General features: G+C 38.7%; 5 protein-coding genes and 1 long non-coding RNA gene across 13 annotated transcripts; 3 read left to right on the forward strand and 3 right to left on the reverse strand.

Annotated features, from left to right (window-relative positions):
- The first annotated feature begins 18,938 nt into the window (after positions 1-18,938).
- On the forward strand, positions 18,939-21,502 carry LOC126630480 (3-methyl-2-oxobutanoate hydroxymethyltransferase 1, mitochondrial-like). The gene is made up of 5 exons (XM_050300599.1): positions 18,939-19,460; positions 19,840-20,046; positions 20,141-20,287; positions 20,776-20,829; positions 20,922-21,502. The coding sequence occupies exons 1-5, from the start codon at positions 19,047-19,049 to the stop codon at positions 21,153-21,155; spliced, it is 1,056 nt and encodes a 351-aa protein (XP_050156556.1). The 5' UTR covers positions 18,939-19,046; the 3' UTR covers positions 21,156-21,502.
- Positions 21,503-23,682: 2,180 nt separating this feature from the next.
- On the reverse strand, positions 23,683-35,481 carry LOC126627635 (uncharacterized). Of its 8 annotated transcripts, XR_007625089.1 has the most exons (4): positions 25,697-25,891; positions 25,516-25,613; positions 24,611-25,340; positions 23,685-24,378 (listed from the first exon to the last, which is right to left on the reverse strand). XR_007625089.1 is itself a non-coding variant. In XM_050297146.1 (3 exons), exon 1 carries the CDS (start codon positions 34,983-34,985, stop codon positions 34,311-34,313), a length of 675 nt encoding a protein of 224 aa, XP_050153103.1. In that variant the 5' UTR covers positions 34,986-35,481; the 3' UTR covers positions 24,936-25,340; positions 33,249-33,346; positions 33,611-34,310. The 8 variants fall into 8 exon arrangements, 5 of the variants coding, with proteins under 5 accessions (XP_050153103.1, XP_050153104.1, XP_050153102.1 ...); XR_007625090.1 differs by lacking the exon at positions 25,516-25,613 and having other exon boundaries at positions 23,683-24,378; positions 24,611-25,432; XR_007625091.1 differs by lacking the exon at positions 25,516-25,613 and having other exon boundaries at positions 24,611-25,322.
- A 4,354-nt stretch (positions 35,482-39,835) lies between these two features.
- Positions 39,836-43,129, forward strand: LOC126627722 (pentatricopeptide repeat-containing protein At3g61520, mitochondrial-like). Its single transcript, XM_050297238.1, has one exon. The coding sequence runs from the start codon at positions 40,015-40,017 to the stop codon at positions 42,337-42,339; it is 2,325 nt and encodes a 774-aa protein (XP_050153195.1). The 5' UTR covers positions 39,836-40,014; the 3' UTR covers positions 42,340-43,129.
- Positions 43,130-51,334: 8,205 nt separating this feature from the next.
- Positions 51,335-53,224, reverse strand: LOC126627981 (WRKY transcription factor 22-like). Its single transcript, XM_050297560.1, has 3 exons — positions 52,537-53,224; positions 52,303-52,413; positions 51,335-52,203 (listed from the first exon to the last, which is right to left on the reverse strand). Exons 1-3 carry the CDS (start codon positions 52,992-52,994, stop codon positions 51,726-51,728), a joined length of 1,047 nt encoding a protein of 348 aa, XP_050153517.1. The 5' UTR covers positions 52,995-53,224; the 3' UTR covers positions 51,335-51,725.
- A 30,536-nt stretch (positions 53,225-83,760) lies between these two features.
- LOC126629028 (exocyst complex component SEC10b-like) lies at positions 83,761-99,459 on the reverse strand. Its single transcript, XM_050298922.1, has 25 exons — positions 99,294-99,459; positions 98,515-98,610; positions 98,144-98,401; positions 97,981-98,055; positions 97,380-97,481; positions 97,210-97,260; positions 97,028-97,133; positions 90,148-90,267; positions 89,794-89,885; positions 89,454-89,622; positions 89,300-89,376; positions 88,621-88,719; positions 88,411-88,501; positions 87,782-87,867; positions 87,519-87,692; positions 86,871-86,924; positions 86,629-86,754; positions 86,426-86,518; positions 86,187-86,333; positions 85,818-85,915; positions 85,389-85,473; positions 84,891-84,949; positions 84,702-84,800; positions 84,533-84,616; positions 83,761-84,240 (listed from the first exon to the last, which is right to left on the reverse strand). Exons 2-25 carry the CDS (start codon positions 98,608-98,610, stop codon positions 84,162-84,164), a joined length of 2,520 nt encoding a protein of 839 aa, XP_050154879.1. The 5' UTR covers positions 99,294-99,459; the 3' UTR covers positions 83,761-84,161.
- A 14-nt stretch (positions 99,460-99,473) lies between these two features.
- On the forward strand, positions 99,474-102,154 carry LOC126629029 (uncharacterized). The gene is made up of 7 exons (XR_007625650.1): positions 99,474-99,953; positions 100,054-100,192; positions 100,317-101,050; positions 101,242-101,314; positions 101,422-101,517; positions 101,637-101,701; positions 101,832-102,154. It is a non-coding gene; the product is annotated as an uncharacterized LOC126629029 (long non-coding RNA).
- The last annotated feature ends 42,025 nt before the right edge of the window (positions 102,155-144,179 follow it).

Genomic DNA, 144,179 nt, shown 5'->3' on the forward strand with positions numbered 1-144,179 from the left:
GTCTTGTTGTACAGACCTTATTTATGGTTCCGACTCGTAGGTGACTAGCGATTTATCGCCCGGCTATTATGAGAGAGTAAAATTGAGCATAACTATATTACACCCAATCTTGTCGTACAGACATTTTTAGTGGTTCCAACTTATGTGCAGTATATTGCCGTACAGGTCATTGTAGTGACTCCGGCTAGATTGACTTTGAGCTATGAATTCAGTCGTACAAACTACCATAGGGGTTCCAGCTAACATATCATATTTTTATGAATTTATTCTTACCTGAATTGCTTACTTTGTTATATCTTGGCATGGCATACATATGTTTATGATTATGTTAAGCATGATTGAAATGATATAATTACATATATTTATTTATGTATATTCTTATATCTTAATCTGGGAAAAACTATACTTCTTTTACGGCGAGGGGTTAGTATATTTAAAGGAAAATAAGGTTTTCATGTAAATGTGTTTTATTGACCCACTCAACTTTGTTTTTCGTCCCTCCAGGTTTTAGGTAGCCGAGTTTGGTGGCCACGAAGAATCCAACGGTGTTCTGACAGAATCCGAAAGAGTAGGATTCACCTTCGGGTGTTGTATTTTAGTAATTGTCCTACTTGACTGCAACTAGATGTTCTTATTGCTCTGAAAGTGTATTATCCTTTCTTAACGGGAATTGCTAGTTGCTTGGTTTTAAATTGTTCGTTTTTCCTTATTCTTTATTGCTTCCGCTTTGCGCACAAGGCTACGTCACGCTCACGTGACGGCCAACACGTCTCGACTTTGGTCGGGGTATGTCATATACCATTCAATTTCTTAAGTGTTATACGTACAAAATAAATAAATTTAAAGATACTTAATAAATAAATAAATATATATATATATATATATATATATCATTCAACAATCCAACTGTCAAACTTGTTTGTATATACTTCAAGATCGCAAACGCCAAAGATCGTAAAAACCAAACATTCAGATATCAAGTAACATGACAAAACTTTTCAATGGTTATAAACGAAAAATCACGATTTAAAGGTTATTTTAACTCCAATTTTGATGATTTTTTACAGCTACACTTCTTGACCCTATATGAATACAATGAATGAATTCGATCTTCAATATAAAATATTTACACTAGTGGATACCACAAAATCTTATGTTATACTTAATGAAGTATAAATAAACTCTAAGTGTTAGTGAATCTATTGTTTTTATGGAATACGTATTCTACGAAACTAGTTTCAACGATCCAACTATTAAATTTGTTTCTATATACTTTGAGATCGTATACGCCAAAAATCACAAAAAAAACAAACATTTAGAGATCAATTAACGGAACAAAAAATTTCAACTATTATAAACAAAAATCACAATTTATCGGTTATTTTAACTCCAATTTTGATGATTTTTTACAACTACACTCCTACACCCTATATGAATACAATGACAGATTCGGTCTTCAATTTAAAATATTTACACTAGTGGATACCACAAAATCTTATATTATACTTGATGAAAGTATAAATAAACTCTTAAGTGTTAGTGAATCTATTGTTTTGGTGGGATACGCATTCTACGAAACTAGTTTCAACGATCCAATCGTCAAACTTATTTGTATATACTTCAAGATCGCATACGACAAAAAACGCAAAAAACAAACATTCAGAGGTCAAGTAACAGGACAAAACTTTTCGATAGTTATAAATGAAAAATCATGATTTAACAGTTATTTTAACTTCGATTTTGATGATTTTTTTACAGCTATACTCCTTGACCCTATATAAATACAATGACTAAATTTGATCTTCAATTTAAAATATTTACACTAGTGGATACCACAAAATCTTGTGTTATATTTAAAAAAAGTATAAATAAACTCTAAGTGTTAATGAATCTATTGTTTTGATAGGATACGCATTTTATGAAACTAGTATCAATGATCCAACCGTCAGATTTATTTGGTTCATCGCCAAAATTTATAAAAATAATTTTTATAAATGATAAAAAACAAAAAAAATTTATTTTACAATTTAAAATATAAATAAATTAAAATAAATAAGGCTTAGGCCACCAAATGTGTATTTGTCGAGCAAAGAAAGTAATAAAAAGTAAAGAAATAATTTAGTTTAACAATATATATATATAAATATATAAAAAAAATAAGTAAATAAGGGTTAGCTGACGAAATATTGATATTCTTTGCGCAAAGTTTTTAAAAAATAATAAAAATTTATGAAAACAACTATATTTTAAAATTATAATATAAAATTAAATAAAAAATGAAAATAAATTGGTTTAGGCGACGAAATATTTGGATTACGTCGTGCAAAGATTTAAAAAATAATTTATTTTATTTTATTTATTTTTGTAAAGACCTTGCGCGACAAAGTTTAAAGTTTCGTCGCGCAAAGTGACTTTGCGTGACGATGAGTGTTTCACCGCACAAAATTTAGTCTTGTGCGACGAAGTTTAATATTTCATCGCGCAAAGTGACTTTGCGCAACAATATGTGTTTCGTCGCGCAAGGGTTTTTTTTTACTAGTGTTTGTGTGTAAATTGAGTAATTAACAGTACACAGTCGCTTTATTTAATAAAAAAATAAAAGTTTCTTTAAAAGGTCATTGTAAAGAAGGGGAGAAATTAGGTTCTTATCCCTATTTTTTCTACTTCATTGATTAAAATGACACACCCCGTCCTGAATGAGGGCATGCTAGCCGTCACGTGAGTGTGACGTAACCATTTACACAGTTCGGAAGCTTTAAACAAAAAATACAATTACTAAGATGAAACACCCGAGGGTGAATCCTACTTTTGTGAATTCTATCAGAACACCGTTGGATTCCTCATGGCCGCCAAAGCTCTGTTGTCTAGAACCTGGAGGGGCGCAAAACAAAATTGAGTGGGTCAGTAAAACAAAGTTTTTTGAAAACATTTCTAACCCCTCGCTGTAAAACCTGTATACTTTCCCAGAAAATAGTATAATAGCATATAACTTTTCATAAATCTCAAATCATCAATTTTTCTCAAAAGCCAGAAAGTATGCCATGCTATAACTGTCAAAAACAGAATGAATGATGCATCAAAATAATAGGTGAAATAATGAATCAACCGGAGACCCTGCAGTTGGTCCTGTACGGTTAATTCTATAGCTCAACATCAAATCCAACCGGAGTCACCTCAGTGACCTGTACGGCACTACACTGCATATAAGTCGGAACTACCTGAAGTAGTCTGTACGACAAGAATGGTGTAATAATACGCTCTAGTGCTTCTCTCATCAATCATCTGTGCACATAATCTAAAGTCACCTACTAGTCGGAACCACCTCGGTGGTCTGTACAATTAGTATGTCGGAACCCTCTCATGGTCTGTACGACATGTCGGAACCCTCTATGGTCTGTACGACATGCACGTACTTGGATCCAAGGTGAGCGTGTGGTGTGGGTGAATAATATAAGCACTAACACCATGATTGCAGGTTATGAGCTATCAACATAATATACATCATCAATGATTCACATGAATAACATAAAACTCACCTGATACTCACCTGTGCGTCCATAGCACCAATTCACATATATATATATATATATATATATGTGCACACACACATCAATTATCAATTCATATAACTCATATCATTCATATCATTCATATTATGCATGCATGGCATTTAGAAACATACTTTCATTAAAACTCAATTTCTGGGAAAATTCATAGTATATAGGTATAAATAGAAAGTACTGCCCACTCACCTGGAGTTCGCCCAACAACTCCCTAGCACCACACATCAAGGTGTCATGACGATCGCCGCCTAGAACAATAATCAAATCCAACCTCAGAAATCATATCGATAGAATATATAACTTATATAAAACACGTCACTACGTAGTTTGATCCGAAAGATCTGCAACTCAGATTTCAAATCCATAACTTCCAGATGTCCACAATATACCTCTAGGACATCATCCTAAAATTTCATTACCATCCAACGGTCGGATCTCCGATAATTATCAAAACCAAGTGACGGTTAACATTCTATTTTATGAACTTACAACTCCAATTCCGAAAGATCCGTAAATCGGATTCCCAATCCGTAAGTTCCTGTAATCCTCAAATATTACGTATTACAACGTATCAAAGTTTGGTGACGATCCAACAGTCGGATTGTCAATTCACATTTTCACCTAATCATGAATCGAAACGAACTTAGGTTCAATTACTCAATTTACGTCCATCAATTATCAAAACTGAACCTAGAACCTTAAACACATGCTAAGAATAACATTGGCGGGCCATTTTCCACATGCAGCCGCATGGGCCGCCGCGGGTGGCGGTAGGCCGCCCCGGCTTGCCGGAAAATCCAACTATTTCCAAACATTCTCAAAAAATACAGAATTGAAGATCTCAATGAGTAGAGTAAAATTTATACCTGAGGCCAAGGCCAATTTGGCCTGGAAGAGCTCCAATTTTTCCAAAACCGTGAAGAACCCTAGAATTTGGGTGTGATTCGATTCGGCCTTCAAACTTGCTCCGACGCCTCCATCACTGCCTGGGCTTTGTTCCTGGGTTCTAGGGGAGTCTAGTGGTGGTAGCAATTTGTTGGATTACCTTCACGATCGTCGGATTTTGCCATGGCATCCTCGGAACCCATATTTTCGTTCTACTCGAATTCAAGTTCAAATCCCATAAAATTTGATTGAAAATGGAAGAGGAAAGGACTAGGGAATGATTGGGGATGGTTTCTTAGTCCAATTTCGTGAGAAATCCGGTGGAAAACCACCGGAAAATATGAAGGGATGGAAATGGGTGCACACGGGTCGCGGGTTGGGGAACCCGTTTCCCCCTTTCCCCCGCACGCCACACTCTCTCCTTTTCCTCCTTGCTCCTGCTTCTGATTGGGCAGTCTATCCCTTCCTCTCCTCTGATTGGGCAACAGACTTCCTCCTTCCCTCTTCTTCTTCTTCTTCTCTTTTCTTCCCCATTTCCCGTTACATACACACACCACAAAACCCTTCTACATCTTTTTATTTTTATTTCCCTTACATCCAAGCCATCCATTTCAAATTTCCTTTAATCTGGGCCATCCAAATTTTAATAATAAAATTTATATAATGCCCAAACTTTAAACTTTAAAATCTTTTTCGTTATAACTCCAAATAACGAACCGTCAGCGCCCCCATGTTCGTAGCGACGAGTACTACGAGGATATGTCAAGGAAACAAATCTTAGATGGCACGACACAACGATTAACCTCAAATAATGCGCGTACCTCAAAGAGCATTTTTGTAAAATCCTTTATTAAAACTTTAAAAAAAACTCTTAAAATTAGGGACGAGCTGTCACATAAAATCTTATTCATTTTCAAATTTTTATCAATGTCCTTGGGTTTTAATAAACGTCATTAATTATTTCAAAAATAAAATATTTACATGTCAGGATAATTAAATTCTATTTCTAAATATATTCATTTCATGTTAGAAACGTTATTATTTGGTATATTTATATTTATCGCTAAACTTTTTTATCATGTATTTCTATTTCTAGTATGTACCCATTTTTAGTTTGCAACCATTTTTTTAATTGTATTTCTTTTAAATTTTAATTTGTACCCATATATTAAATTTTTTTTGTCCCTTGTTTTTTAAACTTTTATTTGTACTCATAATTTATTCAACCTTTTATTTGTACCCATAAGTATTTATAATGTACCCATTGTTTTTTCATATAAAATGTACCCATTGTGTCACATGCCAACCCCGGATGTGGTGGGAACCTGGGCCGGGATGTGACAATTTGGTATCAGAGCCAATCAATAGCCGAAAGTGTGCCGACGAGGACGTCGGGCCCCTAAGGAGGGTGGATTGTTAGATCCCACATCGCCTAGGGGAGTGGATCCTGTAAGCCTTATATGTATATTCTCATCTCTACCTAGCACGAGGTCTTAAGGGAGCTCATTGGCTTCGGGTTCCATCGAAACTCTGAAGTTAAGCGAGATCACAGTGAGAGCAATCCCAGGATGGGTGACCACTAGGAAGTTCTCATGTGAGTTCCCAGAAACAAAACCGTGAAGACGTGGTCAGGGTCCAAAACGGACAATATCATGCTACGGCAGAGTCGAGCAGGGATGTGGTGGGGGCCCGAACCAGGATGTGACACATTGTTTTTTCTATAAAATGTACCCATTTTTTGTCATATAATCGTGCCCCTTTTTTTGTATAAAATGTATCAATCTTTTGTATGTAAATGTACCCACACTTTTATATAAATGTACCAATTTTTATATGTAAAATGTAGCCAAATTTTATTATATAAATTACTCATATTTTATAAAAATAAAATAAAATCCCACTTTTTTATATCTAGAATGCTAATTTTGAATAATTGAATTGGTAGTGTAAATGAAAGCAAAAAAAATGTTGAGTTTTTATTGGTTATTGCATCTCTTTTTTTTTTTTTTTTTTTTTTCTGCTAAAAATTTAAGCGTATTATGTTATTAAATTGTCAGTTTTGACTACATATACAAATAAAAATGTACTATTGAATAATTCTAGATATATCCTGACAACAACGTATCAGACTATTTGACAGTAGAATTATTCTCATACAAATAAAAAACAATGGCCAAAACTAAAATGCATAAGGTTTAAGTTCACAACTAAATTATACAAGTTCAATGGAACTTTAACATATAAACTCCATGCCGCAAAGACTTTTTAAGCCACCAATATAAATGTCTTGCTTGGTAGAGGATTGGGTCGAAATGAGTAAGACATTATATTTAAGGTATATTGAAGGAAGAAATAAAAAAAATAAGAAATTGTGAGGTAGGAGATGGACGATTAAAAAGAGAAGGTAGAAATGAAAAGTTTATCAATTCTAATCCTTCCCAAAATAGTAGGATTAGAAGAGAGAAGTTTCCATAATGTCTAATCCAATTATCTATACCAAATGAGGGCAAAGTATCAAGTAAAGAAGGTGAATCAAATCCAGACAACACATCGACCAAAAAGGGTAATACTACATGGATCTAGTGCAGGAACTGCCATGGAAATCAGAACAACGGCTTCTTCCCATCAAATGATCAAAAACCTGTCTTCCTCCATCGCATAGACCAGAATGCATGAATTCGTTAGTTATCCAGAGCCGAATGCCTGATATCTGCGAAGCGGTTTCCATGGCCAGCTTGAAATTGACAAACATATCTTCGTAGTAAACAGAAGCTGCGACAGGTACCTGTCAACGTTGATAGAACCAAATTTAAGTATTTACACACTTAAGGGCGAAACTGCTGATATTCATATTAAGGATTCGGTAAAAAAGAAAAACACCATAGGCTGCGAGAAAGTTTAGGTCTCCTTCTCCTTGTAAAACCCTTGTGGCGAGATGCTATTCAAGTAGATTAACTTCACATAAAGGTAACACACCTTGTTATTTTTTAGTGCATAGATGTCATATAGTGTAGGCCAATCCTTCTTCTCAGCCAACACATGAGCAGCACCTTTGACTTTCCTTTAGGCATGAATCTCATCAAACAATCCATGGGAAGATTATCTGCAGGAGCAAAAAGCCCAAATTTTGTGTGAGGTACTTGTCAAAAGCTGCAAGTAACAACATGCTGGCGGTGAGCTCCAAGGTACTCTACAATTTTCATCAAGACACTTGCCCTGCATACTACACAGCTGTGGGTCTACTGCTTACCAGATAGACGTCAGTCGACCCCATAGAACATAGATGTATGAATTTTATACCATCATGCCAGTAAATAATAAATTGTATGCACAGTTAAATATCATATCCATTCGAGTTTATGACTCTCCACAATACTCTACATCTCATATGCTGTCAATTATTTCCTTCCACGAGATATATAAAATGAAGGGTTAATCTCTGTTTACTACCCCTCAAGTTTTGTGGTTTTCAACATTTAGTACATGAAGTTTTTTTCATCCCAGAGTTGTACCTAAAGTGTTAATTTTGGGACAGTCTCATACATCCGTTAAGTTTTCTGTTAGAATTTCTGTTAACTGATGATGTGGCACCCACGTAGAAAATTACTGGGCGCCACGTGTCAATATAGGCCCACTTTAATATTAAAAAAGTAATTAAAATAATAATAATAATAATAATAATAAACAGCCGTTTCCTTCCTCATCCTCACACTCTCTTCTCCCTCGCTCTGTCCGTTCTTCTCCCTCCCTTCTCTCCTCAGCAAGAACCCATTAAGCCCTCCTACCAGATCAGAATTTACACCCAAGAAATCAATACACACAAAAAAAAATATTAGAGCTTTGCTCTTCTATCTTCCTCCTTCCCTCTCTTCTATGTGCATTAGTTAAGGTTGAGTTAGGGTTTGAGATTTGGGTTCTAACAATGGTATCACCCATATCGATTCCTGGATTCCCATGCATGCCCGCCGATCCGCTGCTACTTGCGACTCTGCCTTGGCGTCCCGTGTTGATGTGGGAAGCAACGGCGGACCTCGCATCGGAGCTCCTCGAACCTCATCCTTCACAGCTCATCAACCATTGCGCCCAGGCTCCCGGACGAATCGTCGTCGTCTCCCAACCCTTCATCCTTCTTCTACCTACACCCTGACCCCCCCTCGGATCCCACCCAACCCTCAATCCCTTCTCTCGCCCACCCAACCCTTCGTCCCTTCTCTCTCCACGGCTGACGCTGATTTACCTCCCGCTAACCCAGACAACCCGACAACCTGACAAGACAATTAGCTCATCCATATTTGAACTTTCTCTCTTTCTTTCTCCTATATCTCAGTTTCTCTCTCATCTTCAAGGCCGAATCGCGGATGTGCATTGTGTTTCCAAATCTGGAGATGTGGAGTGTGCTGCAAATCGCGGATTGAAGTGTGTTTCTGGATCTAGAGATGTGGAGTTTGCATTTTCTAGGTTTTTCTTCTGGGTTAGAAGATCCATACTTGAAAATACCAAATTCTTGTTGAATTGGAATGCCTTTAGATGGGATTTTGTTGAGTTGGGTGTGCGGGGAAGGTGGATGCGGGTTGCAGAGGAGATAAGGGAGGGTGGTGCAGGTGCAGAAAAGAGAAGGGAGGGAAAGGGTGCGGGTTGTGGAAGAGATAAGGGATGGAGGAGAGGGTACAAAGGATGAGAGAGGAGACATATGTTTGTTTTTTTTTTTTTTTAGTTTTTAATATTGAAGTGGGTCCATATTGACACGTGGCATCCAATAATTGTCCACGTGAGCGTCACGTCATCAATTAACAAAAATTCTAACGGAAAACTTAACGGATGTATGAGACTGTCCCAAAATTAACACTTTAGGTATGACTCTGGGACAAAAAAAACTTCATGTACTAAATGTTGAAAATCACGAAACTTGAAGGTAGTAAACAGAGATTAACCCTAAAATGAATATAATACCTAAATAAATTGTCAATGACATGTTTGATAAACTCATAGAATTGGATGTCAACATTATCACTTTTTGTCATTTTGAAAGAGAAGGTTGGAACAACCACAGCAAGTGGCCGAATAGAAAAGGCACAAATTGCGGCTCCTCAATAAACAAAACAATGTGGAAGGTCTTGAGTTCGATGCTCCGAGTTGGTGAGTTTGTTTGATTGTGGCCACAAACAGGGTGAAATTCCTGGATAACCATGGCTTGCCACTAATTGCTTCCCTCTTTAAAAAAGAAAAAAGAAAAGAAAATAAAGGTTGGAACAAATGCCTACCTCTCGTGTGAAAATTGTGGGACGACCTTCTTTTCCAACCCAAACTGCATCAAATTTGCCCTCATCTTCAACCCTTATTCTAGGAGCAGACCATCGCGATGAAGCACCCCTTCAACCTATCTTCTTTATATATAAAGCCAACAACTCCTTTTGGGGTCACAAGCTTCACCAAAAAATTTTAGACAAAAATGCCCCCAAAACAACAAATTTCAAAAGCAACCCAAAATAATGCAGAAGTATTTTTGTCATTTTAACAGTGCCTTTTTAATAATGAATTCTTTTTGTATATTTTTTTAATTAATACCTCACAATAGGCTAGCAATAATGTGATTCAATCAGTTGTTCATTAAATATTATTTTCTCTATTTTTAAACACGTTCAAATCATCTTAAGAGGCATGCAATGCTGGTAATAAAAAATGTCTTTCACGCGCTGTTGACCCTAAAAACTACCAAGCCTATGTGGCGCACATGCCAAGTAACTAATGAGCTAACTACGTCATTCGGTTGTGTGCTGGGCGTGCCAACTCGTCAGCCGAGCTCAGCCAAGGAGTGAAATATGTTGATGTAACATTGGGCGCGCTGCTGAATTCTTGATCTTGTGACTGTAGCCGAGGAATGAACATGTCTCACCCTTTGGGTTCTAAAGCCTGAAGATAAGGCTGCTAGTCTTGCGAAGTCCACGGATCGTCGGCGCTGGGTTGGTCACAGTGATTATATTCGTAAGAATATAAGCACGCCGAATTGGCACCAAACTATACAAACACAAGTACTCAAAAGAGAAGTATGTCTTGATGGTAAATGTGGTTCGACCGTGAGAATATCAAACTCTAAAACTTACTTGCAAGTATCCAATCATAAAATAACTCAGCTTTCAATGTGTCAAGCCTAATAACCTCTAACACCTCACTTCACCGAGAAAGATGATGAGATGACCTCTACCAACAAGGATTCGGAAATCCTTGTCAACCGAGACTTGGATAAATAACCAGTCGACCTCGAACCAATGTTGTTTATCCAAACTGAAAGTGCTTCTTGATCAGCTGATTCTACGACTCCAGCAGTGGCGAAGCCACGTGGGAGCGAGGAGTGGTGGCCGCCACTCCCCTGGCCTGAAAAATACGCTTTGAGGGCTGGTTCAGCCCCTCCTCTTGTCAGAAACTCGACTGGTTTTCACCCCTTCCCTGTTCTAGTGGTCTGGTTCTGTTGCACAGCACCAGAATTGGATCCTTTTTTATACCTGGTTAAAAAATATATAGGGGGACCGCGTGTCCTCCTTCTCTCCTCACCCATGCCTTAGTCCCTGTCCCCCTTTTCATTTTCAACTTTGCCTTTGCCAATTAGAGAGCAAAGATGGCCCCCCAAATTCCCAACAACTTGGCAACCCACGAATGGAAAACCAGCCACTCTCCAAGCTCTAGTCGTCGCCAGCCACTCCAGTCAGTCTCCATCCACTCTTCAGCCATGGCTTGCAGCCTTCGAAGTCATTCTTTAGGTAAATTTTTTAATTCCCAAATTTATAATCCCTAACCCTAATTAATTATTTAATATGAATGAGTTTTAATTGGTATAGAATCATATGGTAATGCACTAATATTGTTATTGGTTATTGATATGATTCTATGATTATTGATATGAAATTATTTTTTAGGTGAAAATTAAAATTGAATTCTTGATTTTTGATTAATTAATTGAATTATTCCATAATGTATTGATAGGAGCGTATTTATGCAACTTAGTTAGCTTGTTTCTTGGCATTTACTTAGTTTAATTCTAGTTATTTTAGTACTTTAAGCTATTTTCGTGTGTTTGTAGGTTCAAATAACAAAGTTAGCAACAAAGTGCTATTTGGAGCATTTTGGAGCATTTTTGGGCCAAAATTGAATAGTGCAAGCATGGAGACATGAGAATGGACGTTTTTTAAGATTTGAAGGCTAGAAATCAGCATGTTTGTGTGCAAGTGTGTTGACCTACAATTACCAAACATCCATCCACTACACCCATTACATCCACTCATTACCAAACACTCACCTACTACACCCATTACATCCACTCATTACCAAACATCCCATTACATCCACTCATTACCAAACATCCATCCACTACACCCATTACATCCACTCATTACTAAACATTCACCCACTACACCCATTACATCCACTCATTACCACAACATACACCAGTACCACCTTAATTAGATGGTGGTCCTCTCCCTAGCCTATAAATACATCCACCCTTCACCATAACAAAGGAGGAGAAAATATCCATCCAAAGACACTACTACATTCACATCTCACAACTCCATACACTTACACTTTCATTCCTTGGGTGAGAACACAATCCACCCATCCACCCTTCACCATAACTCACCTATATCCATCCACCACCATAATTTACCACTCATCCATCAAACCACACCTTGTGCCGCAACAAAGAGAAGAATGAGGACCCTTGGACGTGCTTGCCATTCAAGTTGGATTGTTGGAGCGTTTTTAGGTGTTTTCATTCTTTTGTTTTTAATGTCTAAATTTGTTTATCTTTGCTTTTTGAGTATGAGGAACTAAACCCCCCTTAGCTAGGGGGAATTTGAAACCATGTTCATGCTTGCAATATGATTTGATTACCTTCAGTTGTGATTTCATAAGTTGTGAATTCAATTTGTTTAACTGCTTGATTGATAACTTATTCGTGTATGTTTATTAAGAGTGCACACTTAGTTTGCATGCATGAATATGATGCTAGAGTATAAGGGAGTTTCACCTAATAGTTACAAACTTATATTCACAAATAGTGAAGGTCGCTTATAAACGATCGCGTTAAATAAATTCTTGGCAAGAGTTTCATGCTCATCATAGTAACGAATGCCTCGTCAATACTTATAGTTTTCTTAATACTTAATGATCTTGGATTGTATCTTTATTGTGCTGTTCGCGTAAAGAACTTTTGAAGAATGCTTGAATTGTTGTATGCGATTTCCCATCTAATTCAATAACTTAAGGAGAACTTGAAGGTTAATTTAAGCGGACTTAATTAACCTGGGGTGATGAGTTTCATGATTGATCTAAAGAACAACTGAAAATTGGTTTATATGCAAGTATGTCATGTGTGGAGAAGAACCTCCTAGCTAGGCCTTCCATCCATTCAATTTACTCAAATTTGTTCAGATTTCATTAGTTCTTTAATTTACTTGTTTTGTTTTCAAATTCGTCAAAACCAAAACCCCCTTTACTTTAAAGTGTTTTATTAGTCAAAATCTGTTTTGATTTGTGTTTTTAGGTGTCCCAAAAGTGTGTTAGAGTCCAAATCTGCCCAGTTTGTGTTTTTAGGCAGATTTGAGCGTTTTTAGCTTGTTTTGAGTCCTTTGAGTTTGTTTTGAGTCCTTTGAGTTTGTTTTAAGTTCTTTGAGTCTAGTTTAGTATTTTTAACTTTGTTTATATGTTTTTAAGTCAGTTTAGAGGTTTTAGCAAGCCTTTCTAATCCCCGTTTTAGAACGATCCCTACTTGCATTTATACTACAATTTGACAACAAGAGGGTCTAATTTGTGTGTTAAGTTAATTTTCGCACCATGTATACAATTATTCTTATTCATATGCTTAGTTGAATTGAATTTTTATTTGTTGAATAATTTGTATGCTTATTGAGTTATTGGTATTGATTAATTGAATTGTTGGTTGGATTAGTTATTATGCATATTATGTGCAATTATTTGGAGCTTATGCAATTGGTTGGATTGGTTGAATTGTTGGTTGAATTAGTTATTATGCATATTAGTATAGTGTACTCTAGGATTAAGAGTCTAAAATTTTTTTTTTCTTTCCATTTTACAGTTACGTAATGGAACGATACTATAAAAAACAATGCTTAAATCCTCCTTCAAACATTTTGGGTAGTCCTTCTCCTTCGAATATTCCGAGTAGTCCTCCTCCTCCTTCAAATATTCCAAGAAGTCATCCTTCAAATATTCCGAGTAGTTCACAACAAAGTGAGGCCACATCATGCCAAGAAAAGGTAGCGATAAACGATGCTTTATCACCGGTTGGTTTGATAAGTTTAAGTGGTTGGAGTATATAAAAAGATTTAGTTGTTGCCATATTTCTTTAACCTTGCACTCTTTTAAGTTTGCCCTTCCCCCCGAGAAAAGCTTCTCCACTGGGCTCCAGTACTGTTTATCCAAACTGAAGATGTCATCGGTTGCCATCACAGTGCTATTTATCCAAACTGAAGATGTGTTGGGGGAAAAAGAAAATAAAAATCTCAAGGTGTTTGAGAGCTTTGCGTGTGGCAATTTGTGTGTTGAATTGGAGGGGTCCTTGAATGATGCGGAATGCGTTGTATTATAGAAAACTTGCTTGATGTGTCGTACTATCGTAGGATCTCACTCATGGAATACTATCCTGATGCCAAACGTATCAAAGCACTTACCCACTCCCGTACGTTGTTAATCTGCACGTATTTGAAATCATCCTTGTGCAAGTGCATTTAATCTTCCATGTGGAAGCCATAGAATGCTCCCTTATTGTTTGTCTCATCAGTGCAAACCCATTGCAGCAAAAAATGTAATCATTATCTTCCATCACCTTGCCATTTACCAAAAATGTAATCATTATCCTCCATCACATTTATGGCGCGTTTACTAATCCGTAATCAAATTGAGAGGAATTGGATTGAGGGGGAATTGGATTGAGGAGGAATTGAAATGAGGTGGAATCAGAATCAGATTCCTGTTGAAGTTGTTTACTAAAACTGTCAGGAATCGGAGTAGGAATGATGTTGAGTCCATATAAGTTGTTTACTAATTCATTTCAATCGGAATGAAAACTAGGTTGATTACTATATTGCCCTTACATAAATAAATTATTTTCATACTAATAATTTAATTAAATTCTTAATTAAATTTATATAATAAAATTCATCTATATAAGCATGTATAAATAGGTTTTATTTATTTATTAAAAGATGGCAAAAATGATATTGAGTCTATATAAGTTGTTTACTAATTCACTTCAATCGGAATGAAAACTAAGTTGATGACTAAATTGCCCTTACATAAATAAATTATTTTCATACTAATTAATTAAATTAAATTCTTAATTAAATTTATATAATAAAATTATCTATATAAAAAAATATAAATAGGTTTTATTTATTTATTAAAAATGACATAATGAGTGTCAAATGAAGGGCAATGTTGGGATAATAAGAAACAAGTGAGGGCATAATTGGAATAAAATATGCATTCCTGATTCCCTTGCCCTTAGGGAATTCAAATACCTCACAAAACTAGGGAATCCGGTTCCTCCAATTTCAGGAATTGGATTCCTTGTTTCGTATGGGCTCCACCACTTTTTTGATTCCTTAATATTTAGTAAACACCGGAATACTCCGTAATCGGAATTCAATTCCCTTTCTTTATTCCGATTACCCTTACGTAAACATGCCATTATATCCATGCATGCATTCTTCATTATCTGATTAGTCTTTGAACTTGATAATCATCTTGCCATACTCTGACTCCATTCATGATAGTCATGTTATCTTTCCACGAAATTGCAGCAGTATTCAACCACACGACACTATATCAAATCACCCCGACTTTATCACCCAACTGTGCTCTAGATAATTCAATATATTATTAAGAAATAATTATTATGATAAAAATCACAATATTATTTCTCAATAATAATTAAAAATTATTCCAACCATTTTGTCGTTCAACGGTCTAACATCCTGCTCATTCAACGGTCTCGATTACTCGAACCGATGGTATAAAATTGGGTCCAAACACATGCGCATAATAATGTGATTAAATTAGTTATCAAATGACTTTTTTTTTTAACAAACGATATTATCTATACTAAAGGGAGGGGCTAGGCTTAGCCTCACAATGAGTTAGTAATAATGTGATTCAATCAATTGTTTATTAAATATTATTTTCTCTATTCTTAATGTAAATTCAATAGAATGTAGATGAAAATTGAAAGACCGATTAATTACGTGAATTCAGTGCTTTGATTGGTTTGTGAGGCGTTTTTTTCTAGCACGATCTAAGATTATTCATTTACTTCAAATATTTGACTTTCATTTTGTCAATTCACACATACAAATACATTTAAAACCCGTAAGTCGCACGTAGCACGTCGTGATTTAAAAATACCTTCTACATGTGTGTGAGTGCGTGCATTAAGTCTAGTAAACAACAACATAACTAGACGAACTAATAAGCTAATGAAAATTATATAACATTTAACTTATACTTCTATAAAATAATGAGATTAAGGCAATTATCTGATAGTATATGGACTTGTGAAGGAGATAGGATCCTTCCCAGATCATCTTTGCAGGGATCATATGGATCCCTTAATCCTATCATTTCATCGTACATCGTGCAATAAAAAATTATTTTAAATTATATTATTTAAAATTGAACACAAACAGTACCTGATGAAAACTGACTGTAAGATGTACGATGAACGAACAAGATTAAATCATTTAATCATGTCCATTCATCGTACATCGTGCGGTCACAAATCATTTTAAATTAAATTATTTAAAACTAAACACAAATAATACTTGACGAAAACTGACCTCACGATGTATGATGAACGAACATGATTAAAGGATTCCTAAAATCCTTTAATCCTATCATTTCATCGTACATCCTGCGGTCAAAAATTATTTTAAATTATATTATTTAAAATTAAACACAAATAATACCTGACGAAAATTGAGGTATCGTTTGGTATGCAGACAGGGACTGGCCATAACGGAATGGGACAGGATATGACATAACGGAGAGGGAGCAAAGATGCCCTTGGATGGATGGAACACCTCGTCCCACTCCATTCCGTCCCGTCTCACGTACCAAACGGTATCTGACTGCACGATGTATAATAAACGGACAGAATTAAAGAAATCCCAAAATCTTCACAAAGAGGATCCAGAGAGGATCTTACCTCCTCATGAAGAAGAGCATGAGAGAGGATCCTCGCTAGATCCTCTGATCACATCCGTTCATCGTATATCGTGCGATCAATTTTTATTAAGTAATGTTGTTAGATCTCACATCGTTTAAGGGAGTGGATCCTCTATGCCTTATATGTACATGTTCACCTCCATATAGCACGAGGCATTTTGGGAGCTCACTTCCATCGAACCTCCGAAGTTAAGCGAGTTCGCGCGAGAGCAATCCCATGATGGGTGACCCATTGGGAAATTCTCGTGCGAGTTCCCAAAAACAAAACCGTGAGGGTCTGGTTGGGGCCCAAATGAGTTGGGCCCGGGATGTGGTGAAGCTCGGGTTGGGGTGTGACAAATGTTTATATTCAAATTTTAATAAAAAAATTTACAATATTTTTTAACCGTACGATATACGATGAATGAATGTGATTAAAAGATCTTCAAGAGATTATACTCAAGATGAGTGCAATTACAAATGAAGATCGAAGATATGAGAGCAATAACCAAGTAACAAATGAGACTGATTTCCAAACGAATATGTTTGGTTCCAGTTCTTTTCGAATCTTTAAACAGAATACCATGTGAAAAATGTTGTACCGCAACCATCTTATGCTTTTTCCTTTTCAGACTACATATTTTCTAATGGATAATGAAGTAAATTCCCTAATCTAAGACTCATCTTATGCTTTTTCCTTTTCATCACAAAACAAAATGTGAGAGGATCCTCCTCCTGGGAAGAGCATAAAGTGGATTTGTGTCAAAAGCTGACAACTTGTCAAACTGCGAACACAGAATGGTTCAAGGCTTATAACTTTAGGACTCGTACCACGTGACCCAAAAAATAAAACTTTATACCAGGAATATTCAAATTAATTAGACCTCGAAATCTCAAGTACATACCAGGAATATTCAAATTAATTAGACCTCGAAATCTCAAGTAGATACCGTATCATGAGTACAAGTGGCTCTCTTTTACAGTGATAAAAAATAATATTATTTTTGTATTACGATATGAGTTTGCATCTTGTCAATTCCTTAATTTAACATTTAATTTAACAAATATATCATTTAACATAAAAATAAAAATCATACCGTCAACAATTTACCATTTGCCTCCAATGGCTCGCAGATGAAATTGATCATAAAATTCAAAATCCCAGTGGATCAAATATCGCCCAATTCAACTTCCCTTCTCTCACAAGTAATGTTATTCATACAACAATCCCATCATTTGAAAAATTTGTAAAACTCAAGAAAATAAAGGAGAATGACTTCTCGTATACCACAATCATCATTTAATTAACTAGTTTTTCTTAATTATTAATTTATTAAATTATGAACTAAATTTAAAAATCTGATTAATTCAAATAATGTAGCTATCCACATCAACTACCACCTAAGATAGTATGAAAATATGGTACAAAAACATTGTATGAATTAGGGATGGGCAACGGTTACGGCGGGCGGGTAACCGCTGTTATTTAGCCATAACCGTTTATGCTCATACCCGCATAACCGTTACCCGTTGGATAATTACCTAAATGGTTATATCCATACCCATAACCGTTTATAAACGGTTAACCATACCCATTTAACCGTAACCGTTTAATACTCATTTACCTATTTACCCTTTTTAACCTGTTTATCTTTTCTTTCTTTTTTTTACCATTACCCCTTTTTCACCCGTCTACATGTTTTTTAACAACTTGAAAATTAAATAAAAAATTGTCATAATTTTCTTTTTTTTTTTACAATTAAACACCGTTATAGATACATTCATCATACATTTCCGTATTTTAATTTTTTAAGTCCTTATACTATTCCAATAATTGAAATAATAGTTTACAGACGATATTTTTAACTGTTACCAATGAATGTAAATATAATATTTGCTAAGTATTATTGGGTTACAAAAATTGTTTAGAAGACATTTCTGTCAAAGCATTTCTGTCAATTTCACGGTTACCCGCAAGAAATTTAAATTAATTTGGAAAATTCCTTGATGATGAGAATCATCATTCCTGTAGTAGTGTTATTGAGAGAATGACCGATGAATTCCTTGCTAATTTATTAGGTGCTAAGTATTATTGAATCGAGAACATTGTTTGTGTTAGTTTTACATATATAAAATAAATAGGTAAACGGTTATTCGTTTACAACTGCAGTTAATACCTATAACCGCCCATTTAAATTTGATGAGTAAACGATTATACCCATAATTATTTATATATCTAAACGGTTACACATAACCAATGGGTATTTAGCATTAGTCCTTGTCTCACTCATTCCACTCCCGCTAACTTCCAGCTCCCTCAGTTTTAGGTGGCGCAGCCGAAACAAACCCCCCAATTTCTCTCTCTCTCTCTCTCTCTCTTAAAATATGGCACTGTTAGCAGCCGCCGTCAAGCGAGCCACATCGATGTCGCAAGCCTTCTCTCCAATCCTCCGTTGCATGAGCAACGTGCCGGAAAACACCGTATACGGTGGGCCAAAGCCCCAAAACCCGGACCAGAGAGTCACGGTGACCCACTTGAAGCAGAAGCACAAGAAGGGCGAGCCGATCACCATGGTCACCGCCTACGATTACCCTTCTGCGGTGCACTTGGATTCCGCCGGCATAGACATTTGCTTGGTCGGCGATTCGGCGGCGATGGTGGTTCATGGCTACGACACCACTCTGCCCATCACGCTTGATGAAATGCTTGTTCACTGCCGAGCTGTGGCGCGTGGCTCAAAGCGGCCGCTTTTGGTTGGGGACTTGCCGTTTGGGTTCTATGAGTCTAGCTCCAATCAGGTATTTATTAAATCAAATGGAAAATTGCGTTGTTAATTTGGGTTTTGATGTTACTTCTTTTATTAGTTTTATTTTTCATGTGGAGATAAATCTGTTTGGATAGTGAGAATGTTGAGGAAAATGACATTTGAAGACTGGTTGGTTGCTGAGAAAGTAAAGAAATAAATTTATCAAATTTTCGTTTTCTGTTTTTGACGCATGGAATTTACATCCAAGATGGTGAAATAAAAAAATTTACCTGATTTCTTACATTTTCGAATTTCATGGTTGCCAAGCAGAAACAATCCAGTATTGGATTGCAGAAATGAGTGTGTGTTTTGCTTTTCTGATTTTGTAAGTGAGCCATGGTTGGTGATGTTGCAGTTTCGATTATGAGCAGGCTGTCGATACGGCGGTGAGGGTTTTAAAGGAGGGAGGAATGGATGCGATTAAATTGGAAGGAGGGGCACCTTCGAGGATTACTGCGGCAAAATCTATCGTTGAAGCTGGAATTGCTGTGATGGGGCATGTGGGACTTACTCCTCAGGCCATTAGTGTTCTTGGGGGTTTTAGGCCCCAGGGAAGGAATGTTGCTAGTGCTGTAAAGGTCTGTACACATGCAAATGGTAATTCTGTTTTGCTATTTAGGTTTTCGGGCTTTCTTCGCTGTAATAATTTGTTGCGTTGGATTCCGTGTGCAGGTTGTGGAGACAGCACTGGCTCTGCAAGAAGCTGGGTGCTTTTCTGTTGTTTTAGAATGCGTACCTCCGCCGGTCGCTGCTGCTGCAACATCTGCTCTTCAGATTCCTACCATTGGCATTGGCGCAGGGCCTTTCTGCAGTGGGCAGGTTAGTTGATTAAGTAATCCTAATCACGTTGGTTGTATGCATATGCCTCGTGTATGCGATTCCATTTGGTGTTAAATAGATATACCATCTTCGAGGTAGTTTGTTTAGTATCATATTGTTCAAATCTATTTAGTGTGTCTTTCTGTAACTTGAAATTTTCTTGTTGCAACGGGTTTTTTGATTTTCAGGCAGGGAAATAAATAACAATTTTCATTGTTCCACAGTTTTTTCACATCAGTATTCATATCTGATAAAAAAGGTTGCATGCTAGTAATTGAATGTAGTCAGTTAGTCAGCTCAAAGCTACTAAATTTGAGTTAGGGTCAAGCTCAGGAAATATGTAGAACCAAAGCTAGATGACTCATGAGCTTGAATTGTGTTGGTTCACTTCTTTGAACTTGTAGTTAGTGCAGTTTTGCATGCCCTTTCTTCATAGACAAAGTTCCGTTATTTCTGCGCACTAATTCTCTCTTCCCTATATCACGCAGGTGCTAGTTTACCATGATCTTCTTGGAATGATGCAACATCCGCATCATGCCAAGGTTAACTCAACAGTTGCATCTCCTTAATAATGCTGCTTACTCTCCAGTCATGTGAATTTCATTTAATCAAATAAGCACCTTACCTTTTTCAGGTTACCCCGAAATTCTGCAAGCAGTTTGCACATGTTGGAGAAGTCATCAACAAAGCTCTAGTAGAATACAAGGAAGAAGTGACTAGTGGTACGTTTCCTGGTGCTGCACACAGCCCATATAAAATCAGTGCTGCTGATGTTGATGGCTTTTCAAGTGAGTTACAAAAGTTGGGTTTCGACAAGGCAGCATCTGCAGCAACTGAAGCAGCTGAGAAGATCAATAGAGGCGAATAACATTGAGGCAACCCCAAAATAGCATTTAGGCAGGGCTCGTGGTAGTTGGTTATTACTGATTCAATTCAAGGTTGCATAACAAAGTAAATAGGTATGAAATGAAACTGTGCAACATTCATGCCGTCTCTTGGAAACTCTCAACACAACGGTCTTGCCTTGTCTTCGTGATAATAAGAGTTTGAAGGAACATGACAAATCTATCTTTTGTAACAGTGAGGTATCCTGATTATGCAGTTCGGTTCCCCCTTGTAATAGAAAAGTTTGATCCTTTTGCATAAAGTTATGTTCGGAATTTGGAAGCAAATTCAGAAATAAAGATTTGAAGCCATTTCGGTATTTATTCGAAACTTCGTGTGATTACTATTTGCGCATATAATACAGGGTTTCCTTTGCATTTCCACCTTTCATACAAGTTTGCGTATGGTCCAATATCCTAGGACAGGTTGCTAAGTTTATACCCATGCATCTCAAGTTAGATACTTGCCTCTACCTTAAATTATTGTCATGGTTTATAACTCATCCACTTTCCTTAATAATAATACCAAAAAAAAAAAAAAAAAAAGTTGAGAACATTATTATTTGCGGTAGGATCTGCTGCAATTGAGGAGTGACTTGATTTATATTCGTTTGGGTTGGACAACATATGAATGGTTTTAGGAGTGTGCAATGTACACAAAATTGTGGAGCTTTGCTAGTTCGAAGAATTTTGTGCAAAATTGAATAGAAAATAGTAACTTTTGAATCCTATTCACAAATTCTCCGTCACGAAATACTTTCAAAATTCGGTAACTGACAAAAAAAAAACCTCTAAAACAAGGTCTTTAGAATATTTTGACTTGGATAAGGCCACTCAACTCTTGATGTCGACCGTGGGATTACCGTCCTAACATTTCAGTTACAAAGTTTTATCTATAAATTTAGTCTTTCTAGCATTACCCTTTGAAAAAGTTCATCTCAACTATGAAAAGTCACTAAAAAATGCTATTGACTATATCTTGCATGCCCTTCATTCCATCACCTCAATTCAAATTAATCCCAAGAGAGGTTCATTACCAAAGTTCCACATATAAACAAAACCAATCATAAAGAGAGAGCGACTTCAATTCTACTTAACATATCATGATACTAGTGTTTTAACCTATAGATTTGATTTCGACAATTATTTTTATTTTCAATTTCAATCATTCATTTTTCATATCCATCTATATACGGCTGAAAGAAAAAATTGCATAAAATGGTTTTAAGTTAGAGATGGCGTAAGCAACGAACTCCATTTTGAGCTCTATGTATTCTCCGAAATCCTAGCTCATCGAAATCCTACACTAAAATTTACTCAGAAACTGTCAAAATACTAACAAGAAGTACACAACAAGATACCCTAATAAAAAACATAAGTTAAAAGATTAAGTTCATGAACCACAAATTTATACAAGTATTAAAATCACAATTCGATTAAGTTCTTGAGGAAGTAAACATTTGGCGCCGTCTGTGGGAAACGACACTTATTCCTACTCTCTTCAGCTGTGTCAAGCTGGTTTCTATCATTCGTACACTTTCTTTTGATCAGGCATCCCTCTCCAGTATGGGAAGCGAAGGAAGTCACAGCACACAGAATGACACCCCCCTTGCACATAGTGCGAAACAACAAAAGAAGGAAGGAAAACGAGTTCTTCTTCAAGCTAAAGTCGATGAGTTGGAAGCTCAGAACAACAAGATAGCAATGAGGAATGAGGTCCTCCAGGAGCAATACCTGAAGCAACGTCGAGAGAATTCCATCCATATAAGCTCAAAGATCAATGACCCAAGGATTTCTGAGAGACTCGGTCCCCTGCCACGGCCCGAGCCGGCCACCAACTTGGGGAAGGTGCAACAAGTCCTAGAGAGACATGAGGGTACAGGGGACTCAGAGGTGTTCCGACAGACATACCCTGGAAGCCAGTACAGCGAGTCCAGGGAAAAATAACATGCCCTTGATCAAACCTTCCTAATTCCAAGAGGAGATGGAGATTTACGAAAGAAAGCTCCAGTGGCACATAACTCCGCTCAGGACCCCCTTGTCCTACAACTTCTTGAGGAAGTAAACAAGTTGAAGGCTGAACGTCAGGCTGAAATACCTGACTGGAACCAACCCAGGCCTGGCCCTCTTACAAGGAGGATCCTCAACACCCCCATTCAAGCAAAGACAAAGCAGAAGCTTGGCTTGCAACTTTATACTGGAAAAGAGGACCCGATTGAGCACCTTAACCTCTTTGAGTCCACCATGGCATACCGGATGCACACCGACGAAGAGCGATGTCTTCTCTTCCCCTCCACCCTCTCTGGCGGAGCTCTAAATTGGTATTGTCGTCTTACACCTGAGACGGTAGACTCATTTGAGGAATTGAGGAAACTATTTGTTTCCCAACACATTTTCCAAACCGATCGCTTGCACTCTGCAGATGACCTGTACACTATCCGCCAGAAGCCAGACGAGTCATTACGTATGTATGCTGGCCGCTTCAGCCATGAATACTCCCGGTGTGCCGAGGCAGACGACAAGACTGCCCTCAAAGCCTTCACGGCAGGCCTACGTGATTGTTTCTTTAAATACATGATCAATGCCAATACTTGGAAGACTTACTCTGAGGTGATGGCGCAGGCTTATAACCATGCCTCCGCCGAGGCAAAGACATATCAAGAGAAACCCCCTCACCCAACGCCATGGAGGAAGAACTAGCAATAGCTAAAGTTTGACGGTTGGGAAGATCATCCAATGTTTCTCTAGTACAGGACTCTGACAAAGACCCTGAAGACTCCGACATTGCAGACTCAGACTTAGAGCTAAAGCTAGAAGAGCCCTCATCACTAGAACTTCCAGGCTCTGACATCTACAATAAGAAGAAACAAATTCTATCACTACATGCATGATCAAAACATAAGGAAGTTCCTATATTACCCACATGAAGATGGTGCAAAGCGATGCCGGAACCCTTCTCAATCAGAAAGCAATCCGTCTTCCACAATCACTACAAAACAAGCAAATGAAGACCGTGTCAAGCGCCAAAAAAAAAAAAAAAAAAAAAAAAACAGCTTCATCCAAAAAGCTTCACCCGAAAAGCTTCACCTCCAAAACTTCACCCAAAAAGCTTCATCCAAAAAGTTTCACCCAAAAAGCTTCACCTAAAAAAGCTTCACCCAAAAAAAAAAACTTCACCTCCAAAAAGCTTCACCCAAACAGCTTCACCTAAAAAAGCTTCACCCACAAAGCTTCACCCAAAAAACTTCACCTGAAAAGCTTCACTTAAAAAAGCTTCACCTACACAGCTTCACCTAAAAAAGCTTCACCTAGAAAGCTCCCTCTACATACTTTCACCTACAAAGCTTCACCATCAAAGCTTCACCCAAAAAGCTTCACCTAAAAAAGCTTCACCTAAAAAAAACTTCACCTCCAAAAAGCATCACCCAAACAGCTTCACCTAAAAAAGCTTCACCCACAAAGCTTCACCTAAAAAGCTTCACCCACAAAGCTTCACCCAAAAAACTTCACCCGAAAAGCTTCACTTAAAAAAGCTTCACCTAGAAAGCTTCACCTAAAAAAGCTTCACCTAGAAAGCTTCACCTACATAGCTTCACCCAGAAAGCTTCATCTACAAAGCTTCACCATCAAAGCTTCACCTACAAAGCTTCAACACAAAACCTTGCTCCAAATAAACAAATTTTGTTCACAAAACCCAAGATGCCCTTGAACTTGTACAAAAACACTTGGGTAAACATAAACATTTTTTGTTTTACACCCACAAGGGCCCAAAATTTTCCTTCTTATTTATTCACTTATATATGTTCCCAAACATATTATAATAGATCCAACAACAAGCCAAAGTCCCAAGTTTCATAATGGACAAAAGTACAAGCAATTCATCAATAATGAAGGTGCTACAAAACTTGGAATCTGCCCCAAAATAGAAATCCAACCCAAGAGACTTTTTCTCTCTCTCCCTCTTCCGCCTCCTTTCATCTATCAAATTTCTGCAACCTCTGCTCTTCTCCAATGGAGCTGAATTTTGGACACCCTATAGTTTTTGAGCATATGAACAACTTTCAAGAAGGAACCATTTCTGTTTGAGCGACGGAAATTAAAGTGTTGAAGCTCCAAACATGACAGTCGGATTCTTGCAGATTTCGAAGCTGCTGTGATGTTTCGAAGATCTGGAAATATTTAACCATTAGTTCATTCTGAATTTTTGATATGTTATGAAAGAGACGATGAGGCACAACTTCAATGAAGAAAGCATGCTGATCTGAACAATAGAAAATGGAGTTTCGAAGCTCACAACAAATCTGACGGGTTGACAGAAAAATAATAACTAGTCATTCATCATACCTGAATTTCTTGAGTTATACAGCTCCGAGGGATCTCAAATTTGGATATGTTGTAGTTCACAAGCTGAGGAACAACTTCAATGAAGAAATCATGATGATCTGAGCAAGAGAAAATAGAGTTTCAAAGCTCACAACAAATCTGACGGGTTGACAGACAAATGATAAACAGTCACTCATCATACCTGGATTTCTGGAGTTATACTGCTCCGAGGGACCTCAAATTTGGATATGTTGTAGTTCACAAGTTAAGGAACACCTTCGATGAAGAAAGTATGTTGAGATGAACAAGAAAAAATGGAGTTTAGAAGCTCACAACAAGTCTGACGGGTTAACAGAAAATTGATGAACAGTTACTCATCATACCTGAATTTCTGGAGTTGTACTACTCTGATGGATCTCAAATTTGGAGATGTTGTAGTTCACAAGATAAGGAACAACTTTCATGAAGACGACTTTGCGATCTGAGCTATAGAGAATGGTGTTATCTTGCATCCACTCAGGCTGATTAGTGGAAACGAAAAGCAATTCCACCAAAGAAAAGATGAAAAAGAGAGAAAAGCTACTAATTGCACTTGATCTTGTCTAGTCAATAGCATGCAGCATCAAACACACAAAAGTTGGAAATATTTTTAGATAAGGCATATGCGAATGTGTGACATCGAAACAAGGATTCGTTACTTTGACAAATTAGTAACAAGCGAGACACCTCATTCGGCAACTCTCTTCGCCTGAAGACTTGGGGGACTCCCACCATATGCTACTGCACCTTAATACTCGGCAGTCTCACAACCACTCAGTGACTTGGATTTTTCAAGTCTCCAACCGAGAAGTTTTCCTCACTCGGGAAATTAAGGGAACACTACCTCAAAACTACATGCTTCACTCACAAAGCTTCAACAATACAGGTTTCAACAAAAGCAAAAATTCAAAGAACTTTATGAAGAAGGCTTTGGTGTATTTAACACAATATATTGAAATGAAGCAAAGCTTATTTATTAATATTTTCGATAAGCCACAAATATGTACATATACATGAGTCAAAATAAACAAACAAAAGGGAGCCTTCACAAAGGTTGCTTAGGGGAAGTCTCAGCAGTCGGTAGAGCCCCAGAAAGAGAAAGCACCGGAGGGTGGTTATCCGGAGCCTCAGTACTTGACAAAACCCCAGAAGGAGGAGGCATTGGAGGTTCATCATTTGAAGCTTCATTACCAGGTACAGCCCCAGAGGACGAAGGCAATAAATGCCTTTGGAACAAACCCACAAACCGCTGATGATCAAGTAAAACCTTACCATCAGATTCCTTCATCTGGTCAAGCTTCCTCTTCATGTTTGTAGCATAGTCATGGGCGAGCCGGTGCAACTGCTTATTCTCATGCTTGAGCCCTCTAATCTCTTGTTTGAGACTCATCACTTCAGCAGTCAATGATTCAACTTGGCGGGTTCTAGCAAATAGGCGTTGGGCCATATTAGACACAGAACCTGCACACTGAACACTAAGAGCCAGGGAGTCCTTAACAGCCAACTCATCAGACCGTTTGGAAAGTAGTCTGTTATCTTTGGGAGTGAGAAGGTTCCTGGCCACCACTGCAGCGGTCATATCATTCTTCATCACAGAATCCCCAACGGTAAGAGGACCAGTAGGGGATATGAAGGATGGGCGCCATATGTTGTCTGGAGAAGGCGTGGCTGTCTCTTCTCCAAGGTTCAGGTCAAAGCGACGGTCGGAGGGTCCAGACATTTTCAAATGTGTTGAAGAGGGAACAGGTCAGACAAATCAAGTTCTTAGAAGTGCAAGAAATGAGCTTCTACTGGTAGAGATTCAAGTGTGCTGTGGAACTTAATGCCAGCCTCTATAAAAATGTGCACTCGACGGAGCTTCAGAAATCGAAGAGGCGTTTGCTTTCTCAAAAGCTGGGCTGCTCAGAGACCACGAAGGCCGATCTCAGAAATCGAAGAAGCACCTGCTTTTTCAGCCTCGTCAGCACCTGTCACATGCACACTCAGCTTTGCGGAAATTACGGGCAATCTGTCGAAGATTTCTGGTGAAGTAGAAAGCACGTGAATCTTACTGTTCAATCACCGCTCTCCATATGCACCATCAACTCCTCGGGTACCACATATAACTTTATCAAAGATCTCTGACAAAGTTTAGGCACGAGAATTTCGAAGTCAGCTACCCTACTATTACCCATAAGGGTAAAGGAACAGCACCACTGCTTAACAACTGGAAAGTCCCTATGTGTATCGACCTCCGTGTTTTGCAGCAAGACAGGTTGGCAAGAACGTCCAACCTTTACTCACATTCGAGAAAAGACTCCCAACATAATTACTTTCTCAAAAACCGGAGTAGCACCGCTTTCCGAATCTCGAGAGTCAGATCCTCGACGGGATTGCTTGTTCGAAAACCGAAGAGGCACAACTCTCAGAACTTTGAGAGCCAGATTTCCTTAGATAAAGCTTGTCTGTAATCTTCACACGTAACATCAGCTTTCCAGATACCACATACCACTTTTTCAAAGTGCTCTGACAAAATTAAAACACGTGAAGCTGGCAGCTCCCACTACATTGCTGTGACCAAGAAGGGTAAAGGAATAGCATTACTACTTGTTATTGGGAAATCCCTATATACATTGACCTCCCTCCTCAACGGACAGGCAAACCTGCAAAAATGCTCAACCCTTTCTCGCATTCGAAAAGGCACCCTCAACATAACCTCTCGAAATACTCAGCTTTATTTCCCCCCGATAATACCTCAGAAAATAAGCCACACCAAGAACAAGAGTATCTCATATCATCAGGGTCGAAAGCAAGAGTATCCCATATCATGCTTTCTCCCTATCTTTGTCTTTGTCCTTGTCCACACCTGCAGGACAAGGAGAAAGAGAGCAGTCAGTTGGAACCTGAAATCAAACCTCCAATTTGGAACTGACTGCCTGGAGCCTTTGCCTGGTTGCTTACTTAGCATTGCTCTCGAGTACTCATCCTCAACTGCTGTCAAGGTCACGAATTCCACCGGCAAATACCTCATGACAGTTGATCAGATATTGGCTCTTTACACTGAAGCTGCCAAGCGTGGATGAGTCACTATGAAGGAATGTTCTGAAGGACCATTTAAATGCAAAGGTTGCACACCACTTCTGCCATGCAAAAGATTGAAGCAGAAGGTTCAACGGTGAGCTGAAACAGATCACTACAGCACGACACCTTTCCATACCACATTCATTATTCCGTCAACAGCAAAAGTATCCCATATCATCAAGGTCGAACGTACTTTAGATTTGATGGACTTGTTTTGACCCTCAAATTTTTGAGTCGGCCTTATACTCTGAAGGGCACCAGAAAACCATCCAGCACAGTTCAAGAATAAGCCTGTGGAAAGTTACTTCTTCAAAAGCAAAAGTATCTCATATCATCTCTTATCCATTTGCTTCTCCTTATCCTGGCAGTTGAATGAGAGACAAGGAGAAGAAGAACAATCAACCGGAAGCCGAAGTCAAACCTCTGATCCTGGGTTGCTTACTTGGAAGTTTGACTGCTTACCTTGTCTGTCACCTCTTTCGGCAGATCTCCTAGCTCGGCGACTTGGGGGACTCCTACTATAGGGTTTGTATCACACTTGACTAAGCCCGAAACTACAACTAAGCTTCAAGTGAAATTGATACATTACCTTGTGCGTCAACATTAGCTAAATACACCATTCCCGGATGGAGGAAAGGTACTTCCAGAGAAGGGCAGATGAAGATCAGACCACACTTCGGTACTTAGAAGTTTCGTGATTACTCAAGGGATTGGATCTTGCAAGTCCCCAACCGAGAAGTTTCCCTCACTCGGGAACTTAGGGGAGCACTGTTTGTACCATACTTGACCAATCCCGAAACTACCGAGCACCGGCCAACGCTATACTGTCAAGGACCCAGAAGAGTTCCCCTCCGACCAGGAGGCCAATCACTACTCGACACGTGTCAAGATTAGAAGCCAATCAGAGCGCAGCACGTGTCGACATCAAGAACCAATCATAACATGACACATGTCAATGTGACAAAGCTACAAGTTTTTCTATAAATAGGGGTCATTCCCCCACAATATTGCCTAATGCCATTTGTGTTAAATCATTCACAAGAACTCACTAAATTAAGAGCTTTATCCTTTGTACTTGTGTAAGCCCTTCACTACTAATAAGAACTCCTCTACTCCGTGGACGTAGCCAATCTGGGTGAACCACGTACATCCTGTGTTTGCTTCTCTGTCTCTATTCATTTACGTACTTATCCTCACTAGTGACCGAAGCAACCAAGCGAAGGTCACAAAACCCGACACTTTCTGTTGTACCAAAGTCTTCGCTGATTTTGTGCATCAACATTTGGCGCCGTCTGTGGGAAACGACACTTATTCCTACTCTCTTCAGCTGTGTCAAGCTGGTTTCTATCATTCGTACACTTTCTTTTGATCAGGCATCCCTCTCCAGCATGGGAAGCGAAGGAAGCCACAGCACACAGAATGACACCCCCCTTGCACATAGTGCGAAACAACGAAAGAAGGAAGGAAAACGAGTTCTTCTTCAAGCTAAAGTCGATGAGTTGGAAGCTCAGAACAATAAGATAGCAATGAGGAATGAGGTCCTCCAGGAGCAATATGAGAAGCTCTTCGAGACACTTCACGAAGCTAGGCAAGCTCAGACACGCGAGCTTGTTGCCCCCGTGGAAGTTAACCATCAACTGGGTGCCCTCCAACATGGAGGGTCACATGCATTCGACATAGATATCCCTGATAGGGAACAAATTACCCCTCGATTTGATAATCAACATGAGGCTTCTCTTAACCCAGTTGCTTCGACCCGAACCATGAGAAGCGGAGGGAGACACCTCTTTGCTGAAGGGGCAGAAGGATCGAAAGCCGTCTTTCGCGATTGTCGGGATTTCCTGAAGCAACGTCGAGAGAATTCCATCCATATAAGCTCAAAGATCAATGACCCAAGGATTTCTGAGAGACTCGGTCCCCTGCCACGGCCCGAGCCGGCCACCAACTTGGGGAAGGTGCAACAAGTCCTAGAGAGACATGAGGGTACAGGGGACTCAGAGGTGTTCCGACAGACATACCCTGGAAGCCAGTACAGCGAGTCCAGGGAAAAATCACATGCCCTTGATCAAACCTTCCTAATTCCAAGAGGAGATGGAGATTTACGAAAGAAAGCTCCAGTGGCACATAACTCCGCTCAGGACCCCCTTGTCCTACAACTTCTTGAGGAAGTAAACAAGTTGAAGGCTGAACGTCAGGCTGAAATACCTGACTGGAACCAACCCAGGCCTGGCCCTCTTACAAGGAGGATCCTCAACACCCCCCTTCAAGCAAAGACAAAGCAGAAGCTTGGCTTGCAACTTTATACTGGAAAAGAGGACCCGATTGAGCACCTTAACCTCTTTGAGTCCACCATGGCATACCGGATGCACACCGACGAAGAGCGATGTCTTCTCTTCCCCTCCACCCTCTCTGGCGGAGCTCTAAATTGGTATTGTCGTCTTACACCTGAGACGGTAGACTCATTTGAGGAATTGAGGAAACTATTTGTTTCCCAACACATTTTCCAAACCGATCGCTTGCACTCTGCAGATGACCTGTACACTATCCGCCAGAAGCCAGACGAGTCATTACGTATGTATGCTGGCCGCTTCAGCCATGAATACTCCCGGTGTGCCGAGGCAGACGACAAGACTGCCCTCAAAGCCTTCACGGCAGGCCTACGTGATTGTTTCTTTAAATACATGATCAATGCCAATACTTGGAAGACTTACTCTGAGGTGATGGCGCAGGCTTATAACCATGCCTCCGCCGAGGCAAAGACATATCAAGAGAAACCCCCTCACCCAACGCCATGGAGGAAGAACTAGCAATAGCTAAAGTTCGACGGTTGGGAAGATCATCCAATGTTTCTCTAGTACAGGACTCTAACAAAGACCCTGAAGACTCCGACATTGCAGACTCAGACTTAGAGCTAAAGCTAGAAGAGCCCTAATCACTAGAACTTCCAGGCTCTGACATCTACAATAAGAAGAAACAAATTCTATCACTACATGCATGATCAAAACATAAGGAAGTTCCTATATTACCCACAGGAAGATGGTGCAAAGCGATGCCGGAACCCTTCTCAATCAGAAAGCAATCCGTCTTCCACAGTCACTACAAAACAAGCAAATGAAGACCGTGTCAAGCGCCAAAAAAAAAAATTAAAAAAAAAAAAAAAAAAAAAAACAACTTCATCCAAAAAGCTTCACCCGAAAAGCTTCACCTCCAAAACTTCACCCAAAAAGCTTCATCCAAAAAGTTTCACCCAAAAAGCTTCACCTAAAAAAGCTTCACCCAAAAAAAAACTTCACCTCCAAAAAGCTTCACCCACAAAGCTTCACCTAAACAGCTTCATCCAAAAAGCTTCACCCGAAAAGCTTCACCTCCAAAGCTTCACCTAAACAACTTCATCCAAAAAGCTTCACCCGAAAAGCTTCACCTCCACAACTTCACCCAAAAAGCTTCATCCAAAAAGTTTCATCCAAAAAGCTTCACCCGAAAAGCTTCACCTCCAAAACTTCACCCAAAAAGCTTCATCCAAAAAGTTTCACCCAAAAAGCTTCACCTAAAAAAGCTTCACCCAAAAAAAACTTCACCTCCAAAAAGCTTCACCCAAACAGCTTCACCTAAAAAAGCTTCACCCACAAAGCTTCACCTAAAAAGCTTCACCCACACAGCTTCACCCAAAAAAAACTTCACCCGAAAAGCTTCACTTAAAAAAGCTTCACCTACAAAGCTTCACCTAAAAAAGCTTCACCTACAAAGCTTCACCTAAAAAAGCTTCACCTACAAAGCTTCAACACAAAACCTTGCTCCAAATAAACAAATTTTGTTCACAAAACCCAAGATGCCCTTGAACTTGTACAAAAACACTTGGGTAAACATAAACATTTTTTGTTTTACACCCACAAGGGCCCAAAATTTTCCTTCTTATTTATTCACTTATATATGTTCCCAAACATATTATAATAGATCCAACAACAAGCCAAAGTCCCAAGTTTCATAATGGACAAAAGTACAAGCAATTCATCAATAAAGAAGGTGCTACAAAACTTGGAATCTGCCCCAAAATAGAAATCCAACCCAAGAGACTTTTTCTCTCTCTCCCTCTTCCGCCTCTTTTCATCTATCAAATTTCTGCAACCTCTGCTCTTCTCCAATGGAGCTGAATTTTGGACACCCTATAGTTTTTGAGCATATGAACAACTTTCAAGAAGGAACCATTTCTGTTTGAGCGACGGAAATTAAAGTGTTGAAGCTCCAAACATGACAGTCGGATTCTTGCAGATTTCGAAGCTGCTGTGATGTTTCGAAGATCTGGAAATATTTAACCATTAGTTCATTCTGAATTTTTGATATGTTATGAAAGAGACGATGAGGAACAACTTCAATGACGAAAGCATGCTGATCTGAACAATAGAAAATGGAGTTTCGAAGCTCACAACAAATCTGACGGGTTGACAGAAAAATAATAACCAGTCATTCATCATACCTGAATTTCTTGAGTTATACAGCTCCGAGGGATCTCAAATTTGGATATGTTGTAGTTCCCAAGCTGAGGAACAACTTCAATGAAGAAAGCATGCTGATCTGAGCAAGAGAAAATAGAATTTCAAAGCTCACAACAAATCTGACGGGTTGACAGAAAAATCATAACCAGTCATTCATCATACCTGCAATTCTTGAGTTATACAGCTCCGAGGGATCTCAATTTTGGATATGTTGTAGTTCACAAGTTAAGGAACAACTTCGATGAAGAAAGTATGTTGATCTGAGCAAGAGAAAATAGAGTTTCGAAGCTCACAACAAGTCTGACAGGTTGACAGAAAAATGATGAACAGTCACTCATCCTACCTGAATTTCTGGATTTTTACTGCTCCGATGGATCTCAAATTTGGATATGTTGTAGCTGACAAGGTGAGGAACAACTTCGATGAAGAAAGTATGTTGAGATGAACAAGAAAAAATGGAGTTTAGAAGCTCACAACAAGTCTGACGGGTTAACAGAAAATTGATGAACAGTTACTCATCATACCTGAATTTCTGGAGTTGTACTACTCCGATGGATCTCAAATTTGGAGATGTTGTAGTTCACAAGATAAGGAACAACTTTCATGAAGACGACTTTGCGATCTGAGCTATAGAGAATGGTGTTATCTTGCATCCACTCAGGCTGATTAGTGGAAACGAAAAGCAATTCCACCAAAGAAAAGATGAAAAAGAGAGAAAAGCTACTAATTGCACTTAATCTTGTCTAGTCAATAGCATGCAGCATCAAACACACAAAAGTTGGAAATATTTTTAGATAAGGCATATGCGAATGTGTGACATCAAAACAAGGATTCGTTACTTTGACAAATTAGTAACAAGCGAGACACCTCATTCGGCAACTCTCTTCGCCTGAAGACTTGGGGGACTCCCACCATATGCTACTGCACCTTAATACTCGGCAGTCTCACAACCACTCAGTGACTTGGATTTTTCAAGTCTCCAACCGAGAAGTTTTCCTCACTCGGGAAATTAAGGGAACACTACATCAAACTACATGCTTCACTCACAAAGCTTCAACAATACAGGTTTCAACAAAAGCAAAAATTCAAAGAACTTTATGAAGAAGGCTTTGGTGTATTTAACACAATATATTGAAATGAAGCAAAGCTTATTTATTAATATTTTCGATAAGCCACAAATATGTACATATACATGAGTCAAAATAAACAAACAAAAGGGCGCCTTCACAAAGGTTGCTTAGGGGAAGTCTCAGCAGTCGGTAGAGCCCCAGAAAGAGAAAGCACCGGAGGGTGGTTATCCGGAGCCTCAGTACTTGACAAAACCCCAGAAGGAGGAGGCATTGGAGGTTCATCATTTGAAGCTTCATTACCAGGTACAGCCCCAGAGGACGAAGGCAATAAATGCCTTTGGAACAAACCCACAAACCGCTGATGATCAAGTAAAACCTTACCATCAGATTCCTTCATCTGGTCAAGCTTCCTCTTCATGTTTGTAGCATAGTCATGGGCGAGCCGGTGCAACTGCTTATTCTCATGCTTGAGCCCTCTAATCTCTTGTTTGAGACTCATCACTTCAGCAGTCAATGATTCAACTTGGCGGGTTCTAGCAAATAGGCGTTGGGCCATATTAGACACAGAACCTGCACACTGAACACTAAGAGCCAGATAGTCCTTAACAGCCAACTCATCAGACCGTTTGGAAAGTAGTCTGTTATCTTTGGGAGTGAGAAGGTTCCTGGCCACCACTGCAGCGGTCATATCATTCTTCATCACAGAATCCCCAACGGTAAGAGGACCAGTAGGGGATATGAAGGATGGGCGCCATATGTTGTCTGGAGAAGGCGTGGCTGTCTCTTCTCCAAGGTTCAAGTCAAAACGACGGTCGGAGGGTCCAGACATTTTCAAATGTGTTGAAGAGGGAAGAGGTCAGACAAATCAAGATCTTAGAAGTGCAAGAAATGAGCTTCTACTGGTAGAGATTCAAGTGTGCTGTGGAACTTAATGCCAGCCTCTATAAAAATCTGCACTCGACGGAGCTTCAGAAATCGAAGAGGCGTTTGCTTTCTCAAAAGCTGGGCTGCTCAGAGACCACGAGGGCCGATCTCAGAAATCGAAGAAGCACCTGCTTTTTCAGCCTCGTCAGCACCTGTCACATGCGCAATCAGCTTTGCGGAAATTACGGGCACTCTGTCGAAGATTTCTGATGAAGTAGAAAGCACGTGAATCTTACTGTTCAATCACCGCTCTCCATATGCACCATCAACTCCTCGGGTACCACATATAACTTTATCAAAGATCTCTGACAAAGTTTAGGCACGAGAATTTCGAAGTTCCAGCTACCCTACTATTACCCATAAGGGTAAAGGAACAGCACCACTGCTTGACAACTGGAAAGTCCCTATGTGTGTCGACCTCCGTGTTTTGCGGCAAGACAGGTTGGCAAGAACGTCCAACCTTTACTCACATTCGAGAAAAGACTCCTAACATAATTACTTTCTCAAAAACCGGAGTAGCACCGCTTTCCGAATCTCGAGAGTCAGATCCTCGACGGGATTGCTTGTTCGAAAACCGAAGAGGCACAACTCTCAGAACTTCGAAAGCCAGATTTCCTTAGATAAAGCTTGTCTGTAATCTTCACACGTAACATCAGCTTTCCAGATACCACATACCACTTTTTCAAAGTGCTCTGACAAAATTAAAACACGTGAAGCTGGCAGCTCCCACTACATTGCTGTGACCAAGAAGGGTAAAGGAATATCATTACTACTTGTTATTGGGAAATCCCTATATACATTGACCTCCCTCCTCAACGGACAGGCAAACCTGCAAAAATGCTCAACCCTTTCTCGCATTTGAAAAGGCACCCTCAACATAACCTCTCGAAATACTCAGCTTTATTTCCCCCCGATAATACCTCAGCAAATAAGCCACACCAAGAACAAGAGTATCTCATATCATCAGGGTCGAAAGCAAGAGTATCCCATATCATGCTTTCTCCCTATATTTGTCTTTGTCCTTGTCCACACCTGCAGGACAAGGAGAAAGAGAGCAGTCAGTCAGAACCTGAAATCAAACCTCCAATTTGGAACTGACTGCCTGGAGCCTTTGCCTGGTTGCTTACTTAGCATTGCTCTCGAGTACTCATCCTCAACTGCTGTCAAGGTCACGAATTCCACCGGCAAATACCTCATGACAGTTGATCAGATATTGGCTCTTTACACTGAAGCTGCCAAGCATGGATGAGTCACTATGAAGGAATGTTCTGAATGACCATTTAAATGCAAAGGTTGCACACCACTTCTGCCATGCAAAAGATTGAAGCAGAAGGTTCAACGATGAGCTGAAACAGATCACTACAGCACGACACCTTTCCATACCACATTCATTATTCCGTCAACAGCAAAAGTATCCCATATCATCAAGGTCGAACGTACTCTAGATTTGATGGACTTGTTTTGACCCTCAAATTTTTGAGTCGGCCTTATACTCTGAAGGGCACCAGAAAACCATCCAGCACAGTTCAAGAATAAGCCTGTGGAAAGTTACTTCTTCAAAAGCAAAAGTATCTCATATCATCTCTTATCCATTTGCTTCTCCTTATCCTGGCAGTTGAATGAGAGACAAGGAGAAGGAGAACAATCAACCGGAAGCCGAAGTCAAACCTCTGATCCTGGGTTGCTTACTTGGAAGTTTGACTGCTTACCTTGTCTGTCACCTCTTTCGGCAGATCTCCTAGCTCGGCGACTTGGGGGACTCCTACTATAGGGTTTGTATCACACTTGACTAAGCCCGAAACTACAACTAAGGTTCAAGTGAAATTGATACATTACCTTGTGCGTCAACATTAGCTAAATACACCATTCCCGGATGGAGGAAAGGTACTTCCAGAGAAGGGCAGATGAAGATCAGACCACACTTCGGTACTTAGAAGTTTCGTGATTACTCAAGGGATTGGATCTTGCAAGTCCCCAACCGAGAAGTTTCCCTCACTCGGGAACTTAGGGGAGCACTGTTTGTACCATACTTGACCAATCCCGAAACTATCGAGCACCGGCCAACGCTATACTGTCAAGGACCCAGAAGAGTTCCCCTCCGACCAGGAGGCCAATCACTACTCGACACGTGTCAAGATTAGAAGCCAATCAGAGCGCAGCACGTGTCGACATCAAGAACCAATCATAACATGACACATGTCAATGTGACAAAGCTACAAGTTTTTCTATAAATAGGGGTCATTCCCCCACAATATTGCCTAATGCCATTTGTGTTAAATCATTCACAAGAACTCACTAAATTGAGAGCTTGATCCTTTGTACTTGTGTAAGCCCTTCACTACTAATAAGAACTCCTCTACTCCGTGGACGTAGGCAATCTGGGTGAACCACGTACATCCTGTGTTTGCTTCTCTGTCTCTATTCATTTACGTACTTATCCTCACTAGTGACCGAAGCAACCAAGCGAAGGTCACAAAACCCGACACTTTCTGTTGTACCAAAGTCTTCGCTGATTTTGTGCATCAACAGACTATATCTTGCATGCCCTTCATTCCATCACCTCAATTCAAATTAATCCCAAGAGAGGTTCATTACCAAAGTTCCACATATAAACAAAACCAATCATAAAGAGAGAGCGACTTCAATTCTACTTAGCATATCATGATACTAGTGTTTTAACCTATAGATTTGATTTCGACAATTATTTTTATTTTCAATTTCAATCATTCATTTTTCATATCCATCTATATACGGCTGAAAGAAAAAATTGCATAAAATGGTTTTAAGTTAGAGATGGCGTAAGCAACGAACTCCATTTTGAGCTCTATGTATTCTCCGAAATCCTAGCTCATCGAAATCCTACACTAAAATTTACTCAGAAACTGTCAAAATACTAACAAGAAGTACACAACAAGATACCCTAATAAAAAACATAAGTTAAAAGATTAAGTTCATGAACCACAAATTTATACAAGTATTAAAATCACAATTCGATAAAGGTAATAACAAACTAACCCATAAAGGCAGTAGAAGAAGAAGCCAAAGCAGACTTCTAAACAATGCACCTTCTCCTCTATTGCAAAACCAAAAGTACTCAAACTAACAATAGGTCTTAGTTCAATATTGAGCGTACGTTTTGTCAAAGCAGTGGCCACTATTTATAATAGATCAATCCTACTAATTATCCTATTAGAATCACCATAGGATACCAACTATGAATCTAAACATATTACAAGTGCATCATCAAAATAGACTTCCAGTCCCACTAGGACTAAGATAATTTGAATTAAATCCTACAAAAATTAGGATAGTTTTAAGCTTTGTAGCAAAACTTTTCTATCTCAATTGAAACACTACAATCGGCTATAATATTCATTTTCATACCTATATTCTAACAAGTGTATGTATTAAACAGCCTCTCCATAAATGGGGGTAAGGCTAGCCGACATTCACCTTTCCCAGACCCTGCGTAAAGCGGGAGCCTTGTGCACTGGGTACGACCTTTTAGTAGAACAATATCGACAATGCACGTCGATAAAAAAAAAAAAAAGTAAAACTACTTACATCACTAGAACCAAAGCTACTGAATTTGAGCTAGGCTAGCTCAAGCTCGGACAAGCCTAGAACCAAAGCTTGATTGGGCACATGAGCTTCAGTTGTGTTACTTCACTCCTCTGAACTTGTACGATGCGCATAATTTAAATAATTTTCCTCGTAGATTTTGCGCGCCCTTGCTGACATGGTTCCGATGTTCAGCACACTTGTTCTCTTTCCCCATATCAGGCGTGCTAGTATATCATAGTCTTGTTGGAATGATGCAGCATCCATTTCATGCCAAGGTTACAAGGAAGAAGTGACTAACGGTTCATTTCCTGGCGCTGCCCACAGCCCATATAGAACAAGTGCTCAAGATGTTAATGGTTTTTAAAGTTCGTTACAAAAGTGGGGTTTGGACAAGGCAGCATCTGCAGCAGCTGAAGCAGCAGAGAAGATCAATAGAAGCAACTAACCTAGCGGAGGCAGCCAGACAAGCGACTGGTAAGGGGCCAGCCTAGAAGAATTCGTTTCTAAAGGCAGGGCTCGCGTTGAAAGTTAGATAACCAATTAAACAGGTATGTAATGAAAATGTGCAACACCGACGCTGTCTCGTGGTCTCTTTGTAACAGTGAGGTATCCAAAATATGCAACTGGTTTCCACCTTGAGTTGTCATAGAAATGTTTTATTCTTCTGCATAAAGTTGTGTTTAGAATTTGGAAGCGACTTCAGAGACAAGACTCATCCATTTCAGGGTTTTATTCGTAACTTCATGTGATTACTGATACAGGCACCTTTATAAAGAATATGAGAACATTATTATTTGCTGCAGAATCTGCTGCAGTTGAGGAGTGATTTATATTCCGTCTGATGTAACAACAGAGGAATGGTTTCTTTGAGTGTGAAATGCATCCAAACTTCTCCAGTGGAACTTTGCTACTTGCATGTATTTTGTGCAAACGGAATAGAAGCTAGAATCTTGTACATGTAAAATTTCTACGATTACTTGTAGTTGTAACGAGGGAAATAAGAAATTAGGTATATATACGGGAGTATGGAATGTGGATTGGATCAACTAGATGGGATCATACGAGTAGTTGATCTAATTTCTGATTTACAGGGATTCGATTACTAATTTTGATCTATACTTGCATATTTTTATTTTATTTGAATGTATATTGATTCCTCATGTGTCAATAAACACATAAAAATGAGAGGTCAGAAATCGAAATCATTCTCTTTTTTCTCTGACAAATGATCAAACAATCACAATTTTACTAACTAACCCATTAAAGAAAAATTAGACACCAAATCAAAATTGAAATAAACAGTCCCAAAGTACAATCCCATGTCTTCTTAAACCCTAATCCCCTACTTCAAATCCCCCCCCCAAAACAAAATGAACCACCTATCACTCTCAGCCTCAAAGCACCTCCTTAAACCCCAACCCTCCAAAACCCAATCCTCCGTCGTTCTCCTCCTCCTCAACCACCAATTCTCCACCGATTCCGATCCCAATCCCAACCCCAAACCCAGCAAACAACCCCACGAAGATGACTCGCTAGTAACCCAAGTCGTCCAACTCCTCGAATCCGATGAAAAAGACTGGAACTTGGACCAGCTCCGCCACCTCCTCTTCTCCGACTCCGCCGCCGCTCCTTCTCCTCGCTCTCTCTTCCGCATCACTCGCCGCCTCAACACTATCTCCAAAGCCCTCAAGTTCTTCGACTACGTTTCCGAGAATGTGGCAACCTCACCGGACTCGGCGGCGGCGGCGGCCTCGCTCTCTTCATCATTCCAGGCCGTTCTCGAGCTCGCTGAGCGAGAACCCTACTCGCAAACTAGGCTTTTCGACATGTATAAGATGGCGAAAGAGCGGAACATTCCGGTTAATATGGGCGCCGCTGTTCTGCTAGTTCGATCGCTGGGCTTTGCTGGTATGGTGGATGAGGCGGTCAACGTGTATAACGGTCTGGACCCCGGTTTGAAGAATACCCATCTTCGCAATTGGGTGATTAGTGTGCTGTTGAAATGGGGACGGGTCGATGATGCACTGAAGATGCTCGACAAAATGTTTGATCCAAATGCAGAGTTCCGGGTTGACAGTGTTACTGCTGATATTGTGCTTTCCTCTTTGCTGAAGAGAGAGCGGCCCGGGAGGAGCGTCAGTGAGGAGGACATTGTGGGTTTGGTGCAGAAATTTGGGGAGCATGGTGTGTTTCCTGATAGTTTGAAACTTACGAAATTGATCACGTCGTTGTGTAGGAACAGGAACACTAGTCGGGCTTGGGACGTTTTATATTACATTATTAATTCTGGTGGTGCTGTAGAAGCTGCTTGTTGCAATGCGCTTTTGACAGGTTTGGGAAGAGTTAAAGATTTTAAGAGGATGAATGAGCTTATGGTAAAGATGAAAGAAATGGACATCCCTCCCAATGTTGTAACTTACGGTATTGTCATTAACTGTTTGTGCAAGTCTAGGAGGGTGGATGAGGCCTTGGAGTTGTTTGAAAGGATAAGTGGAGGAGGAGAGAAACCTGATGGGATTTCGGCTGAACCCGATGTGATCATTTTTAACACTCTGATTGATGGACTTTGTAAAGTGGGAAGGCAAGAAGAAGGATTACGTCTGATGGAAAAAATGAGATTGCAAGATGGCTGTGCACCTAATACTGTTACCTACAATAGTTTGATTGACGGTTTCAACAAGGTTGGGGACATCGAGAGGGGTCGTGAGCTCTATGATCAAATGAAGGAGGAAGGTATACCGCCAAGTGTAGTTACTCTCAATACTTTGGTTGATGGTCTCTGTAAACATGGGAGGCTCAACAGCGCACTGGAGTTCCTTAATGAAATGCAGAGGGATGGTATAAAAGGCAATGTCACAACGTACACGATGCTAATCACTTCCTTTTGTAATGTAAACAATATTGGCATGGCAATGGAACTGTTTGAGCAAATGTTAAGTTCTGGATGCTCCACAGATGCAAAAGTTTACTACTGCTTGATCTCTGGTTTAAGCCAAGCCAGAAGGATGGATGATGCCAACATTGTTGTATCAAAGTTGAAGGAGGCCGGGTTCTCCCTGGATGTCATTGCCTTCAATGTTTTGATCAACGGGTTCTGCAAGACAAAAAAACTCGAGAAGGTGCATGAGATGATCCAGGAAATGGAGACAGCTGGAGTAAAGCCTGATAGCATCACATACAACACGCTGATTTCATATTTGTGCTCAGCTGGGGAACTAACAACTGCTCATAGAGTCCTGAGCAAGATGATAAATGAGGGCCTTGTTCCAACTGTTTTCACTTTTGGATCATTGATTCATGCATATTGTTTGAAGGGCGATACATACAAAGCCATGAAGATCTTCAGAGACATGGGTTCTAAGTGGAGTGCTCCTCCCAACACAGTAGTATACAACATCTTAATAGATTCTTTATGCAAGAATAATGAAGTGGACGTCGCACTTTCGTTGATGGATAGTATGAAAAATAAGGGAGTGAGACCTAATACCTTGACATTCAATGCCATGTTCAAAGGTCTTAAGGAGAATAATGTGCTGGAGAAAGCATTTAAATTAATGGATCAAATGATTGAACAGGCATGTAATCCGGATTATATAACCATGGAGATCCTGACCGAATGGCTTTCTGCTGTTGGTGAAACCGAAAAGTTGAGAAGGTTTGTGCAAGGATATGAAGTTGCTGCTTCCACTGCATAGAGTATCTGCACTTAGAGAAGGATGAGAGCATCGATTATAGATTGTCAGCCGTTCTCAGGAGAAAGCATAACTGCTTAACTGAGTCTTTGTTTCCACCCTTCCGTGTTGAGATTAGGCCACGTAACATTGCAGCGAATGAGTTTATATTGGTTCCCATTTCCTTGTATGAAAACACTATGGACTTGTTTGGATGTGTTTTTAAAATGACTGAAAGCGATTTTGGTGAAAATGTTTTTGAAACCAATCCTTAGTAAAAATCCAAGTAGATCCTGAAAAAGCACTTAAAAGTGCTTTTACAACTCAAAATCAATTTCACCAAAACGTTTTCAATCATTTTAAAAGTACATCCAAACGAGCTCTATATTGGTCCCGTGTTGATCTCTTGTGGTTGCATACAAGGATTTCTCATGTTTGAGTTCTACATCATATGATCCAATTTTTCTAGGGCACGAATGCGTATGAAAAACTAAGAACGACCCATCAGATGGTTTACCAGACTGGAGTGGTGCTACGCCGCTCAATCGGCGAAAGTACCACTCCACGGGCACAATGATAAGTACGTGTTCGTTGTGTAGCCGGACCCGACGATCATGTCCTAACAAATGTTTTGCTTTTATAGGACTAGAGTACCTGCAGAAATTTCTGGATGTAATTACATCTTTTTGTCCTAACAAATGTATGCCCATTACACAATGTTTCATTAATTGAGCCAATCAGCATCCGATGTACAACTTCTTTGCCTACAACGGGAACCAGAAAGTAAATAAAATTGTAGCATCTTGTTTGTGGAGGTTTCCTCGTTTTTCTGATTCCATCTAACTTCTGGTTCTTGTCCCTGTGTGAATGAAATTGACTTTTCCGAAACAAATTGTTTTTGTTTGTTTTGTAGCATTGAACGATGCACTGAAGGGATGAGGATCCTCTTCATATGTTTTTTGTAAGGCTATCTCCAACCAAGGGTTGGCCAAATGGCTCGTTTTAGCCATCTGGTCCTCAAAGATATTAATATTTTAATTAACAATACATGGCCACATTTGTCTCCATCTCCAACCGAGAGCCAAAGGGCCATAGGGCTCATTTTAGCCCTGTCACAAAAAAACGTCTCCAACCGAGGACCAAAGAGTCATAGGGCCAAACATAATTTGTTATTTAAATTTAATGTTATTTAATGTTGTTTCATGTTACTTAATTTAATGTTGTATAATGACTTAAGAAGTTATAGGAAAAAAAATAGAATTTAAAAAGAAATATGAAACAAATTTTGTAAAATAAAAGTTATAGGCAGTTATAGAAAAAAATAGAAGTTATACGAAAAAAAATTCAAAAATAATGGCTAGCTGACGTCAGCTAGCCGTTGGATTTGAAAATTTGGCCTAACATTCCTGTCGGTTATATCTGACAGAAATGCTCACATTTATGGCCAGCCCGGGGTTGGCTGGCTGGATTAGGCTAGCCTTTTGGCCCTTTCATATTCTGTGGGGCCCACAAGCCCTCTAACCTAGCCCTCGGTTGGAAATGGTTTTTGGGTGTTTTTCGACCCTTTGGCCCTCTGGACCCTTCGGTTGGAGATGGCCTAAGAATTCTAGAAATCCTCACATTCTATCAATTCATCTTATATCGTGTGACTAGCTTTCCTTACATACTATTTGTGTTTAATTTTAAATAAAAAAAATTTGTAATGATTTCTGGCCGCACGATGTACAATGAACAGATAGAATGTAAGGATCTTAGAAATCCTCACAAAGAGGATCCGGATGGGATTTAAATCTGCACTGAGGGAAGAAATTCAGCATCTCAAACTTGTGATTGGGCAAGCTATGTCAAATGGTGGACCTGTGATGAACTACACTTCTTTTGGCGGGGCGGGACTTCAAACAAGTGAGTTTTAAGGCCATCTCCAACCGAGGGCAGGCTAGAGGGCTCGTTTGAGTCATCTGGCCCTCCAAGAAATTAATATTTTAACGAACAGTACATGGTCATATTTGTTTTCATCTCCAATCGAGGGCCAAATGGCCATAGGGCTTGTTTTAGCCCGGTCGCAAAAAATCGTCTCCAACAAAAGGCTAAAGGACTATAAGGCCAAACATAATTTATTATTTAAAAACTACAACTGCAATTCAAATCCAAATTAAATTTAATGTTATTTAATGTTGTTTCATATTGTTTAATTTAATGTTGTATAATAGCTTAGGAAGTTATAGGAAAAAAATAGAATTTAAAAAAAAAATTGTTAAAAAAAACTGTAAAAAAAAATTCAAAAAGAATGGCTAGTTGACATCAGCTAGCCGTTATATTAAAAAATATTCCATGCTATTTGTGTCGGTTATAACCTACACTATTTCTTTTATTTCTGTCGGTTATAACCGATAGCATTAAAAAAAATTTAGCCAACCAGGGGCTAGGCTGGCTGGCTGGCTGCATGTGGCCAGCCCTTTGGCCCTTTCAGATTCTGTGGGGCCCACGAGCCCTCAGGCTTAGCCCTCAGTTGGAGACGGTTTTCGGGTTATTTTCGGCCATCTTGACCCTTTGGTTGGAGATGGCCTAAGACTTAGGTCTATTTGTGTGTATTTTTTGTTCTTTTCATTAAAATTTAAGCCATTTTTATTGAATTAAGTTATTAGATAGTTCTTTTGTTAAGAAAAAGTTTGAAAAAAATCCTTGTCGTTAAAGCTCCGTATAAAACATTGTGCCAAAAACATGAGGTAGTAAAGAATTCATGGGAAGTTTAACTTTTGAGAATCTTCTGAGCATTTCTCTAACCTCTTTACCATGTCGAAACGCAATTGAGCAAAGAAGAAGCCATTTCAAATGAGAGGTTGCAAACATATTGTCCCACTGCAAAATTTCACTTTTGAATTGGTGGAGTTCATATTTGGCCAATCCAAACCATTGACCTTTTAAATCTACCTTACCTCTTAAATCTACCTTAATTTTTAGGGACAGTTCGAAATTTAGCATTTTTTTTGTCTTACGGTAACACCATTATTTAGTTTAAAAAATTCACGTGTTATAATGTGAGTAAATTATAGAGTTAAAAATTTATGAATCTTGTGAGTAATGCACTCATACATCTTTGACAATCACAGATGAATTGTGTGCAAACTTGTTCTTTTTGTATTTTCAATGAGTTATTTCAACAAGTGTGTCAGTTATGATTATTCAAAATGGGAAATTGGTCCTTAATTAGACAGGAAACAAGTAATACCCGATCGTGTGTTATAGATATAAAATGGGTGAATTAGTAATTTTTAGGGACAGTTCGAAATTTAGCATTTTTTTTGTCTTACGGTAACACCATTATTTAGTTTAAAAAATTCACGTGTTATAATGTGAATAAATTATAGAGTTAAAAATTTATGAATCTTGTGAGTAATGCACTCATACATCTTTGACAATCACACATGAATCGTGTGCAAACTTGTTCTTTTTGTATTTTCAATGAGTTATTTCAACAAGTGTGTCAATTATGATTTTTCAGAATGGGAAATTGGTCCTTCTTAATTAGACAGGAAACAAGTAATACCCGATCGTGTGTTATAGATATAAAATGGGTGAATTAGTGATGCCACGTGATAGTGTGATGATCAAAACAAATGATTTGTCAAAATGGGAAATTGCTTTTTCTTAATTAGAAAATAATCAAGCATTACCTAGTCGTGTGTTATAAATATAAAAAGAGTGAATTAGTACGCCACCTGATAGTGTGACGGTGGGGCAAAATGTTTCTCGCAAATTTAGGAGTGGCTTCCGTGCTTGGTCAATACAATCATTGTTGGAGCAATTTAAGAAAATATGAAAATAATAATATGAATTCCGATAACAATACTCACAAAACTACAACCAAATATCCTACAACAAGAAATGTGTATACAATCAACGTAAACAACAAAGAAAGTAAGAAATACTAACAAGCTTGGAGGTTGAGGTTAATATAAATGCAATGTCCTAAAGATAAAATTTCGCCCATAGCAAGCTTGTAGTTTGGTAGTGTTCGTCTCCTAGAATTCAACAATACATAATCCCAAATCAAAAGTTCCGTAATATTCAAACTGTGACAAACATTATATATTCCTTACTATCAAGACACGACTCAGAATTAAACAAAAAGAACAGTAGAACATTAAGGGAAACTTCTACATGTGCAGGAACCCGAACTTTTTACAGGTCCTTGTAGGATTTGATCTTTTCTCTAACGTCGGACTTTTCACGTCCTCTCATTGATTGGGTCACACTCAACTTTCTTACCCTTTCTCTTCTTCTAATTTCTTAAAATACAGAAAACGTTTTCTCGACGAATATTGTCGCTAACTTTCAAGGCTATCTCCACCACCGACAATCATAAACCGACACAAACTAACGTCAACCCAACATTGAATTTGTTTTTTGACCAAAAAAAGCATTTAAATTTGTTTATTTGGGCGTCAGTTAATACATTTATCCTTTTTCTTCTCGTCATAAACGAGTTCAGTTGAATTGAAGTCACACCCAAGTATGTCAATTTCATTTCGGATGATCCTAAAGAGATTAAATTTTTTAAATAAATTTGCAAACTAAATGATGTATTTGTAGATAATTAGATTATTAATTAAGTATCGATTTAACGTACTTCTTTCTTATTAACGACATATTATTTGGTTTACAAATTTTGTTTAAAAAATTAATCTCTCTAGTATTATCTATTTCATAATGACCACTGAACAGGATAAACCTCTAAAAAGATTTTTATGCTTTAAAAAGAAAATTTTATATTTATTATTGTGAGTCATAGAGGATGCAAGTTTTGGGGACTTTCTGCGAAAATTTAGTATTATAGCCAGTTTACGTCAAAAAGAAAGTTTTAGGCCATGTCCAGCTATAAGGGCTATTAAGCCTATTATGCCATATTTAGTCTTAAAATTGATAAAAATAACCTCTCCAAAAAACTAAAGGGATTCTGACTAAAAGAATTAGGCTAAGTTTAGCCCCATGACACGCGACATGCAGCGCATGGCAGACAAGCTTGGCCCAAAAAAAAGTAGCCAAATGTGAATGGAAATAAAATATAGTCATGCATTGTTAGAGATGGAAAAATTTAGCACTAAAGTAATTTTTAAAATATTAATTTTTAGAGAGCTAAAACATATCTAAGGACTACATTTAACCTTTCATATATAGAAATGGCTTTACATAAAGGAAGGGTAACTTTAAGAGAGAATCCGACTTTACATTTACGAGATTCATTTCAAACTACAATCAATCAAAACCCACTATATTTTTAGAACAATGCTATTCACACTCATTTTCACTTCCCACACGCTTTGGTCATTGATTTTTTTTAATTCATTCGATCCGATGACCGAAAATTAAGAGAGATATGTAAGAAGTAAAACTTGTGTGTGGATAGCAATACCTCTTTTATATAATATACAAATACCGTTAACATTATATTTGTCAATATTAACGTTTAGTCTTCAATTTATTAAGAAACAAACTGTAAATTTAAATAACTTATGTGTATTAATCACTTGGGACTCCAAGTCCAAACCTTGCTCTCTTGTGACCACAAACTTGGGCATTGTGTGTGTGTTGCTAAAGCTGTGATTGATGTCGATAGTTTCATTAATATAAAGCTCAAATAAGAAAATATTTAGTTTACCTCAACTGGACTTTATACAATCTCTAGAAATTCCATTCCAATCGAGGTTAAGTCTATCTTCAAATAAGATATCAAATTTTAAACATATAATTTAAATTTGATAGCTTATGTGGCACTTTGACATTTTTTAAAATTTTGCTCTTTACCCGATATGTCAAATTTTAAATACAAAATTAAAATTCAAACATGGCATTGGTAATGAAAAGAAATTAAAAGGTAAGGCTTTAAACTAATAAAAATAATAGGGTGAAGTGCCGATTTAGTCCCTGAATTATTTTTTCGGTCAAATAAGTCACTAAATTCTTTAAAAAATGCTAATTTCATCCCCTCTTATATTCAAAGCTATTTCATCCAATTTTTCATCAACTTAAGGGCTGGTTTGGTATTGCTGTGCTTTGAAAAAAAGCTGCTGTGAGAATAAGCGGCTGTGAAATAAATCAGTAAAGTGTTTGGTAAACTTTTTTGTAAAAGTGCTTTTGGAAAAAAAAAAGCAGTTTGATAGTGGGTCTTTTCATTAAATGAGCACTGTAGTTCTGTGTGCTTTGAAAAAAAACCAGTTTTTCAAAGCTGCAAATAGCAGCTTCAGCTTTTTCCTTTGATTTCAGCTTATTCTCACAGCAGCTTCCAAAATAAGCCCTTTTTTTTTTCAGTTTACCAAACACCTAAGACCCTCACAGCTTTTTTTCATGGGTGCTTTTTTTTAAGCACCTTACTCCCAAACCACCCCTAACTCACTTGACATACCTTAGAGTGTAATATCGTCATTTTTCTCGCCTATAAGCCATTAACATTTCATATAGGTTGCGAATCTAATGTCTAATTTACACTCCGAAGTTAACTTACACGATTTCTTAGAAAAACTACCAATTTACCCTCCAATGTTAACTCCATACACTATTTCTTTATAAAAACTATCAATCTACCTTCCAATGTGTATCACATACGAGTAACATGACGTGACTAAAATTGATGAAAAATTGAATGTAGTAAATTTGAATATAATATTAGGGATGTAATTGACAAATTTTTATAATTCAATGACTAATTTTTCTGAAAAAAAATAGATTAGGGACCTAATTTTCGCTGAGATGATAATTCAGGAACTAAATTAGCAGTTCACCAAAATAATAATGAAAAGCACTTAATAATTAATTAAATTATTTAAAGCTGCTTTCAAATTTGGGAGAAAAACTTGTGTGGGGCTTTGCTTGCCACTGGACATTGTTGAGTGGCACTACAATCTAATCAAAACTCGCCACATGGGAAATGTTAAATAATAGTTTATATTTAAATCTCATAATTTTTCATACTAATTAATATACACCATGAAATTACTCTCTCTCTCTCTCTCACTCTCTCTCTCTCCCCCCCCCCCTTTTTCTTCCAAACTTTCACTACCGTCTTCTTCCAAATTTTCTCTGCATTCCAACCTAGGGTTCAATTTGGTGGCGTTGGGCGGAAATGGGCAATTGCAGGCTTCTTGGGGTTCGATTTCGAGCTGTGCACCCGCGGGTGGTGGTGGAAGCTGCTCTTCTAGTTTGGGAGATGTAGATTATTGAATTGTAGTGTCACTCAGCGAAGTCTAGTGCCAGGCAAAAATGCCATGTGGTGTATTGGTCAGCAGGATCAAGATCGTGCAATCGTGCTCAATAAATATGCCTTGGAAATAGAGTATGTGGATTCTGAGTATTAGTTTCGCTTCTTCAAGGTCGGAGCTCGACCAGAGAATTCAGTCCGATGACCTCAGAAGCGAGGGGGCAATGTTTGGGCCCAAAATATCAGTTTGGGCCGAGTATAGAATTATTCTCGGCCCGAAAGGCCCTACGACAAAGTTACCATGGATCGTTTGGTTCGTGGGCTTCCAAACCTGGGACGGTTAAGTCATGCTGCAAGACGAGTCGAATCCTGGTGCAATGAGGAGTCTCGGCGAGATTAACAACCTGGAAGTGAATCCGGCTCGATATAGGACTGGGTTCAAAAGTATAGTGAAAAAGGACTGGTCGAGTTGGAGTTTGATTGGGAGAAGAAGTCTTAATCCGGGTAGGTTTTTAACTCGACCTTGAAGGTATCCGGTGTTATAAATAGAGGAGGTTGTGCATCGTTCGAGGCCCCTTCCAATTCAACACACAACTGCCCTGCGCAAACTCTCTCAACAACTTGAGATTTTTTATTTTCTCTTTTCGCTGACACATTTTCTGTTGGCATCAACAGCACTGTGAAAGCAACCGGTAATATCTTCAGTCGGTATAGATAGCTCTGTCGCCGTAGAATCAGCTGATCTTGCAGTATCTTCCGTTGGCATCAACAGCATTGCGGCGAGGATGGTTGGTTACCTATCCAAGTCTCGGTCGAGAAGGATTTCCGAATCCTTATTGATTGAGGTCATCTCGTTAGCCTTCTCGGCGAAACGAGGTGTTACAGCCTACTGAGCTCGGCGCATTGTACGCCGAGTTATTTTATGATTGGATACTCTCAAGTAGGATTTAGAGTTCGGCATTCAGACGGCCGAACCACGTTCATTATTAAGACTCATATCTGCTTTGAGTATTTGTGCCCTTACACTTTGATGTCGATTCGGCGTGAGTTTACTCTGACGAATACCATCATTGTGACCGAATCCAACGACGACGATTCGTGAATTTCGTGAGAATAGTAGCCTTGTCTTCAAGTTTGAAAACCCAAGAGGCCGAGACATGTTCCTTCCTCGGTCGCAATCGCAAGACGCAGAAGTCAGCCGCGCACCCAACGCAACATCAACAAATTTACTCCTCGGCTAAGCTCGGCCGATGAGTTGGCATGCCCCGCATTCATCGAAGGACGTAGTTAGCTTATAGATTACTCGGCCTGTGCGCCACGTAGGCTTGGTAGTTTTTAAGGTCAACAACATTTTAACATCTTCTTTGGAGATGCTCTAAAATATCAAACAAATAAACATAAAAACAAAATTTGGTGCCAAAACTGGCTTTTGGACTTTGGTACCAAATTGGCTTTTGGACCAAGCCAACCATGTCACACACTAACACCTATGAAGCCTTAATGCATAACTTGAGTCATGCTCTCTCAAGTCCTCATTTTTTCAGACTTGTGAAGATCAAATACATATTAGCCACATGGTTATATTAGTTTAGATGTAAATGCTTAAAATATTTGACAACTTAATAAAGCAAAAACAACTTAAAATCTATGAACCATTAGAAAACTCATTTTATTGTTTTGTTTTTAAGTTGTCAAATATTTTAAGTATTTAACTATAAATTAATATAATATTATGGCTAATATGCATTAATCCTCATTCCTCAGAAGGTTTTTAAAATGAAGACCTCAAACGAGCATGACTCAACTAATTTGGCTATGCCCATGTACAAGAAAGCTTATCGCATCGAATTAATAAAACCGTCATAGGAACCAACATCAAAGTGGAAATTTCACTGTTCCTTGTAGTAGTAGTTAATCACTACCATTAACTTTGCTCAAAGTTCAAACAAAAACCAATCAACAAATAAAAAAGATAATTAATTGACTAATCTTAAAAATCTACAAGCCTTTTTACCCCTATTATTCTCATAATTAAGCATTAATCAAGATTCCCACCCATAATTACAACCCATGTACTCCCTCTCGCTAACCCCAACAGAAATAAAAAGTCAAAAATACCCCCACAGGAAAAAGAGAGCTGTTTTTTTTTTTCCTCTTTTTTTTTTCTTCTGTATTTTTGTTTTCTTCACAAAAGAGCTGACTTTTCTTTGCTGAATCAGATACTACCAGCAGCAGTGGCAGCACTACTGGAAATCCAAGGCATGCCGAAGCTCACCGGCGAGTGATCGGAGAAGTAATCTTCGGCCAGACCGTCCAACCCTACAAAGAAATCGTCACTCACTACCGAGCCGCACATCCCCAACAACTCGTCCTCCTCGTCGGTAATCAAAGGACTTCCCTTCTCCTCCTTGCAGCTGCTTTCCACGGTCGTACTCCGAGCTGCAACGATAGGCTCCTCGTCCACGGAAGCCGAGGTCGTCGGAGATGTGGGTTTCGCAGAGTCACCGCCCGTGGTTGTTTGTGGGGAGAGGGGCTTCTGGCGCGTGGAGCCGGCGAGCGAGTTGCGGTGAGTCGGGGCCGGGTGGTTGTGCTCCGCCGTGTAGGTGACTATAAAAATATTCGGGTCGGACTTGTTCCGCTCCACTTGCTTCCGGGCCATACAACCCTTTGAGCTGCTACATCTGTAATATCCCCTGTTTTTTTGTTCCAAAAACAGAACATTTAATTTAATAAAAAATTCAAAATTTAGATTTATGAGAAAAATTATATGAAAAAAAAAATGAAAAACCCACCTTGGATATGGGGAGCCCTTGATGGGCTTTTGGCCGTACTTCCGCCATGCCCATATGTCTGAAGAGAGACCCTCCGCCGGAACTTGGCACACTTTTTTAAGCTGGTTCTTTCTGAAATGTTAAAAAAAATCGTAAATAAATGAAATTGTGAATTAAATAGCGCAATTTCGAATGGTATCTTTCAAAATTCGATCTTTTTGAAGTTCGAAACAAAAAAGGAGTGAAAAATCGTACCTTTTTTTGGATCGTGCGGTGGTGGAAGATGATGGCTTGGAGTGCTGGGTTTGTTGTTGGCGGTGATATTGTATGGGATGTGTTTGATCTTCGGGTGTGGTCAGAGAAGAGAGAGAAGCCAAGGGAGAGAGAGTGGGTGGTGTGATTTGTGGGGAGGACAGAGGAGGCTGAGATTTGGGGTAGAAGGGCCTGCAAAGGTCATGTAGTTCTTCAATGGCACTTCTGGGTTTAATGATGGGATCTGGAAGTGGAAGAGAGAAGAGGAGTTGCTGTTGTTGAGAAGTTTGATCAAATGAAGAGAAGGAAGCAGCTGCTGGGTTTGAATGGAAGCCAGAGATGTTGAGACTTGTGGTGGCGGCAGCGGAGGAGGCTCTGGTGGATGTTGTAGTGGTGTTGCTTGTGGTGGTGGCGGTGAAGCAGCCTCTGACCACCGCTTGAAGATCCCAATCGTCCTCCATGAGAGAGAGAGAGAGAGAGAGAGAGACAAGGCTTCTGAATCTGTACCTAGTGTCTGCTAGCTATGACCGTTTGAGGACAGAGAAAAGAAGGAGAGAGACAAAAGAAGGCGCTGACTTTTTGTTAGAGAGAGAGAGAGATGATAAGGAGGGGGTAACGAGAGAGGAATTATATAAACAACGTATTTATAGGGAGAGAGTGGGATTTTGATACACAAAAGTCTAAAGGGGCAGAAAACAAGTGGTTTTCCTAGTGAGAGAAAGGGGGAGGAGAGAGAAAGAGAGAGGGTATCTCTATGCATTTGTTTTGCTTTTGGAAAGAAAAAATTAAATAAATTAGGGAAAATGGAAGCCGGTTTTGGGGTTGACTTAGTAAAATGTCAAAGAGGGTTTTGATAGGAAAGTTCAACACGGTGTCTAGGGAGCGGAGCTCGTGAGTTATACCGACAGTGGAGAAAGAGATAAATAAATTGATTTTTATTTTTTATTTTTTATTTGAAATATAATAATATAAATTGAAAAGTGGAAGCCACTTAATTTGGGTGCTCCTGATCAGCTATTGCAAGATTTTTAGTGGGGTAGATAAAGTTGGTAAAATGACGATTCGCATTTAATTAGCAATTCTTAACACCCAATTAAGAGAATAAACACCTAATTATGATCATTCTGGTTTAATCAGTTCAATTAAAGCTTCAATTTAGTTTGATCAATTTCGATGATTGTGGCATTTAATTAGTTTGATCAATTTCGATGATGGTGGCATTTAATTAGTTCTCCAATTTAAGAAATCATTGTATTTGAATGTACTTAAATTCAAGAATTAAGTACCTACAACTCTCCAATTTTTTAGTATCATTCTAAATTAGTCTCAATTTTTTTAAACATTTCAAACAAGCACCCAACTTATTGAAATGTCACAACCATTAAGTCCGAGTTAATTTTCAAGCACAAATTATATTCAAAACTCACCAATTGGGTATATCATTGTCATTCTAAATTACTCTCAACCCTTAATCAAATAAGTATTGATTGAATCAAAAAGAGACCCAAATTGAAATTACATTAGGGGGCAATCTCCTATCAAAGAAGAGGGTTAAGAATGTAGTTAGGGTTTCCAGTAGCTTGTTTCTGCTCATGTGATCTCCTCTTATGACGCTTTTCAGCTCGTAACACATCCAACTCTTCTTTGTGGGCGGTAAAGATGGTGATGATCGCATCATGATATCCATACCATTTTAGCAACCTCCATGACCTTCTTGTCGATGTTGGTGGCTTGAGTTGGTGGGTTGAGTTGGTGGTTTTGTGTTGTGTTTGGAGGTGATCGCATGATGAAGGTGATGGTGACCATTAATTGGTGGAGGTTATGCCTTCCATGATCTTCTATTGATTTTAGAGACAAAGTAACCCCTAATTAATTTAACAGATTTTTTTTTTCGACAAAAGAAATGTAACGTATTTTTTTTATTTTTTATTTTTTAACAAACGATAATATCTACACTAAGGGGGGGAGTGGGCTAAGCCTTACAATAGGCTTACCATAGTAATGTGGTTCAACTTCGCCTTTGGCGAGAATCGAACCTAAGACCTCTCACTTACAAGTAAAAAAGAACACCACCACACCGTAGTACTAAGTGTCAATTTAACAAACTTTTAACTAGGGTTTAACGGATATGACATTTTCAATAAGTTGGATACTTGTTTGGAATGCTTAAAAAGGTTGAGACCAATTTGAAATAACACTAAAAAGTTGGGAGAGTTTTAAGTACTTAATCTTAGATTCAATGTGATTCAATTTTAATTGAAAAATGTTAAACAGACTCGCTAGTGACTCCCTTCAGACTCGTTTTTATACAAATGGCTATTAACCGGTGATTCAATTTGATGACAACTTCGGTGTGTGTTGAATAATTTTCTTCTTGGACAACAAATCAATTATCCAATCCCCAATTAGTTTTACTTGAAACTGGATTTGATCGTAATTGTAAAAAGTCATATTATGGTCAATTGTATATATCAAAATTGACTCATAAATGATGTCAAGATTTGTCCATCTATGGGTGACCAACCCTTGAATCAATTCAATGATTCACGCACAAATTCGGCACAAAACTCTACAAACCACAATTGATTTTCATGGTCATTGGTGACCAAAGGATTAGAGCTACTTACATATGTGTTTATATGTTACAATTTAGAAATACTAGTAACATATCAAGGGAAAGAAAAAAAACAGAATTCAAATGCGCACCATATATGTAATTTAGTTCAACCCACAATAGAAAATTTTAAAATAGATTTCATATGAAAAATTCACCAAATTGAAGATGAAGCAATCATATATATACATTTGTCGGTCTTTTGGCTAAGATCAAGTGAAAATGAAGAAACGAAGTAGTCATATACTCTATGTGAGTTGGCATGATTGGTTAGGGTAGTGTATCCACTCTCTTTCCCATTACGCATGAATTTGAATTACCCAACCTATAGATTGTAGTAATTTACATTATTGCTTCATTTGTATATAAAAAAATCTATAAATATAATTAAAGTGAATTGTTATTGACACTCCAAACTTTTTATATTTGAAAAGAAAAATACACTTGTGAGGAGTGTAGAATGAGATTTTTGGAGTGCCAATAACATTTCTCTAATTAAATGGTTAATCAATTTCCAACTTTGATGATTCTTTTTTTTTTTCTTTAAAAAAATCTAAAATTTTTGAAACGTTCCGAACATAAAATCACGTTGTGGCTTGAACTCAATAAAGTAGTATCTCTAGTATTTGGTAAAAGTGTCTCTAAAATTTCCTCCTAATGCAAGAGTTGAGATCACTTATGTTTCCCGTCTTTGCAATGACGTCGCTCATTGTTTAGCTAAATTTTATTTTATAAAGCGATTGTCATGTAGTTTGAAAGGAGAATCCTCCCAATATCATTCAGGACGTTCTTTTTTAAGAACATATCTAAAGAAAATTACATATACTCATTATCATAACAACCAAACAATAATTAATCTTGTTTGTTCTTTCTCATAAAACTTTGGCATTAAACATGCTTAAAGCAAGTAAAAGAGTACAAAATCAAGCTTTTCATTTTCAGTTCATTCATTAATCCCATCTTTAGATGCAATGCACGTAGTAGCATCTTAAGAATACCCTACCTGTTAATCATTATTACGGTCTGGTGATATTTCTCTTTACTTGTAAGTGATATGTTTTATATTCGAATCTCGTAAATAACGAATTTTATATCAAATTAAGTTATTTATTATGTAACTTATCAGAACTTTTCATCTTCTTAATATAAAATATACGGTTGTACTAAAAAAGAATACTCCACCCCTCTCTCTCAGTTAGGAAATGTTTATATTGGGATTGGGGGAGGGGGGTTTGCATTGGGGTTGGAATATTAAAATTCCATTTCTGTAGAGGGAGCAGCATCTGTTCCCTCTTTTGAGGTTTTGATGCCTTGTTCTAGACTGTCCCTGTTCCCACTTTTCTCCCTAAAGGAGCACTCAAATCCTGCACGCGGCGCCAGTATCCTTAACGCTCGTGCCTGCCACGTGGTCTACTGTGATCAACCATCCACGTGTCAACCTTCCACGGCTATGATGTCTACGAGTCAAAGTCCAAAGCGGTGATCTAACAGCTGAACGACTGATGATCGTAAGACGATCTGACGGCTCAAAGGGAGATTCACACTAGAGTGCCACACTGAAACAGTTGGATCGACGGCGTAGGAAAGCTGATGCGTCGTGACAGCTAGCAGATTATGTGGTCCCCACACTCCACTATTTTCTTTGACTAATCCGAAGATATGTGCAAATAATATTGTTAAAATGGATTTGTTAATTCATTTCGCATTTAAGTGAGTGTGACATGTGATTTTTTTTTTAGAGAAATTTTGGATGCGGTTTCTATTTGATTGAAATCTTGTTAGTTTTCAAATTTTTATTGAAATTCTTGAAATTAATGTTAATGTGATAATTTATTTCTATGTATGTTACTATCTTTTTTAAATTAAAAATTAAAAATTTTAGTTGTTTATATAAATGAGATTTTAAATAAAAAACCATAATTTGTGGGATTAAAAATATTAAAATATAAATATACTAGTGTGTGTGTGTGTATAAACATGGGTACATTCATCAAAATTAACCAAAAAATTATTGTATCAAAACATAGGTACATTCTTCAAAATCACAAAAAAAAAAAAGAAAAAAAAAATATTAGGCTTAATAACATTAGTAAATTTCTTCGATTAAACTTGACATAGATACATTTTAAAATCAAATAAAAAAGAATGTACCCATATAAGTTAATGGATTAGAAAAAAAATTAAATAGATTATATATAAAAAAAAATGGTACATTTTACATATAACAAATTTGTATATTTAAGAATGAGTACATTTTAAAATTAAAATTTTGAAAAAATTACATGAATGGGTACATATAATTAGCATGGGTACATTTGGTAAAATAAAAAATGGGTACAAATAAATTTAAAAAAAAATGGGTACAAATACAAATAAAACTTTAAAAAATATGGGCACAAAAAGAAATTAATATATGGGTACAAATTAAAACTGAAAAGAAAATTGGTACAAATTAAAAAAGGATTGCAAATTAAAAATGGGTACAAACTAAAACTAAAAATATATGATAAAAATTTTACTCATAAATATAAATATACTAATTGTAACATTTTAACATTAAATGAATATATTTAGAAATAAAAATATTTTATTATTGAAATAATTAATGATGTTATTAATACCCAAGGACCTTGATCAAAAATTGAAAAGGAATATGATTTTAATCAATGGAGTAGCAAAAGGAAGGATGAGAACCTAATTTCTCCTGTTTTTTACATTAGCTGCTGTTGCAATTTAGTACTATGATTTAAGGACGTAGGTTTTTACTTGTAGGTGAGGGGTTTTAGATTAGATTATCGTTAAAGACGAATCTGAATTACACTGTTATGGCTAGTCCAATGTAAAGCTTAACTCACCTGTCATCTCTTTTAGAGTACATGATGCCGTTTGTTAAAATAAATTAAAAATTAGGTGTTGCTATACTCACTCCTTATGTGTACATGTGACATGCCAACATCAATTTTAGGAATTCATATAAATTAGGGTAAATTACATAATACCCCTTCAGGTTTGAGGTCTATTACAACCCCATACAATATCTTTAAAACATTTCACTTTCATATCTCACGTACTATTTTATTTCAACATAATACCTCCGTTAGATTTTCCATCCATTTGTCTGTTAAATGCTGACGTGGCTGCCACATTTATGCTGATGTGGCTGCCACATGACAAATTTTTTTTATACATTAAAAATATTATAATATTAACCTTATTTAAAATTAAAAAAAATTATTTAAAAAAAAACAAGAAAAACCCAAACCCAAACCCAATTTCAAGGATCCCCCACCATGGCTTCCAATCCTAATAGATGTTCTGAATTTTCGAGATTTGAATTGGCTTCATCTGGGTCGCCGAGCTTTGATTCCACTACAGCAAAGATTCAATATTTTCTCAATTTTGAAAACGGAAGAAAGAAATCATCTTTACCACGTTCTCTGCAATTTCTAGAGTTTACCTTCATATGGTTTCCATGCTCGCATCGTCTTACTAGTGCTACACAGACAGACCCTCTTCGCTTCCCACTTCTTTACCACCTCCGACCGACAGAAGCAAGCTGGTGTTTTTTACTGGAGGCAGCAACTTAAGCTGGAGGACTTGATGTGGGAGTTGGCGGAGATGTCGGGGAAAGAGAGCCTGGGGGCGGTGTACGAGGCGGTGTTGAACGACGGGAGCACCATGGCTATGAAGCGGCTGAAGGATGCTGTAGTGGTGGTGATGGCTGTGTGATGGCCGATGATGGCAACAAAGATGAAGGCTGTGGTGATCCCCCACCAAGGTGTAGGCGAGGCACTTGACCTCAAAAACCACACTTGCATCTCAAATTCCACATTTTACAGAGGAGAGAAATGGAGGGGGAGAAAGAGAGAGAGAGGTTGGACCCACGTTGAGGGGTGCTCGGGTGGAGTGGATGGATGGAGGGGTGGAGGGGATGGACGGACAAGAAGGAATAGATGGGTAAGGGGGTGGGGGTGGGGGTGGGGGTGGGGGTGGGGGTGGGATGTGGGGTTAATATTATAATATTTTTAATGTATAAATTTTTTGTTTTTTGCCACATGTCAGCCATATCAGCACAAATGTGGTAACCATGTTAGCATTTAACATACTAATAGATGGAAAATCTAACTGAGGTATTATTTTGAAATAAAATAGTACGTGAGGTGTGAAAGTGAAATGTTTTTAAAATGTTGTATAAGATTGTAATAGATCTCAAACTTGAGGGGGTTTTATGTAATTTACCCTAATTGTCCAATCATAAATGAGAAATGCTAAGGAAACTCTATCAAAAGTAAGACTATTCATGGACTTTTCACTCTCTCTTATTTTTTTCACAATGTTTTATAATGTTGGCATGAGAATTGTGCCAAAAACATGAGATGACAGAGAGTTCATAGAATCTTACTTTTGAAAGAGTCTCTTCAGGATTTCTCTTCATAAATATTAACTCAACATTATGTTTTATTTCAACCCAAAACCTAATAAAACTAGATGGATTCATAATGCCGCATCGACATTAAGGGGGGGTGTATTCAATTGGGATTTTGAAGGATTTTAATCATTCTAATGAATCTAGGGGTATTCAATCAGGATTGTAAGTGATTATCTGAAATTCAATGTGTATTCAATCAAGGTCTTAAGATAGTTTATTAAAATCATTAAAAATCTAAGTGTATTTAATTAGAATTTTAAAGAAGTTTATAACATTATAGGTGTATTCAATTAGAATTAGAATTCAGAGAATTTGGAAAACTTGAGGAATTAGAAGGAATTAGAGAGATTTTGTAGTGTATTTTAAGCATCCACAAATCTCACTTCTTCTCATGAGATTTCGAGAGAATTGAATCAAAATTTTACATAGAATCTCTACAAATCAATTAAACTTCGTAAAAATCCATTAAAAGCTTTCAAATTCTCAATTGAATACACCCCTCTAAATAAGATGGTATTACGAGAAATAAAAATTTTCACACTCTCATAGTTAAGTAATTGTTAAGTAGAGATATCGTATGCAATATTGTATCGAACAACGAAGAATTGTCTGAATTTTTTTTTATCAAAACATACAGTGATTTGGGTGACACAAACTCATTGGCCGGACACTTCCACAATAGGCCACTAGAGATGAGACACCACTCTGGTTGGTTACCATCAAATCTCACGTACATACAACTTTTAATACACACAAACACATTTTTTGTGGGAATAACTTGGCCAAGTAACTGATAAAGCTGCTCTGCTAAATATTGGAATCGCCTAAATATTTTATTCTTTCCATACTCTTATGGTTGAGTAATTCTTAAGACAGACTTTCGTATGAAACATTGAATCGAACGGCGAAGAACAGTTAGATCATTTTATAAGAAAAAGGAGAAATTAGAATCTCCACCTCTTTTTTTACATTTTTTTGTTAAACATTTGTTCGTATTCAAATTTTGATTAAGACGTTTTGGCTAATAGCCACATCATCACATTTGAATTTTATATTTCACTTATTTTTAGCTACGCTTATAGATCTTTATTTTAATCTTACTTTGTTTTCTGTAACTAAAAAATCACCACTTGACACTTTACAACTCAAAGTTCGCTTCACTTTGTCTCATGTAAGTCGATTTTAATCTTATTTTGCCCCCTGAAACTTGAAAGTCATCTCTGTAAAACTCAAAATTCGATCCATGTGGCCTTAGACTCGTTAATTTCTTTTGTGGGTTTGATTTGGGTGAGTCAGGCTAATCAATTTTTTTTTTCATCTCTTCAATTTATATTAAACTTAATATTTTCTGATTGTCGAATGTTAACACATAATGAAGATTTATAATCAAATTTATTGCATATGTGACATAGTCTTATTGGGTGTTGCGTCACACATATTAGTTTCAGGGAGATGAGAGACCCCACAAGTCAAAGTGAAACAAATTTTGAGTTTCGGAGTAAAGTGATGACTTTTGAATTACAGGAGGGAAAGTGAGATCAAAATAAAGTTCCAGGGGACATAGCTAAAAATAAGCCTTACATGTCATTAGTGTGCTTTTTTGTGAAAACCCGTATTTTATAATTATATTATTGGATTATTTGTGTAAAAGAAGTTCGTTTTTCTTTTATATTTATTTTTAGTTTGTGCAACGCACGTGGGGCGTGACAGAATGGTATCAGAGCTCCGAGGGATTAGATACCCTTGGACTTGTGGTCTTAGTTTGTCTTGTAGGTTTTGATTGACGTTTGGAGGACGAAATTTTTTAAGAAGAGTAGATTGTGAGAACCCGTATTTTATAATTATATTATGGGATTATTTGTGTAAGAGAACTTCATTTTTCTTTTCTATTCATTTTTTGCCCCCACACCGGGTGCATGGTTGAATTATTTTATTGACCTCGGGTCTGGGACGTGACATTTTTAAAATCAAAATGTCCTATATTAATATCTCAATTTTTTCATTTAGTTGTTAGAGGTTTTTCTTCCTAATTTCATGGTTATTGATTTTGGTGATTGATTTAATCACCAAAATTATATCTTTTTTAATAATATTTTTCGGACAAAATATTCTCTGTGTTTCTCTGAAATATTTTTTGTCCAAAATGAGTTCCCAGTATGTCCATAGTTTTTATTTTATTTTTGATCAATTTCGTAAATTTAGTTTTTGACCCAATTTTATTAGTTTGAGTTTGATACATCTATGGTACATTTGAGTTTTGATTTGTGACATTTTTAGTGACGCAGCTATGTAGGAAGATACTGATGTTTTATATTCAACAAAAAATATAAAAAAAATTATTTCACGTAATTATTCCCCTATATTCTAGGCAATCAATTGTTGGTTGGATAAAAAAAATATTGGTGGATTAAAAATTTAGGGTAAATTATATAGTAGCCTCTCAGGTTTGAGGTCTATTACAACCGTATACAAAATCTTTAAAACATTTCACTTTTATACCTCATGTACTATTTTATTTCTAAATAATACATCCATTACATTTTCCATCTATTGATCTGTTAAGTACTGACGTGACTGTCACATTTGTGCCACGTGGCTGCCAAATGTGTGCCACGTGGCAAAAAAAATTTAAATTTTTTTTTTAAACCTAAATCTTCTAAAAAAAAAAAAACCAAAAACCAAAAACAAAAGCTGAAACACACCTTCCCGCAACCCCCACTTCGTCTTCCTTCCCTCCCTCCCTCACCCAACCTGCAACACAGAAGAAGAAGGAAAAAAAAAAAAACCCATCTTCATCTTCCCCAACCCCCCTTCCTTGCAACCCACCCATTTCTTCCCCCGCCCGTCTTCCCCAAACCCACCGCACCCACCCTCCTCACTCCTCTACACACCCCACTCCTTAAATCCACACCCATTGGGAAAGACGAGATCTAGGTTGCAGGGAAAGGGAGATGTTTTTTTTTTTTTTTTCTTTTCTAGGTTGCAGGTAGTGGGTGCAGAGGATGATGTGGAGGATGGGTGCACGATGGGTTTGGGGAAGACGAGAGGGAGAAGAAAATGGTGGGTTGCAGGGAAGGGGGGTCGGGGAAGATGAAGATGGGTTTTTTTTTTTTTTTTTTTTTTTTTTTGGGTTGCAGGTTGGGCTCGGGTGGGGAGGGGGGAGATGGGAAGATGGCTGCACGGAGGAGGTGGAGGATGGGTGTGGAGGAGGATGTGGATAATGGGTGGGACTGGTTTTGGATTTGGGTTGTAGGGAGGGACGACAGATGGGGAAGATGATGAAGGGGATAGGGTTTCGGCAGGCGGTCGAGGAATGTGGGGGGGGGGGGGGTGATGGGATCTGGGTTTTCTAAGTTTTTTTTTGTCTTTTTTGTTGTTGTTGTTGAAGATTTAGGTTTTTATTTATTTTTAAATAAATAAATAAATAATTTTTTTTGCCACATGGCACAAATATGGCAGCCACGTCAGCGCTTAATGGATCAATGAATAGAAAATGTAACGGATGCATTATTTTGAAATAAAATAGTATGTGAGGTATGAAAGTGAAATGTTTTAAAGATGTTGTATGGGGTTATAATAGACCTCAAACCTGAGGGGCTGCTATGTAATTTACCCAAAAATTTAACATTAATGATATTTGGTGTAATTTTGTATTTTGAAAAAGATTTAGTAACTGTTGTGTTTTGTTATAAAAAAAACAAAAAAAATCCCAAATCCTAGTACGAAGACAATAAACGGTGTCGTTTGTCTTAAAAAAAGAAAAAAAAGAAAAATAGACGGTGGAGTGTGGACAGCATTGTTTGGGCATAAAAATTTATAAAAAAAAAGGGTTATCTTCGTTTACTACTCTGAAGTTTCTTAGTTTCCAACATTTCATACATCCACATTAGGTACCAGACTTGGATGAAAAAAACTTTATGTATAAAATGTTGAAAACCAAGAAACTTTAGAGTAATAAATTGAGATTTACCCTAGTTTTTAATTTTTAATTTTTTAATTTTAAAAATGTCCACGTGGTGCTAAATTGATACGTGGCACTCAATCACTGTCTATGTGGGTACCACATCATTAATTAACGGAGATTCTACATAAAACTTAATAGATGTATGAAAGTGGCCCAAAATTATGACTTAAAATATTAGACTGTGACGAAAAAAACCTTAATATATGAAATGTTGAAAACAAAAATAATTTAAAATAGTAAATTGAGATTAACCGTAAAAAAAAAACAAGCAAAAAAAAAACAACAAAAGGGGACCACTCGTCCCCCATTAAGTTTTTAACCCTCACACATTCACTTTCTCCAATTCCCACCCCACTCCACTGCCTTCTGCCTTCTCTCTGTTCTATTCTCCCATTGGCTGCAAGTGCAGCATTCAACTCTCAGCAGCCATCTTCCACTAATATTTTCCATCCCAACAGAGTTGATATAGGTCTTGATTATCGCTTAATTGACATAATAATTTTAGCGTAAATTTATATTAACTTGTAATTTAATATAAATTTTTGCTTAATTGACATAAGAATTGTAGCGTAATATAGGTATTGGTTATTGATTATTAATATGAATCATATGATAATTGATGAGTAGGTGGATATGTTTGTCCTTAATTGGTATTTAAAGAATTGAATCTTGATGCATTGTTTACTTGATTTTTATTGCAATTTGATCTTTGATTTAGACTACCTTTTCACTAGTCTAATCCTTCGTTTTTGCTGTTGCTTTCATTGTGGGAGTCAGACATAGATTTTTAGGCAAATTTAGTTGCCATTTTCGAAAGAGTGCATTGTCACAGCCCGTCCCGAGATTTTCTTATTCAGGACGTGAAATGACGGAATTGCCCTTAACGGGCATTAAGGTACGTGGGTGTGTGACATTATTTGGTCTAATCTTAGATATGTTTTGGAAGAAAATAAATAAGATAAGTTGGCTTATTAATTTGGTTCTTGTTAATTTGGTTAGGGATTTGGAAAAATGGATGGTGTGGATTGAATGTGGGCATCTAAACCCTCACACTCTCCCTTTCTCTATCCCGTAGCCCTCTCTCTCTCCTCCATCTGGACGCACCCTCTCTCTCACACCCATATTGTACGGCCTCACCCAAAATCCCCCAAAACTCAGTGGATCGAGGTAACCAAGGTAAGAATCTTCATCCTTGAGATGTTTTGAGTTGATTGGTACTGGTTTTAGGACGTAGAACCTTCGATTTCACGTGAATCCGAAACCCCCATTTTTGGTCACTGTTCATGCACACGTGAAATGTTGTGTTTCAGGGAATTCTAAGCTTATAGTGAGCTTAGTGAGGTCCCAAGGAAGCTCGGAGTGCTTCATTTGAAGGATTTGGACGTCGGGATCACGAGGGTTAAGTTTGGCCGGTTTTGCTTGAATTTTTCTGGTGAGATTTAGTTGTTTTTGAAGCTTAAAAGTAGTGTATCGTGATTCTACATGTTTGGGGCTTCATTTTGGTATAAAATACGAAGAAAATGGTTGAGAAACGAAGGAGAACGAGTCGTTCAAAGTTTGGCTGGAAATCGGCCGCCGGAAAGTTCAGTCCGACGAGCCCGAGGTTGAAGATGGTGAGCGTGGGGGCGCGTGCGGCCTCCAAATTTTTTTCTAAAAAACTACTCGACGTCCGTGACGTCGAGTAGGTCGATGTGGTATATTCATATACCCAAATTGAGTATCGTATGAGAAGTTATTTCGAATTGTTGGTTATGTGTTTAAATTAACGTTTTTATAGTTGTTTCGCATATAGGTGACACTTATCCTGAGGACGAGCGCATCCAGGGACGTCATGGGGGTTACGACCCATCGACTTATCAGTGAGTGGGCAGTTTTGTTTTCGTATTACCTATATACAACTGTTTTTCCCAGAAAATGCGTTTATATGAAAATTATGATTTAAATTGCCATGCATGCAAATGTTGAGATATTTAGTTTGATAATCGATGCATATATATGTTAATTGACGCGGTGGACGCACAGGTGAGCCTTTATATTATTTAGATGAGTTAATTTATGAGAATTGCATTGAAAGCTCAAAACCTGCACCCTAGGTGTTAGTGCTTATATTATTATTCACCACACCGCACGCTCGTCTTGGATCCAAGTAGGTGGATGTTGTACAGACCATGTGAGGGTTCCGACATGCTAGTCGTATAGATCACTAGATGTGATTCCGACTAGTGGGTGACCTTAGTTATGCGCGCTGATGATTGATGAGAGAAGCACCAGAGCATATTTATACACCTTTCATCGTACAGACTACTATACGTAGTTCCGAGTGATGTGCAGTGTAGTGCCGTACAGGTCACAGTTGGTGACTCCGGCAGGGCCGTATAGGTCATTGTGGTGACTCCGGCTGAGTGGGATGTTGAGCTTTAGAATCAGCCGTACAGGACCATTGTAGGGTCTCCGGTTGATTTATTATTTCACCTGATTGATATTGATGCATTTCTGACTATATTTGGCATGGCGTGGCATATTATTTCTGATATGTTATGTTGATGGATATGAGCTGAGTTTTGATGATATGTGTATATATATGTTTATATACTATTTTTCTGGGAAAGTATACAGGTTTTACGGTGAGGGGTTAGAAATGTTTTGGAAAATCTTTGATTTTACTGACCCACTTATCTTTGTTTTGCGCCCCTCCAGGTTCTAGTTAGCGGTTGGTGGCTCTCGAGGTCTTTTTCGGCATTCTGACAGACCTTCTGCATGTAGGACTCACATGCGGGTGATGTACTTTTATTTTGGTCCTACTTGACTGCACTTAAACCTATGCTCTGAATTTATGTGTTTACCTTATAACTCATCCTTTTATTCTAGTAGGTGGTTCTACTAGAGATTGGTTTGAATTCCTTCATTTTCCGTTATATCTTGCTTCCGCGTCGCACTTTTGGTTACGTCACGCTCACGTGACGGCCAGCACGTCTTGATCCTCTAGGTCGGGGTGCGTCAGTTTGGTATCAGAGCCTAGGTTGCAGTCCTGTATAATTGTTAATGCTTTAATGATCTTTTGATGTTTTCTGTCAGAATTATGCCGCCTCGTAGAGAGCGTAGGGAGTCCCGCCGTACTCCTGAACCTAATTTCCCAGATATCACTCACTTAGGGGAAGCAATGGCCCAGGCTTTTCAGAATGCAATCCGTCCTCCTCCCCCACCTCAGAGGACACCCCTGGAGACCATGTACAATTTGAAACTGGATCGTTTTATGGGTAATGAAGGTCACGAAGGGGGCAGAGAAATGGCTAGATCATATTGAAAAGACATTTCAGGTAATGCAAAGTCAAGGAAACCTTCCGGCTGATAGGTGGGTTGAGACCACTACCTGGTTTTTGGGTCAAGAGCCGGCAGGTTAGTGGAGGAATCAGACACAGTTTATGTCCCCAGCTATGGCATCTGATTGGGAAGTATTTAAAGATAATTTCAAGAAAAGATTTGTCCCCTAGAGTATATTGATCGCAAGAAACATGAATTTACTCGATTGAAACAGAAGAATATGACAGCTCATGAGTACTATAGAAAGTTTACTGATTTGTCTCGTTATGACCCTGATACAGCTGGTAATCAGGGAGAGATGCTTCGACGTTTCAAGTTGGGATATAAGAAAAAGTGGCGGACTTTTGCCAGTGCACTTCCCTGCGCCGATTATCATGAGTTTTTCGAGATTTTGGTTAGGATGGAGGACTATGATAATCTTCCCAGTGAGAGTGAGGATGACGAGGACAAGAATGACGGTCAGAAGAAGGATGATAAAGGTAAGGGTATCTCTATTCAGGGACCTCGCAAGACGCAGAATTTTAAGAAGAGTGGAGCCAGTTCGAGTTCTTCTAGTGGTGGATATAGTATTACTGGCCCGATGAGAGGTGGTGGTAGATTTTCTGGTGGGCCTAGATTTCAGAGGCAGAGGGATTCTGGTGGTGCTGGTGGTTCTGGCGCTCCGTGGTGCCGCCGTTGTAATTTTCATCATCATGGTGAGTGTAGGAGAGGTAGTGGTGCTTGTTTTACTTGTGGGCAAATGGGACATCGGGCTTCTCAGTGTCCCTAGGGTCAGCAGAGACCGCAGCAGACCACTATGCCACCTCCAGCGCCAATTCAGCAGAGCTTTGGACCGGGCAGTTATGGCCAGTCGGGTCGTGGTGGTGCCTACCACTACTAAGGGGATGCTGCTCCGTATGCTTCCGGACCTTATCAGTATCCCCAGGAGCCTTATTCTCAGACAGGGTATTCTCAGGACTTTGGGGGTTATTCTTCTTATTCATCCATGCCAGCTGGTGGATCTCAGTGGCATCAGGGAGGTCAGCCCCGTTAGGGGGAAGTTGCTACTGGTGGTGCAGGATCATCTAGGCAACCTAGTTAGTTAGGCCAGGGACGTGCTCCCCAGGGGCGAGGTAATCAAGGCAGTAGAGGTCGTGGTGGACGACAGCAAGCTCATGGGCGTGTTAATCACATCTCACTGCAAGAGGCTTAGAACCATCCGGACTTGATCATGGGTACGTTAAATGTTCTTGGTCATTTTGCTAAGGTTTTGATTGATTGTGGTGCTACGCACTCTGTGATTTCTCATACGTTTGCTCAAATGACTCAACCTCACCCTTCACCTCTAGGATTTGATTTAGAATTTGCCATGCCTAGAGGAGATAAATGTTATGTTGATAGTGTGTATCTTGGGTGTCCAGTGATGGTAGAGGGCATAGTTATGCCAGCTGATCTTATTCCGTTAGATATTGTGGATTTTGATGTGATTCTAGGGGCTGATTGGTTGCATTATAATCGTGCCCATATTGATTGTTATGGTAAATCAGTTACTTTTTATCGTCCTGGACTACCCGAGGTTACTTTTGTGGGCGAAAGAAGTGGGGTGAGACATGGTGTTATCTCTGCCATAAGAGCAAGGAAATTATTATCGAAGGGTTGTCAGGGATATTTAGCACATGTGGTGTTAAATGATGTCGTTCCTAGCAGTATTGAAGAAGTTGGTGTGGTCAGACACTATCCTGATGTATTTCCTGATGATTTGTCGGGGCTGCCGCCAGACAGAGAGGTGGAATTCTCTATTGATTTGCTTCCAGGTACTGACCTTATATCTCTAACTCCTTATAGAATGGCTCCTGCTAAGTTGAGAGAATTGAAAAGTCAGTTGCAAGAATTACTTGATAAATGTTTTATTCAACCTAGTTCGTCACCTTGGGGTGCTCCATTATTATTTATGAGGAAGAAAGATGGAACTCTGAGATTATGCATTGACTATAGGCAATTGAATCGGGTAACGATTAAAAACTGTTATCCATTGCCTCGCATCGACGATTTGTTTGATCAGCTGAAAGGTGCGTGTGTATTTTCTAAGATTGATTTGAGATCCGGTTATTATCAGTTGAAGATTAAAGAGGAAGATGTACCTAAGACAGCTTTCCCAACCCGTTACGGACATTATGAATTTCTGGTTATGCCATTTGGGTTGACTAATGCACCTGCAGCTTTCATGAGGTTGATGAATGAGGTATTCCAGCAATATCTTGATAAATTTGTTATTGTTTTTATTGATGATATTCTGGTATACTTTAAATCTAAAGCAGATCATATTCGACATCTTAACTTGGTGTTAAAGAAATTGAGGGAGCATCAATTGTATGCTAAGTTCAGTAAATGTCAATTTTGGTTGACTGAAGTGGCATTTTTGGGGCATGTTGTATCGGCTCAAGGAATCCAAGTTGATCCTCAAAAGATAGCGGCAGTGGAGAATTGGGAGCAACCTCGAACCTTCACTGAGGTACGAAGTTTTCTTGGTTTAGCAGGTTATTACTGACGGTTTGTTCAGGATTTCTCTATGATTGCTTTGCCGTTAACGAAGTTGACCATGAAGGATGTTAAATTCAAGTGGGATGAAAACTGTGAGCGGAGTTTCCAGCAATTGAAATATTGCCTCACTCATGCCCCAGTATTGGTACTTCCTGATGATAGCGGTAATTTTGAGATTTACAGTGATGCGTCCTTGAATGGTTTGGGATGTGTTTTGATGCAGCATAATAGAGTGATTGCTTATGCTTCTCGACAGTTGAAAAATCATGAAAGGAACTATCCCACTCACGATCTTGAGTTAGCAGCCATTGTTTTTGCTTTGAAGATTTTGAGGCATTATTTATATGGTGAGAAGTGTAAGATCTTCACTGATCACAAGAGTCTTCAGTATCTGTTTACTCAGCATGATCTTAATCTTCGTCAGCGATGGAATTGTTAAGTGATTATGACTGTACTATCGAGTATCATCCGGGTTGTGCTAATGTGGTAGCTGATGCACTGAGTAGGAAACCTCAAGGTAGACTCAATGCCTTATATGCTACCCGTGTTCCTCTTCTTGCTGAACTGAGGGCAACTAGAGTAAAGTTGGAGTTGGAAGATCGAAGTGGAGCCTTTCTTCTAGTTTTCAAGTCAGGCCAGTTTTGATTGATCGTATACTCGAAGCTTAGATGGTGGATGAGGAAATTCAAGAAATGGTTCAGTTAAGAAGCGAAGGGAAAAAGAAAGACCTCAGGATTCGGGAATCAGATGGTATGCTTATGCAGGAAAATAGAATGTATGTTCCGAATAATAAGGAATTAAAGAAGGAAATATTGGATGAAGCGCATTGTTCAGCTTATGCGATGCACCCGGGAGGCACTAAGATGTATCATACCATTTGACCATTTTATTATTGGCCGGGTATGAAAAGGGAAATTGCTGAGTATGTGAGTAGATGTATTATTTGCCAGCAAGTTAAAGCAGAAAGAAAGAAGCATTTTGGGCGAATGCAGGCACTTCCCGTTCCCAAGTGGAAATGGGAAAATATAACCATGGACTTCGTGTATAAACTTCCTCGTACACGAAACGGATTTGATGGTATTTGGGTGATTGTGGATCGACTTACCAAGTCAGCGCATTTCATTCCAGTGAGGGAGAAGTATCCTCTGAATAAATTGGCTAGGTTGTTCATTACGAAGATTGTGAAGTATCATGGAGTTCCAGTGAATATTATTTCTAATTGAGACCCAAGATTTACTTCTAAATTTTGGGTAGCTTTTCAGGAAGCTCTTGGTACGCAATTGCTTTATAGCACTGCTTATCATCCTCAAACTGATGGGCAATCTGAGAGGACGATTCAGACGTTGGAGGATATGTTGAGATCTTCAGTGTTACAATTCGGTGATTCCTGGCATGATCGTCTGGACTTGATGGAATTTGCCTACAATAATAGTTTTCACTCGAGCATTGGTATGTCACCATTTGAGGCACTTTATGGTAGGGCGTGTCGTACACCATTGTGTTGGTCTGAGGTTGGTGAAAGAGTGTTAGAAGGCCCAGATATTGTGGATGAGACTACTCAAAATATTCAGGTGATTAAGTCTAATCTGAAAGTAGCCCATGATCGACAGAAGAGTTTAGCTGATCGACATGCCACTGATAGAGTGTATAATGTGGGCGATTGGGTGTTTTTGAAATTGTTACCTTGGAGAGGTGTGGTACGATTTGGAAAAAGAGGGAAGCTAAGTCCGAGATACATTGGACCCTATGTGATCACTGAAAGAGTTGGTGAAGTTGCCTACCGGTTGGAGTTGCCCTCGGAGTTATCTAAGGTCCATAATGTGTTCCACGTCTCTATGCTTCAACATTATATTTCTGATCCTTCTCATGTGATCCCTCCTTAACCGCTAGAGATTAATCCGGATTTGACATATGATGAGGAACCAGTCATAATCTTGGATTGGAAAGATAAGGTTTTAGGAAACAAGACGGTGAGTTTGGTGAATGTGTTGTGGAGGAACCATTCCGTAGAAGAAGCTACCTGGGAGACAGAAGATCGTATGAGAGAGATGTACCCAAGATTATTCTATGGGTATTAAGCGGTTTAATTGGTTATGGAAATTTCGGGGACGAAATTCTATAAGGAGGGGAGATTGTCACAGCCCGTCCTGAGATTTTCTTATTCAGGATGTGAAATGACGGAATTGCCCTTAACGGGCATTAAGGTACGTGGGTGTGTGACATTATTTGGTCTAATCTTAGATATGTTTTGGAAGAAAATAAATAAGATAAGTTGGCTTATTAATTTGGTTCTTGTTAATTTGGTTAGGGATTTGGAAAAATGGATGGTGTGGATTGAATGTGGGCATCTAAACCCTCACACTCTCCCTTTCTCTATCCCGTAGCCCTCTCTCTCTCCTCCATCTGGAAGCACCCTCTCTCTCACACCCATATTGTACGGCCTCACCCAAAATCCCCCAAAACTCAATGGATCGAGGTAACCAAGGTAAGAATCTTCATCCTTGAGATGTTTTGAGTTGATTGGTACTGGTTTTAGGACGTAGAACCTTCGATTTCACGTGAATCCGAAACCCCCATTTTTGGTCACTGTTCATGCACACGTGAAATGTTGTGTTTCAGGGAATTCAAAGCTTATAGTGAGCTTAGTGAGGTCCCAAGGAAGCTTGGAGTGCTTCGTTTGAAGGATTCGGACGTCGGGATCACAAGGGTTAAGTTTGGCCGGTTTTGCTTGAATTTTTCCGGTGAGATTTAGTTGTTTTTGAAGCTTAAAAGTAGTGTATCGTGATTCTATATGTTTGGGGCTTCATTTTGGTATAAAATACGAAGAAAATGGTTGAGAAACGAAGGAGAATGAGTCGTTCAAAGTTTGGCCGGAAACCGGCCACCGGAAAGTTCAGTCCGGCGAGCCCGAGGTTGAAGATGGTGCGCGTGGGGGCGCGTGTCCCCGTGCCTGTCCTGGCGCGTGGGGGCCTATGCGGCCTCCAAAATTTTTTCTAAAAAACTACTTGACGTCCGTGACGTCGAGTAGGTCGATGTGGTATATTCATATACCCAAATTGAGCATCGTATGAGAAGTTATTTCGAATTGTTGGTTATGTGTTTAAATTAACGTTTTTATAGTTGTTTCGCATATAGGTGACACTTATCCTGAGGACGAGCGCATCCAGGGATGTCACGGGGGTTACGACCCATCGACTTATCAGTGAGTGGGCAGTTTTGTTTTCGTATTACCTGTATACAACTGTTTTTCCCAGAAAATGCGTTTATATGAAAATTATGATTTAAATTGCCATGCATGCAAATGTTGAGATATTTAGTTTGATAATCGATGCATATATATGTTAATTGACGCGGTGGACGCACAGGTGAGCCTTTATATTATTCAGATGAGTTAATTTATGAGAATTGCATTGAAAGCTCATAACCTGCACCCTAGGTGTTAGTGCTTATATTATTATTCACCACACCGCACGCTCGTCTTGGATCCAAGTAGGTGGATGTCGTACAGATCATGTGAGGGTTCCGACATGCTAGTCGTATAGATCACTAGATGTGATTCCGACTAGTGGGTGACCTTAGTTATGCGCGCTGATGATTGATGAGAGAAGCACTAGAGCATATTTATACACCTTTCATCGTACAGACTACTATACGTAGTTCCGAGTGATGTGCAGTGTAGTGCCGTACAGGTCACAGTTGGTGACTCCGGCAGGGCCGTATAGATCATTGTGGTGACTCCGGCTGAGTGGGATGTTGAGCTTTAGAATCAGCCGTACAGGACCATTGTAGGGTCTCCAGTTGATTTATTATTTCACTTGATTGATATTGATGCATTTCTGACTATATTTGGCATGGCGTGGCATATTATTTCTGATATGTTATGTTGATGGATATGAGCTGAGTTTTGATGATATGTGTATATATATGTTTATATACTATTTTTCTGGGAAAGTATACAGGTTTTACGGTGAGGGGTTAGAAATGTTTTAAATGAAATGTTTTGGAAAATCTTTGATTTTACTGACCCACTCATCTTTATTTTGCGCCCCTCCAGGTTCTAGTTAGCGGTTGGTGGCTCTCGAGGTCTTTTTCGGCATTCTGACAGACCTTCTGCATGTAGGACTCACCTGCGGGTGATGTACTTTTATTTTGGTCCTACTTGACTGCACTTAAACCTATGCTCTGAATTTATGTGTTTACCTTATAACTCATCCTTTTATTCTAGTAGGTGGTTCTACTAGAGATTGGTTTGAATTCCTTCATTTTCCGTTATATCTTGCTTCCGCGTCGCACTTTTGGTTACGTCACGCTCACATGACGGCCAGCACGCCTTGATCCTCTGGGTCGGGGTGTGTCATGCATTTTTGTTAAAATTTGATTCTTGAAGGGGGTTGACGCATCAACTATTGGTTAAAATTACAGTTTTTATCTTGAAAAAAAGTTCATTTTTATTGACACACCTTGAACCGGAATGTCCATCTAGACTCCAAATTGAGCTGTGATGGTTGACACCAGGAAGATGATGAAGCCATAAAGTGTAGTGATGTGGAAAATGTGAGTAAATTTAAACCTAAAAGTGCCTAAATGCAAGAGTGCGCATGTGAGTAGGATAGACCCCAACTCACACGTGATGTCAAAGCACAAGTAAAGTACAATAAGTGTAGGATAAGAATTATACTATCGAAGGTAATCACGTATACCAAGATTTGCCAAGAATCCTTGTCGACACAGAAGCTCTGCCACTAAAACCTGGAGGGGCGAAAAACAAAGGTGAGTGGGTCTAAAAATAAAGCTTTGTAAAAACTTTTTCGAAAACGTATAACCCATCGCCGTAAAACAAGTATAGTTTCCAAATATAGCATACTACGTATAGTATGAAAATACTTACCGTAACCAATAATATCACAAAAATGCAATAATCCACCATTTTTTGCATATAAAACAAATAACATCCGGCAATCACAATATCCCGCATAAAAAAACATATCATATCGAGTGCTCATCAACATATGCTGACACACGAGCTTATGCAGAGATATTCTGACATGAACATGACTGGGTGTAATAATGATTTACACTCTAGTACTACAATCACGTAAAGACTGGCACTATGCACATCACATACGAGTCCTAATTGCCTATAGCACTCTAGGACAAGGCTGTCACCTACAATGGATACAAAGTTAGTGTACGGTGCAATGTAAACATACATGTGAAGACTGGCCCTGACCTGGACAAGTACTAACACTAGTGTAGCTCACGATGAGCAAATAGTGTAAATATGATCATACAACGATAAATCGATAATTCTAGTCGACATAATATTATTCAATAAAATATTAATCATGCCCATAAGTAAAATCCCATAATAATACGCATACTTGTGCATCCCAAAGGACTTAGCATAATTCGAGCTAGGAAAGTCGGAGTCTCCAATTATTATCACACGTAAGCATTATATTGGGACCCATTAGTAAAACTCAACTAAAACGAGTAAATTTGAGAAAACAGTGCGGGTTTCGAATCAGGGTGTAAAAAATGGAGCGAGTTCACAGGTTCGACCTCGATTCTAGGGGAAGGGTTAGTGAAGGTGGTGTTGCGGTCGTGTTTGCTGAAGCGGCAATATGTGGTGGTGGTCTCGGGTTTTTGCCGGATTTCCCTAGAGAGAATAAGTGGGAGTCTGAGAGAAAGAGAGCTAAGCAATGTTCTAAAAAAGGGCCTAGGCGCTAGGCGGTGGTGACCCGAGGCGTTTTCTTGCAAATCGGTTGGAAAAATCGACTGGGCTCTAGGCGGTGCCAGATGGCTAGGCGGTGTTTTTTTTTTTTGAAATAAAAAAAAATCCTATCTACATTACTATATTTCCTTATTTTCCTCCTATTTTTCATTTTATGTGGTTTTAAATTGTGAACTTATTGTACATGTTTCATCCTACAATACTCTTCATTATGATTATATGGCATATATGCTTAATGTGTTTTTAAATTTTGGACTTGTTGGATAATCTTTTTGCATTTTATCATTCTATTATTATCTTATCCATGAATTTCATACAAGTATAATTTTTTGTAAGTGTCAATATGCACTTATTTACAAGATATACAAGAAATTTACCTAAATCTGCCTAAGCTGCCTAGGCGCCCGCCTAGATCCCGCCTAGTTGCCTATGCGCTAGGCACCAGCTCACCGCCTGACTAGCCTCTAGCGTTTTTTAGAACCTTGGAGCTATGGGAGAGTGAGAGAGATGAAGTGAGGGAGAGAGGAAAAAATGAGAGTTAAGTGATGTATGGGCTCACATGCCAAATAAATTATTAAAATAATAAAATATCCCACAAAATATTATTAAAATAATAGTATAATAATATAATAATTATAGTAGTATATAAAATATAAATAGTGGTTTTTACAAAAGTATTTTTTGGATTCGTAGTTCCATAAAACTTCTATAGTAATTCGGATTTCGATTCCGCGCAAGCCTACACGTTCATACCGTCAAGAACTTTGAGAATATGGTAAAATAGTAACTTGTACACGTTACGAAATGACGGTCAACGAAAATCAACAATCTCACCACTAGGGGCATTTTTGTCAATTCACTCTTTTAAAATGAATAAAATCGTAAAATTAGGGACGGGTTGTTACATTTATTAGGTGGATATGTTTGCAAAAAAAAAAACTCAAATTGGTATGATAATGTTTACTGTTTTCACATTTGGCATACCATACTAGAGTTGCTTGTATAAAATATAGGCCTCGTTTGGATTCTAAGATTGAATTTGAATGGACAAACTTGTAAATTTTAGTCCTCTAGACCAAACGAGGCCATATATTATGATCAAAGAGATGACATCACTGCAATGCCCCCTTCCCTTAAAGCTATCGAGCGAGTAGTAATTATGGCATAAAATCTCGCCAGCAATAATTATAACTTGTGTGTCTTGATAAATTATGAACCACATCAATATTATTTATTATCTAAAAGAATTTGATCATTTACATTTTTTTGAAACCTTTTATCCTTTTAAGTTTCTTTTCTCCCCAACTCTTCTTGGCTTCGCCATTGCCTATATCTAAAGGCCCTTAAAAAATGCAGTGATTAGTGTGTAACTCGGAGTCGGTGGCATGGAGTTAAGAGTGCTAAGATCATCTCCACCCGTTTGTGGAGGGTAAAGGCAATTACAGGGCAAGGGCAATCGGGAATGGATAGAGATGTTCTTAGAGTAAGAGGGAGGTGAGTAAATACATGTGAAGGTGGTGCCATAGACGTGGGTGGTGCGAGGCATTGATTTATTCGCAAGCGTGTGGGGTCAATTTCCCAATTTTTGAAACAAATAAAATATAGTGGGCAAAAATAAAGAATAACTAAATTGGTTGAGAAACAACAAAAGCAGGAAAATGAAATAATGTGTATAGAAAATAGTTAACCCCCAACTTTGAGGAGGATGAACTAGATTTTGGCTTGCCCATCATCCTATTCTATTTGTATTTTTTTAATGAAGATAATTCAATTTATTTTGATTTCTTAATTCTCTTTTAATTTATTCAAGAAGGGCTATCTTATTTCTCTCCTCCCTCTTATCAAATCTTAAATCTACAAATCCTATAACCGTCGTTCCCTTATTTTGATGTGGGGCTGGTGGCAAACCTTCTTCCATTTTTCTGGCCTTCCTCCATTTTTCTAGTTTTCGTCTTAGTATTTCCGTCAATAGTGTCTCTTTGGTGAGGTTATTGTGAGTCTCTCTGACTGAATATTTTAATTTTGTGTGGGTGTGTTAATCAGCTTCTCTTAGGTCTACTTTGTTAAAATCAGTATCTCTGTTGATACTGTTGCGCATAAAGTTTAGGTTGGTATAAAACTAGTTGGTTTACTGTCTGTTCCTTTTTGGAGTCGGCTCTGCTCATTGTCAAATAGTGTCATTTTGTCCGTTGTATTCAAGATTTCGTGTAGAGATTCTTAGATTCCAATTCATTGAGTGCTTGACATTTTCATCAAGAATGGAGTTCCTTCGGTTTTGAAGTACTATCTCAATCCCCTGAGTTTGAGTGTGGATGATTTCAAGAATTCGATGCATTCCCTTGCTTATTATGAGGTCTGTCTCACCCTTAAATCCACCAATACGGTAGCTTTGGTCAAATTAGTCGTTCATGTTTAGTTAAATTTCCTTTAGATTAAGGACATCTTAAATGTTATATTGAATGTACTTTATAATATTTATGTGAATTCTTAATAGAAAATTGTTATTAGCACCCAAAACATCTCATATGACACTCCAAAGTTTCCATTGTGACAACCCGTCCCTACTTTTACGATTTTATTAATTTTAAAAGCTTGAATTGACGAAAATGCCCTTCAAGGCAAAAACGTTGACTTTTGTTGACCATCTTGTCGTGTCACGTAAGATTCATTTCCTTGGCATATCCTTATAGCACTCGTCGCTACAAACATGTAGGCACAAACAGATTTGAATTTGGAGCAAAAACGGGGATATTACGGAATTCGAAACGTAAAGGTATTTTGGTAATTTTTCAACTAGAGATCTTTTCCACTTAGGACCACTCCTTAGCTGGCACGTGGCAACCCCCCCCCAATTTCTGGGTTGTTCTTCCCGATTCTCTCTTTCTCTCTAGATCTCTTTCTCCCTTTCATGCTCATTGTTTCTTCCCTAGGAGCACTCACTTTCTCCGAGCAACAGACATCACCATGACGTCCACCACCGTGGTTCATTCTCAGGCGACCGCACCACCCTTCAAGCAACACACACACATCACCATGACCTCCACCACTGTGGTTCATTCTCCATCTCGAATCCTTTCTTCTCTTTCCTTCCACCGTGGAACCACCACTGTTCTCGAAATTATTCCGGCGATTTCTACACGATCCCAGACTAGGTAAGCCTCGGGGAACCTTCTTTCTCTCCTTTTTGATATTCTGATGCGATTGTTGAGCCTACATGCATGAATGGGTGAAGTTTTGATGTAGAAATGGCATAGGGGGAATTTCCCCAGTTTTCTGGCAAGGAATCTGGTAGCTTCGAGCCTTTTTTCAGCCAACTCCGACCACAATCGAGGAAACTAATGGTACATTTCAAATCCTTGTTCCTTGGTCTTCATTTTGGTATATAGAATGATTAGTTTTGGTTAAGATTTGGTGATGATCGGAGCTTGGGAAGCTTTGACTTTCTTTTTCGTGGAATCCGATTGACCCACAACATGAAACTGGGTCGAGCCGATTTGCAATCGAAAACCGGCCCAACCTAGTTGTTGGGCCCAATCCAATAACCCTTGGCTCATCAACCCAATCCAACCCATGTAAGCCACGCCTAACTCAACAACCTCGACCCATATCCATAATCGGATATGTGGGCTAGACCAACCCAGATCCATTTCTAATTTGGAGGGAATATTCCCTTGGCATATTCTGTTAACCTTCCAGTTAACTTTAACAGAATATTCCATCTGAGAATGGAATATTTCGTTAAAGTTAACTGTTGACCATTAGTTGACTTTTGTTGACTTTTTCGAAATTTTCTTGGAAACCCTCATGGACTAATTTCGACGTCCCGAGTCCATTTTTGGCATTCGTTTAATGAAATTACAAAGTTTTAATGTAGTTGACCACCAGAGTGTCTCGATTGACTTTTAAGGTTAACCGTTGACTTTTTATAATATTTGCCTGAGACCCCTCTTAGCATATTTCGATGCTTTGGTTTCGAATCCGTACTCCGTTTTTCCAAATTTAGTTGTTTAAGATGAGTTTTACTAATGGGTCCCAATATTATGCTTAGGTGCGATTACTATCGGAGACTCTGACTATCCTAACTCGAACGACTACATCCTCGCAAGTATTTGTGAGTGGACCTTTGCTTTTAAATATTATATATTTATTTAGTTTCCATTTATACATTTGAAAAAGAATTTCCTACGTATGCCTAAATTAGACTAATGTTTATAAGAATGAGCGAAATAACGGAAATTATGAAATTATCCTAAATCTTATGGGATGCACATGTATGCGTACTTTTATGGGATTTTAATTACGGCCATGATTAATATTTCATTTATTACTATTCTATCGATGTGAATTATCGATTTACTGTTGCGTGATCGTATTTAAGTTATCTACTCATCGTTGCTACACCAGTGTTAGTACTCGCCCGGGCCAGGGCCAGTCTTTCACGTGTATGTGCACATCACACCGTACGCTCACTTTAGATCCATTGTAGGTGCCAATCTTGTCCTAGATTGCTATAGGCAATTAGCACTCGTATGTGTTGCGCATAGTGTCAGTCTTCATGTGATTGTAGTATTAGAGAGTATATTATTGTTACACTCAGTCATGTTCATGTCAGAATATCTCTGCATGAACTCGTGTGTCAGCATATGTCGATGAGCATTTGATATGATATGTTTGCTTATGTGAGATTATGTGATTACGGACGTCATGTGTTTACTTACGAAATATTGTGTCGTATTGAATTCTTGAGATATTGCAGGTTACGGTAAGTATTTTCTTACTATACGTAGTATGTATATTTTGGAAACTATACTTGTTTTACGGCGAGAGGTTATTATGTTTTTAAAAAGATTTTTACAAAGCTTGTTTTTAGGCCCATTCATCCTTATCCTACCGTATTGTACTTTACTTATGCTCTAACATTACGTGTGAAATGAATTTGTTTCTGCTCACATGCATACTCTTATATTTAGGCACTTTTATGTTTAAATTTATTCACAATTTCCACATCACTTCATTTTATGGCTTCGTCACCCTCCTGGTGTTGGCCAGCTTAGCTCGATTCGGAGTCCAAGTGGATTTCCCTTCTTAGTATTATAATAAAATAGTTATTGTTTCGTCTAAAAAAAATTATATATTTACAGAATCCAAAGAGAAAAAAAAAGTGTATCAAAATCATTTCCCTTTTTAATTTATGAATTAAAACAAATTTGATTGTTTGACTTGACGGTGGTATTGTTTGTCAGAAAATTGATCCTCTCCAGATCCCTTCCTCTTAATCCACTAAGTCCGGGAATCAGAACCATTGGAATTTGATTAAACGGCTAAAGTTATTATAACTTTTAAAATGAGCCCCTGTTTGTAGCCGTTGAATCAAATTTCAATGACACAGATCTCCAAACTTGATGAATTAGGAGGAAGGGATCTGGAGATGATCCCTTTCCATAGTTTGTCATCATGTAGTAGTTATGGGGAAGACCCAAAGTGGTATAACATATTTCTCAAAAAAAAAAAAAAGGGTGGTATAACATAGGTTATCTTATACACATACCCGCAAGAGAATTTTTAGTGTACCGGAACAGAGGTGGTAATAAGTGGTGAGATACTTGTATTAAAAAATTATCAACCTAAAAATTAAAATTTTTCTCTACTTATATAATAACACGAGATGTATCATCCATATTCCTTGGGCAATGAAAAATTTCTTTTTATCCAAGATCTTTAGTAGGGCCGACCCTGAGGGGGTGCCAAATGTGTGGCCGCACTATAAATAAATAAATAAATAAATAAATAAATAAATAAATAAATGAAAACCTGGACATAATCACAGTGTTTTCTTAGTGAAGTTGTCAAGCGCTGGATGTGTCATTCACCTAGGCACGAGTTCGACTTTATCGGGTAGCCATTTTGGACGTTTTTGTGCTACACTATTTGTTTCTCTTTTTAAATATTTGCAGTTTAATTTCTTCCACTGTTTATTAAAAAAAAAAAATCTCTCATTAAAACATAACTTTTGCTTATAAATCTATAATTAGGAATATCATAATAAATTAAAATTCTTAAAAGTTTAAAATAATAAGCTCCATTCCTTATATGACATCATTTAATAGAATATATGTACTAATAAGAATCGTTTATTCTTTTGGCCACACTTTAAAAGTCATCTAATTAAAATTTTAATCATTCGAAGACTTTAGTCATCCATATATCAAAAGAAAATTATAATACAACTTTGCTCATACCCGCCGTTAGATTATTTGGTTTAATTGTTTAAGACATGAATCTCAAAATTTTAACTAATCTAACAGCAATCAAGATGCTATCAATATCATAACCAGTGATTCGTTTAATATAAATTTTTCTTGAGATAAATTCTAGATGATAATAAAAAGCATTAATGGTTATAGTATTTGTACGGTGATATGATAAGTATATAGCCATCACACCATGCTTTTATACTTCAAGGGATTCGAACAAAAACACAGATAGGTGCATAACCACCACACTGTGCTTCATGTTTTTTTTTGTTTTTTTTTATAAATTTTTTGGCTTTATATCAATTTATACATAATAAAAAAAAAATTATTAGATACAAAAGAAATGTAGCAATCAAAATTTTAGACAATTTAAGAGCCTCCGTTTGAGTCTCGTACATGGCTTCTAAAATCTCAGAACCTACCTTGATCTTTACACTACATATTTCTTAGCCATGCCTTTAGAATGGTTGCAAGTGTTTTCATATTGTTAGGCCACAACTTAAACTTACTTTCAAGAGGTCTAAATACTATAAATATTAACATACATCTCGAAGAAAAAGTAAAAAGCGGTTTTAGGTCATAAAAGAACCTATTTTGCTGAATTTTTTTTTATTATGTACTTTTTCAGGAACACGTCCAGCAAAATCGTTTATCAACAAAAATGTATTAACCCGTAAATAATCCCCAATCGCATAAGCTGAAATTGTGTAGCCACTTAGTACTACGATCTAATGGTATTCTTTTTCATTTGTAAGTAAGAGATTTTAGGTTCAATTCTTGCCAAAGGCGAATCTGAATCACATTATTGCTAGCCTATTGTAAGGTTAAGCTCATCCCCTTCTCTTTAGTATAGATAATATCGTTTATTAAAAAAATAAAATTGTGTTAATTAGATGGTCCATACTTCATATTGGAGGGATAGAGTTTGGACCACCCCCACACACAAGTTACTTATGACACACACCTCACGTCACTCTCTCTCTCTCTCTCTCTCTCCATTTGGGTGGTCAAAGGTCAAAGCATACACTGTCTTTACTCTATTTATTGGTTTGTATTCATTTTGAGTTCGATTTAGGAAAATGATTTGACTTTTTACATGCATACGTATGAAGCAGAATTTTTTTCACAACACATCACAATTTAGCATGTGTTCTTGAACTTCTCTTGTTGAGTTTTTAGTTAGTCACTTTAGTATACGTGTTAGTTTGTAATTTATAGTTCAGAAACCAAGCACCGTTCGTTTGAATGTTTTTTATGTGTCAATTATATAGAAAATTGTGGAAAGGTAGGGGATGGAAAATATGAGAAGCAACCGCACAACCACAAACTTAGAGAATTGTGTGGGCGACGTTCACTATCTTACACTTGTTTGATGATCTTTGGTGACTTTTTCTGCAAGTCTCTGAAGCCCATCCTAAGAGATGAAGATGGTTTATATTAATGGGTTTGGCACAAGCACATCTAAGTGACCTTTGCTATCAGATGAGGTACTCCATTACTAGCCACCCCCACTACACTTTCGAGAGAGAGAGAGAGAGAGAGAGAGAGAGAGAGAGAGAGAGAGAGAGAGAGAGAGAGAGAGAGAGAGAGAGAGAGAGAGAGAGAGAGGTGCCTATAGGAAAGGTTTTAGAAGACACTAGGTGCTTGTCAGTTGGCGGGTTGGGGTCTAGCGCCTAGACGGCTAGACGGGGTTTAGGCGGGGACCTAGGCGGAATAGGCAGATTTAAGTAAATTCATTATAAATCGCATAAATAAGTGTCTAATTATACTAAAAAAATACATAATTTCATTGGGATACTAAACTGCAAAATAGAATGGTATATAGATTAAAAGTATTAGAACATAATAAAAACATGGGAAACAAATGTATAATATGTATTCATCTAAGTATTCAATAAGTATTACAATTTATTTAAAAAAAATAAAATGCAAACTAGAAGTTATGCATTTTCTGTCTAAGTGAAAATCGTGACCTAGGTGGGTCTAGGCGGGTGAGGCTAATGTTTAAGCACACCTAGGCATCATTTCTTAATTGTCAAACATTTAGAAATTAATTAAGACGGTGGTTAGCTGTTGAGCCTAGACAACGCTAGGCGGGAATTTTTAGAATAATGTCTATAAACAGCCGAATCTCCATAGGAGGCAGCCCACCACAAATGGCATGGACCTTTTTCCTTTTTTCCGCTCATTCCGGCATGTGATTGATGGACTTGGAGGAAATACATCCCCTTCAACTTTGAACCTTCCTTTTAGTGACTTTTTTGGAGGAATCCTTTTAGTGACTTTTGTTAGTGATTAGAGACAACAGTAGAGCTCGCTATAAGGTACCATGTATTCCAGTGAAACTAATCCGTAGTTAAAAACGTATTAATCCAAATTTTGTCGAGAACATAAGAAACAGCAATACATTCACCTCGAAAATTAGCTACTTTGTACAACAAATGATCCTCGATTATCTTAATTTACTTCCCAAAAGTACACTTACAAAAGGCAAACACTGGTACAACGAATTCAAGCTCTGACGACTACAAATCTTCGCCGGTCCTCCTATTTATACCTTTTAAACAATATACACTCAACAAAATGGGAAAGAAAAACAAACAATTTTGTATCCCATGATCAGTCCAAAGATGAGCTCCTTATGATGACAGTTAACTTAGTTTGAACCAGTTCCCGAGCTTCTGTGCCTCCAAATGAATTCAACTTGACGTGCCATTTTTCTAAGCTCACGAGCGCTTGATGACAAGTAAAATTTGGGAGATCGTATCTATTCAGCGTGTACTGCTTCTGTATCAACTAGAACTTGTCCACAAGGAACTAAGTCTGGCAGCAAGCTTTGCGCTCTTGTAGTCCTCTCGAAGCTCAATAAACCTAATTTGGCATCCAAATCGAAATTTATCACAATATAAAACCTCTAACCAAAAAAGAAATATGATATATTGAGAAAGAAAGAAATGTCGATCTTGACAAAATATTTCACGCTGAATGGTGTATTTCTTTCCGGATGTTTTCAATATGATAACAGGATATTTTGAAACTTTTCATCATTTGGGAAGCATCCCCTTTCTTTAATTGGAAGATAAACTGAGATGTGTGTGCGCGTGCGTGTGTGTGTTCTAAGAGTGTCTTTACATTCTACAATTCAACATGTTCAAAGTGATACCTTTGTGCATCTTTCCGTATACTAGGTGTACCCTCAAAGAGAGTTGCGAGACTTTCAGGAGCAACAATGAAGACATTGGCCATTCTGAAGGCAAAAGCTCATCATTAAATTGATATTAAAAATCAAGATGAATAGAAGCTGAAAATTTAGCAATTTCTAGGAAACTTACATCCCCAGCAATTCAAAATTTTCATCAACGGAAGGAGCATTGAAACTACGCACAAATTCTCCATACTCAGTTATGTCACGCTTCAGCCGCAGTCCCCCGCTGAGAAAGAAATTAGGAATTAGGATATGTTACTTGTACAACTTTCAACTCTATTAGCCAGCCACAGAAAATATGAGAAAGTCCACCTACCTCGGATTAAAAGTGAACTTTTGCCAATGATTTAGCAGCCCCTTATGCAAGCGGTTACCCTGGTAAAAATTTCACAATTACATAAATTCAAATGTGAAGGTTTCCAACTCATCATCACTATATAATCACTACAAATTCCCTAATCCTATGCAGCCAAACCCAAAAAGAGCAAGTTTATATCACACACATTACAATAAAAGAGCAACAACAATGAGAAATATCAATAACACGATATAATGTGCATGGCCTTGTAAAATGCAAGTCATTGTGCACTTTACTGTGTTATATCAACTTTGATACAATCATCATTCATTGTATCATATAATCGGAAAAGCATTCTTTGCTGTGTTGAAGCCCCGTGTGATCCCTTCACAGAATTCAGTGCGGAGGCCTCTTATTCTACAGTATCAATCTAATCCTAATCTATGGTTGCAAAAGGGCCATCATAGACATGAATCACATAAATAAGTCAGGCGAGATCACAAATGAACTACTTACTAATTCAGTTAGAAACGCTTGTTTGTTAAGACCTTCAAGTGCCGTGAATGCTGATTCTAGTACACGGGAAAGATATGCTACAACTCTAGACAAGAGAAGAGAAACGTTATTCAACATCCAGAAACAACATGGTTTATATTGATCAAGATCATTAATTAGTATCAAATTAGTAGGGAATTTAAGTGATAAAATTTGCAAAGTAAATATTACATAAGACAAAAACTAATAATTTTGACCAGGAAAATTATTTAAAAAGCATCAGACATAGCGAAAAGAAATGAAGGTGTCAAATCTCTAGATCTCAGAACTTATTGTAGCATTAGCTAAGTTTTGGTTCATATTAGGCTTCTCCCTCCATGAAAACAAATTCACGTAACTCAGATTTTGGAAGCCCTTAATTTGTAGGCTTTAATTATTCATTCATCGTACCTTGTACAGGCATTTGTTGGCCGATGATCAGGAGCAAATCCATCTTCAGGTGATCTATAATCTGTTGCCTTCTGTTCAGCAGAAAGTAACCGCTCCACCTGGATAGTAGGAATTTCAGAGAAGGAAAAAGAAGAAACAAGTAGGAATTGTCATAGAGCTCAAATACGTATACGGCCTAATGCCTATAATACAGGAACTATGAGAATCAACAAGAACAAGTCCATACAGATATAAAGCAGCATCCATCAAGAAAGACAAACCATTATTATGTCCAGATACTAACGGGTTGAAATCATGAAATATGTAAGCCTGTTGACCACCTTAGATAGACAAGATTCTAAATAGCAGGTCTACAATTCAATAACTGACCTCTGACATCACAGTTTCAATGCACTGTTGAAGCCCTTTATATGCAGCACCCTCTGCACTGGACATAGCTGTTGCCATTTCTTCACAAGAAGCAGCATGTGCACCATCGACAGGGAGTAGAAGCCGAGATATAGAATTTGAGAAATACTGGAGAGAAAATCCCAATTAGTTCAACATATCATGTCTTCCACTAAAAGCAACATTCAATGCATTTAGATAAATGGCAATCAATCAACAACCTGCTGAACTATAGCCACACTACTACCACAACGTTGTACAGCAACCATGAAAGATCTGAAACTGCTTTCACCAGCAGCGGCAGCAGCTTCTGCCTACAGATCAGCCATTGATATCCTTAAGTTCCCTATGGGTAGACTATACATTTTATCTTAAAAACTTCATAATTTAGAATGCAATAAAAGGTCTATGATCAGGTAAGTACAGCAGAAGCAGCAGCAGCAGCCACCCTTCTAACACTAGCCCCAAGTACAAATCTTTCCCTCAAAGCTGCAGCTTCAGTCAGGCCATCTCTTGCTTGCTCAAGACCTTCCGTTATATATTGACTGACCTGAAAATTGAAAAAACATACACGAATTTCTCTCTTAATATTAATTTAAAAAAATAACAAGTGAATATCTATGAACTAACATTTGATTGAACCCTCAATTGAAGTAACCAACTTACTTGGTCTAATAGGGAAGTGAACACCGCTTTTACATTTGCTGTAAGTGTTGCAGGCTGTACAATAACATGTAAAAAATAATAACTTGAGAAACTGGCACTATATCTGAAAGATAATAAAAATCCAGTACAATTCAAAACCATTTCAACATCTAAAGAACATTTTATTTTCAATTCCTATTTTACTACTCAGTTTGAGTTCTCCCATCACCCAATTATCAGTTTTATACTGCATGTCAAGATTACTTCCAGGCTAATGATCAGCAGTAACATACAACTGACTTGTGCACCAATGCAATGAATTTCTTATCCACAAGGGAAAGAGCTAATTTAAGTATGCCTTTCATACAACTGTCTCTGTATGCAGATAAATTTTGAGATTCCAATTTCCATGTTACACAAAGAACCTTTGTGTATGTTAACCAATTCTTACCAAAATAGAAAAGAACAGGTAAACCCCAACCTATATTGGGGAGTACAGAAGAAACACTAGACTACAATGGAGTTCAAAGAAAAACGTAAGAGTTATATTTTAAATATGCTCTTCCAGAATTTAAAAGATTACTTAGAAATGAATTTCCATGAATCCTAAGTAAATTAGATACAAGTTTAAAATGAGCAATCATATGTAGCTTCGCTAACAAACATTACTTGAGATGAAAACAAAGTGCATCTCGCAATTGCTTCTTCATTCCAGCGGACAAACTCTGTCACAACAGTGACGGATATTTGCTGACGGGAAGATGCAACTGCAGCACCTTTTGAGCGCCCGATTGTTCCACTTGATTCAGATATCTGTTGGTTTTCAGCACGTAGTTCTGCCATCTGCACGGTATAATAACTTTTATGCATTGTTACAACCATGAAAGAATGAGGACTAAAGCTTGGTCAGAAAAAATGCACTTGATGCAAACCTTAGCTAGATATAGTTGTTTAAGAGAGGCCTGCTCATGTTCAGGATATCCATCCTTGTGAGAAGAAAACAGAGACTCTGTGAGGCCTGAACCATCAAAGGAAGTTTCTATGAAGATCCCACAGTTGATAAATACAATAAACAATTTCAACCACGCAAAACGCGGACTGACACTAAAAACACTGACTTCCCACCAAGACAGCACAAGTTAATATATGTCAACTTTGAGCCAAGGATTTGTTATTCAAATGGCAATTTTTGCTCCTCATCATTTTTTCTTCTTTCAAAGGAGCAAAGACCACACACATTGGAGGTAACAAGGAACCCCAATCTGCAACCATCTAGTTACAATTCCACTGCAGAATAACTCATTAAAATAAGAAATAAAAGTTCCTTATATTAAGTTAGGCATCTCGTATGATGCATCTTTGTTCCCCAATTAATCTTTTCAGTGTCCAGGAACCAAACACAATCCACAAGCTCGTTTTATTTTTTGCTAAAATAACATTGTCCAAATGGTTATCTTGCCTTCATCCACCATCATATCCACACTAGTACTCCGCATTGAGAGAGAAAAAGAAAAAAAAACAAAACAATAAGGAGACAGATTCCAAATAGTTAATTCATTACCCTCGATATCCAAGTCACCACATCCCACAACTCGTAGGTCCCTAGCCAGTTCTTGTGTCTTCTCATATGCCACTGCTAGCATTCTAATATACTGCAGCATCAGGTCAAATACAAGTTAAGTGACAAGCTGATTGCTACTTCATAAGCATTTGGTGATGAAGCAAGAGATGGGGGAGGGGGAGAGGGAAACAGGCATAGTAATTTACTCACTAATAGAAGTCCGCCTTCTTCCATAGGAGGTAGATTCACCAAAGATGGCTTCACTAATAATTTGTCCAGTAGAGCAGTAACTCTCTGCTCCAAAACTCGCTACACCCAACATGACAAAACTAGTTACATATATGAAGTAACTCCAGTAATACATTAACAGGAAACCGAAATGAGCCCCAAAAGTAAGATTTATTATCACCACCATTAACCCTCTTGTAGCAGAATCAATCCCTTCTAAGGCTACCATGTGTTGTATAAACTAAACATGGGTTCACCATTGAAATCAATGCATCCAGAGGTAAAGCAGAAAGTGTATTTGTCACAATGCTAATAAACATTCTCTTCATCATTATAGCATATGGATGTCTTGATTGCAAAGGGTTAGGCACGGTTTGTAATATGGGTAGTGCTATTCACACACCCCTTTTTACCTCCCACACACCCTTGTTAATTTTTGTCCATTGATCTTCTTCAATTCATCCGATCCAACGGCCCGAAATTGAGGAGTGCGTGAGAAGTAAAAATAGGTGTGTGGATAGCACCACCCTTGTAATATATATGATACATAGCATGCATAAAACGGGATTGGTGAGGCTACCCTGCGTCTAGTGCGATGAGAAAATATATACACACCCAAAAAAGATAAAAAACATTAAGAAAATTAAATCCTTCTCAGTACCTGAACTAAGATTGACATAACTTCATTTGGAGAAGGGAAGACAGCCATAACTGTTGCAGCTTCCTTACGTACATTATCTGCAAGTGGAACTAAGATATAACAAATATACTGAAGAATTCAACCACTTGTATTAGATTAATATCTATCTTTAAACCTGTGATTTCTTTATACAAGGACGAAAGTCCACGAGCAACATTGCTAGGACTAGCCTGTGAACCCTCATCACCAAGAACCAATCTGGTATCTGCATTCATGACTTCCACGTCAATAAACATTGGACGTGTTGCCACATAATGTTGCATAGCACTAGTGCCCCTGTTAAACTGCATTGCAATTTTAAATCAACAAAATAAGGCAAAGGTATTCAAGTGTAAAAACTAAAGGGATCTTTGATTCACTATGAAATTAGAGCTAATGAGACAGAGAGAGGTCAGGAGTCCTGGTGTTAAATTCTCTAGGTACAATGATCCACTAGGTTCAGAAACAATGATTACCTGAGATAATATTTTAGCACATTCTGCCATGGTTGACAATTCTCTTCTCTGTGATGCAGCATCAAAACGAGATAACAATCTGTTCTCCAATTCTATTCAAAATTTAGAAGCAAAAGTCTTTAATTAAAATCAAGCACCATAATTTGTAGGAATTATCCCTCCGAAACTAATTTCTAGGATTCAAGATTTTCAACAAAATCATTAAGGAGGTGCGCCATCCATGATTTTGAATTAAGAACAAAAAATGAAAGCAATGAGGGAAACATAGTGTCTTCTTCTACAGATTGCAGAGAAACCGTAGTACAATTTTCCAATGAGGCTTAGTACTTTATGACTATGTAAAGGTCAGCATACCATTGCAGTAGTCCTGAAGATTAGCAACTGCAACTTCTAACCCTCTGCTAGCTGTTGCATTGCCCATAACTGATGGTACAGATATCCCTTGTCTTCCAATATCTTCCTCAGCAAATGCCCCTAATATTAACAGAAGCCTGGAAGGTTATTATATCTCGAAATGATGAGCAAAAAATTCTATCACTCCTAAAATCAAACCATTCTTGGAAGAACCTTAATACCAATAGTAAAGATCACAACTTTATCTCCACAACAACAACAACAACAAAGCCTTTTCCCACTAAGTGGGGTCGGCTATATGAATCCTAGAACGCCATTGCGCTCGGTTTTGTGTCATGTCCTCCGTTAGATCCAAGTAATCAAGTCTTTTCTTAGGGTCTCTTCCAAAGTTTTCCTAGGTCTTCCTCTACCCCTTCGGCCCTGAACTTCTGTCCCGTAGTCACATTTTCGAACCGGAGCGTCAGTAGGCCTTCTTTGCACATGTCCAAACCACCGGAACCGATTTTCTCTCATATTTCCTTCAATTTTGGCTATTCCTACTTTACCTTGGATATCCTCATTCCCAATCTTATCCTTTCTCGTGTGCCCATACATCCCCACGAAGCATCCTCATCTCCGCTACACCCATTTTGTGTACATGTTGATGCTTCACCGCCCAACATTCTGTGCCATACAACATCGTTGGCCTTATTGCCGTCCTATAAAATTTTCCCTTGAGCTTCAGTGGCCTACGACGATCACACAACACGCCGGATACACTCTTACACTTCATCCATCCAGCTTGTATTCTATGGTTGAGATCTCCATCTAATTCTCCGTTCTCTTGCAAGATAGATCCTAGGTAGCGAAAACGGTCACTTTTTGTGATCTTCGCTAGATTGCTCCGGTCATTAGTGTGGATAAGTATATAAATGGATAGAGATAGGAAAGCAAACGCAAGATGTACGTGATTCACCCAGATTGGCTACGTCCACGGAATAGAGGAGTTCTCATTAATTGTGAAGGGTTTACACAAGTACATAGGTTCAAGCTCTCCTTTAGGGAGTACAAGTGAATGATTTAGTACAAATGACATTAGGAAATATTGTGGGAGAATGATCTCGTAACCACGAAACTTCTTAGTCCCGGAGTGTGGTATCGGCTTGACTTTCCTTATCTGTCTCATAGGTAGATGTGGAATCTTCTCTGGAAGTACTCTTCCTCCATCCAGGGGTGGTATCTGTAACTGGTGGAGATGCACAAGGTAATGTATCAATGTCACTTGAAGCTTACTTGTAGTTTCAGGCTTGGTCAAGCGCGATACAAACCATGTAGTAGGAGTCCCCCAAGTCGCCGAGCTAGGGGATCTGCTGAAAGAGGTAACAGACAAGGTAAGCAATCAGAGCTCCGGCTGATTGTTCACATTCTCCCTATCTTGCAGGCAGCATGAAGGATAAAGAGAAGAAAAATGAGAAGAGATGATATGGGATACTTTTGCTTTTGAAGAAGTAACTTTCCACAGGCTTATTCTTGAACTGGGCTGGAGGGTTTTCTGGTTTCCTCCAAAGTATAAGGCCGACTGAAGAATTTGAGGGTCAAAACAAGTCCATCAAATCTAGAATACGTTCGACCCTGCTGATATGGGATACTTTTGCTTTTGACAGAGTAGTGGATATATCGGCACGTGTGCTGTTACGCTTGTCTCCACATGCTTCCTTGTATCCTTCTCACTTGCCCTATCCTCAGGCAGATGCGGTATCTTCCTTGGAAGCATAAGATGTTGAAGATGAGTACTCGAGAGCAATGCCAGGGTAAGGGGTTCCAGGCAGTCAGTTCCTGGCTGGAAGCTTGATTCCAAGTGCTGACTGATTGCTCTCTTTCTCCTTGTCTTGCAGGTAAGAACAAGGCCAAAGGAAAAGACAGGGAAAAAGCATGATATGGGATACTCTTGCTTTTAACCCTGATGATATGAGATATTCTTGCTCTAGTATAGCTTGTTTACAGAGGTATTATCGGGGGGAAAGAAAGCTGAATATTTTGAAAGGCTTCGTTGGGAGTGCCCTCTCAGATAAGAGGAAGGGTTGAGCATTTTTGCAGGTCTGCCTGTCCGTTGGGGATGGAGGTCGCCATATATAGGAGTCTCCCTAACATCAAGTAATAATGCTATTCCTTTACCCTGCTTGGTCATAGCACGGTAGTGGGAGCTGCCAGCTTCACAAGTTTTAACTCTGTCAGAGCACTTTGAAAAAGTGGTCTGTGGTATCTGGAAAGCTGATGTTGCGTGTGAAGATTACAGACAAGCTTTATCCAAGGAGATCCGGCTCTTGAAGTTGGGAAAGTGGTGCCTCTTCGGTTTTCGAACAAGCAATCCTGTCGGGGATCTGGCTCTCGAGATTCGGAGAACGATGCCTCTTCGATTTTTGAGAAAGCAATCATGTTGGGGGTCTGGCTCTCGAGATTCGGAGAGCGGTGTCTTCGATTTTTGAGAAAGCAATCATGCTGGGGGTCTGGCTCTCGAGATTCGGAGAGCGGTGTCTTCAATTTTTGAGAAAGTAATCATGTTGGGAGTTGGGAGTGTTTTCTCGAATATGAGTAAAGGTTGGGCATGTTTGCTAGTCTACCTTGCCACGAAGCACAGAGGTTGACACACAGGGACTTTCCAATTATCCAGCAGTGGTACTGTTCCTTTACCCTCTCTTCGATTTTTGAGAAAGTAATCATGTTAGGAGTCTGGCTCTCGAGATTCGGAGGGCGATGCCTCTTCGATTTTGGAGCAAGCAATCTTGTTGGGGGTGTTTTCTCGAATGTGAGTAAAGGTTGGGCATGTTTGCTAGTCTACCTTGCCACGAAGCACAGAGGATGACACACAGGGACTTTCAAATTATCCAGCAGTGGTACTGTTCCTTTACCCTCTATTCGATTTTTGAGAAAGTAATCATGTTGGGAGTCTGGCTCTCGAGATTCGGAGGGCGATGCCTCTTCGATTTTGGGGCAAGCAATCTTGTTGGGAGTGTTTTCTCGAATGTGAGTAAAGGTTGGGCATGTTTGCTAGTCTACCTTGCCATGAAGCACAGAGGTTGACACACCGGGACTTTCCAATTATCCAGCAGTGGTACTGTTCCTTTACCCTTGTGGGTAATAATATGGTAGCTAGGCCGTCAAAATTTATGTGTCTAAACTTTGTTAGTGTTGTTTCTTTGCTATTCTTTTACCCTTCTTGGTCAGAGCGATGTAGTGAGAGTTGCAAGCTTCACGTGTCTCGACTTTGTCAGAGAACTTTGGCAAAGTTATATGTGGTACCCATGAGCTACTGTTGCGTGTGGGAAGTGGGTGATTGAACAGTACGATTCATGTGCTTTCTACTTCGCCAGAAATCTTCGACAGAATGCCCATAATTTCCACAAAGCTGAGTGTGCGTGTGACAGGTGCTGACAAGGCTGGAAAAGTAGTCTCAACTTTGTCAGAGAACTTTGGCAAAGTTATATGTGGTACCCATGAGCTACTGTTGCGTGTGGGAAGTGGGTGATTGAACAGTACGATTCATGTGCTTTCTACTTCGCCAGAAATCTTCGACAGAATGCCCATAATTTCCGCAAAGCTGAGTGTGCGTGTGACAGGTGCTGACAAGGCTGGAAAAGTAGGTGCCTCTTCGATTTCTGAGATCGACCCTCGTGGTCTCTGAGCAGCCCAGCTTTTGAGAAAGCAAACCTCTTCGATTTCTGAGATCGGCCCTCGTGGTCTCTGAGCAGCCCAGCTTTTGAGAAAGCAAACCTCTTCGATTTCTGAGATCGGCCCTCGTGGTCTCTGAGCAGCCCAGCTTTTGAGAAAGCAAACCTCTTCGATTTCTGAGATCGGCCTTCGTGGTCTTTGAGCAGCCCAGCTTTTGAGAAAGCAAACGCCTCTTCGATTTCTGAGATCGACCCTCGTGGTCTCTGAGCAGCCCAGCTTTTGAGAAAGCAAATGCCTCTTCGATTTCTGAAGCTTCGTCGAGTGCAGATTTTTATAGAGGCTAACATTAAGTTCCAAAGCACACTTGAATATCCACCTGTAGAAGCTCCATTCTTGCACTTCTAAGAACTTGATTTGTCCGACCTCTTCTCTCTTCTACACCTTTGAAAATGTCTGGCCCCTCCGACCGTCGTTTTGACTTGAACCTTGTTGAAGAGGCAGCCCCGCCTTCTCCAGACAACATATGGCGCCCATCCTTCGTCTCCCCTACTGGTCCTCTTACCGTTGGGAATTCCGTGATGAAGAATGATATGACCGCTGCGGTAGTGGCCAGGAACCTTCTCACTCCCAAAGATAACAGACTACTTTCCAAACGGTCTGATGAGTTGGCTGTTAAGGATTCTCTGGCTCTTAGTGTTCAGTGTGCAGGTTCTGTGTCTAATATGGCACAACGCCTATTTGCTCGAACCCGCCAAGTTGAATCATTGGCGGCTGAAGTGATGAGTCTCAAACAGGAGATTAGAGGGCTCAAGCATGAGAATAAACAGTTGCACCGGCTCGCACATGACTATGCTACAAACATGAAGAGGAAGCTTGACCAGATGAAGGAATCTGATGGTCAGGTTTTACTTGATCATCAGAGATTTGTGGGTTTGTTCCAAAGGCATTTATTGCCTTCGTCTTCTGGGGCTGTACCGCGTAATGAAGCTCCAAATGATCAACCTCTGATGCCTCCTCCTTCTAGGGTTCTGTCCAGTACTGAGGCTCCGAATGATCACCCTCCGGTGCCTTCTCTTTCTGGGGCTCTACCGACTGCCGAGACTTCTCCTAAGCAACCTTTGTGAAGGCTCCCTCTTGTTTGTTTATTTTGACTTAAGTATATGTACATATTTGTAATTTATCAAGATATCAATAAATAAGCTTTCCTTCATTTCAACGTATTGTGTTAAATCACCAAAGCCTTCTTCGCTAAGTTCTTTGAATTTTCTTTTGTTGAAGCTTGTATGTTGGAGCTTTGTGAGTGGAGCATGTAGGTTGAGGTAGTGTTCCCTTAATTTCCCGAACGAGGACAACTTCTCGGTTGGAGACTTGGAAAATCCAAGTCACTGAGTGGGATCGGCTATATGAATCTTAGAACGCCATTGTGTTCTGTCCTGTGTCATGTCCTCCGTTAGATCCAAGTACTCTAAGTCTTTTCTTAGGGTCTCTCTCAAAGTTTTCCTGGGTCTTCCTCTACCCCTTCGGCCCTGAACCTCTGTCCCATAGTCGCATCTTCTAATCGGAGCGTCAGTAGGCCTTCTTTGCACATGTCCAAACCACCGTAACCGATTTTCTCTCATCTTTCCTTCAATTTCGGCTACTCCTACTTTACCCCGGATATCCTCATTCCTAATCTTATCCTTTCTCGTGTGCCCACACATCCAACGAAGCATCCTCATCTCCGCTACACCCATTTTGTGTACGTGTTGATGCTTCACCGCCCAACATTCTGTGCCATACAGCATCGCCGGCCTTATTGCCGTCCTATAAAATTTTCCCTTGAGCTTCAGTGGCATACGGCGGTCACACAACACGCCGGATGCACTCTTCCACTTCATCCATCCAGCTTGTATTCTATGGTTGAGATCTCCATCTAATTCTCCGTTCTTTTGCAAGATAGATCCTAGGTAACGAAAACGGTCGCTCTTTGGTATTTCTTGATCTCCGATCCTCACCCCTAACTCGTTTTGGCCTCCATTTGCACTGAACTTGCACTCCATATATTCTGTCTTTGATCGGCTTAGGCGAAGACCTTTAGATTCCAACACTTCTCTCCAAAGGTTAAGCTTTGCATTTACCCCTTCTTGAGTTTCATCTATCAACACTATATCGTTTGCGAAAAGCATACACCAAGGAATATCATCTTGAATATGTCCTGTTAACTCATCCATTACCAACGCAAAGAGGTAAGGACTTAAGGATGAGCCTTGATGTAATCCTACAGTTATGGGAAAGCTTTCGGTTTGTCCTTCATGAGTTCTTACGGCAGTCTTTGCTCCTTCATACATATCCTGTATAGCTTGGATATATGCTACTCGTACTCCTTTCTTCTCTAAAATCCTCCAAAGAATGTCTCTTGGGACCCTATCATACGCTTTTTCCAAATCTATAAAGACCATGTGTAAATCCTTTTTCCCATCTCTATATCTTTCCATCAATCTTCGTAAGAGATAGATTGCCTCCATGGTTGAGCGCCCTGGCATGAACCCGAATTGGTTGTCCGAAACTCGTGTCTCTTGCCTCAATCCATGCTTAATGACTCTCTCCCAGAGCTTCATTGTATGACTCATTAGCTTAATACCCCTATAGTTCATGCAATTTTGTACATCGCCCTTATTCTTGTAGATAGGCACCAAAGTGCTCGTTCGCCACTCATTTGGCATCTTCTTCGTTTTCAAAATCCTATTGAAAAGGTCAGTGAGCCATGTTATACCCGTCTCGCCCAAAACTTTCCATTCAAAATATTGGATGACATTACCTTAATTAAAATTCAGTTTTAATTGATACGATCAGCTTCTTCTACAATTTTATAGGGCTCTGAGACACTTATTAGAAAGAATGGTAATAATTTGACACTCATGAAGCACAAAGGCTGTTTTCAAATTAGATGGCCATGTAGCAAAAGGACATTTAATATGGTTTCTCTCACAGTTTCAGCCCATTGAACCCAACTGCTCCAGATGCCAATTATATCTTAACATATCTACATAAGTTAGATCAAAATTATTCTGGTTTCATCCACCTAAACATATATCATAACCATATCCTGAAGACAAATCACAGCTACTGCTACTTTCCGATGTCCTTAATCCCCATTCCCAGAAAGACAGTAAGAGGTGGAGGGAGCGATGCTCATAAATAGTGTTCCTTGGCAAAATAACTACAGATTTTGAAACTAATAAAGCCATCTTACGCAATTTTTGTGCAATTTTAGTAGCCTCTGCAACACGGCTATCATCAGAAAATAAGGGTGAAAGTTCCATCAGATCGCCAGGGCTGCTATTGAACTCCATCAAGTACTGAAAGAATAAAAGGCAACATGGTGTTAACTTCTTAGGAATAAAGGGTAGCATATAGTAAAGGGACAGTGACTACCTTTATGAGCTCTATTGTTTGACTAGCAGTTTCCCTCTGAGCATCTGCACTCTGACAAGAAAGCACATAATCACAAAACACAAATATTTAATGAAATGATGGCACAATAGATATCAAGTACCAACTTCAGATGTTAGCCATTGGTAACCAGGCATAGGCCAAGACTTCACCTGCAGATGGTCTCCTATTTTTGCAGCGGTCTGGCCAACACTTGATATACGTGAATCCAACCTGGCAAAGCTACCAAACAAGCCATCTACTCCTTTTTCAAGCTGAGAAAAAAATATGCATAACAATACAGTCAGTTCACTGTTCATTTCAGATTTCATCTTACGCTTTAAAGCACTTTTGGAATTTAGATCCTCACTTCACATGTGAAAAACTTGCATGTTCTCACTTAAGAGCTAAGATTGGCGGACAATGTTAGAAAAGAATTTAAATAGTAAGCATTCATTTTTAGCAAAACAAGAACAAGAATAATATATGTAAATTCCATGGAGTTCTTCACATATGATACTCATTGCACATTGATAGGTGAAATCTACAAAAGATGAGTTGCCATAATTTTCATATTTTTCAACAGGTAATTGTTATTTCCAGCTTAGAGAACTGTATTAAGTTCAACCCAATATCCATATCGCATTCTAACAATGATATTTTAGCTCTGACAGTAACATTCTCAATTGGAAAGAACTTCCGCTCCTTCTCGGAGTGCAGTGCGCAAAACATTTTCGGAATAAACAGTAAAATACATGCTTTCCTCTAACTAACCTCAACAAGTGTCTTGCGCTGCTTAGAATCTTGTACAGAAACCTCCTTCTTAAGATTGTAGAGTCTTCCATCAATCTTCAATGGTGACAGGGTGGAATCAGCAACTTCAGAAAAAATTAAAATGACTCTGTAAGTCCAATACCTACACTGTCCCAAGACATACCTGTTTCTGGAGATCAACCAACTCTTTACAAGAATCCTTGAACAGAGATAAGGTCTTATCTACTTCCGGAAATAACGGGTCTGACAGTCCTTGTGCAAATTTTGTTGCATCTGATGGTACTCGCATATGTCCATTTTGTAAAGAATTGTTCCCACTGACGTTGCTATGACCTTCAGATGAGTCTGTTTCTTCTTCTTGAAAAGATGGGAGCAGCTCATTTACCAGGTTCCCAAACAATGCATCAAATGAAAAGTCACCCTACAAATCAAATGTCAAAGAATATCAATCGTTATTTTAATTCACAGCCAAGTTCACAACAGGTACACTACAAAAGTTACAGAAACACATATGATATATTTTCAGTTTTTCACCTTAAAGTCGTCTATGTCCAAGATGAGTGGAAGTGAGCTAACGGATGAAGATTTTGACATTCTATCGCTCTTGGTTCCATCTCTACCCTCTTTCATCTGGTTCAGGAAAAATCAGCAATGAAGCAGCAGCCAAAAGTTCCATCCATTACAGACAGATTAACAACTAGCTTGATTCGAGAACCAAGTCTTGATGCTCAAATCACAAAAAGCATATTAATACATTCAACTTTGACAATTTTTCAAACTAATAGCTCAAAAGTTCAACCATGATCATATACAAATTGAATGCATTACAGAAGCAGAAGCATATTCAAAACCCAATAATTTAAAACATGCTGAAGATAATGAATCAATGTTGCCTTGAATTATGCATGTTAAAATTATCATTTTCTTCTAATTAAAAAGGTCATATATTCTCTAGTTTTGATGGCTTTTTCAGCTGGAAGGTACTGGAGTTGATAACTACATTTCCAATTTTCCACTATTCTCCTCTATTTTCTCACCAACCAAACACATGGAACAATATAACAAAATTTACTATTAGATTCACAGAGTCACAGCTCCTCCATCTCTAAATTCAAAGCTACAATTGTCACAGTAGGGTTGCTAAAATTTGAACCCCATAAAATTGCAAAAATTACTAAAAAAACTCTTACCTTTTCATCACACATTCAGCAAAAAATCGGCAACTACTATTCCTAATTTTCACTTTGTAAAAAAAAAAAAGGAAAAAAAAGAATAAAATATAATTAAATAAAATCCAAAACTGGAAACTGTACCTCTATTCGAATTCAATGAGAGAGAGAGAGTTGCAGCGAGTTTTGCAAGTTCCTGCTTCGCTGGGTCTGGTTCGGGTTCGATCGAGAGAGACGAGAGGGAGCTCATAAACGAAAAGACTACAATGAAAATTCAATTACTCAAATGACGGTTCTACCCATTTCTTGTGATGCAAATTATATATACTAAAACTCAGTTTGAAGTCACTGTTCATTAACAGTGATTTGACGAAATTGTCCCTCATTTGCTACCTAATTCTCAGCCTTTTTCCTCTGTTATACAGTGAAATCACGTATTTACCCCCATTGTACGCGTGTTGGTTATCGTGGAAGGAAATGAGGCTGGATGTATGCGTGTTAGCCAACTGGGAGGGGAAGTAAGTGTTGGGGATGGTGCAAGCATGTTCTTCTCTCTCTCAGATCTCTCGAGCTCTCTCAAATGTTTCAATAACTTTTCCATTTGCTTCCCTTTTATCTCAACCTGAAACGAACAAATCCCAAAAACCCTCGAGCCCTCCAACAAAATCGGAAAAAAACACCATCTTCGCCCACAATTTTGAATTTTCTCAAGAATTCTCGCATTTTCCTGAGATTTTTTTCTATGGGCTTTGGTAGCAGATGAAGATCGATGACAGTGATCGGAGTTCGTCACATGACATTGTGGTAAGCTATTGAATCTAATTGGCGATTTTTTTTGTATGATTGTTTGTTATTGGGATTTGGGACGTTGGGAATAATTTGTTTGGTTTTTGTGTGGATGCAGCTCGGCAACGAACAATTTGATCACATCCTGAGTTTTCCGACTAATTTATTCAATCGGATCGGTTCTGATTTTGTCCCTCCATAGCATCTGCAGCACTATCTGCCTTGCTTTCGTCACAGCTTGGCTTTCGGTTCCTCAGGTAAAGTTTCCACCTTTTTTTCTTTAGGAAAATAACAAAAATTCCAAATTTATTGAATTATTTAGTGATTTTCTATTGAGTTTTTTCTTAAAATTTTTAATATAAATTTTTTGAATTGGAATAGGGGGAATGGTGGATGTGAGAGTTTCTTTTACAGCAGTTCAAAGGGAGAGCTTGAGAGACAGTGGACTCTTCCCCTATTCCTCCACAATCGCTTTTACCAATTTCCAAGAACACATTAAATTCCCTCAAAATATAAGCCGAGGTATGGAAAAGCTTCGAATTCCTTGGTTTCCTCCAATTAGTATGCAGAACTCTCAAAAAAGAAAGTAGTGAGGGTTGAATTTCTACTCTCATATATACACAGATAGATATGGAAAAGCTTAGAATGGTGAAGTGAGGGTTCAATGACTTATTACTCATTTTGGTCTATTTAAATAAAGTTCTCTGATTGGTTTGATTTGTGTTGTGTACATTTACTTCTTGGGTATATTTGTGTTTTTGGACTTATTTGTTTCTGTATCGGTTGCTGACAGAATGGATAGGGTGCCAAAAAGAGAGGTGGCATTAGGAATAATGGCTTTTTTGAGAGAATTAGAGTTTGATCTCTTCATTTGGGTTGTGCATATTTCGTTTGATCTCTTACTTTGGGTTGTGCAGATTTCATTTGAATTAATTTGGGTTGTGAGGAAGTGAATAATTATTTGAATTAATTAATTTCTCTTGGGTTGTGCATATTTCCTTTGAACTAATTTGGGTTGTGTTTGAGCATTGTACATGCATGAACGTGGGTAAAGAGTATGAGGATAAAGGGAAGAGAAAATGTTTGTGATCATCCACCTCAAACGATTTGTTGAGGTATTTTTTGTACCTTTTTTTTGTTTAAAATTATATGTTTTTCATATGTTAGGAGTATGTCATCGAGGAATGTTAGTGCCTCTTTATTCAATTTTTTCTTTATTTAAATATATATGTGTTTAGAAGTGTAAATTTGTATAATTGAATCTTTGCTCCAATTTTATATTTCATTTTTTTGTGACTTTCTGCAGAACTTGGAATCAGCTTTTCACATAACATGGATGATGAATATAAGAAACTCATACACATAATTACTCCACCAAGGTATATACAAATTAAAATCATAACTTGCGTCAATATAGAAAAAATTATTTTTTAGCACACAAGTTTGACATAATAATTTTTCTCATAATTTATAAAATATTGTACAGATTTATGCTACCTGGCAATCAACGACTAATATTACTTTCAAGAAGGCAAGACCAACATATGGCATGTCACATCGGCATATTTTTCACAAACAGATGGTAAAATTGTACACATCACTTAGACAAGTTTCAATCTTTTTTGCTTCCATTGTAACACATTTCTAATTAACATTTCGTACTGAATTTTGATTAAACTTTATTTAAATGTTTGATTTCAGAATTTCACAAGTCGAATTACCACCTCAATAATAGGAAAAAAATACATTTGATCTCCGGTTATAAGGTGACCTCACCTCTCTCTCTCTCTCTCTCTCTCTCTCTCTCTCTCACCCACCCACCCACCCAAAACTCAATTTTGAACTTTTTATGCATATTTTTTTTTGAATCATTGGCTGTCTTTATTATTTTTGTAGTTGTATTCACAACTGTCCAAGAGAGTACAACAAAAGGTCAATTTTTCCATTGGAAGCACCTCAAGTTAGGAACAAGTCTGTTATCCAATTACATTCATGGCATATAACACTTGAAAGGTCAATTTTCCATTGGAAGCACCTCAAGCTAGGAACAAGTCTGTTATCCAATTACATTCATGGCATATAACACTTGAAAAAGCTAATGATGTATTTCAACATTGTTTAGCATGTAGCAAGCTTTGTTTGACTGATATACTCAATACTGCATTTGTAATTTTATCATTGGTCCAACTTTTTGAATAAACAATTTCTCTTTCTTTGCACTTTGAAAAAATGGATTTTTATATTTTTTGTTAGTATCTAAATTTGTTCCGTTCATGATAAGGTTTAGCAAAATATCTCATATGATTTTCAATCCCGCAGCATCGCGCGGGTGCAAATTTCTAGTGAGTTCGAATCCGCTGTTCTGAACATCCTATGCCCACTCTCTGCTAGCACTGTGGTTGTGACAAGTGTCCCATAACTTCACTTCAAATTGACTCTATTAGATCATCTCTAGTCGAAATGTCATACTCATATATCATCTTCAACGGAAAATGCTAGACATATCATCTCAATAATTTATTGTTAGTTTAATTAAACTTTAATTACACACTGTTAGATGTTTTCAAATCTAGTCGTTGAATTTAAATCAATTATTGCAATTATGGAGCTGAGCCCCAAAAAAGAGACTAAGAGGGGGCTACATTTGGCTTAGCTTGATGCGCTTCGCCAAATAATGGTTTGATGGGCTTCATAGAATTATAACCCAGTCATCTATTGGAGATGAATTTTTGGGCACAACAGATCATTTTTTGGCTTTTAGACCTTTAGCCCTCTCAATTGGAGATTGTAACAAACCATCCATAATTTTACAATTTTATAAATTTTAAATGATTGAATTGATGAAAATGCCCCTTGAGGTGAGGTTGTTGATTTTCATTGACCATTAATTTGTGATGCGTACATACTATTATCTTATCGTATACTCATATTACTCATTGCTACGAATGCGTGGGCACAATGAGAATCAAATTTGGATTTATGAAGGAGATATTACGAACTTACAAAGTCGAAGGGCATTTTGGTAAATTTATAATTGTAGATATTTGACCCTTAGTTATTTTATTATCTTCTTATAAAAATTTATGTGTTATGGGTCCTACACCCACTCACCACTTTCCTCCCCATGTCTTTCTTCCTCCAAATCTCTTAGCCTTTCTCTCATTTTTCACTCTTTCTTTATTTCCCTCTTATCTCTCATCTCTTACCTTCATCTCAAAATCCTCTTTGTGTGCACAGTGCACCGATCCACCATTACCAACCACTTGCGACGGTGGCCACTTCGGTGAGCGTCAAAAATCCAGTTCACCACCTCACCCTACTCCCTACTCCCTACACTCTTAAACTCTCTCATTCAACTCTCACTCGTCTCTCTGCATGCAACGAGATAGTGCAACGGCAGCATCACCGCTTAAACTCACCACCTCAACGGAGTTCAACAATATTTCATCCCAAAAACTAGGAACTGGAGTTGCAAACTCAAAATCAAAGCACGAAACCGTACACTGCACAATGTTGCTACACTGTTCACTGTGTTTCCAGCGAGTTTCCTCCGCTCACGACAAAGGTAAGCTTCAGGGTCCATTCCTTTCTTCCAATTTTGTTAAAATGGTTGATTTCTGAGCTTCAATGTAAGTTGTACACGTGATTTGACGTAGAAACATCACGGGAAGAAATTCCTAGATTTCTGGAAAAATTTGACTATGACCATCATGCCATTTTAGGTTGTTCCCTTGGTCAACTTCGACCATGATTGGACCTAAAATTCGTATAAACCTTTTCCCCACATTCCTAGCTTCTAGTTGGCTTTTGAATCATTGCATTTGGTTGAGATTTGAGCTCTGAAAGTTAGCCCAAAAACCTACAAAAATTTGGAAATCGCGTGGGGGAACCCGAGGTCCCTTCTTAGGTTTCTCGACGTGCCAAACCCTAATCCGCCATCCGTTTTCCAAAATTTGACTGTTTTAAAATAGTTCCTTTATTACACGTACTTTGTACGGAAACACGTTTATATGTTAGTATGTTACATATTTACATAAATAGTTTCGTTTCTAGGTGAAATGCATCGCAATAACTCTCGATGTCACGAGTTCGACTCGATGACATGATTTGTGAGTGGGTCTTTACTTTTAAATATTATATATTTATTTAGTTTCCACACATATACTTAATAAAGAATTTTCTACGTATACCTAGATTAGACTAACGTTTACAAGAATAAGCCTACTAACGGAAATTTTGAATTATACCACGTTCTACAGGATGCATAGGTATGCGTAGTCTTATTGATGCCTTAATTGAATTTATGGTCATTAATAACATTGTATTGATTAGAATTATCGAATTATCGATTTACCGTGACAAGTTCATATTTACGTTATCTGCTTATCGTGTGCTACACTGGTGTTAGTACTCACCCAAGTTAGGGCCAATCTTTCACATGTATGTTCATATCGCACCGTACTCTCACTTTGGATCCATTGTAGGTGTCAGTCTTGTTCTAGATTACTATAGGCAATTAGGACTCATATGTGATGTGCATACCGCCAGTCTCAACATGATTGTAGTACTAGAGCATCAATCATTATTACATCCAGTCATGTTCATGTCAGAACACCTCTGCATGAACTCGTGTGCCAGCATGTGTCGATGAGCACTCGATGTGATATATTTATTTCTGCGATATATTGGGTTTACTATAAGTTATATGCTTATTTACAAATTTGTGACGTATTGAAGTCTTGAGATATTACAGGCTATGGTAAGTATTTTCATACTATACGTAGTATGTATATTTTGGAAACTATACTTGTTTTACAGCGATGGGTTACTATGTTTTTTAAAGGGTTTTTACAAAACTTTATTTTTAGGCCCACTCACCCATGTTTTTCGCCCCTCCAGGTTTTAGTGTTGAGCTTTTGTGTTGACGAAGATTCTTGGCAAATCTTGGTATAAGTCACCTTTGATGGTATAATTCTCATCCTACTTTACTGTACTTTACTTATGCTCTGACTTCACGTGTGAAATGAGTTCATTCCCGCTCATAAGCGCACTCTTACATTTAGGCACTTTTAGGTTTAAATTTACTCAGATTTTCCACATCATTATACATTATAGCTTCGTCACCCTTATGGTGTCTGCCAGCACAGTTCGAATCGGAGTTCAGGTGGACATTCTGGGTCGGGGTTTGTCAGTTTGGTATCAGAGCATAAATTTGGGCAATATGGTGCTCATCATACGCGTGATGTAAGCATTCTTGATTTTTGAACCTAATGTCGAATCTTGCCACCTCGTCGAGAACGAAAAATGTGTTACTTTTTGTTGGAAATGTGCCCTAAAACCAATCATATGATAATACTTTACGGACATTTCACATGTTAAACTAATATAGTTTAATTTAAAGGGCAAAAATTATTGTTTGAAGCCATCTCATATAAATGTTATACGCTTAAACGATAAGTCCAAGGAATATGTAATTGGGAGAATGTGATCTAAAGAAGTTAGATTCATGAGACCATTCTCTTCCGTATACATATCCTAAACGTTCCTGGTTATAGGATTGCCAATTGGGCATTGACAGTCCGTTAAGATCAGTACGTGTTATGTCTTCTCTTAGGGAGAGTGACTGGTCTCGAGTCATTGGTGTGACTGACACCAAGACAAGTATGTAGGTGCTCAATAGAGAATGAGTCCACTGAACACGATCAACAAGAAGTTCTCATACTCATGTCACATGAGAACTCATGGTTGGGATAATGCAAAGTAGTCCTTTGACCTGAGGTATCATAGTTGTCTTGTGGTTAGGTCCTCGATCTTTGACTATGTCAAAGTCACTCCGTCAGAGGGTGCCCACGACATAGTTGGGGTTAAGCTACTTAGCCATGGAGGCAAGTGAATGTGCAATAAAGGATCTCTAACCTTCAAACTGTTTGAGGGAGAATACTCTATAATATGATTAAGAATCTTTGGCCAAAGTATGAATAAGATTTAGGAAGTCATTCCAAATCACATTCAAGGTAATCATATAAGTAAGAGAATCACATTGGATAGTAGACATGAATAAACTATTAAACCAAACAATGTGGTCAAGAGTATTGTATTAGAGAAAGACCGTATTGCATTGTAATCCTAAACTGAATAGGTTCTCCACCTCTTCTGATTAGCTTGGGTGACCATGACATGCTGTTAGGTGTCACTCATGGTTTGTGGAGCCCTAAACGTGTATAATCACTAAAGGGAGAATTGAAAGTAAGTTTCAGTTCACAGTTGATTTGAAAGAGTTCTAATCGCCCATTGCCTCGCTAAAAGAAACCTAATGGATCGTACACCATGTAAGGTAGAGATTGAAGAAACAAGGGAGATGAGTAAGGACAATTAAATGGTTTAATTGTTTATGGCAAGAATTAATTAATATGTTAATTAATCAAACGAATAAGTTCGTTTTAAACCGTGAGTTAGTTTTGGGCCTTAAAGCCCAAATTGGGTTTTGAATCGTCAAGCCCATTAGCTTAAGTTGTATGACAACTTAACAAAATAAATTCAAGAAGCCCAAAACAGCCCAAAAGCTTGGGAAAACCGGCCATATAGAGAGGGGTAGTGAACTTGGCTTAATTGCAAGTTTGCCACTCCATTGTGAGGTGGTATAAAGACAACTTTATAGCCATTTCATCCTAAGGGTTTCTTTTGGAGAAAATTGGAGAGAACATGTCTCTCCCTTTCTCTCTAGGAGGTCGGCCCCTTGGAGGAGATTAGCTAGCAATCTTTCCTCCTCCAAGGTCACTCATCTCTTCTTCATGTCCCTCCTTGGTGTGGAAAATTAGAGGTTCTCAACTTTGGGAACTTGGAGAATCCTTTCAACCATCCTCATCCAAGAAATCCATGGATCTAAGAAGCAAGGAATGAAGGCCCTCTCCTTGGGTGATTAGCCTTTGCTTATGCAAAGAGGAATCAACAAAGGTATAAGATTTCTCAACTCACTTTGTTCTTGAGTTGAGTCTTGGTTCACCTTTCTACTAGGCTTTGAATTTCATGGGTAATGTTTTGTTTTGAGTGCATACAAGCATGATTCCGCCTTTAATTGTTAATTGCATGCCATAGATGTTGCTCAAATGAACATGTTTTTCACAAAATTTCCTTCAAGTGGTATCAAGAGCCTAGGTCTAGTAGTTGGTGAATCCTTTTGGGTTTTGTATTTTCATAGTTTGTGATTTGAATGTTGTAATTGTTACAAGCTTTATTCATGCTTCTTTGAATGTAAATTTTGTTAGAAAATTTGCCATCTCAAATGTTGTAGATGTAGTTCATATGAGCATGAATTTTGGAGCTAAAATTTGTTGCCATGTTTTTGGGGAAATTCGGCCAAATCCAAAGGATGGATTTTTGGATTCATGTTTGTCTTGTTAAAAGTGTTTTAAAATGACATTAGGAACCCCTAAGTACCCTAGTATGGTAATATGTTTTTTCCCTTAAGTTTGAGAATTTTTGGGTGAAAAATGTTCATTGAGCTCTTATGGGTTTTCATGGATGTTCTTCATTGTTCTTGTTATGTTCTAACCAAGAACAAAAAGGTTTGGTGTTTTGATTCATAGTGTTTGATGTTTTTCATAAAGTTTTGTTTATGGTGGTTGGTGTGACTTTATTGTAATAAATGGTATGACATGATTTGTCATTTTTCAATCAACACCATATCAATCACTTACACATTTTCATTGTTTCAAGGAACCATGTTTTATGGAAATCACTTTTTCAAACCTACCCATCACCTTTCACTTTTGTTGAAAAATTCAAAAGTTTTATGACACAATCTCTCATCCAAAATAGGCCACCCTATTAAATAGGGTACTTTTGGGGTTTTTATGTAATTACATAAAGTTTTGATACTTTTATGTATTTGTACTTTGACCTGAAAGTTTATGTTTTTATGTAAAGGCCCAAAATCACTAAAGGACAAATTGTTTTGCTCCTTTAATGAAGTTTTTGCATTTGTTGAAAATTTTGGGTTCTAGTTGTAATTACATGAAGTAGTGGACTTTTGTGTTTTTACAAAGGGACCTCAAAAGTTTGTGTTTTGCAAAATAGCCCAATGGTTGAGGTTATTGCTTTTCGGCCCAAATTAGTTGAGAACAAAATAGTTTTGTATCTTTAAATGAGAATTGGATTTTCATTTCATTTAGCTCCATTTAAATCAATTCTATGGAAACAAAAACCAAATGAAAATGTTGCATTCAAGTTTAATTAGTTAAAGCGTTAATTAATTAAAGAAAGGGTGATTATGAACCTAAGCCTACGATAATTGAGCTATGTGAAAAGCCGTCTCAAATTTGTTTGAACCATGGGAACGTGTAGATTAGATTTTGGTTGTAATTTGATATGATCAAATGTTGTAAAAGAGCATAAGCTCTTCTTTACTTTAAAGTAATTTGTTTTGATCAAATGTTGTAAAAGAGCATAAGTTCTTCTTTACTTTGAAGTACTCATTTCTTGTTTTATTTGATGTGCATGAAATTGGAGTAGTTGGGTCCAATGCCCAATAGGAAAAACACGCCTTAATGTGATTAAACGTGTAACTAAAATCAATCACCATCCCTAGATCGAGATTGAACACTAGGCTCGTGTTGGATCGAATCAAAGGTTCATAGTCATCCTAAGGCCCTAAGGCAACTATATAGTCCATCAATGAATGCAAACCTTATGTTAGTAGTACCATATACTCTTGCTTTAAAAACCGTTTTACAAGCATAGTGGGAGTATCATGTACAACTAGATCAATTACATGGACCAATAGTTGTAATAGGACCAAATTGTTTTAATAAGATTAAAATGCATGCTTATATGTGATGAGACCTAAAACCCTCAACCAAACCATTATTAAGTTGATAAGCGTGAAAGTGCTTTGAACACTCTTTCGTGGCCTTCCACCGTGGTAGGCTCTGATCGTTTGTGACTTGTACACCGACTTCACCCTATCATGGGGGAGTACAAAGTGCGTGCTTACACTCAGGAGGAGTTCTATATGCATACATGAGGTTGTGAAGGTAGGCAACGAGAATGATCAACATCATATCATTGTGAGGTTGTTCTTGTTGGAGATATGCCCTGAAAGTCAATCTTTGGAAAAAACCTTTCAGGACAATGAATGGATGTATGGATGATTCTTATACATCAAATGGCAAAGATACTAATTAGGACTATCTCTATAAACGATATATGTCATAAATAGTGAATCCATAGACAATGGATTGATGGAAGAAGTAATCTAATGATGTTAGACTACAGAAACCTTCTTCACATAACCATCATGTCCAAAAAGGTTCCTGGTCATAAGATTGTCGGAGGGATACTGACAATGCATAGACCGGTACATACTATGTCCGCTTCAATTAGAAGGATGGAAAGTCTCATCCCATTCGTGTAGTGACACTAAGACAAGTATGTAGGTGCTCATTAAGGGAATGAGTTCACTGAACACAATCGAATGATAGTACTTGCATGGAGGTCTACTCACATGTCAAGCAAGTAACTCTAATGGTTGGAATAATGTAAGTAGTCCTTTGACCTGAGGCATCATCGTTGTCTTGTGGTTAAGTACTTGATCTTTGATTATGTCAAAGTCACTCCATCCGCGGGTGTCCACGGCATAGTCGGGGTTAAGCCACTTAGTCATGAAGGAAAGTGAATGTTCAACAAGGAATCTCTAATCCTCGTTATGAGAGGATGAATACTCTAAGATATGATTCGGGAATCTTCGGCCGAAGTATCGAGCGTAATAAAGGAAAGCGTTCCTATACGACTCAATTGAATCATATAACATGGAATAATCACATTAGGGGTTTGACATATTATATCCATACCCTAATGATGTGATTGAGAGTATTGTTTTAGAGAAGGATCGAATTGCATAGTAATTCCAACTGAATAGGTTCTCCGAACAACTTCTACATTAGCTTGGGTAGCCATGATATATGGTTAGATGTCACTCATGGCTTGTGAGTTCTTCTAGATGATTAAATGTAGTCATCAAAGAAAAAGGTGAATTAAAAGTAAGTTTTAATTCACTAAGTGATTGGATTAAATATAATCAATTGGATTGGTGCCAATCACCTCACTGCCTTGCTAATTAGAACCTAAAACGATTGTTCACCAATACACTCTTGTAGTGAGTAACTAATGGATGATGGAAATAATTAATTGGATTAATTAAGTGTTGTGATTAATTAGAAAGTCTAAAGAAATCATAAAAGCGATATAAGATCGTTTTGGGCTTAAAGAAACGTTCGGGTTTAATTGGGCCCATTGGGCCTAAACCCATTGGGCTTTTATTCAAGCATTGGATGACTTAAAATAAATAAAAGCCCAAAAGCCCAAACAACACTAAGGGGGCCGGCCATATAGAGTGAAAATGAGAGATAGGAAGTCAAGTTGTTGGCTAGGTTTCTTTGTGTTATAAAAGGAACTTTATAGTGAAAAAGTTCATTAGGGTTTTGTGTGTTGTTTTTCACAAAAAGAAGAAACCATCTCTCTCTCTCAAAACTCACACAAGGACGGCCACCATGAGGGTGATTTAGCTAATCATTTTCTCACCCTTTTGGTTATTCCTTCATCCTTCTCACTACACTAGTGGGTGAGGATCTTTAGAGGTTTTCAATTTTGAAAACTTGAAGAGAACCTAGGAGCACTCATTCTAAACAAAGTGGAGGAGGCAAGGAAGGAGGCTAGGCTCAAGGAGTTCAAGGAGCAACGGTCTTGGAGGTGGTCCATCCTTGGTCTAAGATCTAGATCAAGAGGTATAAAACTACTCCTAAACTTTGTTCTTTTATATGAATTTGTTTTTGATGCATCTTACATAAACCTATGCATCTTGAAGGGGATTTGCATGACTAGAGCTTTGATATTATTTGATAACATGCTTCCGTTGCTTTCGTATATAAATCTTGAATTGTATATGCATGCTAGTCACTAGAAATCCCACATGAAATCTCATAAATTTCCCTTCAGTTCTTGAACCCCTACTTGAACTTGCATGGTGGGAATGACTTAACTAAGTGCAATGGAGCCAACATCATATCATTGTGAGGCTTCATTCTCTAGAGGCCAAATAAGATGGGTGCTTACAAGAGATGCAAATGAGTAAGCGTACTCTCTCATTATTATTGATGCTAGCCAACATAATATCATTGTGAGGTGGGCTTGGTAATGATGAGTCTCTGATACCCTACTAAGAGTTTGCTCCAAAACTCTCGAATTCCGATGAGGGATATGAAATTTGCCAAAAATAGTGGGTGGTGCTATTTGATTTAAAGACCCAGATCAAATGGCTTAAAATCAATCAATTTATATTCGTTATGTATTTATTTACCAATATATTTGCAAACGCTATCCAAAACTTGACAAAGAAAAAGCCGAAAGCTTTAGTTTCCGGACTTGGTACCACAATCCCATAGATTGTCTTAAATGGATTGTATATGTACCTAAGTAGTCTCATCCTCACAATCTTCCTATTGATAATGTATCATTGGAAGAACATGTTAGATAAGTCTATCATAAAGAGGACAACACTTTTAATGTCATAATTCTTCAATTACAAATTGTTGTATGAAGAAGTAAGAGTTGCTTTGAACAACTCTTAGTTAACGTAAACATTAGTGCTTGTTTCTTTGTTACATGAACAAGGAACTTGAGAAGTAAGCACAAGGGCATGTACACTTTATGTGCCATGATTCTTCACTTATAAATTGTTGTATGAAGAAATGAAGTTGCCTTGAACAACTCTTGAAAGTTTGTAATTATGTTTAGAACATAATGGTTGGTTGACAAAAATAGTCCATCAACATGGACTTATGATGATTTTGAATCATTGAGTGTTGAAGTGTTAAACCACTTCACGAGACGGAAACTAGGCAAGGACTTCACTTTTGTGTCCCTATCCACATGGTTCACTAAGTTTATTGTAAACTATATAGTGAACAATAACCACACGCTCTCCAAATTGTTTGATGTGTATAACACAATTGAAATAAGTTTCAAGGGAGATAGTGGGAGTTTAGGGACCATGACTATTGTAGTCAAAGGAGAAGTCAAATGAAGAAGGCGACATAACTCCAAGGGAACAAACTTTCTTTATGAAAGGATGGACATTGGAAGAGGTATTTGCAAGAAATGTCTTGCAAGTGTCAAGAACACACCTTTCGAAGGTGTTGTAAATTGTTCTTGAATAGTTCAAAACAGTTGGTTCTTTTACTTGAATGCTTGATTCCGTATTAGTAACTATGTTTTACAATCGTTGTAAAAATGTGGCTAATAAGAAGTAGAAGATTAATGAGAGAAGAGCACATTCGGAACGTGAATCAAATGTAGATCTCTGCGAAAGCAGGTAGTACTTGCTTCCTCATATGAACTACCAAAGAAAATGGAAAAACAAAGATTGTCTTTACATTCCTATTGAATAAAGGAACTTAATTCCGTATGAGAAATGGATAAATGTTTTGTTTGACAAAACATTGTTCTTTATTAATGAATGATTAGATTATTGTAATCTAATTGATTATCTCTATAGTAGAGATGATATGTGTTAGTACCATACTTGACCAATCCTGAAACTACTGAGCACCGGTCAACTTTATACCGTCAAGGACCCAGAAGAGTTTTCCCTCCAACCAGGAGGCCAATCACAGTGCGACACGTGTCGACATCAGAAACCAATCATAGCGCGACACGTGTCAACATCAGAAGCCAATCACAACACGACACGTGTCAATGTCAGAATGAAACTAGAAACTCTCTTCTATAAATAAAGATCATTCTCTCACAATATTTCCTAATGTCATTTGTACTAAATCATTCACTTGTACTCACTAAAGGAGAGCTTGAACCTATGTACTTGTGTACACCCTTCACAATTAATGAGAACTCCTCTACTCTGTGGACGTAGCCAATCTGGGTGAACAACGTACATCTTGTGTTCGCTTTCCTGTCTCCATCCATTTACATACTTATCCACATTAGTGACCGAAGCAATCTAGCGAAGGACACAAACTTAACACTTTTTGTTGTACCAAAGTCCTCACTGATTTTGTGCATCAACATTTGGCGCCGTCTGTGGGAACGACACTTATTCCCACTCTTTTCAGCTTTGTCAAGCTGGTTTCCACCATTCGCACAATCTCTTTTGACCAGGCATCCCTTTCCAACATGGGGATCGAATGAAGCCAGAGCACACAGAATGACACCCTTCTTGCACCTAGTGCGAAACAATGAAAGAAGGAAGGAAATAGGGTTGCTTTTGAAGCTAAAGTCGATGAGCTAGAAGCTCAAAACAACAAAATAGCAATGAAGAATGAGGTCTTCCAGGAGCAGTATGAGAAGCTCTTTGAGACGCTGATAGGAGCATATTTATGCGACTTAGTTGGCTTGTTCTTGTGCATTTATGTCGTGTTTCCTTAGTTATTTTAATGTTTAAAGTCATTTTCGTGTGTTTTCAGATTTTATGGACAAAGTAGGAAAGAAGATGCATTTTGGAGCATTTTGGAGCAAAATGGAGCTTGGAATGCATGTCACATAGTTGGGCCAAAGTGGATGGACGAATTTGAGAACTAAAGAGGCCAAGAATGTGAAGAATTATGGTCTAAAAGATGAAGAACTCAGCCCAAAAATTTGTCACCCCAACTTGCCTTCATTGCCATGCAAAACAACATAAAATTCCCTTTGGATTCCCATGCCATGCTTGATCACTCTTGTCCCCTACATAATTTCTGATTTCATGCTTCAATTCATTTAATTATTACACTTAATTGCTTGATACCTCTTGTTCCCTTCACCCACAAAATTTTATACAACTTTCACAACCATAACATGCACCAATTGATGCTCCATCATTCACATTTGGAATCCCATGCCTTGTGTACCACATGTTGCTGCACCTTTGACCCATTTATTGACACATTTTCACCTCCCTTTCCATCTCTATGCAATGTACACAATCATTCATGCCCCCTAGCTACAAGACCACTCCATTTTACCCTTCACACTTTGCATCATCACTTCATTTTCACCCTTGAACCATTGCACACCACATACACTCTTTGCCGTGCATTCTCCCTAGCCTAACCTGATTCTCTAAGGTTTTTGGGGCCTATATATACATGTTTACACCCCTTGGCAAAGGGTTCACACTCTCATATTCATCATTCATCACAGAAAATTCGTCCATACAACCTCTAGGTAGCAAAACACCCCAAAAACACCATTCTAGTGCCTAGAAAACATAACAGCCACTCCACCTTCTTCCACCCTCTTTGCCTAGTTCTTCACCACCCTCCAACCCTCAAACACTCCTCCACACTTATCCTAAACCTTTCCATACCATTCCCCATCCATTCTACATCATAAAACTACCCAAAAATCCGTCCACAAAGCAATCTGCCGCAAACAAGCAAAGGAGAATTCTTGGATGCACTTGCTACCCAAGTTGGAGCATTTTAGGTGTTTTCTTTCCTTTGATTTTAATGTCTAATTTTATGTGTCTTTGCTTTGTGAGTATGAGGAACTAAATCCCTCTTAGTTAGGGGGTGATTCGAAACCATGTTCATACTTGCAATATGATTTGATTACATCCAGTTGTGATTCATAAGTTGTGAATTCAATTTACTTATCCGATCGTATAAAAAATGATTTGTGTATGTTGGTTGAGAGTGCACGCTTAATTTTCATGCATGAATTTAACGCTAGAATATAAGGAAGTTTCACCTAATCGTTATGAACTTATATTCACAAGTAGTGAAGGTTGCTAGTCACAATCACGTTAAGTAAATTCTTGGCATAAGTTTCATGCAAATCATAGTAACGAGTGCCTCGTCAATGCTTATGTTTTTCATAGAACTTAATGATTCTTGCTTGTATCTCTATTATGCAATTCATGTAGGGAACTTGTAGGGAATGTTTTGGGTTGTCGTATGCAATCATCCAATCCAATAACTTGTGGAAAAACTGAGGGTTAATTAGTGCAATTCACGGTTAATTTGGGGCGTTGAGTATTCATAGCTTATCGAAAAGCAACTGGAAATCGTTTTGTATGCAAGTGTGACATGTGTGGAGAAGAACCTCCTAGCTAGCCTTCCATCCATAAGTTTCATTCAAATTCATTTTACAATCTGTTTTGATTCACTTAAATTTGTCTAAGAATTTGTTTACTTTGTTCTTGTCTTAATTTAATTATTTTCGTCCAAAATCAACCCCATCTTATTTCTTTGAGTCATATTAATTAGAACTTGTCTTAGATTATGTTTTTAAGTGTTTTAGTTCATTAGAAAACCAAAATTCGTCCAAGTTTGTGTTAGAGTCCCAAAACTGCCCAGATTGTGTGTTTAATGTAGTTTTGAGTGTTTAGGGGCTGTTTTGAGTCTTTTGGTTTGTTTTAGTGCTTTAAAGTATAGTTTTGCATTCTTTGAGTCTAGTTAGTGTTTTAAACTTTGTTTTTACGTTTTCAAGTCAGTTTCCAAGTGATTTAGCAATCCCTCCTAATCCCCGGCCTAGAACGATCCCTACTTACATACTTTACTACAATTGATAAAAAGAGGGTTTAATTTGTGTGCGTATATATTTCGCATCAAATTTTTGGCGCCGTTGCCGGGGATTAGCAAAGTCGCTAATTCCTTGTCTTGAGTCTTGTTTAAATTGTTTAGTTTTTCTTGTTTGTTTTGTTTTTTTTGCACCGTGTGTGTATGTTTTGTTTGTGTGCCGTGTATAGGCACCTTAATTCCTTACTTGTGCCGAGTCTCTTAAGTTGGTTACTAACTTTGTTGCTCTTGTGTGCAGGTACTAGTTTATGACCCGTAGCTCACAACCTGTTCGTGAGCATATCTCCGACTTTGACGGTGATTTTGAGAGGACTTTGAGAAGGAAAAAGAAATTGCAAGAGTCTAATCCTCCTAGTCCCGAGCCTGAATTAGAAGAGCAAGAAGTTGAGGTTGAAGAGAAGCCCACGACACAAGTGGGTGGAGAAGAGCAAGGTATAGCCATGGACAACCGTACGCTCAAGGAGCTTGCCGCCTCGGGTTTGGATAATGCCGCACCATTGTGTATACAATATCCCATGGCTGCTCAAGGTAAAACCGAAGAGTTCGAGTTAAAGTCAAGTTTGCTCCACCACATTCCAAAGTTCCATGGGCTGTCCATGGAGGATCCGAACAAACGTTTGAAAGAATTTGAATTGGTGTGCTCAAGTATGACTCCGGTTACCGTTGACGGAAGTATTTTAAAGATGAAGGCTTTTCCATTCTCTTTAATGGACAAAGCCAAGGATTGGTTATACGAGTTGGCTCCCGGTACAGTTACATCTTGGGAGAGTATGAAGAGGGCGTTTCTGGAGAAAATTTTCCCAACTTCTCGCATCATTCTTCTTCGTAAAAAAATAAGTGGAATTCAACAAGATGAAGGTGAGTCTTTTCCTACATATTATGAACGATTTAAATCACTTGTTGCTTCTTGTCCACAGCATCAGATGAAGGAGGAATTGCTTTTGCAATACTTCTACGAAGGGCTCCTACCACTAGAACGTCAAATGCTCGATGCCTCGGCGGGTGGAGCATTGGTAGACAAAACGCCCATGGCTGCAAAAATCTTGATTGCTAATCGAGCATTGAACGCTCAACAATACGAGGGTGTAAGCCAAAGAGGACCCCCACGACAACAAGTGCATGAGGTAAGTTCCACTTCCAATATTCAATCTCAGTTAGCTAATCTTACTTCTCTTGTTTCACAGATGGCCGAGGGAATGAAGATTCAAGGACCCATGGTGTGTGGCGTATGTTCTATCCAAGGACATGCATCTGAAAAGTGTCCTCAACTCATTGAGAATGGTGGATGGGAGAGCGCTAATGCCATTGGGTTTCAAAGCCAAAATCAGCCAAGACATGATCCATATTCCAACACGTATAATCCGGGGTGGAGAGACCATCCAAACTTCAAATGGAGAGAGCCACAACAAGCCCAACCACAAGGAGGCTTTAGGCAACAACCCCCGGGCTTCTACAACAAACCATACGCACCTCCTCAATTCCAACCACAATCTGCCCCAAATACTTCAAGTAATGCTTTGGATAATGATACACTTGTTAAGTTACTAACCACTTTGACTAATGGGCAGGAAAATCAAAACAAAAGGGTGGACCAACTAGAGAAACAAATGGGACAGATTGCCGAGGTTGTTGGGCAGATTAGAGACCAAGGAAGGCTCCCTAGTTCTACCATTCCAAATCCAAAGGGAGGGTTTGAATCAGCCAAAGCAATCACCCTAAGAAGTGGTAAGGAGGTTGGGGTAGGTTCTTCATCAAAAACAGGTCCCAAAGAGGATGAAATGTTGCAAATGGAAGAGGAGGAATCAAGCCCACCCACGGCAAGGATGGACACACCTATGCCGCAAGTGTCCATGGCCCCTAAACCTTCAAATCTGTCCAATAAGGGTAAGAATGTGTTAAATTCAATTCCGACTAATGTTTTTCCTTTGAATGTCCCCTTTCCTAGCAGATTTTTGCAATCAAAGAACGAAGAGGAGGAAAAAGATGTTCTAGAGACATTTAGAAAGGTGCATGTCAACATTCCCCTCCTTGATGCCATAAAGCAAATCCCGAAGTATGCCAAGTGTTTAAAGAAGCTTTGTACAACAAAGAAACGTGTCCGGGAGAAAGAGGTGGTACATGTAAGTGAGAATGTCTCCGCCATCTTGCAACATAAACTACCCCCCAAATGCAAAGATCCGGGGAGTTTTACAATTCCGTGTGTCATTGGTAATACCCGTTTCAAATCTGCCATGCTTGATTTAGGTGCTTCTATAAATGTTATGCCATATTCTATTTATGCATCTATGAACTTAGGAGCATTGAAAAATGATGGTGTAATCATACAATTGGCCGATAGATCTAACGCTTATCCAAAGGGAGTTTTGGAAGACGTTTTAGTGCAGGTTGATCATTTAATCTTCCCGGCAGATTTATATGTCCTCGAAATGGATGAATCGGACCATGCCCCTTCATTGCCCATCCTCCTTGGAAGGCTATTCATGAAAACGGCTCAAACGAAGATTGATGTGGCCAAAGGATTAGTCACTATGGCATTTGGTGGTGACATGATTAGTTTTAAAATTTCTGAATCCATTGAGACTCCTAATGTTGTTCATTCTTGTTGTGCCATTGATAAAATTGAAAAGATAGGACTGGACCGTTCAGCACCAAGCACAAAGGATGCATCAACAACCATGCAAGACGAGGGAATTGGAGTGGAGTACAAGGACCATACGGCCACTGCCCTCACAATGCTCAAATTGGCCGAAAGCACCATGGGGAAGAATGTTCACATTGCTGCCACTTCATCACATCACATAGGTAAGCCACCTAATCCAAATCCAATTCCCATTAAAGTTGATAGGTGGTTCCCTTCTTTGGTGCAGATACCCAAGCAGATCCCCGACGGTGGGCACAGGAACGTGAACCTTAGGCAACACAACGCACCCATCAACAAACATCACTATCCATTTCCGTTCAAGGATGCAATGTACGAGAGCTTTGTAGAACAAGATGTGGAGGAGACAACCCACTATGCCGTGGGTTCCCATGAAGGTTGATCAAGGTGTTCATCGTCCGGCTGGAAGACGTTAAAGCAAGCGCTTTAAGGGAGGCAACCCATTTATTCTGCTTGATTGTCAATTTTATTACTTGTTTAATTATTTTTGGTTGTGACTTTCTATTTTGAAACATTAACAAATATGCAAAGGATTTTAACATTAAACTTCGTGGAAATGAACAGCAAACTGGGAAATAAAGAAACATAGCATAATACAAGAGGGAACCTTCACAAAGGCTACTTGGGAGAGGTCGCAGTAGTCGGCGGAGTTGCAGTAGTCGGCGGAGTCTCAGCAGTCGGTGGGGCCACGGAAGGAGGAGGTATCGGAGGTTGATCAGTTGAAGCTTCACTACGCGGTGCCGCCCCAGAAGACGAAGGCAGATGCTGTTGGAACAAACCCACAAACCTCCGGTGATCAAGTAAAATCTGACCATCAGTTTCCTGCAGCTGGTCAATTTTCCTCTTCATGTTTGTGGCATAATTGTGTTCAAGCTTGTGCAATTGTTTATTTTCATGCTTGAGTCCTCTAATCTCCTCTTTAAGACTCTGTATTTCAGCCGCCAACGATTCAACGTGACGGGTTCGAGCAAATAGGCGTTGGGCCATGTTGGACACAGAACCCGCACATTGCACGCTAAGAGCCAGAGACTCCTTAACCGCCAATTCATCAGACCGTCTAGCAAGCAGTCTGTTATCTCTGGGGGTGACAAGGTTCCGGGCCACCACCGCAGCGGTCATGTCATTTTTCATCACCGAATCCCCAACGGTGAGAGGACCAGTAGGGGATATGAGGGACGGGCGCCATATGTTGTCTGGAGAAGGAGGGGCTGCTCCTTCACCAAGGTTCAAGTCAAAACGACGGTCGGAAGGGCCAGACATTTTTCAGAGGTGTTAAAGAAAGAGGAGATCGGACAAGTCAAGATCGTAGAAGTGCAAAACGGGAGTTTTTACAGGCAGAAATTCAAGAGTGCTTTGAACGTCCTGCATACCTCTATAAAAATCAGCACGCGATGGGATTTCAGAGATCGAAGAGGTGAGCTCAGAAATCGAAGAAGCCATTCGGAGATCGAAGAGGCGCCAGCTTTCTCAAAAGTTGGGCTTGCTCACAAACCACCAATTCCAGATACCGAAGAGTGTCAACTGTCTCAGCCTCGTCAGCACCCATCACACGCAACTCAGCTTTGCGAAAATTACGGGCAGTCTGTCGAAGCACCGATTCCAACCATCTGTCTCTCTCAGCCTCGTCAGCACTTGTCACATGCAATCTCTGCCCTCAACGAAGCTCAGAACTCGAAGCGTAAATTCTAGATATTAAAGAGGCCTCTGCTTTATCGAGACGTGTCAGCATTTGTCAATTTGCACATCTGCGTTGCGTAAATCACGCATAATCTGTCGAAAATTTTTGGAGAAGCGGAATGCACGTGAAAACTACTGTTAAATTATCCCAGGCTTGCCGACACGAGTAATGGAACAATGCCTTCCCAGCCATTAAGAAAATTCTATAAATGTTGAACTTCAAAGTGAAGCAGTCTCACCCAACTTTCAGCCTCACTTAACCCTTCATCCTCTCTGAAATGGCTTTCCAACAAACCCTCTCGAGTCACTCTGTATTTTTCATCCCCTGGGATACCCCTGCAAACAACCCATCCAGAGCACAAGTATTTCATATCATAAAGGTTGAGAGCACGAGTATCTCATATCATGCTTTCTCCCTGTCCTTTCGACAGCCAGCACATGCTCTCGAGTACTCATCATCTTGTGTTTTCTCTTCGTCTCTCACGTATAAGGGAAGTGAAGATGATACCTCGAAGCATGTGGAGACAACGTGCTGATTCATCCTCAACTAGGGACAAGGAGAAAGAAAGCAAGAGGTGGGCACTTGGAAAGATTGAAGAAAGAAACAGACCAACACCTTTACCTCGTGCCTGCCCGTCATGCAGAAGAAACAAGCAGAGAAGAATGCAGCTTGCACAATCAACCCAGCAGAAGGAGATTGAGATGAAGAACTAGAGAAGCTGCCACATCTGCTTGGAGAACAAATAAGGAATTGCAACATCACCAAAGAGCAAAGCTTCGCCGTACAATTCCAATCCAGTTCAAGATCAAAGCTGTGGAAAGTCAACAAGATCAACTATCTCCAAAACCAGATTTGCGTTCTTAAACTCTACTCTGTCTGGTTTTTACTTTGCCATATTTGTTATGTTTATTTGTCGTCTGTTATTTGCTTGTTTTTGGTGTGAGTATATGCTTGAAACATTGAGGACAATGTTTGATTTAAGTGTGGGGGGTAACCATTGTTTTGCATGAAATTCGTAGAAATTTATCACCCATTACTTCTAGTGTTGTTCCTTGTTGTTTTAAGTATTTTTTTAAGCTGTTTTGGAGTGTTTCAGTGTGTTTTGACATAAAAATCCGAAACTTCATAAAAATTTGAAAAATTGTTTTTGAAAATCCCAAAAAGAGTTGTTTTTGTGTGCTTATTTGTGTCTTAGGGTACCTTCCAACACAATGATGAGGATTCGGTTTGTAATTGCATGACTGTTAAAGAGAGTTATAAACATGGATGAAAGTTTGATTTACTCTTTATTTATGCGTGGTTGTGGTTATAACTTATGAAATCACATGTAATCATAAAAGAAAAAATTAGTTTTTGTAACATGCTTGAAGGAAAGAACTCAAACTAATGCTACAACCTTGTGAGACTTGAGCTTAAACGTTTATTTGGAGAGTTAAAATCTGTGCATTCTTGTTTTCTAAAGTCGTTGCATGATCTTATTATTCTTTGCTTGGTTATTACTTAGAAGGCGTTTCATCATTTAATTCCAAATGCTAGAACTCATGCCTATTTCATTCAAAGCATGCTATTGATTTGCATAAAACATATTCAAGATGAAGTTGTGTAGTTACCACCACCAAAGCCAAACTGCCATGTATCCCATATCGTTATATGTTTAAGTTAACCCCATTGAGCCTTGATAGCCTACATTCTTTGTTAAACCACATTATCCTTACCTAGCCTAGTTTAGGACCATCCATACCCTTATTCTTGAAGCATAGTAAAGCATGATTCAAATTGAATTTCTTTTGATTAATGTATGGCAGAAAACAAGTGTGGGGGAAGTGTGAGTTATTATGCTTGTTGAAAAGAAAAGAAGAGTTGAAAAAAAAAAAAGGAGTTGAAAAATATGCGAAAAAGAGTTTTAAAGTGCTGCTTGTTGAAGAAAGGGTCCAAAACATAGAATTCGGCCCTAAATATTGCTTGAATTTTCCCTTCGTGTCTAAAAGCTGATTTCTGCAATCTAAGTGAATTCTAAGTTTCAATTTCATTACTTTACTTGCTATTGCTTTAAGAACGATTGTTATCCTTATCCTTCATTTGTTAGCCATCACCCCAAGCCCCGTTACAACCCTTAACTTCATCTTGAGTGTCATGCGTTTCAATATGTGGAGTTTGAAATTGATATGAGCATATGGTGTCACTGGTTCTCGCATCTAAGTAGTAGCATTCCATTCATGAGATCATATCTAAACATGCTTATTAACTCCAGAAATTGCTTTCTTTGTAATACATATATGTGAGCGTTCGTTTTCATATCTACATCAATCTTCTCACATATAACTAGTATAGGGTGTGTAGTTAGAAAATCTGAGTGAAAATTGAGTGCATATCTTGTAAGGAATTGAGTGATTTCTCTAAGGCATGTTACTACATCAAAAACATTATTTTAATCGATTAATTGTGAACAAGTAAGTGGTGACTATGATTAAGTACATGCTTAAGTGTGAAGATGACTCAAATCTGTGGGGATAATAATTTTTAACATGTCATGTGCATTGGAAATCCCTGAGGCAAATGTTGGAAGGTTTAGGTTGTGTTTTTTTTTTTTTACTTTGTTTCGTTTTATCTCTTTGTTTTGCTCGAGGACTAGCAAAAGCTAAGTGTGGGGGAATTTGATAGGAGCATATTTATGCGACTTAGTTGGCTTGTTCTTGTGCATTTATGTCGTGTTTCCTTAGTTATTTTAATGTTTAAAGTCATTTTCGTGTGTTTTCAGATTTTATGGACAAGTAGGAAAGAAGATGCATTTTGGAGCATTTTGGAGCAAAATGGAGCTTGGAATGCATGTCACATATTTGGGCCAAAGTGGATGGACGAATTTGAGAACTAAAGAGGCCAAGAATGTGAAGAATTATGGTCCAAAAGATGAAGAACTCAGCCCAAAAATTTGTCACCCCAACTTGCCTTCATTGCCATGCAAAACAACATAGAATTCCCTTTGGATTCCCATGCCATGCTTGATCACTCTTGTCCCCTACATAATTTCTGATTTCATGCTTCAATTCATTTAATTATTACACTTAATTGCTTGATACCTCTTGTTCCCTTCACCCACAAAATTTTATACAACTTTCACAACCATAACATGCACCAATTGATGCTCCATCATTCAAATTTGGAATCCCATGCCTTGTGTACCACATGTTGCTGCACCTTTGACCCATTTATTGACACATTTTCACCTCCCTTTCCATCTCTATGCAATGTACACAATCATTCATGCCCCCTAGCTACAAGACCACTCCATTTTACCCTTCACACTTTGCATCATCACTTCATTTTCACCCTTGGACCATTGCACACCACATACACTCTTTGCCGTGCATTCTCCCTAGCCTAACCTGATTCTCTAAGGTTTTTGGGGCCTATATATACATGTTTACACCCCTTGGCAAAGGGTTCACACTCTCATATTCATCATTCATCACAGAAAATTCGTCCATATAACCTCTAGGTAGCAAAACACCCCCAAAACACCATTCTAGTGCCTAGAAAACATAACAGCCACTCCACCTTCTTCCACCCTCTTTGCCTAGTTCTCCACCACCCTCCAACCCTCAAACACTCCTCCACACTTATCCTAAACCTTTCCATACCATTCCCCATCCATTCTACATCATAAAACTACCCAAAAATCCGTCCACAAAGCAATCTGCCGCAAACAAGCAAAGGAGAATTCTTGGATGCACTTGCTACCCAAGTTGGAGCATTTTAGGTGTTTTCTTTCCTTTGATTTTAATGTCTAATTTTATGTATCTTTGCTTTGTGAGTATGAGGAACTAAATCCCTCTTAGTTAGGGGGTGATTCGAAACCATGTTCATACTTGCAATATGATTTGATTACATCCAGTTGTGATTCATAAGTTGTGAATTCAATTTACTTATCCGATCGTATAAAAAATGATTTGTGTATGTTGGTTGAGAGTGCACGCTTAATTTTCATGCATGAATTTAACGCTAGAATATAAGGAAGTTTCACCTAATCGTTATGAACTTATATTCACAAGTAGTGAAGGTTGCTAGTCACAATCACGTTAAGTAAATTCTTGGCATAAGTTTCATGCAAATCATAGTAACGAGTGCCTCGTCAATGCTTATGTTTTTCATAGAACTTAATGATTCTTGCTTGTATCTCTATTATGCAATTCATGTAGGGAACTTGTAGGGAATGTTTTGGGTTGTCGTATGCAATCATCCAATCCAATAACTTGTGGAAAAACTGAGGGTTAATTAGTGCAATTCACGGTTAATTTGGGGCGTTGAGTATTCATAGCTTATCGAAAAGCAACTGGAAATCGTTTTGTATGCAAGTGTGACATGTGTGGAGAAGAACCTCCTAGCTAGCCTTCCATCCATAAGTTTCATTCAAATTCATTTTACAATCTGTTTTGATTCACTTAAATTTGTCTAAGAATTTGTTTACTTTGTTCTTGTCTTAATTTAATTATTTTCGTCCAAAATCAACCCCATCTTATTTCTTTGAGTCATATTAATTAGAACTTGTCTTAGATTATGTTTTTAAGTGTTTTAGTTCATTAGAAAACCAAAATTCGTCCAAGTTTGTGTTAGAGTCCCAAAACTGCCCAGATTGTGTGTTTAAGGTAGTTTTGAGTGTTTAGGGGCTGTTTTGAGTCTTTTGGTTTGTTTTAGTGTTTTAAAGTATAGTTTTGTATTCTTTGAGTCTTGTTAGTGTTTTAAACTTTGTTTTTACGTTTTCAAGTCAGTTTCCAAGTGATTTAGCAATCCCTCCTAATCCCCGGCCTAGAACGATCCCTACTTACATACTTTACTACAATTGATAAAAAGAGGGTTTAATTTGTGTGCTTATATATTTCGCATCAGACGCTTCACGAAACTATGCGTACTCAAACACGTGAGCTTGTTGCCCCTGTGGACATCAACCATCATTTGGGTGCCCCCCAGCACGGAGGGTCATCTTCCTTCGACATGGGTATTCCTGATGAGGAGCGAGCTAATCATCAAAACATTGATCAACATGAGACTTCTCTCAACCCAGTTACTTCGACCCGAAGCAGGAGAAGTGGAGGAATACACCTCATTGCAGAAGGGTTGGAAGGATCGAAAGCCGTTTATCGTGACTGCCAAGACTTCCTAAAGCAACGTCGAGAGAATCCCCTCCATATATGCTCGAAGATCAATGACCTAAGGGTTTCTAAAAGACTCGGTCCCCTCCCACGACCCAGGCCAGCTGCCAATCTAGGGAAGGAACGACATGTCCTAGAGGAACATGAAGGTACAGGGGACTCTGAGGTATTCCGACAGACTCGCCCTAGAAGTCAGTATGGCGAGTCTAAGGAAAAATCACACGCCCTTGCTCAAACTTTCCTACTTCAAAGAGGCGATGGAGACTTACGAAAGAAAATCCTAGTGGTACATGACTCCACTCAAGACCCCCTTGTCCTACAACTCCTTGAGGAAGTAAACAAGTTGAAAGCCGAACATTAGGCCGAGATACTTGACTAGAACCAACCCAAGCCTGGCCCTCTCACAAGGAGGATCCTTGACACCCCCTTTCAAGCGAAGACAAAACAAAAGCTTGGTTTACAACTCTATACTGGAAGGGAGGACCCAATTGAACACTTAACCTCTTTGAGTCCACCATGGCATATTGGATGCACACTGACGAAGAACGATGTCTTCTCTTCCCCTCCATCCTATCTAGCGGAGCTCTAAACTGGTATTGCCATATTCCACCTAAGACAGTAGACTCATTTAAGGAATTGAGGAAACTGTTTGTCTCTCAACACATCTTCTAGACCGATCGCTTGCATTCTGCAGATGACTTGTACACTATTCGCCAGAAGCTGGACTAGTCACTACGAGAGTATGCTGGTCATTTCAACCATGAGTATTCTCGCTGCGCTGAGGCAGATGATAAGATTGCCCTCAAGGCCTTCACGGCAGGCCTACGTGATTGTTTTTTCAAGTACATGATTAATGCCAACACTTGGAAGACTTACTCTGAGGTGATGGCACAAGCTTACAACCATGCCTCCACTGAGGCAAGGACATATCAAGGGAAACCCCCCATAACCACCCCTTATCAGCAAGTAGGGAGTGGAAGCCAGATCCAACAAAATGAGAAGACCTCGACCTTCCAAATGACAGCGATGCCTCCCCCTACCTTACTTAATACTTTACCAAGTCAACAGACATATCAATCTCAGGGCAAAAGGAAAGATTTCCATCCTCACCAGTCTCATTTTAGTAAAAAGAGTAAGGGACACTACCGCGATAACCAAGGGTATCGCCATGATAATCCCCGACCCCAGGCAGTCAACATAGTGGGTCAAGCACGTGTCAGGACAACCCTTCCCCCGAGGTATGAGGAATACACACCTTTGAACGCCACATGCGTGGCCATTTACCCCAGCATAGCATACTTGATACCGAAGCCAAAGCCGAGGCACCCGGATTACAAGCCCACGAAGAACACGGGCACGTTTTGTTGCTACCACGAGCATAACGGCCATGACGGCGAGAAATGTATCACCCTTCGTGATCATATTGAAGCTTTGGCATGTGAAGGAAAAATTGATCAATTCCTCCTTCACCTTTTAAGGGGTAACCGTAAACGACGCCAGGTAAATGTGATATATGCCATAAGTGGTGGCACACCCATATCTAAATCTTCCAACAGAGCCATGAAAAATAGTGAATGAGCTTTAAGGTCTGGCCACCAAGTGTTTCACGTGGAAGACATCAGGGGAGGTAAGTATCAAAAGCCTAACTGGGATCCAATATGTTTCTACCCTGAGAAAGAAAGAGGTATCATCTACCCTTACAACGACCCATTGATCGTGGAAGCTCACATAGCCAACTTTGAAGTACGATGAATCCTGGTAGACACGGGGGCTTCAGTCAATATCATGTTTGCTGAAGCTTCCAGGGCACTTAATGTAGCTGAACACTTGCTCGACTGCTCGATTTCCCCTCTAATAAGCTTATCTGGTGATATCGTGCAACCTTTGGGGAGCATACACTTACCTTTCACCATTGGTACAGGCCTTTACACAGCTACCATTACCACTAACTTCCTGGTGGTTGATTGCCCAATGGCATACAATGTCATTTTCGGACGCACAGACATCAATGATTTTAAGGCCATGGTATCCACACATATGTTGTTGATGAAATTTCCAACCCCCTATGGCAATGGTTACATCAGAGGAGATCAACTTAGTGCACGATCATGTTACAACACTTCGGTCAAGCAACAACACCTACCTGTGCCCAAGGAAACCCTTTCTATACATGACCAAGTCATAAAGATCAGCCCAGACAAAGCCAACTTGGATCTTCACGGTGGCAACAGTCAACCTGATGATCCTCGAGATGACTCTTTCACCTAGCAAACATAACCCGCTGAAGAGTTGGAGAAGGTTTTTATCTCAAAAGATTATCCGGATCGCATGGTGAAAATTGGCACCACCTTGTCACCACCCATTCGGTTGACATTGATCTCTTTTTTGCAAGAGAACATTAAGGTCTTCACCTGGTTATATGAGGACATGCCAGGCATCTCTCCCGATATCATCTGTCATCGCTTAAGTATTGACCCCAAGACCAAGCCAGTGAGACAGAAGCGAAGATCTTATGATGCTGAACGGTACGAGGCAATGAAGGCAGAAGTTGAAAAACTCAAAGGCATAGGCTTCGTCTGTGAAGTCAATTATCCAACGTGGGTAGCATATGTTGTCCTTGTTAAGAAGAATTTGACCAAGGAAAGTTTCCTGCTTTAAAAGGTCTTGTGGAGAATGTGTGTCGATTACACCGACCTAAACAAAGGATGCTCGAAGGATAGTTTTCCTCTTCCTCTCATAGACAGACTTATAGACTCTACGGTAGGGTGTGAATTTCTGAGCTTTATGGATGCTTACTTAGGATACAACCAAATTCTCATGAACCCTCCGGACTAAGAACATACAGCCTTCACTACTGACAGAGGACTATATTGCTATAAAGTCATGCCTTTCGGCCTAAAGAATGCAGGAGCGACTTATCAGAGATTTGTCAATTCAATGTTCGCCGAATAAATTGGGAAGGGCATGGAAGTTTACTTTGATGATATGCTAGTCAAGAGCAAACATGCTGACCAACACATCACCAACCTATCTGAAACTTTCACCATTCTGAAGAGGTATCGAATGGGGTTAAACCCCAACAAATGTGCATTCGGCGTAGGCTTTGGCAAATTCTTAGGTTTCATGATAAGCCAACGAGGCATTGAGGCTAATCCCGAGAAGATCAAAGCAATCATCGACATGAAGGAACCGGTAACTCAAAAAACATCCAGAGCCTTACTGGCAAGGCGGCAGCGTTAACTAGGTTCATCTCTAAGGCCACAGACAAATGTGTTCATTTCTTCAATGCACTTAAGGGAAGTAAGAAGTACATTACATGGACTGATGAATGTGCTGAGGCATTCAAGAACCTCAAAGAATACATGAGTAAAGCCCCTATGCTTTCCAAACCTGAGGTTGGTGACACTCTCATTATCTATTTGTCGGTATCGGCTTCAACAGTAAGTTCCGTTCTCATTCGAAAAGGTGGTAATGTCGAACGGCCTGTCTACTACGCTAGCAAGGCTTTACAAGATGCAGAGACACGATACTCCAACATTGAGAAATTGGCTCTAGCATTGGTCACGTCTGCTCGAAAACTTCGCCCTTACTTTTAAGCACACTCTATCATCGTGCTTACCAATCATCCTCTTCGACAGATACTCCAAAGTCCTGACACTTCTGGGCGAATGATCAAATGGGCAATAACATTGGGTGAGTTTGACATTTCTTACCAACCAAAACTAGCTGAGAAGGGCCAAGCAGTGGCAGACTTCATCGCCGACTTCACATATCCTATTGACATTGTTTTTATGCCTAAAGAAGTGGTTTCATTACTCTTAGAAGGTCATAAAATAGAACTAACAGCCACAGCATGGAGTCTATACGTTGATGGCTCGTCCAACCAACAGGGTTGTGGAGCAGAACTAATCCTTACGACCCTTGACAAAGTGGCGATGAAGTATGCTCTTCGTTTCAAATTCAAGGCGTCGAACAATAAGGCCGAATATGAAGCCCTCCTAACAGGCTTACGTTTGGCCGAACACCTTGGGGTTAAACAAATTGATATCTTCAGTGACTCCCAATTGGTGGTTAACCAGGTCACCAACAACTTTGACGCTAAGGATAGCTCAATGGCAGCATATTTGGCACAAACATAATTGTTGCTCAAGCACTTCCACTACCAGATCACCCAAATTCCTTGTGCGGCAAACATTCATGTAGATGCTTTGGCTCGCCTCGCCTCAGCGATGGAAGACAAGATTGGGAGAAAAATTCACGTCGAATTATTGGCAGCACCAAACACCATGGTTGCGGAAGTGTGCAACTTACAACAAGGAGATAGTTGGATTACCCCGATTTATAGATTCCTTGCTCATGGCACCCTTCCAAATGACAAAGTCCAAGCTAAGCAGATTCGATACAAGGCTACCCGTTACTTGAACATTAATGACCAACTCTACAAGCGGGGTTTTAACCTACCATACCTAAGATGCCTTACGCCCGTAGAGGCAAAAACTGTCATTCGGGAAATACATGAAGTAGTCTGCGGAGATCATGCTGGATCTCGATCCCTAGCACACAAGGCTTTTCGCCAAGGATATTATTGGCCAACACTCCACCAAGATGCCATCAGAATATCCCGCTCATGTGATAAGTGTCAACGCTACGCAACTATTCCTCACTCCCTTCCTGAGCCTCTCACTCCTATGATCAGCCATTGGCCCTTCGCCTAATGGGGACTTGACTTGATCGGCCCAATGCCTGCAAGGAAGGGCAAGGTTCACTATGCAATTGTTGCAGTTGACTACTTCACAAAGTGGGCCGAAGTAGAACCCTTGGCAACCATTACTGAGGCAAAAATAGAAGACTTCGTATGGAAGGACATCCTTTGCAGATTCGGCATTCCTAATGCGATAGTAACTGACAACGGGCGACAGTTCGACAACAATAAGTTCAGGATGTTCTGCTCTAAGTTCAACATCAACTTATGTTTTGCCTCCCCAGCTCATCCCCAGTTTAATGGACAAGTTGAAGCAATCAACAAAATAATCAAGCGAACTTTGAAAACCAGCTTGGACAAGGCTAAAGGTTGTTGGCCATAATTTGTACCCCAAGTTCTTTGGTCATACCGCACTTCGTATCGGACATCAACAGGAGAAACCCCATTCTCACTTGCCTTTGGTACAGAGGTAGTTGTCCTAGTTGAGCTTGAGCAAGCAACGTTCCGAGTCCAGAACTACGTGCAAAACAAAAATGACAAACAACTTACCTTCAACTTAAATCTAGTCGAGGAACACAGAAACCAGGCTCACTTGAGAAATGTCGCCTATAAGCAGCGCATCTCAAACTACAATGACTCAAGGGTCAAACCTCGTTCTTTCAAAGTGGGGGACTGGGTATTGAAGAAAAGATTACTCTGCGACAGAGTCCCAAGTGAAGGAACACTTAGTCCAAACTGGGATGGACTTTTTAAAGTTGTTGGCATCAGTCGCCCTGGCTCCTACAAGCTTAGAAGCTGCGATGGCAAGACCCTTGGCCATCCATGGAACGCTGATCACTTGAAGTACTATTACAAGTAAACTCACATTGTACAAGTGTTGAGCTTCAGCCATTCGGCATCCTATGTAACAAAGACTATTTGGCATGAATTCAATAAAGAGGTGATTTAGACAACTCGATCCTAGTCCTCTTACATTCTTAGTAATGAAACACTCGGGTTCAAAGCTTCAACATGAATGCTTCCAACATGAAACAAAGTCTAAGTATATGTTAACAAGACTATACAAAAAAATGAACAGCTTCATAGTATATTCGTTCAATCATACATTCCAACACATTTATACATAAGCCAACTGTGCTTTGAAAGGGTTCAACATATTTTGTGTCATTCAACACTTGCTACAATGTGCCTAGACACCTTGCCCTTATTTTCACCAACCAGGTGATAAAATGTGATGAAGAAACTCATCTTCATGCTACCAACCAGGTGATGAAATGTACAACTCGTACTCTCCTTCATGCCACCAACCAGGTGATGACATGTACAACCCGTACTCTAATATCATTTGGCAACTTGCCACTCATGCCACCAACCAGGTGAAGAAGGAACTCATCTTCATGCCACCAACCAGGTGATGAAATGTACAATCCGTATTCTCCTTCATGCCATCAACCAGGTGATGAAATGTACAACCCGTACTCTAATATCATTTGGCAACTTGCCACTCATGCCACCAATCAAGTGATGAAATGTACAACCCGTACTCTCTTTCATGCCACCAACCAGGTGATGAAATGTACAACCCGTACTCTAATATCATTTGGCAACTTGCCATTCATGCCACCAACCAGGTGATGAAATGTACAACCTGTACTCTCCTTCATGCCACTAACCAGGTGATGAAATGTACAACCCGTACTCTAATATCATTTGGCAACTTGCCACTCATGCCACCAACCAGGTGAAGAAGGAACTCATCTTCATGCCATCAACCAGGTGATGAAATGTACAACCCATACTCTAATATCATTTGGCAACTTGCCATTCATGTCACCAACCAGGGGAAGAAGGAACTCACCTTCGTACCACCAACCAAATGATGAAAGCAACTCACCATTAATTCCACCCACCAGAAGACGAGTGGTACAACTTGTACATGTGAACTCATAGCATTCACAAATAATAAAAAACCCTCAAGCTTGACAACTTAACTAGAGGAGCGCTTATGCCCAACAAGAGTTATAGTCACCAACAAAGTCTTATTGCAAGCCAACAACAACTTCAGTGCATGGCATACGAAGATCAAGCTATTCAACCATCTTGCATCTGCTTCAAACATTTCCCCTCTGTAACAATGCAAACACTACAACTCGTAGAAAGCTTCACACACTCTTGATCAAGACAGTGTGAAGCAAAACCAATTTATGGTGCCAACAAGAGCTTCATCAATAGAGGGCAACCACAATTCTCAAAAGCTTCACACACTCTTGATCAAGACAGTGTGAAGCAAAACCAATTTATGGTGCCAACAACAAGAGCTTCATCAATAGAGGGCAACCACAATTCTCAAAAGCTTCACACACTCTTGATCAAGATAGTGTGAAGCAAAACCAATTTATGGTGCCAACAAGAGCTTCATCAAAGGAGTTCAACCACAATTCTCAAAAGCTTCACACACTCTTGATCAAGACAGTGTGAAGCAAAATCAATTTATGGTGTCAACAAGAGCTTCGTCAATGGAGGGCAACCACAATTCTCAAAAGCTTCACACACTCTTGATCAAGACAGTGTGAAGCAAAACCAATTTATGGTGCTAACAAAAGCTTCATCAAATAAGTTCAACCACAATTCTCAAAAGCTTCACACACTCTTGATCAAGACAGTGTAAAGCAAAACAAATTTATGGTATCAACAAAAGCTTCATCAATGGAGGGCAACCACAATTCTCAAACCTTTGAAGCAAATTCAAGACTGTTCGAAGCAAATTCAATTTATATAGTTCATCCAAACCTTCGACTACTATAAGGTGTGGCTTGCATCACAATATCTTGCTCAACAGTGTGGAAGCAAAATTTGTATATGTTGTCTCTCCCACATTTTCAAATTTCTAGTTTCCCAAAAAAAAAAAAACAGGGAAATTCAACAAAGCTTCATCAATGGAGGACGACTACAAATTCTCAAAAGCTTCACACTATCTTGATCAAGATAGTGTGAAGCAAAATCAATTCATGGTACCTAAAAAAAGCTTCAACTCCAAAGCTTCACCTACAAAGCTTCAACACAAAAGCTTCACCAACAAAAGCTTCATCAATGGAGGACAACTACAAATTCTCAAAAGCTTCACACTATCTTGATCAAGATAGTGTGAAGCAAAATCAATTCATGGTACCCAATGAAAGCTTCAACTCCAAAGCTTCACCTACAAAGCTTCAACACAAAAGCTTCACCAACAAAAGCTTCATCAATGGAGGACAACTACAAATTCTCAAAAGCTTCACACTATCTTGATCAAGATAGTGTGAAGCAAAATCAATTCATGGTACCCAATAAAAGCTTCAACTCCAAAGCTTCACCTTCAAAGCTTCAACTCCAAAGCTTCACCTACAAAAGCTTCACCCACAAAAGCTTCAACACAAAAGCTTCACCCACAAAAGCTTCACCCACAAAAGCTTCAACACAAAAGCTTCACCTACAAAGCTTCAACTCCAAAGCTTGACCCACAAAATCTTGACCCACAAAAGCTTGACCTACAAAAGCTTCACCCCACAAAAGCTTCACCTACAAAAGCTTGACCCACAAAAGCTTGACCCACAAAAGCTTGACCTACAAAAGCTTGACCCACAAAAATTCACCCACAAAAGCTTCACCTACAAAACTTCAACACAAAAGCTTCACCTACAAAAGCTTCACACTATCCTGATCAAGATAGTGTGAAGCAAAATCAATTCATGGTGCCCAACAAAGCTTGACCCACAAAAGCTTCACCTACAAAAGCTTGACCCACAAAACCTTGACCCACAAAAGCTTGACCTACAAAAGCTTAACCCACAAAAGCTTGACCTACAAAACCTTGACCCACAAAACCTTGACCTACAAAAACTTGACCCACAAAACCTTGACCCACAAAAGCTTGACCCCATAAAAGCTTCACCTACAAAACTTCAACACAAAAGCTTCATACTATCTTGATCAAGATAGTGTGAAGCAAAATCAATTCATGGTGCCCAACAAAGCTTCCACCTCAAAGCTTCAACACCAAAGCTTCACCTACAAAGTTTAAAAATATATATATATATATATATATATATATTTTTTTTTTTCGAAAATCCAAAAATTCAAAATTTAGAAAATTCGAAATTAAAAAAAAATCGAAATTTCGAAAATTAGAAAAAAAAAATTTGAAAAAAAAAAATTGCCTAGGCCTCCTCTTCTTTGGGCCTAACAACTTTCATACCAAATATATATGAAGGAGGAGTTTTGGGCTACCACTTAGAAAGGAAATGCCTCATTCGTCAACTCCCTCGAACGGAGACTTAGGGGACTCCTACCATATGCTACTGCACCTTGATACTCAGAAGTCTCACGACCACTCAGTGACTTGGATTTTTCAAGTCTCAAACCGAGAAGTTTTCCTCACTGGGGAAATTAAGGGAGCACTACCTCAACCTACATGCTTCACTCACAAAGCTTCAACATACAAGCTTCAACAAAAGGAAAAATTCAAAGAACTTAGTGAAGAAGGCCTTGGTGTATTTAACACAATACGTTGAAATGAAGCAAAGCTTGTTTATTGATATCGTCGATAAGTTACAAATATGTACATACACATGAATCAAAATAAACAAACAAGAGGGAGCCTTCACAAAGGATGCTCAGGAGAAGTCTCAGCAGTCGGTAGAGCCCCAGAAAGAGGGGGCATCAGAGGGTGATTATTCGGAGCCTCAGTATTAGGCAAAACCCCAGAAGGAGGAGGCACCGAAGGTTGATCATTTGGAGCTTCATTACGCGGTATAGCCCCAGAAGACAAAGGCAATAAATGCCTTTGGAACAAACCCATAAACCTCTGATGATCAAGTAAAATCTAACCATCAGATTCCTGCAGCTGGTCGAGCTTCATCTTCATGTTTGTAGCATAGTCATGTGCGAGCCTGTGCAACTGTTTATTCTCATGCTTGAGCCTTCTGATCTCCTGTTTGAGACTTATTACTTCAGCCGCCAATGATTCAACTTGGCGGGTTCGAGCAAATAGGCGTTGGGCCATATTAGACACATAACCTGCACACTAAACACTGAGAGCTAGAGAATCCTTAACAGCCAACTCATCAGACCGTTTGGAAAGTAGTCTGTTATCTTTGGGAGTGAGAAGGTTTTTGGCCACCACCGCAGCGGTCATATCATTCTTCATCACAGAGTCCCCAACGGTAAGAGGGCCAGTAGGGGATAAGAAGGATGGACGCCATATGTTGTCTTGAGAAGGCATAGCTTCCTCTTCACCAAAGTTCAAGTCAAAACGATGGTCGGATGGGCCAGACATTCTCAGAAATGATGAAGGAGAAATGAGGTGCAATAAATCTCTGAAGTAAGGGGAAAATTCCTACAAGCAATAACTCTCTTAATGAACTCCTTGCACACAATTGGTGCCCTTATAAAAGAAAGGGCAACAGGGCCATTGGTTCAAAAATCGAAGAGGCACCACTCTTCGGATTCTGAAGAGGCACCACTTTCCGGATTTCGAAGAGGCACCACTTTCCACACGTAACATCAGCTCCTCGGGTACCACATATAACTTTGCCAAAGATCTCTGACAAAGTTTAGACATAAGGGTAAAGGAATAGCACCACTGCTTGATAACTAGAAAGTCCCAATGTATGTCAACCTCCGTGCTCCGTGGCAAGGCAGACTGGCAAAAATGCCCAACTTTTACTCACATTCGAGAAAACACTCCCAACAAGATTGCTTGCTCAAAAATCGAAGAGGCACCGCCCCTCGAATCTCGAGAGCCAGACTCCCAACAGTATTACTTTCTCAAAAATCGAAGAGACACTGCTTTCCGAATCTCAAGAGTCAGACTCCCAATAGGATTGCTTTCTCAAAAATCGAAGAGGCATCGCTCTCCGAATCTCGAGAGCCAAACTCCTAACAAGATTACTTTCTCAAAAATCAAAGAGGCACAGTTCTTTGAATCTCGAGAGCCAGATCCCCGACAGGATTGCTTGTTCAAAAATCGAAGAGGCACCGCTCTCTGAACTTCGAGAGCCAGATTTCCTTGGATAAAGCTTATTTGCAATCTTCACACGCAACATCAGCTTTCCTGATACCACATACCACTTTTTCAAAGCGCTCTGACAAAGTTAAAACATGTGAAGCTTGCAGCCTCCACTACATTGCTATGACTAAGAAGGGTAAAGGAATAACATTATTACTTGCTCAAAAATCGAAGAGGCACCGCCATTCGAATCTCGAGAGCCAGACTCCTAATAGGAATGCTTTCTCAAAAATCGAAGAGGCACCGCTCTCTGAATCTCAAAAGCCAGACTCCCAACAGGATTGATTTCTCAAAAATCAAAGAGGCACCGCTTTCCGAATCTCGAGAGCCAGATCCCAGATAGGATTGCTTGTTCGAAAACCAAAGAGGCATCATTCTCCGAACTTCGAGAGCTAGATTTCCTTGGATAAAGCTTGTTTGCAATCTTCACATGCAACATCAGCTTTCCAGATACCACATACCACTTTTTCAAAGTGCTCTGACAAAGTTAAAACATGTGAAGTTTACAGCTCCCACTACATTGCTACGACCAAGAAGGGTAAAGAAATAGCATTACTACTTGTTGTTAGGGAGACTCCTATATATGTCGACCTCCATCCTCCTCGGACAGGCAGACCTGCAAAAATGCTCAACCCTTCCTCGTATCTGAGAGGGCACTCCCAATGAAGCCTCTCGAAATACTCAGCTTTCTTCCCCCCCCAATAATACCTATGCAAACCAGCCACACCAGAGCAAGAGTATCTCATATCATCAGGGTCAAAAGCAAGAGTATCCCATATCATGCTATTTCCCTGTCTTTTCCTTTGCCTTTGTTCTTACCTGCAAGACAAGAAGAAAAAGAGCAATCAGTTAGCGATTGGAATCAAGCTTCAAGTCAGGAACTGATTGCCTGGAACCCCTTGCCTGATTATTTACCTGGCATTGCTCTCAAGTACTCATCTTCAACATCTTATGCTTCCAGAGAAGATACCACATCTGCCTGAAGAACAGATAGGGCAAGTGAGAAGGATACAAAGAAGCATGTGGAGACAAGCGCAACAGAACACATGCCGATTCATCTATTACTTCGTCAACAGTAAAAGTATCCCATATCATCAAGGTGGAACGCACTCTTGATTTGATGGACTTGTTTTGACCCTCAAATTCTTGAGTCGGCCTTATACTCTGGAAGAAACCAGAAAACCCTCTAGCCGAGTTCAAGAATAAGCTTGTGGAAAGTTACTTATTCAAAAGCAAAAGTATCTCATATCATCTCTTCTCCATTTGCTTCTCCTTATCCTTACTTGCTTGGAAGTCTGATTGCTTACCTTGTCTGTTACCTCTTTCGGTAATCCTAGCTCGGCGACTTGGGGGACTCCTACTATAGGGTTTTGTATCGCACTTGACCAAGCTCGAAACTACAAGTAAGCTTCAAGTGAAATTGATACATTACCTTGTGCATCTTCATCGGTTAAAGATACCACCCCTGGATGGAGGAAATGTACTTCCAGAGAAGATGCCACATCTACGTATGAGACACATAAGGCAAGTGAAAATAATACCACACTTCGGTACTTAGAAGTTTCGTGATTACTCAAGGGCTTGGATCTTGCAAGTCCCCAACCGAGGAGCTTCCCTCACTTGGGAACTTAGGGGAGCACTGTTTGTACCATACTTGACTAATCCTGAAACTACTGAGCACCGGTCAACATTATACCGTCAAGGACCCAGAAGAGTTTTCCATCCAACCAGGAGGCCAATCACAGCACGACACGTGTCGACATCAGAAGCCAATCATAGCGCGACACGTGTCAACATCAGAAGCCAATCACAACACGACACGTGTCAATGTCAGAATGAAACTAGAAACTCTCTTCTATAAGTACAGATCATTCTCTCACTATATTTCCTAATGTCATTTGTACTAAATCATTCACTTGTACTCACTAAAGGAGAGCTTGAACCTATGTACTTGTGTAAACCCTTCACAATTAATGAGAACTCCTCTACTCCGTGGAAGTAGGCAATCTGGGCGAACCACGTACATCTTGTGTTTGCTTCCCTGTCTCCATCCATTTACATACTTATCCACATTAGTGACCGAAGCAATCTAGCGAAGGTCACAAACTTAACACTTTCTATTATACCAAAGTCCTCTCTGATTTTGTGCATCAACAATATGGTAGTGTTAACTGTTTAGAATATAACGATGCTTAAAACCCAAAAGGTTGCAAGGTAGTGACTAATCCCAACTGAGTTGTGATACCTCTAAAACATAAATTACGAGTTGGTCATAGATGGATGCTTTGGATCGTTAGATCCGGATCCAATGCCTTCTTGTTAAAATTGTATAGAGGCAAAATGTTTGAATCTTTATTCTTTTGGAAAGGAAGAAAGAATCACAAAGTTGTTGAGGTTAATTCACTTAGATGTTAGTAGCACTTGTCCACAACATAATACTACTCATGTTGTATGACATTCACTGAAGATCGCTCTTGGTTGGACTATCGTTTATTTTGAATAAACACAAGTCCGAATACTTTGCAAAAGGTTTCAAAGAATTCAAGAATGCAAGTTGATGAGTAAAACGTCTAAAGTATTTACCTCCTTAGATTTGATCCAAGGAAAGGTAACACTTTGGAACAGTTTCCTTGAAAGATATCAAGGAAAAAAGCATCATAAGATAATGGATTTCTCCATTAGGAGAAGAACGAACTTGAATAAGATTTAGTTTGTTGGATGTTATCAATTACCCATATATAGGATATATACTTCTAAGACAATATGATTGTCAATTAGAAGATCTTCCAAAATTTTCATGACTTCATAGGATGTAGTTGGAAAGAAAGATAAGTCTTAATCGTGTTAAGATTTGGGGTTGTGTGCTAATAAGCAATATTTGTTTGAGAATTATCTTGTGGATATCCTTAAATTAACCTTTGGATATCACTTCTATAAACCAACTAACAAATGTTGTTTTGTTGGGTAGTTCATTGTAATCCTACACTAGGATTTGCCTAAGATAGAGCAATTGAACGAGGGATATAACTCAAAGAGTGGGTTCTTTGAGAGACAAGATAGTGATCAACAAATATAACAACCTAGTTCCTATACCACAAGCTCCAAGGTAGTCGAGAAGGATTTATAAACTGTCTCAGTTGAATGGTTTGAACTTTATGATTATGTCATAGAGTTACACCTCTTAATTCGAAAGAAATAAGAATGAAAATCCTTATGACTACATTGAGTGTATATATGACATATACTCAAGGAAATGGTAAAGTACCATTTGACCCGAAATAATGAAACCTTTATAGCTAATTGGTAGCTTAAGGTGACTACAATCAAAGAGATTGGTTGACTTTGAAGAAACCATCTTTGACGTAGTCTTGGTTTTAATTAATTCGAAGATTGGTAGCTACAACTAAATGGTGATTCAATGGTTGGACATAATATGGGTTTCCGAAACCATTATTAAGATAGTCTTGATAATATATGTCTAAAACTATGAATCACAAGACATGTAAGTTGTAGAGATCCATCCATCATGGATCTTAGCAAGCTAGTGGGAGCTATAAGCGTCTTATGAGAGAAAGATCAAATCAATTGATTTCTCATAAAGATGTAAATGAATCTTTTGTTTACTAGGTTTACAAAAGATTAGTGGGAGTTAATCATGTTCCTAAAAATTTAACACATATATGATATATTAATTTTGGAAATGAAAAGAATACTTCTTCGTTAAAGTTATGACTTTAAACATTCTATAAAGATAGAATGGATATGGGAGACATAGTCTATATACATGGGATGGAAATCTACAATGATAGATTTCAAGATATAATTAGATTATATCAATCCCTAATAATAGACAAAAGATGCTAGGAAGTTTCTCATATGATGATAAACTTTAATCAGAAGAACAACTCTAGTGAGACTAGGAGGTAGCTCTTCTCAAAGGGAATGTACCCTTTGACTCCCAAAGAAATAATGCGTAAATAGAATCCTTTATGCATACGCAGAAAGGTGATTTATGTATTTCATATTGTATGAAAAACATTGATATGAGTTGTACCAAGATCAGTACAAGACGATACCAATGCAAACCCAGAATCAGAACCATGGCAAATGTCAAGTGAGTCCTTAAGTATTTAAGAAATACTAAAGGATATATTCCTCAAAGAATGAGGAAGAATTAGAGTAACGTAATGGATGCGTAAATGTATTAGATTATGAATCTAATCCATCATTGGATGTTTCTTTATTATGAATGAAGAGATAATCAGATATCCTTTTATTATGACTAAAGAGATATTTGGATGGAAACATTAAAAGTAATGACTTTAGTGTGTTCCATTGTGAATGCAAAATATATTGCCATATAGAAGTGTTGGAAGTATGCCCACAAAGCCACTCATTTGATGTAATAGCTTTTGGAATACTTATTGTATTAAACCTTTATATGTTTAATGAAGGGCAAAGCTTATTGTTAATCACTATTTATTGTATCATGTGTTTAAACAATAAGGGAATCCAAGGAATGTATTTGATCTAAGAGATAAGTGATTTAAGTAAGTTAGATTATCGAGACCTTTCTCTTATGTTCATTCCTAAAACGTTCCTAGCCATAGGATTGCCAATTGGGCATTGACAATCCGCTAAGGTTAGTATGTGTTATGTCGACTCAAGCGTGAGTATTACTAGTCTCAAGTCATTTAGTGTTGGACACTAAGGCAAACACATAGGTGCTCGAAAGAGTGATTGAGTACACTGAACAACGATCAAAAGAGAGTTCGAACATACATGTCATGTAAGAACTCGAGAGTTGCAATATGCAAAGTAGTCCTTTGACCTGAGGCATCATAGATGTCTAATGGTTAGGTCCTTGACCTTTGATCATGTCAGAGGCATTCCAATGGAGTGTCCACGGCATTGTTGGGGTCAAGCTATCTAGTCATGTAGGCATATGAATGCACAACAAGGGATCTCTAACCTTCCATGGTGGAAGGAGAATACTCTAAGATGTGATTCGAGAGTCTTTGGCCAAAACATATGAATATGACTTAGGAAGTTTGTTCCAAATCTTATTCAAAAGAATCATATGGAGATGTATCACATTGGATAGTAGACATGAAACAAACTATCACTTAAACAATGTGATTAAGAGTATTGTATTAGAGAATGACCGTATTGCATTGTAGTTGTAACTGGATAGGTTCTCCAACCAATTCTACTTAGCTTGGGTAACCATGACATGCTGCTAGGTGTCACTCATGGTTTGTGGAAGCCCTGATGATTAGCAAACACAAATTTTAAGGGAGAATTGAAATGTGGTTTCAATTCACAATCGATCATTAAGAGTAACAATCGCCCACTACCTCGCTAAATGGAACCTAATGGATCGTACACCGAGTAAGGATGAAAGTGAAGAAATTAAATGAAATGGATATGCAATTAAATGGTTTAATTGAAGAATGGTCAAGATTAATTAATTAGTTAATTAATTTTACGAAAGGTTCGTATTGGGCTTTTAAGTTGGTTTTGGGTTTCGGGGCCCAAAAGTGTTTTGGTCCACAAGGCCCGTTATGTTTAAGTTGTATGACAACTAAAACAAAATGGGCAATAAGCCCAATCACAACAAATAGGCCGGCCATGGTGAGGAGAGGGTGAAGGTTTGCTTAATTGCAAGTTTGCCACTCACCTAAGAAAAGTGTTATAAAAGCAACTTTATAGCTATTTTTCTCATAAGGGTTTTTCTTGTAGAAAAGAGGTGAAACCTATTCTCTCTTTTTAAACAAGGAGGCTGGCCACTTAGAGGAGATTTATCTAGCAATCTTTTCTTCTCTAAGTCATCCATTTCATCTTCACACCTCACCCTTGGTGTGAAGACTTAGAGACACCAAACCTTTGGTGTTTTGGAGATCCTTTCCTCACATCCTCAAGGACCAAAGGAGCACAAAAGGAGAAGGAAATCACAAGCAAGATCTAAGGAGCTTGGAGGTGACTTGAAGGCCCTCCACTTGGGTGAATCCCTTGTGTAAACAAGGATGAGCTTCAAGGGTAAAGAATCTTTAAATTCTTCATTCTCTTTAATGTTGTTAAAGAGTCTTTTGGTTCACCATTCACTAGGCTTTGAAAGTCATGGGTTTTATGAATTGTTTTTTAATGCATGCCTACTTTAATGTGTTAATAGGTTGCATATGTATTCAAATGTTCTTACTTGTTCTTAGCTAGGACAAAATTTTTCCTTCAAGTGGTATCAGAGCCTAGGCCTAGTTTATGGTGAATCGTTTTGGGTTTTGTGTATTTCATGATTTATGATTTAAGTGTTGTAAATGTTACAAGCTTTGTTCTTGCTTATTGAATAAGTTTTGTTTGAAAATTTTGCATCTCAAATGTTGTAGATGTAGTTCATTGAAGCATGAATATTGGAACTAAAATTTGGTGCCATGTATGTTGGGAAATTCGGTCAAATCCAAAGGGTGATTTTTTGGGTTCATGTGTGTCTTGTTAAAATGGTTTTAAAGTGATTTTTGGAACCCCTAAGTACCCTAGGATATTAGCCCTCTTTTGAGTAGTGAAAATTTGAGTTTTATTGTGTGAAAACATTCATGGAGCTATTATGAGTTTTCATGAGTGTTCTTCAATGTTCTTGAGTTTCTTTCCAAGAACAAAAAGGTTTGGAATTTTGATTCAAAGTGTTTGGTGTTTTTCATAAAGTTTTGGTTTATTTGGATGGGTGATGGATTATTGGTGAGGGTTGATAAATGCCATTAAAGTTTTACAAAACATTTTCTTACACATAAACCCATCACCTTTATCTTCACCTAACTAATCCACTTGCATGTTCTACTTGCATAAAACTTTATTAAACCTTTGATTGTTTCACCAAAACCCTTTCACACTCTTTTACACTCAAAAACCGGCCACCCCCTAGTGGGGGTACTTTTGGGGCCTTTTATGCAATTACATAAAGTTTTGATAATTTTGTGTATTTGCACTTTGGCCCAAAAGTTTACGTTTTTACGTTAAGGCCCAAAAACTCTAAAGGACAAATTGTTTTGCTCCTTTAATGATGTTTTTACATTATTAAAATTTTGGGCTCTAGTTGTAATTACATGAAGTTGTGAACTTTTGTGTTTTTACAAAGTGACCCCAAAAGTTTATGTATTTGCATTGTGGCCCAATTGTTGTGGTCATTGTTTTATTTTGGCCCAAATAAAATGAGAACAAAATGGTTTTGTCTCTTTAATGAGAATTGGATTTTCATTTCATTTAGTTCCATTTAAATCAATTCTATGGATCCGAAAACCAATTGTTTAAAGTTGTTTTCTTAGTTAATGTGATTGATTAAGAAAATGGTGATTATGAACCAAAGGCCTCGATAATTGAGCTATGTGATTGGCCGCTTTACATTATGAATGTTTGGGTTTAGTAGTGTAGAATTGAATGTAATTTGATTAGTTCTAATTTGTTGTAAATGGACATAAGTCCATCATTTGTGTTGTAAAAGGGCATATGCCCATCTTATTATTTCATGTATTCCTTTTTGTTTATATGTATGCAAATTGGAATAGTTGGGTCCAATGCCCAATAGAAAATAACGGTTTAATTGGATTAAACGCGTAACTAAAATCAACAACTATCTACCTTAAACCCAAGCTCCAACACAAGGCTCGTGTTGGATCAAATCAAACGGTTCATAATCATCCTAAAACCTAATATGACTATATAGTCCATATGAGGATGCAATGCATTCGTTAGTAGTTCCATATAGTCTCGCTTATTTCTTCGAAATAGTGGGAGTATTATAAACTACTAATTCATATTAACTTGGACCAATGGTTGTGATAGGCCCAAAGTTCTTTTAATAAGATTAAAATGTTTTGATGTAGCCCAACACTACTCCCTCAACAAAACGAATATTAAGTTGATAAGCGAGAGATGTTTTGAACATCTCTTCGTAGGCCTTCCACCGTGGTGGGCTCCAATCATTTGTGACTCATGCACCGGCTTCACCCTATCATGGGGAAGTTCAAAGTATGTGCTTACATCCAAGAGGAGTCCATAAACATATGATGAAGTGAGTGTAGGCAACGAGGATGGCCGACATCGTATCATCGTGAGGCTATTCTTGAACCCCTTCACGAACCAAGCATGGTGGGAATAACTTGACTAAGTGCAATGGTGCCGACATCGTATCATCGTGAGGCAACATTCTCTAGAGGCCAAACTAGATGGGTAATTACAAAAGTTGTAAATAAATAAAGCGTTATTTTCTCATTATTATTTTTGCTAACCAACATCGTATCATCGTGAGGTGGGCTTGGTAATGGTGAGTCTCCCATACCCCGCTAAGAGTTCAATATAACTCTCGAATTCCATTGAGGGATGTGGAATTTGCCAAAAATAGTGGGTGGTACTATTTGATTTAAGACCCAATCAAGTAGTTTTGAAACAAACA

Source organism: Malus sylvestris, chromosome 7, assembly GCF_916048215.2.
Source record: "Malus sylvestris chromosome 7, drMalSylv7.2, whole genome shotgun sequence".
NCBI classification, from domain to species: Eukaryota; Viridiplantae; Streptophyta; class Magnoliopsida; order Rosales; family Rosaceae; genus Malus; species Malus sylvestris.

What these genes read in the sequence shown, in the direction of transcription:
- LOC126630480 (XM_050300599.1), top strand. Translation starts at nt 19,047, where the DNA reads ATGGCACTGTTAGCAGCCGCCGTCAAGCGAGCCACATCGATGTCGCAA. An exon ending in ATGTTGCTAGTGCTGTAAAG is followed by an intron (nt 20,047 to 20,140) that starts GTCTGTACACAT and finishes TTCCGTGTGCAG; the next exon opens with GTTGTGGAGACAGCACTGGC. An exon ending in AACATCCGCATCATGCCAAG is followed by an intron (nt 20,830 to 20,921) that starts GTTAACTCAACA and finishes TACCTTTTTCAG; the next exon opens with GTTACCCCGAAATTCTGCAA.
- LOC126627635 (XM_050297146.1), bottom strand. Translation starts at nt 34,985, where the DNA reads ATGTCTGGACCCTCCGACCGTCGTTTTGACTTGAACCTTGGAGAAGAG.
- LOC126627722 (XM_050297238.1), top strand. Translation starts at nt 40,015, where the DNA reads ATGAACCACCTATCACTCTCAGCCTCAAAGCACCTCCTTAAACCCCAA.
- LOC126627981 (XM_050297560.1), bottom strand. Translation starts at nt 52,994, where the DNA reads ATGGAGGACGATTGGGATCTTCAAGCGGTGGTCAGAGGCTGCTTCACC. An exon ending in ACCGCACGATCCAAAAAAAG is followed by an intron (nt 52,414 to 52,536) that starts GTACGATTTTTC and finishes TTAACATTTCAG; the next exon opens with AAAGAACCAGCTTAAAAAAG. An exon ending in AAGGGCTCCCCATATCCAAG is followed by an intron (nt 52,204 to 52,302) that starts GTGGGTTTTTCA and finishes ACAAAAAAACAG; the next exon opens with GGGATATTACAGATGTAGCA.
- LOC126629028 (XM_050298922.1), bottom strand. Translation starts at nt 98,610, where the DNA reads ATGAAAGAGGGTAGAGATGGAACCAAGAGCGATAGAATGTCAAAATCT. An exon ending in TGGTTGATCTCCAGAAACAG is followed by an intron (nt 98,056 to 98,143) that starts GTATGTCTTGGG and finishes TCACCATTGAAG; the next exon opens with ATTGATGGAAGACTCTACAA. An exon ending in GTGCTAAAATATTATCTCAG is followed by an intron (nt 89,623 to 89,793) that starts GTAATCATTGTT and finishes ATTGCAATGCAG; the next exon opens with TTTAACAGGGGCACTAGTGC.